The sequence below is a fragment of the Panthera leo genome, chromosome C1 (genome assembly GCF_018350215.1).
Source record: "Panthera leo isolate Ple1 chromosome C1, P.leo_Ple1_pat1.1, whole genome shotgun sequence".
Classification (NCBI taxonomy): domain Eukaryota; kingdom Metazoa; phylum Chordata; class Mammalia; order Carnivora; family Felidae; genus Panthera; species Panthera leo.
In genome coordinates, this window is record NC_056686.1 from 102,567,729 (window position 1) to 102,675,285 (window position 107,557).

At 40.0% G+C, this 107,557-nt stretch overlaps 2 protein-coding genes, 1 long non-coding RNA gene and 1 pseudogene across 5 annotated transcripts; 1 reads left to right on the forward strand and 3 right to left on the reverse strand.

The window, feature by feature from the left end:
* Positions 1-26,988: 26,988 nt before the first annotated feature.
* On the reverse strand, positions 26,989-45,371 carry PRKAB2 (protein kinase AMP-activated non-catalytic subunit beta 2). 2 transcript variants are annotated; one of them, XM_042953683.1, is made up of 9 exons: positions 45,295-45,371; positions 44,731-44,911; positions 40,708-40,874; positions 39,772-39,865; positions 39,419-39,539; positions 34,604-34,737; positions 33,631-33,699; positions 32,694-32,730; positions 26,989-31,557 (listed from the first exon to the last, which is right to left on the reverse strand). In XM_042953683.1, exons 2-9 carry the CDS (start codon positions 44,884-44,886, stop codon positions 31,538-31,540), a joined length of 798 nt encoding a protein of 265 aa, XP_042809617.1. In that variant the 5' UTR covers positions 44,887-44,911; positions 45,295-45,371; the 3' UTR covers positions 26,989-31,537. The 2 variants fall into 2 exon arrangements, with proteins under 2 accessions (XP_042809617.1, XP_042809616.1); XM_042953682.1 differs by lacking the exon at positions 32,694-32,730.
* Positions 45,372-45,447: 76 nt separating this feature from the next.
* On the forward strand, positions 45,448-91,105 carry LOC122228579. Of its 2 annotated transcripts, none has more exons than XR_006206667.1 (4): positions 45,448-45,698; positions 52,377-52,433; positions 86,614-86,767; positions 91,004-91,105. It is a non-coding gene; the product is annotated as an uncharacterized LOC122228579 (long non-coding RNA). The 2 variants fall into 2 exon arrangements; XR_006206666.1 differs by having other exon boundaries at positions 45,448-45,649.
* On the reverse strand, positions 51,279-56,369 carry LOC122228578 (annotated as a pseudogene).
* FMO5 (flavin containing dimethylaniline monoxygenase 5) lies at positions 59,363-92,638 on the reverse strand. Its single transcript, XM_042953686.1, has 9 exons — positions 92,000-92,638; positions 91,548-91,720; positions 76,371-76,559; positions 74,709-74,871; positions 73,537-73,679; positions 70,439-70,638; positions 64,590-64,942; positions 62,789-62,861; positions 59,363-60,125 (listed from the first exon to the last, which is right to left on the reverse strand). Exons 2-9 carry the CDS (start codon positions 91,680-91,682, stop codon positions 59,780-59,782), a joined length of 1,602 nt encoding a protein of 533 aa, XP_042809620.1. The 5' UTR covers positions 91,683-91,720; positions 92,000-92,638; the 3' UTR covers positions 59,363-59,779.
* Positions 92,639-107,557: the final 14,919 nt, after the last annotated feature.

Below are 107,557 nucleotides of genomic sequence, written 5' to 3' on the forward strand. Positions count from 1 at the left end.
ACCGGACGTGGGGCGTCCTGGGGCTCCAACCCCTGATTCTGTTCCTGATCCCCTCTCCCCGCGTTCCTCGCTGTCTTCTCAGCTTTCCCGCTTGCTTCACCTCCTTCGCTACCACCCCCTCACTTTCCCCGCTCCCGCCCCGGCACACACTGGGAAGGGTTGCCACGGTCTGACAGGAAGCAGAGGGAACGTTTTCCATGGACGCCAGAAGCTCGACTGCTTCTCGGCTCAGGACACTTGAGCGTCTTTGCCGGACACCCCGAGCAGTGGAGCGCTCTAGGTCTGGGAAGCGTGGGCCTTCAGCCGGCTCGAGACCATCCCGGGGCTGGGGCGACTGCAAAGCAAAGAACCTGGGGTCCGGCACAGCTCACGGCTGGCTGATCAAATCCCGCCAAGTTGAACCTGGAGCACGGGTTCTCTATGGCGCGGGCTGGGGAAAGCCATGGGTCGTCGTATCGCCCCCGTGTGGCCACAGAGCTTCACGCCGGGCCGGAAGCTGCCGGGGCCGGAGATGCCAGAAAATTCACAGAACGAGGCTACTCAGGACCTCGAAAATAAAAAGTCCGACAACCACCGACTAAAATAGATGTATAGAGAAGAAAACAGGTATGCTTCTCTCTCCTGGCTACAAGCGGGTTTAAAAAAAAAAAAACAACAACCACTTAGTGTTTAGGACCGGATAGTCCCCCCAGTTGGAACCCGGGGATCATTGCCAGGCAGAAGACTGAATCATAGAACCCCCAGCCTTCCGCAGCCAGCCCTCCACTTTTTAAATTTCCTGTGGCCCAGAGACTCGGCCAAAGCCCTCCTGCCACCATCTTTGCGCGACCTAACATCCGAGAACCCGGACATTCATCACCCTTGAGCGAGGGAGGGGAGGGTGGACGCTTTGTGTGAGAAAAGGGAAAAAAGGTTTCACCCCTTAGACTGAATGAAGTATGCTAGTCAGATTCAGTGGGGGAATTATAAATGAGCCAGAACTGTAGTGTGTATCCTGTTACCAGTAGTTATTCTTGGGGAAATTAGTGTGGAGGAGACGAATTGAATTTTTCCCCTATGCATTCTTTTATCATGTCACTTAAAGATAATATATCAATGTGTTCCTTAGGTTTAAAAAAGAAAGGATGAAAGTAAGAAAAAATGAAAGAAAGACGCCTCAGATGCCCATGCAGAGGCAGTGTAATTGAGGAGGGAGAAATGAGAGCCTCTTTGGGGAGAGAACTCTGGCACAGAGTTCTTAGAAGATCCCAGGGGATAAAGCTGGAGCCTCACCCAAGCCAGTTGGGGCAGAGGGCCTTGGACTGAGCAGCATTATCCTATAGGCGTGTTGTTTGGGGTTTATCCCCACCCTCTTACTTTCCTCTAAATGGTTCGCAAAACCACCTTCCCCCCCTAAGGCTTGTCTGTGTTTCTAAATATAATTTTCCACCAACGTAAACTCCTTGTATAAATGCCTGATTTGAGGTTGGGAGAATCAAAGGACAAAGTGAGCTTGGAATATTTTGTGCTCAAAGATTAGTCGAGACAAGTCAAAAGAAGCCAGCTTGAGGAGCTCCCCTGTCAAATTGAAGACCGTCACAAATTTAGAACAGCAAATGGAATAATGACTATAATGGATTATAACATATTGAATAAGAAAGGAATCCATATAATATGCATGCAGTAATCACAGAGTATAATCCGTGTAGAATACTTGAAAGATGGAGGAGGGAAGGCTGTACTTTATAGAATAGCAGCTAGTAAATGTGGAAGGAATAATGAGGTTGTTTCCATTAGAGAGTCCAGGCTTATGAGAAATGTTTAACTTTTTTTATCTTTTGGGGAGGATCAAAGCTAAATAGGATGACCCTGTTCTTTTGTGTTTACCTCGGGTTTTAGATGTGTTTATATTCTTGACTGAGGAGCATGGTGTAAGTTTTTATTCATAATGGTAAAAAGGCAAAATGTCAGTTGTACCTCACTTCCTCCCTGTAGACAAATTTTCCACCGTAAGTAATGGTTTCATTCTCCTGAGTGCTTAGAAATTTTCTGATTCCATACAATTGTTTTACATTTTTATCTTATTTGACAAGTTTTGTTTGCCTAGGTGTGAAAAAAAAATGTTAACCAATGCTCAGAAACATTCTTACTAATATATAGTAATATATAGTTAATATAACAAGATACTAGTTGTAAGTAAGCCTGGGAGTTAACTTCTTTCTGGAAGCTTTATAAAACCTCCAGGGTTGTAATTTATTTTTAGGGGTGCACAAAGTCTTTTATTTTCTTAGCTTTAAGGAGATAAGGATTAATAATTATCCAAACCACGCCCACCAAGATTTACCTGCTACACCTAAAACTCTATGGTCCTCTTTCCCAGAGAGCCCCCTATTTGTCAGGGTTGCTGGCCTGTAGGAAGGGACGCCTTTCAGTATGTGTAAGTCTGGGATCCCATAAGCTATCCACCAGGTAAGAGGCCATTTTCCTGAGAGGACTTCATAGGCATCATTTCTATAGGTGAAGCATGGCTTCACCTTATTCTATAGAATAATCTGTAGAGTGGGGCTGCACACCAAATTTAACAAGATTTGTGGTAAGATCAAGGTTACAATATTATATATTTAATTATGTTCTAGTAGGAAGAGTAAAGATTCTAATTGAATATTTATAAGTAACTACAAGATCATGAAAGTAAAGGAATTTAATAAAGGCACTTCCCAGTATGTTTAACCCTTGTTACCTTATGCTGAGTAGTTTTATAGGCCATTCAATCTGTATTATTTTATGTAGAATCATTCTTAAACTATTTTGGTGATGAATTCATTTATAATCTGTAGTGAGATTTCCACAGAATGTTTTTTCACTAATGCAAAGATTTAGTTGATGCAAAATGCCATTTAAACAATGTTTCATTCCAGTTTATATAGACTCTGTTAAATTGAGGAGGCAGGGTATCATAAAAAGAAAAGGGGTTTTCTCATGTGGACACTAAAAAAATATTAACCGCGATTTGACAGTTGTTTCGGTCCATTTGTGTTTTGTTGATTTGGGGGTACATAATCTACTTCTGCAAAGTCATCTGCTTCTGGGTAAGAGTCCTGAAAATCCTTGCAGGAATCTTACTACAAGTTGCAGTCACTTGTACAGCCTGACAAATGTCCACCTGAGGCACTGTGTTAACTTACACTGGGAAGTTGTACCCATGAGTCTGTTTCCTGTACTATTAATAGTTAAGAATACTAGATACAGGGGCGCCTGGGTGGCTCAGTCGGTTGAGCATCCGACTTCGGCTCAGGTCATGATCTCACAGACCGTGAGTTCAAGCCCCGCGTCGGGCTCTGTGCTGACCGCTCAGAGCCTGGAGCCTGTTTCAGATTCTGTGTCTCCCTCTCTCTCTGACCCTCCCCCATTCATGCTCTGTCTCTCTCTGTCTCAAAAATAAATAAACGTTAAAAAAAAAAAAAAAGAATACTAGATACAGTCTATTACTGAGGCTCTTGATGTTTCTTTCAGGAGTCTCAATTTCTAATCCATAGTTTGTAGAAAGGCATTATGTAAGGAAAAGCAGAATCACCATATAGGATAAGAGTAAATGGCTCTGGATAATTCTCCATCATAACCAACAATCTCAGCATGACCAAGAAATACACATAAAACAAATGGATGTGATCAGTGATTACCCTGAGACTTGTACCAGTTAAGCCATTATGTGTACGTCATCCTTGCTAACATAAGGAGTTTGAAAGCATTCATCCTTGGGGTCATACAGATAAAATGACATTAAATCATTTATTCATTCCTTCTTTCTCTCTCACTCTCGCCCTCCCTTTTACCACCCCCCCCCCCACACACACACAACTGCCTCATTCACAGAGCATTAGGCAGTTAGTAAGTTATAGGCCAATAAACTCAACTAATTAGTTGAAATCTAATGTGCACTAGCTTTTGAAACCTTAAGAATGAGTGATCCACAATGTTTCCAACATGTCTTCCACTGGTTAAGGAGAGTAGAGGTGACCTTTGAACTGCATGGGTCTATGCATGTGTAATTTTTTCTGATACATGCAGTAAAGTACTATAAATGTATTTTCTCTTCCTTATGAGTTACTTAATAACATTTTATTTTCTCTAGCTTATTTTATTGTAAGAATATAGTATATAATACATTTAACATACAAAATATGTGTTGACTATTGATGTTACTGGTATGGCTTTCTTGCCAATGGTCGGCTTTTAGAAGTTAAGTTTTGGGGAGTCAAAGGTTATACACAGATTTTTGACTGTGTGTGTGTGTGGAGTCAGTGTCCCTAACCCCCTAGTTGTTCAAGGATCAGCTGCATTTGATTTCCTCCTTATTTCAGCCTTCAAACTAATAAACTCTGTTATTTGACTAGCTGACCAATGAACATATCTCAAGTCGTCTTTTTCCATTTTTATGCTTGCTTTGGGATCAGAAGCAACATGATTTGCATACACTTAAGCCCAGACAAAGCTTTCATGTTTCTGTTGAACAGTTTCAATTCCTGTGCAAAATACTCTCCCAAAAGGTCAAGATTTTTGACTCTGCCTTGGTTATATTTAACTTCAGCATCCTATTGACAGCATCCCTGGATCTGACAAGGTAAATGTGTGAATTTGTCACCATGAGCTCCTGTGAACAAAAGGCTTCTCTGCATAGTTGTGGTCACTGACATACAGTTCTGCAAGTTCAGGCCATGCTCCTTGGTTCCCAACACACTGCTATACCTACTCATTCGTGGTAATCTTCAACAGCTTCTATATTTCTCCTAGGGCTTTAAAAATTTTTTTTTTTGTTATTAGTTTTCTTTATTTTTGAGAGGCAGAGAGAGACAGAGCGTGTGGGAGGGAGGGGCAGAGAGAGAGGGAGACACAGAATCCGAAGCAGGCTCCAGGCTATGAGCTATCAGCACAGAGCCCGATGCAGGGCTTGAACTCACAGTCTGTGAGATCCGTCAGATCATGACCTGAGCCGAAGTAGGTCACTCAAGAGACTGAGCCACCCAGGCGCCCCTCTCCTAGGGCTTTTTGAATGTCAATTTTACGTTTTCTTGCAGTAGTTGAATCTTCTCATAAAATTGGGTTACATGGCTATAGTATAGCATTGTTATGTCTTTCCATGGCTTCAGATTTCACTTGTCTCTGTGACTTTCAGGACATTTCCAGGAAAATTCAACACCTGAAGGTCAAAACAATGCCAAGCCATACTGACCATAGCCTCGGGCTGCTATCATCTGACCTGTTCACACATTATCCAAATATCATCCCCAAGCTTAGAAGCATAGTCATGAATTAACTCTTCAAATTCTACCATTTGGTCACTATTTCAAGATTTTTCTTCTTTCCTTTTTCTCATTTTACTCACATTTCTTCCCAAGTGACATTGTAAAGCTCTGAGACCTTTGCTGTTTTTCCAGAATCTAGAGGCAGCCAGGGGGGAGGATGAGGCAACTCATTTGTTTTTCAGTGCCAGGGACCAGATATTGAAAATTTAACAATTATGGAGATGACTTTTTGTTGGTACACAGCACTGGAAGTGCTCTAACCTCTACTTCTGTGCTCTGTTGTCTCACTGCCTGACATGAATTGTTTAAACTTCATCAAACCACAGGATAATTCTGGGTTAAAAGAAACTTAGAGGTCATTTACTTACTATCCTCATTTTATAGCTGAGAAAACTGAGGTAAAGTGATTGATCAAATTTGCACAATGTCTATGGCAGAAATAATGCTAGAACCCTGGACTCTCAGTGCACAAAGCTGACATTGCTTTCCCCTGTAGCATGTGTTTTCTCTGGAGGGTTAAAAAAATTATAATTTTATGATCATTTTTTTTTTCATGTCATAATTCCTAATTCTAGTCCTTTTATCCTGAATCATCACAAAATGGCTTGCCTGGCTTAAGCTCCTAACAAACTTAGGTGGGTGATACTTTGGGCAAGTAAAATGTAGCTTTGTTCTCACATTCAAACCTACAATTGAACCATATCAAGATATTATGATGGATTATTTTCTCTATTTCCCAGAGTTACTGACCTGAAATGCCCATTTGTTTAATTTTTCCCATGGCCTTGACACTCTCTGATAATGCAAAAGATAGAACCTTCCCAATGCACAGCCTTCCCTGTCAAGGAGCTGTCATTGAACTTTTCTTTTCTATAGTCTGTGTCATGAAAGTAGTGAGGTTTTGTTAAACATAAAATTATAATAATGAATATCCTTTCTCAAACAATACGTGTGCCTCTTTTTCTCCCTCCTCCAGCCCCTTGTTATTTCAACAGCTGTCGTTTCTTCTTTCTTATTAAGAAACCTTGTACTAGTTATTCTCTTCCCCATTCCCATGTTTCAAAGTATTTTTCCTTGATGTCAAGGAAGGGGCTGAGCCATCCACTGATCATCTAAGAGGTGATTCTTCAGATTTTCAACTACCTATTTACTTTGCTTCTTCAGTGATTGTGTAAGAGTGACCCAGGAAATTGTGGGGAAAAGGGGGATTCCTGTGCTTTACCCCTATGCCCTGAGATTTTTAACAAGTCCTCTGTGTGATTTGGTGTAAGTGATTCCTATGTCTGCAACTAGTGCACAAAGGATTGGAGAACGAGGAATTCACATTAATTGAGTGACTTAGACACTGAGGTTACTCTCCCTCTCTCTCTTTCTGTCTCTCTCTCACACACATAATCATCCAAATGTGTACTGTTATATTCTCCATTTTGTAAAATGAGATAATGAGGCTTGAAAAGATTAAAGATGTTATCTACTATTCCATATTTAGGTTAAAAAATTTTTTTTAATGTTTATTATTCATTTTTGAGAGAGAGAGAGACAGAGTGCGAGTGGGGGAGGGGCAAAGAGAGAGGGAGACACAGAATCCGAAGCAGGCTCCAGGCTCCCAGCTGTCAGCAGCACAGAGCCCAAGGCGGGGCTCGAACCCACAAACCGCAAGATCATGATCTGAGCCAAAGTCAGACGCTTAGCCGAGTCACCCAGGCGCCCCTCCATGTTTAGTTAAGTGGTGGATCTGGTATTCAAATCCAATAATGTCTTTTCCCAATCCATGGTTTTATTGCTTTACTCCAGCTTCAGTAAAGGATTGGGTGAAGAATACACTTAGAACTAAGGAATATTGGTAAGAATTAGTTGTTTAATAATGTAAATAATGACTTTATTTTTTTTTTTAATTTTTTGTTTTAACGTTTATTTTTATTTTTGAGACAGAGAGAGACAAAGCATGAACAGGGGAGGGTCAGAGAGAGAGGGAGACACAGAATCTGAAACAGGCTCCAGGCTCTGAGCTGTCAGCACAGAGCCCGATGCGGGGCTCAAACTCACGGACCGCGAGATCATGACCCGAGCTCAAGTCAGATGCTCAACCGACTGAGCCACCCAGGCGCCCCAATAATGACTTTATTTATTCAACAAATATTTATTGACTATGTGGCAGGGGGACAAGACAAGTCCTGCTCACATGAAGATTATCTCTAACAGCCAAACATTATACGTATAATTACTAAAAACATTATAATTGCGATGAGTGTTAATTATTACTTAATGTATTCCTTGGTTCAATATCATCAGCTAAGGATTGAAAGTTCACTGAGCATAAAAAGTAGACCTATAGAGACCATGAGAATATATTGTTCCTGGGCAAGAATCTTCTGATGTATTTGTCTTAAAAGTGAGAAAACACTGTTTATTCTGCAGGCCCCTGACATTCTAATATGAGGTTGTGTGGCACCGCGTGAAGAGCACAGACTAGGGAGTCTCGAAGCTCCTGGATTTATAAAGGTAGCTCTCCCACCAACCACCTGTGGGAGCTCTAGCAAGTTCATCTTTGTTAACCTTTGCAAGTCTCAGTTTCTTCATCTATAAAATTAGGTTATTATCCTTAATTTTTCCAGGTTTCCAAGTTTCTTACAGAGGAACGGCTCCACCATGGTACCCTGGAGACCTTATACGTTTTCACATAGTCACATAGTCACATAGGCACAGGCTTGAATCAGTCCTGGTAGAATATCTTTTCATCCGCTAGAGCATGAGAGGATGGGAGGCTTGTGAGAAGTTGCCCTGAAGATTTCACTCACCTCTCTACTTCTCCTTATAAGCTGTCATGCGATAGGCTATCAATACCTACCAAGTTTTGGTGAGATATGATGCTTTGCCTGCCCCTTCCCCACCTCAAGGTATGGCTGAGACCATAAAACCGTTCAGCTGCAGTCCAGAACTGGCTCCTTAGCAATGGGTGTTCTGCAGCTCACATTGCGGTTATCAGCCGCTGCCACGCCACTTTTTTTGGTGTTGTATGTTTTGGTATATAGGACAGTGGTCCAGGAGGATGGCACATTTGGCTACTCTCCCTTTAACTGTCTATGAAAGTAATGGAGTGAAGCTAAAAGTGGCTCATTGTATTTTTGCCAGACAAATCAGGCAGGCCTTGGCCTTATCTTGTATACTAGACAGTTCCTTCCTGCTCCGGTGTTCTCTGTGTTTATGATGAACTGAGGTGTGTGTTAAAGGGGTCATTAGGAACTGCAACCAAGACCAGGCGATAGTCCCTGGTATGTGTGTTTGCTGAATAAACTTTGTGCTTAGCCTATGCCCTGAGAACACATAGATAAGAGAGTAGTTCGAAAAGTGTCTACAGGTTTAGAGAATGAGAACAACATTCAGAAGGGTATGCTGATGGTGTCTTGATAGCCAAAGGGAATGAGAATGAAGTTCAGGCTAGCATCAGAAAGCTTGAGGGGAAACTGAGGGGTGCCTACAACAACATCCAACACCTTAAGGAGGAGCCTGGGCTGAGCAGTGAGGACTGGAAGAGTAACTCACCTGACAGTGAACTTGTGTACCTGGCCAAGAAGAGCTACAGGTGGACCCAGGGTTCTATACTGCTGGGCATAATCAACTCCGAGGGGAGGAGGATATAACGATTAGGCTCTGCTGCACATCCCAGTGCTTGACCTTGGAGCTGCCTTCACAGTGATGCCCACTACATAACTGTTGGATTAACAGGAATGAAATGCTTGAAGTGTTAGAGAATTTTATCTTAATGGTTCTCTTAGGAGGGGCTAAGGAAAAAGGACCATTGCACGTAAATAAATAGGAATAATTATATTTTTCTGTACTTTCAGTTTACAAAGGTTTTTATACACATCATATCATGAATACTCAATTGAGTAACTAATTTTCCTGACACCATTCTAGGCACTGGAGGCATAGAGGTCAGTCGCCTTCTCTTTGAAGACTTTAAATTGGTAGGGAGTAAGTACTCAAAAACAGATGGTTTTGTCAGAATGTGGCAACTGTCCTAACCTTTGGATATTATAGCAACATAGAGGAGGGGCATGTAGTTCAGGACAAGAACATCTCTTGCTAATGAAAAGGTAAAACAGTGAGAATTTTCAACGACGATCTAATTCTTATCAGAGCTCACCACAGGAGAATGTCCCAGAGAATGGATGGTATAAGTCAGGGTCTTCCCTAAAGAAAGATCTTTGCTGCATCTTTGGAGAGTGCCTAGAATCCCTCAGAGGATTCGTGGAATAAGAATGCAAGTAGCTAAAAGACATCCAAATTGGAAAGGAAGAAGTAAAATTACCTCTGTTCACAGATGACATGATCTTATATGTAGAAAACTCTATAAAGATTTTACACACAAAAAATCTGTTAGAACCAATAAATGAATTCAGCAAAGTAGCGGGATATAAGATCAATGTACAAAAATCATTTGTATTTCTATACCCTAACAATGAGCAATTGAAAAAGGAAATTAGGATAACATTTCCATTTGCTTCAGAAAGAATAAAATACTTAGGAATTAACCAAGGAGGTAAAAGACTTGTACAATGAAAACCACAAAACACTGCTGAAAGAAATTAAAGAAGACATAAACAAATGAAAAGACAGCCTATGTTCATGGATTGGAAGACTGAATATTGCTAAGATGTTCACACTGCTCAAAATGATCTACAGATCCAATGCAATCCCTGTCAAAATCCCAACAACGTTTTTTGCAAAAATAGAAAAACCCATCCTTAAATTCATATGGAATCTCAAGAGACCCCAATTAGCCAAAACAGTATTGAAAAAGAACAAAGCTGGAAGACTCCACACACTTTGTGCTTTCAAAACTTATCACAAAGCTATAGTAGTCAAATACAGTGTGGTACTGGCATAAAGACAGATAGATATATAGAGTAGTGGAATAGAATAGATAGCCCAGAAATAAACTCTCACATATATCATCAAATGATTTTCACTAAGGGTGCCAAACCATTCAGTGGGTGAAATTTTGGACAGTTTTTTCAACAAATGGTTCTAGGAAACATGGATATTCACCTGCAATAGAATGAAGTTGGACCCTTATTTAACACCATATACAAAAGGTAGTTCAAAATGGATCAGAGACCTAAACGTAAGATGTAAAACTACAAAACTCTCAGGGGGGAAGCTTCATGATATTGGATTTGGCAGTGATTTCTTGACTATGACACTAAAGGCACAGGCAACAAAAGAAAAAAATAAATAAATTAGACTCCATCAACATGAAAAACTTTGTGAATCAAAGGACTTTATATCATAAAAGTAAAAAAAAAAACGTGAAAAAAGTAGAAAGTATTTGTAAATCATATATCTAATAAGGGATTAATATCCAAAAGATTAGAGAATTCCTAAAACTTGATAACAAAAAACAACCCATTTAAAAAATGGACTCAGGGGTTGAATAGACATTTCTCCAAAGAAGATATACAAATGGCCAATGAGCACATGAAAAGATGCTCAACATGACTAATCATTAGGGAAATACAAATCAAAACCACAATGAGACACCACTTCACACCCATTAGACTGGCTGTTATAAAAAAAATTTAAACCACCAAAACAGAAAACCACCAGAAAATGACAAGTATTGATGAAGATGTGGAAACATTGGAACCCTTGTGCGCTATTGATGGGAACCTAAAACAGTGTAGTCACTAGGAAAAATACTATGGAAGTTCCTCAAAAATTAAGAATAGAATTACCAGGGGCGCCTGGGTGGCTCCGTTGGTTAAGCGTCCAGCTTCGGCTCAGGTCATGATCTCACGGTTCAGGATTTCGAGCCCCGTATCTGGCTCTGTGCTGACAGCTCAGAGCCTGGAGCCTGCTTCAGATTCTGTGTCTCCCTCTCTCTCTGCCCCTCCCCTGCTCATGCTCTGTCTCTCTCTCTCAAAAATAAAATAAACATTAAAAAAAATTTTTTTTTAAATAGAATTACCGTATAATCCAGCAATTCCACTTCTGGATATATACCCAAAAGAATTAAAAGCAGGGACACAAACAGATACTTGTACATCCATGTTTAGAGCAACAATATTCACAGTAGCCAAATGGTGAAAGCAGCCCCAGTGTCCATTGATGGGTGAGTGGTTAAACAAATGTGGTGTTTGCATACAATGGAATGTTGTTCAGCTTTAAAAAGAAGGAAAGGATGATACATACTACAATGTGTGTGCATATTGAAGGCGTTATGCTAAGTGAAATAAGCTGGTCACAAAAGGACCAATACTGTATGATTCCTTTTGTACTTAGAGTACTGAAATTCATAGAGACAGAGAATAGAATGGTGGTTGCAGGGGATTGGCGGTTAAGGAAGGGGGAAATGAAGCATTGTTTAATGGGAACAGAGCTTCAGTTTTGCAAGGTGAAAAAAGTTCTGGAGATGGATGGGGTGATGATTGCATTCAACGAATTCATAAATGAATGAATGGCATGAATGCCATTGAACTGCATCCTTAAAATTGTTAAAATAGTTTTATGTATAATTGACTAATTTAAAAAGAGGGGGAAAGCGAGTTACACCTTTCGAAACAAAACAAAAGAAAAACCAGTGTTATCCCAGCTCTTGAGAAGCCCTTTTTCTTGGAGCCATTATTTGCCAAACGGCATGAAGAGTGCTGTTACAGCAACATGGATAAAAAATGCAGAGTGTGAAAGGAGAAGTGCCCAGTGACCGTATTGATCTCCTGATCTCCATAGCTGCTTCTTCTAATAGCTGAATGATTTGTCTCAAGCCAGTGACTGGGTCTCAGGAGGATTTCAGCCTCTGTAGATTCCCCCAGCACTTGAGCTCCTGGCTGGCTCAGTGTAGACAAGATTGCCAAGATCTTCAGAAGCTGCCGATAATAAAACTAATGTACCTGTCCTAGCCAATCAGTTGAAGGGAAAAAGGCATATTTAGTGAGTCATGTAATTTGAGCATTCCCACAGTGATGAGTGATAATGTATCTCCTTTCTGAGAAGCTGCTTTCCAGATTTCATTCTCATATTCCGAATATCAAGTAATTGCAATCTTCACCATTTTCCTAAGATAGATCTGTTTTCAGTTTAAAAAAAAAAAAAAAAAAAGCCTGGAGTCACCTGAGTGGCTCAATTGGTTAAGCTGCCTACTCTTGATTTCAGCTCAAGTCATGATCTCACCGTTATGTGAGATAGAGCCCCACGTAGGGCTCGCGCTGACAGCATGGAGCCTGCTTAGGACTCTCTCTCTCTGTCTCTCTCTCTCTCCCCCCCTCCTCTCTCTGCCCCTCCCCCACTTGTGCACATGCGCTCTGTCTTGCTCTCTCTCTTTTTCTCTCTCAAAATAAATAAACTTAAGAAAAAAAACCTGAGTTTGCATGCAACAACGTGGATGGAACTAGTATAATGCTAAGCAAAATAAGTTAGAGAAAGACAAGTACAATATGATCTCACTAATATGTGGAATTTAAGAAATGAAACAAGGGGCGCCTGGGTGGCTCAGTCGGTTAAGCGGTCGACTTCGGCTCAGGTCATGATTTCGCGGTCCGTGAGTTCGAGCCCCGCGGCAGGCTCTGTGCTGACAGCTCAGAGCCTGGAGCCTGTTTCAGATTCTGTGTCTCCCTCTCTCTGACCCTCCCCTGTTCATGCTGTCTCTCTCTGTCTCAAAAATAAATAAACGTTAAAAAAAAATAAAAAAAAAAAAAAAGAAATGAAACAAAAGAGCAAAGGAAAAAAAAAAAGACAAACGAAGAAACAGACTCTTAATTGTCAACAACAAACTGATGGTTACCAGAAGGGAGAGGGGTGGGGGGATGAGGGAAATAGGGGATAAGGATTAAAGAGTACACTTACTGATGAGGGAGTATAAGGCAAACTGATGGGCTGCAAACACCCCCCACCCCCCCCCACTCCCTCCCCCACCCTCCCGCCTCCAGGTGGGGGTGGGACATGTGTGATACTCCTGGGCACTCCTGGCTGCCCAAGAACAAAGGAACGGGGGAAAAGAAGGTTAACTGATAGAGATCATGGTCCTGTAGGACCTAAGTCTCCATCACCCCTCCATAGAGATGCAGGGAAACAAAGGCAGAAGGAAATGACAGCTAGAACTAAATCTCCTTATATCCTGCAGTCCACTGACAAATACTTGAGGCCAGCAGAGTAAGTTTCTCCAGGAACTCCCTGCTGTCTTAATGCTAATGTTTTGCTAGAGGGAAAACAACCCTAGCTTGACAATAGGCAGGCCTCCACTATCCTGTGAGTCTTTAGCATATGAAAATCTCACTGGAAACTTCCCCTGTACTTTACCTGCCCGCCACCTCCCCGCAACTCTATAGTATATAGCCAGTCTCTCCTCATGGTCCCGGGCAGTTCTTCCTGCCCACGGGTCCTGCTTTAATAAAACCACCTCTTTTGCACCAAAGACGTCTTCAAGAATTCTTTCTTGGCCGTCGGCTCTGGATCCCGCTAACCCTGTCATCCCCAAAAACCTCATCACTTACCAGGATGAAAAATAAAAATAAAATGAAAAAAAAAAAAAAAGAATACAAGTTAAACAAGTGTTTAAAAGGCCTGAGATACAAAGGAATAAAGTACTGTAGGGTAGAAGTGGAGTCAAAATCCAAGGATACTGATTTCTACTACAGACGCTCAACCGCCTTCTAAGGAACGTGATAAACTCCACCCGTCTTTCTGTTCTATGTACTGCATTTGATTCTGCAAACATAGCATTTCTGATGGTCTAGATGTCTTAGGACTCTACCTTAGAACTCATTTCAGGCGTTTACTGAGATCCAGTGGGTAAAGTACTGTTCTGGTTACGTCCGGGGACACAGAGGTGAACTTATACAATGCATGACTTAAGGGATCTTAAAAGTGTTGTCAACTGTATTTGAGAACAGCAATGTCAGGCAGAGACCAGCTTATCCTGCTGAGGGGAAAATAAGATATCTGGAGAAAATTATCTCTTCTCTCACAAAAGTCAATCTAACATTCTCTGGGTCTGACGCTCTCCTGTTTCTCATATGGATCAGGGTTTGTGCTTCTGAGCTTGCGAATGTTGCTGGGAAAATAAAATACTCTATAATAGCTTCTCTGTCTCTTCCTGAGCATGTATATGAAGTTATTTTCATATAGAATAGCCTTCAAACTAAACACAAATCCTTATGTTCTCAAGGACAGGGTTTTTGCTTAGCTAGTCTGCCAATCTTAATATTTTACTTGAACATTTTAGTTCATTGAAATTTAATGTAATTACTATTATAGGTGGGTTTATATCCACCACGTTACTACTTGGTTTCTATATATACCATCTATTTCTCCTCCTTCTTTGCTTTCTTTTGGATTAGACAAATATTTTATGTTATCACATTGTTCTATTAACCTGCTAACAATTACGATTCTTTAAGAGCTTACCTTAGAAATATCAACATGTATCCTTGATATATTACATTTTTATACAAATGATTACTTTCACAGTACCGCTACAATCTTAGAAAACTGTAACTCCCTATACCCACTTCTACCTTTTGCATTGTTGTTGACAAGCTATTGTTGTAAAGTCCTGAAGTCACTAAACTTTTTATATCCATGTATCGACCTTTTCCAATATTCTTCATTCCATTCTGCATTGCTGTGTTTTCAACTAGGAGTTCATCTTTTCATTCTTTCATAAAAATTGCTTAAAAATTTTTTTTAACATTTATTCATTTTTTGAGAGACAGAGAGAGACAGAGCATGAGCAGGAAAGGGGCAGAGAGAAGGAGACACAGAATCAGAAGCAGGCTCCAAGCTCTGAGCTGTCAGCACAGAGCCCTATGTGGGGCTCCAACTCACGAACTGTGAGATCATGACCTGAGACGAAGCTGGACACTCAACCAACTGAGCCACCCAGGCGCCCCCATAAAAATTACTTTTTATATATTTGTAACATCCTCTGCTGGTGTTGAATTTCCTTGATTTTTGTTGGTCTAAAAACATTTATTTCACCATTTTTTTTTTACTTTTTAAGTTTTTTTCGGCTTTACTGAGGTATAATTGACATGTAATTAACTACATATATTTAAAGTACACACTTGATGTTTTGATGTATGTATATATGTGTGTGGAAACATCACCATAATCAAGATTGTGAACATAACTATCTTCCCCCAAGTTTCCTCTTGCTCTTTTGTAACCTCACCCTCTCTCCTGTCTCTACCATTCACACCTCCTTCCCCAGGTAGTCACCTGATCTGATTTCTGGATCATATGGTATATGCTCTTTTTCTGTCTGGCTTCTTTTGCTTAGCATAACATTGTTGAGTGTTAACCATGTTATTATGTTGTGATGGTTAATTTTATGTGTCAACTTGACTGAGCTAAGTAAGGGATGCCCAAATAGCTGGTAAAACATTATTTTTGTGCATGTCTGTGAGGGTGTTTATTAGCGTTTGATTCGGTAGACTGAGTAGACATCTGCCCTCAACAGTGTGAGTGAGAATCATCCAATCTTGTGATGGTCCAAATGGATCAAAAAGGGCAAAAAGAAGGGAGAATTCACTCTGTTTTCTTGGTCTAGGATGTCTGTCTTTTCCTATCCTTGAGCATTGGAGCTTCTGGTTCTTGGGCATTTGGACTTGGACTGAATTATATAACTGGCTTTCCTGGCTGGCTCTCCATTATTCAGAGGGCAGATTATGGTACTTCTTGGCCTCCATAATTACATGAGCCAAATCCCGTTTTGTATGTATGTGTGTGTCATAAACACACATATATTTATATTTCCTATTGGTTCTGTTTTTCTGGAGAATCCTCACTAATACTTGTATGTGTCAGAAGTTGTTTGTTTTTATTGCTGACTAGTATTTAATTGTATGGATGCACCACAATTTTTAATCCATTTATTTGTTGGGGACATTTTTTGTTTCCCGTTTGTAGCTATTACCAAAAAAGTTGCTCTGAATAAGTTTTTGTGTGAATGTATGCTTTCAATTATTTGCCTTCCATGAGTGGAATAGTTCATATAATAGAATATTATATTCTTATTCGTATTTTCATATTATATGGAATAGCTCATATAATAGTTGAAATTTTAAAGAAATTACCAAACTGTTTTCCAAAGTATCTATCTATACATTTTACATTCCCACTAGCAGTGTATAAGAGTTCTAGTTGCTTGACACCCTCTTCAATACTTGATGTGGTTAAGTTTTTAAAATTTCAGCCGTTCTAGTGGGCATGTACTGGCGTGTCATCATCCATTTTCTTAATGACTAGTGATATTTTAGCATCTTTCCACATGCTTATTTCCCATTAGTATACTTTCTTTGGTGAAGCATTTGTTCAAATCTGTTGCCCTTTTTGTTTGTGTTACTTGTATTCTTATTATTTAGTTGCAAGAGCTCATTATATGCTCTCTGTATAAGAACTTTGTCAAATACATGTTTCGCAAATATTTTTTCCTAGTCCGTGACTTGTCTTTTATTTTCATAAAAATATCCTTGTAAGGGGTGCCTGGGTGACTCAGTCAGTTAAGTATCTGACTCTTGGTGTCTGCTTAGGTCATGATCTCATTGTTCATGAGTTTGAGCCCCATGTCTCAAAATCAATAAATAAACATTTAAAAAAATATATCCTCTCAAGAGAAAAAGGTTTTAATTTTGTGAAATCTAACTTATTGATTTTTTTCCTTTATGGTTTGTGTTTTTTAATGTCTTATTTAAGATATCTTTACCAAACCCAAAGTCATTAAGTTTTCTCCTCTGTATTTTTCTAGAAATATTGTAGTTTTAACATAATTAAGTCTATGAAAAACTCTTGAGTTAATTTTTGTAATGTGAGGGGTTTTGGGGGGATTTGGTTTATTTAAATGTTCATTTATTTATTTTGAGAGAGACAGAGGAAAGAGTGTGAGTGGGGGAAGGGCAGAGAGAGAGGGAGAGAGAGAATCCTAAGCTGGCTCTGCTCTGTCAGCACAGAGCCCTACATGGGACTTGATCTCACGAACCGTGAGATCATAACCTGAGCTGAAATCAACAGTTGGACTCTTAACTGACTGAGCCACCCAGGTGCCCCTGAGGGGTTTGGTTTTGCTTGTTTTTGTTTCATTTTGTTTTCCATATGGCTGCCTGATTGTTTCAGTACCATTTGTTGAATAAATTATCCTTTCCCCCAATTAATTACCTTGGCACCTTTGTTGAAAAGCAACTGATGGTGGATGTGTGGGTCCATTTCTGAATAAATAGAATTATTCTATTCTATTTATCTATTTGTTTATTTTTAGACCAATACCACACTGTTTTCATAACTGAAGCTTAAGTCTTGAAATGAGGTAGTGTTAGTCTTCCAACTTTGTTTTTTTTCAAAGTTGATTCAGCCGTTCTAGGTCCGTTGCATTTCCATATAAGCTTTAGAATCAGTTTATCAATTTCTCCAAAAGCCTGCTGTGTTTTTAAAAAATGATTAGAAACCCACTTTAAATATAAAGGCGTATATGATTAAAAGTGTAAGAAGCATCAGGGAGGTACAAATAAGAACCACAGTGAGATTTCACCGTATACCTGTCAGAATGGCTAAAATAAAAACCATAAATAACAAATGTTGATAAGGATGTGGAGAAAAAGGAACACTCAGGTGAATATAAATTGGTACAATCACTGTGGAAAACAGTATGGAGCCTCCCCCAAAAAATTAAAAATAGAAATACCATATGATACAATAATTAATTCCACTACTGGGTATTTACCTAAATAAAATGAAGACACCAATTCAAAACGATATATACACCCCTATGTTTGTTGCAGCATTATTCACAATAGCCAAGATATAGAAGCAACCTAAATATCTGTAGATATACATGAGTGGATAAAGAATATGTGATGATGATGATGATGATGATGATGATGATGATAATGATGTGTGTGTGTGTGTGTGTGTGTGTAATGGAATACTTATGCAGTCATAAAAAAGGATGAGATCTTTCCATTTATGGCAACATGGATGGACCTAGGAGGTATTATGTTAAGTGAAATAAATCAGACAGAGAAAGACAAATACCATATGATTTCACTCTTATGTAGAATCTAAGAAATGAAACAAATGGGGGCACCTGTGTGGCTCAGTTGGTTAAGCGTCTGACTTTGGATCAGGTCATGATCCCACGGTTCATGGGTTTGAGCCCTGAATCGGGCTCTGTGCTGAGAGCTCAGAGCCTGGAGCCTGCTTCCAATTCTGTGTCTCCCTCTCTCTCTGCTCATTGCCTGCTCACACTGTCTCTCTCTCTTTCTCAAAAATAAAGAAACATTTAAAAAATTTAGAAATGAATAAACAAGTGAATAAACAAAAAGCGGGATCAGACCTATAAATGTAGAGAACAAACTGATAGTTTCCAGAGGGAAGGGGTGGGGATGGGCAAAATGGGTGAAGGGGAGTAGAAGATACACGCTTCCAGTTATGGAATGAATAAATCATGAGAATAAAAGGTACAGCATAGGGTATGACATGGCCATAGTGTTGCATGGTAATAGATGGTAGTTATACTTGTGGTGAACATAGCATAAGGTATAGAGACGTTGAATCACTATGTAGTACATCTGAAACTGATGTCACATTGTTTCTCAGCTATATCCACCCCCCCCCCGCCAAAAATGAAAAAAAAAAGTATAAGGATGGAAAAAGATAAACTATGCTAACATTACTAAAAAGAAAGCTAGAGTGGCTATATTAAAATCTGACAAAGTAGATTTCAGACCAAAAAATATTACCGGGATTAAAGAGAGTCATTTAAAATTGGCAATGGGGTCAATTTATTAAGAACCCATAAAGTTTATTCGAAATGTTTAGGCGCTGAATGATAGAGCTTCAAAATACAGAAAATTAAATTGATAGAACTGCACAAAGAGATAGACAAATCTATAGCCATCATCAGAGATTTCCACAGCCCTCCCTCTGTAACTGGTAGAACAAGCAGACAGAATATCAGGAGGGATAGAGAAGACTTGCACAAAACTATCAACTGAAATTCCTAATTGACATTATAGAATATTCCATCCAAAAGAGCAAAGAACGTATTATTTTATTTTATTTTATAAAGTTTACTTATTCATTTATTTAGGGAGAGAGAGAGAGTGCACAAGCAGGGGAGGGGCAGAGAGAGAGGAAGAGAGAATCCCAAGCAGGCTACACACTGTCAGCGCTGAGCCTGATGTGGGGCTCAGACTCACCAACTGTGAGATCATGACCTGAGATGAAACCAAGAGCCAGAGGCTTAACGGACTGAGCTACCCAGGTGTCCAGAGAACATATTCTTTTAAAGTACACATGGAGCATTTACCAAGTTCAACCATATTTGGGGCCATGAAACAAGTCTCATTAAATCTAAAAGGATTCGGGGTGCCTGGGTGGCTCAGTCGGTTAAGCGTCTGACTTCAGCTCAGGTCATGATCTCACAGCTCGTGAGTTCGAGCCCCATGTTGGGCTCTGTGCTGACAGCTCAGAGTCTGGAGCCTGCTTCTGCTTCTGTGTCTCCCTCTCTTTCTGCCCCTAACCCACTCACATTCTGTCTCTGTCTCTCTCAAAAATAAATAAACATTAAAAAAAAAATAAAAAAAAAATCTAAAAGGATTCAATTCATACAAAGTACATTTTATCAAAGTAAATAAATAAAAATATGTCTTATCACTACAATCGACTTAAATTAGAAATCGATAACAGAAGACATATGACACATGGCAAATTCTCAAATATTTAGAAACTAATAAACACAGCACTTTTAAGTATTCCATGGATCAAAGAAAAATTAGATGGAAAAGTAGAACTTTTTTGAAGTGAACGAAAATGAAAACATAAAATATAAAAGTTTGTGAAATGCAGTATTGTTTTCACTGGATATATGATTCTGGGTTGACAGTTCCTTTCCTTTAGCACTTGAAAAATGTGCTGCTTCCTCTGGACTCCATGGTTTTGATGAGAAGTCTTTTGTCATTCGAACTGTTTTCTTTCTCTAGGTAAGGTGTCCTTTCTTTCACTGGTTTCAAGTGGTTTTTGATTTTTTTTTTTGTTTGTTTGTTTTTTGTTTCCCTTTGGTGTTCAGAAGTTTGGTTATGATGAATTTCGTGTATTTATTTGGATTTATCCTGTTTAGGGTTTGATCACCTTCTGGAAGCTGCAGATTTATGTCTTTGGGAAGTTTTCAGTCACTACTCCTCTGAGTACTTTTTAAACCCCACACACTTCTTTCCTGGGACTCCGATGATAGGCATGTTAAAATTTTTTTCGTTAAGACTCACAGTTCTCTGAGGCTGAATTCATTTCTTTTTGGTTTATTTTCTCCCTGTTGTTCATTCTAAGTTCTGTTGTTCTATTTCCATTTCATTCTTTTGTTTCTTCTGTTCTGCTATTGAGTTAATCTACTGAGATTTTATCTTATTGTATTTCTCAGTTACAAAGTTTCCATTTGTTTCTTCTTTATATCTTTTATTCTTTACTGAGATTTTCTATTTCTTTGATGAGACTTTCTCCTTCATTTGTTTTGAGTGTGTTAGTAGTTGCTCTTTAAAGCATGTTTACGATGACTTTAAAACCCTCGTCAGGTAACTCTGACATCTGCGTCATTTTGTTATCATGTACTAGTTGTCTTTTCTCATTAAGTTGAACTCTTCCTCATCTTGATATGATAGCTGATTTTTTATTGAAATCTGGACAGTTTGGGCATTGTATCATGAGACTCTGGATCTTACTTAAATCTATTTTCACTAGCTTCCTCTGACAGTATTGAGATGAGGGTGTTGGTGGGTAGATGTTCAGGTTCCCCACTCAGCCTTACTGATGCCCAAGAAGGGTGCTTGTTAATTTGGCAGGGATGGGAGTTCTACTCCACACTAGGTCCCCCTGATGTCCTCCACCCCAGGCTGGGAGGGGTAGGAGTGCCTCCTTACTGTTCTCTGCATGGCCTCTATGTCTTTCTGGGCTGCCCCTTTGCTGGCCTAGAGAGATCAGGGAACTCATCACTGTCTCATTCCTTGCATCCTGAGGTCCCTAGTCAGCCTGCCTTTTCTACCTCTCAGTGTCTTCTTATGTTTGTTTTATATATATTGTCCAGGGTTTTGGTTGTTCTTAGGGAGAGGAATAGGAAACAGTATGTCTTAGCTGTCTGCCCAGAAGCAGAAGTCACTCTTTCTGCTTTTTAGTATAAGAAAAAGTCCTTATTTCACCTTCATTTTTTGAAACATATTTTCACTGGGTAAGTAGTTCAAGGTAGCAGGGTTTGTTTTTTTTTTTCCCCTTCTTCTTTTTGGTACTTTAAAAATGTTTCCCCACTGTGTTCTAACTTCCATTATTTCTAATAACAAATCTGCTGCATCCTTATCTTTGTTGCTCTCTTCATAACATCCCCCCCCCCCCCCACAAGGTTCTTTTACACTTTTCTCTTTATAACAGGTTTTGAAAGATGTGGTTACTATTTGCCTTAGTTTAGTGTTTTGGGTTTTGTTGTTGTTTCTCATGCTTGGGTTTACTGAGCTGTTCAGATCTGTACCTTTATGGTTTTCATCAAATTTGGGGAAAATTTGCCACATTTCTTCAAATATTTGTTCTGTTCCTCTTCCTGTTATCTCTTTTGGGTACTCTTAAGTTATTATGTCACTTGAAGTTTTTCCACAATTCACTGATGTATTATTCATTGTTATAAGTCTTTCTTCATCCTGTTTTATCTTGTGTAGTTTCTCTTTCTAGGTCTTTAAGTTTGATCTTTCCTTTGCAGTGTCTACTCTAATGCTTATTCCACCCAATGTGTTTTTCCTCTCACAATTTGTGGTTTTCATCTCTAAAGTTCAATATCATATCGGATATGTTCTCTACTTAAAATGTTTAGTCTTTTCTCTGAGTTTTTGAACATGTGGAATAAAGTTATAATAATTGTTCCAGTGTTCATTGTCTGCTATTTCTAACCTCTTGTGTAATTCTGAGTCAATTTGAGTTGATTTTTTTTTTTTTTTCTCATTATGGTTTTGTCTTGTTTGGTACAGGGTTTTTTTGTTGTTGTTGTTTTGTTTTTTTTTTTGTAAATACTCTTTAGCTTTGTTCTGGGATACAGCTAAATTACTTGGGAACAATTTGATCCTATGGCTCTTGCATTTGCGATGTTAGGTGAGACCATCACAGTGTTGTATTAGTTTCCTATTGATGCTGTGACGAATTACAACAAACTTAGCATCTTAAAACATCACAAATTTATTAGTTTACATTCTGTAGTCCAAAATGGACCTCACTGGCCTAAAATAAAGATGTCTGCATGGTTTTGTTTTGGTTTTTCTTTTTTTGTTTTATGGAGGCTCCATGGGAGAACCCATTTACTTGTCTTTTCTAACTCCAGAGGCTACCCACATTCCTTAGCTACGGTCTTCTTTTTTCCATCTTCAAAACCAGCAACAGTAGGTCAAGTCCTTTTCACATTGCATCACTCTGACCTCCCTCTTGCACTTACTAGATTGGGTCCCTCCACCTTAATAACCCAGAGTTAATCCCCCATCTCAAGGTCAACTGATTAGCAACCTTAATTCCATCTGCAATCTTTGTTCCCCTCTGGCATGTAATCCAACATACTTATAGATTCCAGGAATTAGGACATAGACATCTTTGGAGGGCCATTATTCTGCCTATCACAAACATTTTGTTTGGGGCTAATTGTTCCCCACAACTAAAGCAAGACTCTTCTGAATACTGTACTCATTATTCCTCAGATTATGAGGTTTACCAGTCTGGCAGGAACAGGGGCTATTTCTGGCCCCGTGTGAGGTCTGGGCACTGTTCTTTTTATTCTGTCTGGTGGTTCTTTATCTAGACTCAGCAAGTTTCCTTTCTCACATGTGTTGGTCAGTATGTTGCTGAATACCCAAGGGAACCTTCTGCTGATTTAGCTCTGTGTGTAGCTCTCTCCTTAGTACTCTATGCTGTGCTTCTAGCAATGTTGGATTCTGAAGACTCTTAGCTCTGTGTCCTCAACTCAGGCAGTTCACCCCACTGGAAATTTTCAAGAAAGTCAGCGTAGGCAGTTAAAGGGCTTACTTCATTTGTTTCACATATTTCAGGGATCACTGTTCTTCAAACCATTGTTTCAAATATTTTGTCTGGCTTATTAGTTGTGCACCTGGGTGGCTCAGTCGGTTAAGCATCAAGACTTTGGCTCAGGTCATGATCTTGTGGTTCGTGGATTCGAGCCCTGCATGGGGCGCTGTGCTGACAGCTCAGAGCCTGGAGTCTGCTTTGGATTCTTTGTCTCCCTCTCTCTCTCTGTCCCTCCCCTGCTCGTGTTCTTTCTCTTTCTCTCTCTCAGAAAATAAAGACAAAAAAAAAAAAAAATCTAGTCCCTTTTATTTCATTTTGACCAGAAACAAGTCTCCTGGTAATTTTTGATTGGATATCAAACATTGTGACTGTTTACTTCGTTGAGTGCTGCTTGTTTTTTTTTTTTTTTTTAATTCTTTTAGGTATTCTTGAATTTTGTTTTTGTAAGCAGTTCTCTGGAAACCATTTATTTTTAATTAAAAATTAAAAAGAGGGGCGCCTGGGTGGCTCAGTCGGTTGGGCGTCCGACTTCAGCTCAGGTCATGATCTCACGGTCCATGAGTTCAAGCCCCGTGTCGGGCTCTGTGCTGTCAGTTCGGAGCCTGGAGCCTGCTTCGGATTCTGTGTCTCCCTCTCTCTCTGCGCCTCCCCCGCTCACGCTCTGTCTCTATCAAAAAATGAATAAACATTAAAAAAATTTTTTTTTAATTTAATTTTTCAAGAATTTTTGATATAGTTCTTTTGTGTCCTACCCCACATCACTCAATACTTGACAAATGTCTTGGGACCATGTTCTTCAGTCAAGCCCACTTGCCATAGTTTATCACCTCAGCACCATGGGACTTTGGGAGATTTCACTCTTTTATAAGCCTTTTGTCTTCACTCTTTTTTTTTTTTTTTAATGTTTATTTATTTTTGAGAGAGAGACAGAACACATGTGGGAGAGGAACAGAGAGAGAGGGAGACACAGAATCTGAAGTAGGCTCCAGGCTCCAAGTTGTCAGCACAGTCTCGGTCATGGGGCTTGAACTCACGAATCGCGAGATCATGACCTGAAGTTGGGTGCTTACCCGACTGAGCCCCCCAGGTGCCCCTGTGCTAGCTCTTAAGCATCCCATGCAGTTCAGCCTCAATAAGTGTCCTTTGGGGAAAACCAGGCACATGGCTGAAGCCCTTCAAGTTTTCAAGTCAATCCCTTTATGGCCACATGCCACTAAGAGCTTAGTTGGTTTTACTTTACCAACCAACTTCAGGTGCCCTCTGCCCAGGCAAAGCTAGGTCCTCAGCCCATGCCCAGAATCAGCAAATGGCTATAGGGAATAAGAGAACACGTGATCTCAATTCACCTTGGACAGTTCTACCTTGTTTCATGAACTTGAGTTCATCTAGACCTAGTTGCTACTACAGTTCTCTAATAGCTAAAAGTTGCGAGCTCAGATTGGCTCCTTATCTGGTAGATTCCCGGGATTGTCAAATTCTTCTACTCTGCCCCCAGATATCCTAACTCTAGGTCACTCTCCTAGATGACCTTCTGAACCAGATCTGCTAATTGGGGGAGAAAAAGAAACTCCATCTTCGGGGTGGCAGAATATTTCCATTTGTGGATAAAACAGAAGACCCCAAACATCCAAGATGTCCTCAGCCTGACCCCCAGAGATATTTTTCTGAGATCCAATTGAGTGTGCAACACCTCTCCCACTACCCAGTCCCAACACCTAACTTCTACTTGTGACCCAGAACTACTGTAATCTCTAACAAAGATCCCTGAAAACAAGAACTAAGTTACAGTACAGGTCATAGTTTTGAGGAATCAGTTGGCCTGGGGTAAAGACTTCTCCCATGATCCAGGGGTGCTCTGTATTCTTGCCTGATGTTCTTATCATAAGCTATCACTAGCAGGTGCACTTTGGAAGCTATAGTGAAAGGAACACTAATTCAGAAGAAGTTGAGAAGTTTGTGAAAACCTACTTTTGGTTTAAAAATACCATATAGTGTATGGACTTTAGGTCTTCTGACCTCTGACACAGAGCCCTGCCCTCTTCCCTAGAAGTCAGTGAAAAAGAGAAAATTCACAAGACAGGAGTGTCCTTTAGAGCACAACTGAATGCCTGAGGAATTCTAACTGGTGGGAGAGAATGGGGAAATTCATCTTCAGCCGGTGTAAGTGCCCTGGATTCAAAGAATGGGTTTGGGAAAGGGGGGAGGGACTCACATATGTGCGGCTGGATGACCACTGGCCACACAAGCCATGGGTGTAGGGGAGAGATTCATGATGTCTTTGAACAACCTGTGTTATGAGTAACTGTCGGTGCAGAGGAGGGGGGTGGGTATCGAAGGGATCCAACAAGACCCTTAGCCAAGTGAGCCAGAGAAATGCTTTAGGAAGCACACACCGATGCAAGTCTGGGCCTTGATAGAATTCTGGTGCCATGCTGTTTCAGTGGCCAGAGGGCATGATGTTTAGGAGAGCATGCTGTCAGAGGCTGAGTCCACATCACATCTGACACTGTACCTTATCTGCAGGTAGTCTTGTGACCTGCTGTGGGGGGCTGAGGTTGACTTTTGTTGTGTTGCCGCAATCCCTTGTCTTCATCACCTGCCCCACTTCACCCCTTCACATTCACTTCTGTCATCACCTCCCCTACTCTTCTCACCTTCTGGTCACTCCCAGTGGCACTCTCTTCTCTCCCTCAAGGAAGTGTAACTCACTTTAGATACTTTGGAGTGGCGTGTATAAGGGAGTCTGACTGTGTTGTTTCAAAGTCCAGGGGTCAGCTTTGTAAGAACTCTGTGAAATAAGGGATGGAAGACAAAAATTATCCTGCTACCACCATGACCCTGAGCAAAGCCACTTGAGGAGAGTGATTTGCTGTCAGAATGAAGCACATAATCTTCCATAGAAGTATCTAACAGTAAGAATAAGTAGAGAGGATCCTCATCCTTGGATGTGCATTAGACTCATCTGGTAATGTGCTAATTTACTCACCTGGTAAAGTAAATCAAGACAAAGCCCACATTTGAATCCTAGAGGGATTACAGATACCTGGATTCCATACCAGAGATTTCTATTTAAATGGGGATGGAGGTAGTGGATGGAGCACCAATATTTTTATAGAATCTGCATAGGTGATAAATGTACAGACAGGGGTGAAAACCCATGGTCTAGGGTCTCAGCAAACCCAACACAAGACAATAGCTAACTATGCAGTTTTAGAGTGCTGCATTTCAAACCACTGAGTCTGCATTCCTCTAGTTAATGACAGCATAGCCTGGAACGAAAAGAGGAAAAGTGGCAGATGGATGGATGACATCACTTCTGTCCTACACCTACACCTTCTCTCTTTATTCAAATGTGTGTGGCAGTTCACATTCTTTAGGTTCTGAGACTACTGAGGCAGATTTTTTTTTTTTTAATTTTTTTTAACGTTTATTTATTTTTGAGACAGAGAGAGACAGAGCATGAACGGGGGAGGGGCAGAGAGAGAGGGAGACACAGAATCGGAAGCAGGCTCCAGGCTCTGAGCCATCGGCCCAGAGCCCGACGTGGGGCTCGAACTCACGGACCGCGAGATCGTGACCTAAGCTGAAGTCGGATGCTTAACCGACTGAGCCACCCAGGCGCCCCTAGGCATATTTTGATAAGATAATCAGTGACCAGCGAAAAACTCAAATATTATTGCTGTGTAATATTTTTTATTCAACAGTTTTATGGGAAAAAATGTCACATTTCTGTTACATCACATAATTTTCAGACATGTCAAAGTCCAATGACAAATTACATTTGGAGAAAAGCTTTAAAATCCATTTTCATATGCCATTCCTTTGTGGAATACAGCTCTGTACCTCGGCACTAAAGGTTACAAAAAGCACCATTTAAAGGAGGACTTGCTTATTTAATTCCCTTCCAAATTATAGTCTTATTCCCCCTTTATGACAGAGCTGCACTCATTCAAAATGCTTCAGTGAAATAACAACCAGCATCCTCCCATTTACCAAAATTCAAACAAGTCTCACATATGGGCCCAGTGCGGAGATTAGGACCAATGGACATCAGTGAGCTTTGGCTGTTCTAAAACCACAAGCTAGGTAAGGTAAGTTTTCTGTAGGTGGGAACAGAAAAGATGATCAAATACATAATACTTACGGTAGGTAGATACCCCTTGACCATTTAACCTGACTACAAAATCCACAGAGCGTTTGGTATTTCACAGCAATCTTACTGCAAAAGCACTGTGCTACACCCAATTAATTGAACTCCAAATAAGGATGGAACTAATACATTAATTTTTAATGAAATTTAATCACTTCAAAGCACAATCGAGAAAAATAAATCAAGACAAAGCCCACATTTGAATCCTAGAGGGATTCCACTGCTAAGAATTGGATTTCATAAGTAATAGACTCTTAAGGTTTCTCTTTCTTTCCCTCTTTTCCTCCCTTCCTTCCTTCTTATAATTTAAAAAATAAATTTGGCCCTTTTACTCCAAAAGTTTGGGTTCACTGAAGAAATGATAGGCCTTCTACCTTCTGCTGTGATGGGCACCTAGGGAGAGACAAATGCCTAGATCCGGAGTTGTGAAAGACCCTAACCCCACCCCTCCCAGGTGCTCTATCCCATGCGTAGCTGGAGCGAGCTAGCAGTCCCTGGTAGAAGACAGCAAGGCCTTGGTTTTAAGGATGAGTCAGAATAATGTGTGAACAAATTGTGTATCTGCTCGTAGGCCTGTGCCCCAAATCACTAGAACGTGAGGACTTAGAAATCTCTGAGATAGAATATTTTTCAAACACATACAACATAGACTATTGCATATCATTTTTAGTTGAGGTCAAAATTTTAAAAGCCCTATTTCCCCAATTAGAAGCAGGGGATTCTATCATTATTATGTCTCCTTCATTTATACTCAGATTAATATAAGCCCAGCCTAGAGGTAATACTTCTTTCCAAACTTCATTTTAGCAGCATGCATGTAGTATTGACACTTTAAAAAGGCTTTTTTCAGATCTATTAGGTCTACAAGAGACAAGAAATAATTGGAGGCCGAGGTTTGTACAATCCTCTCAGAATCTTCTCTTGGATTCCTCTTTTACAGGGTTTCTCTACCATGTAAGCATTGTTTTTAAAAAAGCCAACACTGTAGAGGCCAGGTATGCCCCTAGGGGGTGTTACTTGCAGTGACCAAATCCCATTCATTTCTAAGCTTAATGCAAGCTAATAACCATGACCATACCAGCAAGAGGACTAACATTTGTTTTAGGTAATGTTTGACCTGAGACTCTGGTAAAAGTCAGCTTGAAGGTAAAGCAGAATTCAGAAAAAAGGGTAGAGAACAGAACAAGAGACGAAGGGATGTTTTATATAGTAGGTTCTGTTCAGTGAGATCCAAGGATTCCAGTATGTCAGGTCTCATGTAATTAACAACAAAAAGGCTACTTTTAGTTCTGAGTTATGGAAGCCTTTAGTTTCCTAGTATCCTCCTTAGCTTAGTCACTCTTCCTTTTCCTCACAACCCCCAAACCACGATGCAGTTCTTAAAGGGTGAGCCCTCCTAAAAGAGTGATTTTCTAACTCTTCTAACTTTGACTCTGTGAAACTCCTATAGGTTAAAAAGAAAAAAAAAAAAACCTAAAAATGTGGGGTGTTTTTGCCTTTATTCATTTTCAAAATCTGCCAAGCTCTCTCTTGCAGAAAATAAACTATCCCTTTAACCAACATAAAAGAATGAGTGGGGTGTACTCTGGGCTACCTTCCTCCTTTCCTCTCTACCTTCTAGAAGTTTCTTGGAGACAGACTGTGTGTGACAGGCTTCTCAGAGCCAGAGGTGTATGAGCAGTGCAGAGAAGGGACAGTGCTGAAGGGGGCATCGCCCAGCTCTCCTTGCCTGTCCTCTTCCATACCAGCTGGTGGGCTCTCATGTCACATTTGGCCAAGAGATTACCTCAGAACTTGGGAAACTGACACTCTACATTTCCAGATCGGGAAGATCTCAAGGCCACCAGCACCAAAACCTAGCGTCACTGGAGTCAGAAGCCTCTGGCTTGAAAAATTAAAGGGATCTCTTTTCCTGGCCCACTCTACTGATACACCTGTGTAGAGTAAAAATTTTTATACACGAACACATAGGCAATCACAATTCAATACTGTTGACAAGAAAAAGGAGTGTAACAAAATCCTCCATTTAACAACCAGGATTTTGAATCCTCCTATGTGGCCCACTTATTTAATGGGTATTGGAGAAAACAGTACTATAACTGAAGACAATGTAGATCCTGAGAGCTGGTAATAATAGGATTTGGCCTGGATTTTTTAAATGACACACCACTCAACAAGTGGTTGGGACCATAAAAGGTTTCCCACACAAGCCTTTTGCTGCAGAAGGCAGCCTTGAGTGGCTAAAGCGGTATTTACTCTCGGCAAGTAACCACCAAAGCACTTAACAATTTACATTCCCAGCAAAACCACCACCCAATGCCCTACTGCCTCCCTCCCAGGATCTAACAGGTCTACATAACCCAAAGACAACTGTGTCATCAGCTTTGAATAGGAAAGACAGGAGGTAGCTAAACTGACCTAAGGGCATCTATGGGTGCCCTTTCAGTGCGGCTGGACACATCTTAACAGTGAAGGTGTCTCTCAAGCAACAAGTTTGGCCTCCTTCAGAGTTGAATGTTTAACTTGCATTTATCTGTAATGGAAGAGCCACAGATATTTGGGGGAAAAAAGTTTTATCTTTGAGCAACATTTCAAGAGTGGAATGAATAGCTACTTTTCATTCCACAAATGAAAGTCACTGACCTCACTTCATCATCAAACACTTTTAAAAAAGAGAAAGACAAAGTGATTTTCCATTAGCACTTGGTACAGGGAAGCAATACTATTCACGGTTAGAACACCAGGGCTACTTTCCTGCTTCTTGGCGTAATGGATCTTGAAGTTAAAAGAAATTTTTAGGTGCACCCAGTGAACCTGAATCTGTATCTAGAACAGTGTTTAGTGCAATGATGTGCATGGGGTTGGTCACATTAATGTAAGACTGTAGAGGAGTAGACTACTACTTTCTTGTTGAAGAAAATCTTGGGAACCATTTATCAAGGGCCTAAAATTCTCCTATGTAGTCTCTTAAGAACAATGAAAAGGCATTTTTTAATTAAAGAAAAATGTAGGCACATAAAAAAATCTCCCAAGGATGAAAGACATTAAAGCATTCCCTGGTTCCACTCCCATCTTCAAAGGTGTCTGCTCTGTGAAAGAAAATATGGAAGCAGGGCCAGGCCAGGTGGGAAAACCGACGGGAACGTGCCAAGACAGCCTAAGCCGTGGCACTAAACTAACACAAGAAAGTAGACCTTCCGCGTTCTGCTTTCCTTACAACGCTGAGACCTATTTTCTTTAGTAGAAGTTAAAACAAGTGGTAACAAAGTGGCCTGGGCCTGTGCTGGGCTAAAAAAAGGAGACTTTCTGGCAGCCCTAGTCTCTGAGGTGGGTCAGGTCTTACGTAGCCTTTGAAAGGGGTCACCTGCCAGTGAGTTTTGTTGTTAGGGAAGGGTCAGGTATAGGATCGGAAGGAGGTTATCAAAGCAAGAATGTGAAATGAGAAGAAAAAGGGTTCCTGTGGGGCATCTGGTTATCATAAAAAGCACAGACTGTGCCACACACTCTAGGAATACAGAGAACCCATGCAAGGAAAGCTGCCCCTGCCAAGGAGGCAGCTGGAAGTAGGGCAGAAGTCTGGCACAAGCCCATTCTTTGGAGAGCCAAGGTAGCAGTGACAGAATCTCTACCCAACAAGGATCCTGAGAGTTGGCTCTTCGTTCATTTTAGGAAACAAGCTTCCTGTAACGGTCCTTCCTGCGGCTCCCCCAAACAGGTCTTGGGGAGTCCCCATAGGCAGAGAGAACACATCTAGCTAGGAGGCTTCCATTAACCTTCCTCTCATATATGTATATGTATATATATATAATTTTTTTTTCTTAAAATAAATTCCATGAACTCATAAAGCTCTCATCTGCAATCAGATGCAAAAGCAGAGCATCCTACTCAAAGGCTCTGAAACACACACATCAGCCTCAAAGCAAGTTAGCCTTCCAGTCTCCGGTGAAGACTGGTCCAGTCCAGAAAGGCAAGGGAGATGCTTCTCTTGAATCCCGGAGGCAGGAAGGGATCCCTTCAGATGGGCTTGTACAGCAGAGTAGTGACATACTTCTTCTTGTAGCGATGGGTTGCGCTAAGGACCATCACACTGTCCTGCAAGGGAAAGAAACATGCAGCTAATTCATTAGTTTAGGCAACAGGCGTCTCTTCCCAGCCATCAGTGTTTCAGTCACTCACTTTTAACAGAGATAGTTGGAAATTATAGAAATAGGTTGGTTTTGGAGTCCGTTCAACTTAAGTTCCAATCCTGACTCCTCCTGTAACTCTGTTTGTGGCCTTGAGTAATCTACTTGATGCCTCTAAGCCTTTTCCCTCATTATTACAAAGGATAACACCTACCATTAAGGTGGCACTGATGATTATATGAGAATATCTAGCACGGTACCTGACACATAATAGGTGCCGAAGAAATATTAGTCTCCTACCTCACTCCTTTCCCTACCTCAGATTTGAATATTGGGCTTAATTAAAACTTGCATGGAAAAAGAAAAAAGAAAAAATATTTTGACATTCAGTTTTAGAAGAAAGTCTAAAATGCACTGAGAAGAAAGGACAGTGATCCCCCACCCTGACCTTTCCAAGCCCCAAAGCAGGTCTAATTTCCATTTAATACCAGGAATGAACTTAAAAAGTTCATTCTAATCAAGAGGAAAACTCAGGAATCCCTCTCTCTGAACAAAGTGGACCCCAAAATCTTCTTTGGAAAGATATTCAATCCAGTGGATCCAAACAGCCTAAACAATCTGACAGAACCAAGAATGAATGGGTCAAGGCCAAGCAGAACTACAAGACACTGACCTGAGTCAGAATCAATATGAAGAGTAAGAGGTACTCTTTCCCCGGCTGTGTTGCAGCCTCAGGGCATGCCATAGGAGGAGAGGGCAGGCCTGTGAGCATCAATTGAGAGCCAAACAGCAGTTACAGGAGGCAAAATTCAGTCTAATCCCAGTGCATCTTCCTATTTTCCCGTATGCTGTAGTATCTACAATGAATACTTCTCAGATTAACATTCTGTGACCAGAGTGTGCTGATCACAGCCTAAATATGACAGAAGCGAGGCAGGTTAAAAAAATAAAATAAAATAAACCAAAACTCCGCTCCAGGAAGGGTCTGGTAAAAATGAGGAGCAGGTGACAGAAAGACCTACTTGGAAAGACCTGGTGCAGTGACCACTAGAAAAGAACATGGAATGAGGACAGGAGGACCTCAGTCCTCTCGCCGGTACTTACTGGCAATATGACCTTCTCTGAGCCTTAGTTTCTTTATCTATAAAACAGGGGTTAAAAATAATACTTACCTCACAAGGTTATTATAAAATTTAAATTCAATAATATATATATTTGAAAAGTATCACATAATCTGTTAAAGACAGCTGTATCAGTGATTTCCTTAATCTGGCTGCACATCTAAGAAATAAAAGCAGCTTAAAAAACAATTACCGGGGCTCTATCCTAGACATACTTATTCAGAATCTTTGGGGATGCAGGCTTTGAATCTGTATTTTTACAAACTTCCCCAGGTAATTCTGACAATGAGCCTAGTTTGGTAACTACAGAGCTACCTAAAACTTTACTCCAGTAGCCAAACCACAAAGATGTGATGGGACTGAATGGATAATTTTCAACCCAGACTCCGAGGCAGCAGAAAAACTAAGGAGAACGCTAAGAGTTGGAGGTGACAGAGCAAATCTGGTCACATTTCCCCTTTACCTAGTGTAGAGGAGAGATGCAATCAGTGGGTATATGTGACTGAAGCACCCGACAGCAGCTCCTATCCACCTTTAGAAAGCAAAAGCCTTAGTCATATTTGAGGATTCTCCAAACTGGTAAGATAAACTTGCTTTGTCTGCAATGAAATCCTAGTGCTATGAACTCTAATTTAATTAAGTAGGTGGTACAAAGGTTATAGCTATCCAAAAAGAAACCAGGAAGGAAAAAGGTTCATTAAGTCACAGGGCAATTCAGCTAGCCAGAACGTAGGATAGGGACTAAGATTTAAAATAAACAACCAAACAAAAAAATCCACCTACTAGTTAAGAAACTTCTCCTACAATTTGACCATTACGGCCTGCTTTAGCTTCAGTGAGGTAGCAGGGCAAATTACCACTGGAGAACATGTGTTACCCCTTCCCTCTCATTTTGGGGAAGAGCCAGGCCCACTACTCACCTTAATGGATAATGCATAGAGATGGTTCAGCATAACATGGTTGGGCTCGGGAAGCAAGGCTGGGTCACACTAAGAAAGAAAAAAAAATCACTAAATGGGATTAAATGCACAGTTTTAAACCAGTTTACTCTTCCTCAGAGCTCTTTGGAAACTTCTGAGGGGCGGCTGGGTGGCTCAGTCGGTTTAGCGTCTGACTTTGGCTCAGGTCATGATCTCACAGTTCGTGAGTTCCGGCCTCATGTCGGGCTCTGTGCTGACCACTCAGAGCCTGGGGTCTGCTTTGGATTCTGTGTCTCCCCCTCTCTCTGCCCCTTCCCTGCTCATGCTTTCTCTCTCTCAAAAATAAATAAACATGAAAAAAATTAAAAAAAAAAAAAACTGTTGAGAAACTCTAAACTAGAATGTATATTTCTTTTAAATGATACTATATATCAATCATTTGTTCTCATTACAGAGAATTAGGAAAATTCTGAGTCCAGGGCAAACCCTAAGCCTTTGCATCTATTTATCTCCCTTAATAAGAGTGAAAACAAAAATCTTGCCCACAACACGTACAGAAGATTTGTGTTAGGAGACAAAAACCTTAGTGGGAATCAAGTGAACTGACTAGAGATATCAAGTATACGGGGAAAAAACACAAACCCAAACCCCTTATACTCCTTTTGTATACTCCCAAATGATAAATATGCCTTATCTTCTGTTGGAACAGAAGTCCCAGTTTCTGGGACTTCTAACAATCTATGGTTCTGGGTCTAATTTATTACGATCAGAAGGTAACTATGAATTTTGATATCAATAGCTGGAAAAGTAACAACTCAGCCCTGGAAAAAAGGATCTGTAATGCTATTGATATACACATGATTTATATTCTCAACACAGCTTTGTAATAATCCTGACCTCTATGATTACTAACTTTGGATCAGATGGTTCTAGTAACCCCCAGATGCCCCAGCAATCCTTTCAGGATACTCACAGATATATTAGTGTCCTTGTTAAGAATAACTTGAAGAAGGTGAGGAGGTAGGATGGGTGGGGATTTGAATCTCTCCTCGGATCGAAACACGTACATTTCTTGACCATAAGGCCCTGGGGGAGAGCTGGAAAGGTCTGGAAGATATTTACCCAAATATAAGGGAAAATTGCAGAACTAGTAAAAGTGCGTGAAAAAAACTGTCAATACATGGCAGCTAATATTAAATATGGTAGAAATCATAGATCATAAACTTATAAGCTGCTGGCTCTACAACTGTAAGGCAAAGAGTCTGAGTCATCCTGAACATGAAATTCCTCAACATGGCAACATGATGGGGAGGACAGAAGAGGGGATGAGGAGTCAAAGTTGTAGGTTCAGAGAAAAGCTACTCTATTTGTCAGTTGTATGACCTGGGACAAATCCTCCTACTACAGTCAGTTTCTTCATTCATAAAATGAAAGTAATATTTCTACCCTATTTCACAATGTCTTTATAGCAATCAAATGAGATAACAGATGTTTCAAATGAGAAACAGATTGTTTGTGAACTGTCAAACAATGTGAAAAAAATTAAGATTTCTTTTCTTTTCTTTTTTTTTTTTTTTTAAAACACCCAAGCAACAGACAACAAGGATATACACTCTTAAGATTGCTGATGCTACAATGATTGCAACAGTGAGGACAAGATTACTAACACTGAAGTAGTTGTTAGGGAAATGTAAACCAAAAGCAGAATTAGATACCACTTAACACTCATTAAGATGACTATAATAAAAAAGACACAATAATAATTGTTGGTGGGGCGCCTGGGTGGCTCAGTCTGTTAACTTCGGCTCAGGTCATGATCTCACGGTTCATGAGTTCAAGCCCTGCACTGGGCTCTGTGCTGACAGCTCGGAGCCTGGAGCCTGGAGCCTGCCTTGGATCCTGTGTGTGTGTGTCTCTCTCTGCCCCTCCCCAGCTTGTGCTCTCTTTCTCTCTCACTCTCAAAACTAAATAAACATTAAAAAAAATTTTTTTTTAAATAATTATTGGTGAGGATGTGGAGAAATTGGAACCTTTGTACCATCCTGTTGCCGGAGGGAATAGTACAATAGCTTTGGAGAACAGGTGGCCAATTCCTTCAAAAGTTAAATGTAAAGTTATCCGATGGCCCAGCAATTACACTCTTAGGAAATGAAAACATGTTCACACAAAAACTTGAGCACAATGTCCAGAACAGCATTGTTTATAATTGACAAAAAGTGGAAATGATCCAAATGTCCATCAGCTAACAGGTAAACAGAATGATATATCTATACAATGGAATTTTATTGTCACAAAAAGGAGTGAAGTATTGGAGCGCCTGGGCAGCTCAGCTGGTTAAGCATCCAACTCTTGATTTTGGTTCAGGTCATGATCTCAGGATTCGAGAGTTCAAGCCCTGCCTGCTTGGGATTCCCTCCCTCTCCTTCTCCCATTCTCTCTCTCTCAAAAATAAACTTAAAAAAAAAAAAAAAAAGTTCTGATACACATTAAAACATGGATGAACCCTGAAAACCTGCTAAGTGAAAGAAGCCAAACATCAAAGACCACGTATTGTGTGATCCCGTTTATACGAAAGGTCCAGAGTAGGCAAATCCATACAGGCACAAAGGAGATCAGGAAACTGGAAACTGGGTTAAAGGAGGAAGAGAGAATATCAAAAGTATGCCGGTCCTCTTTCTGTATAATAATGGGTATATGTTCACTGGCTGCTTTGCCAGAATCCTCTAATGCAAAAGTGGAGGGCTGCAAGCAGTCTCATCATTTAATTCAGTATTACTAAACTCTTTTGGTCACTGCCTAACCAGTCAAGAAGAATGTCCAACTTTATGTTCTGAGATTATATAATAAAAACAATATTTGTATGATTTTCATAGACAGACAATTATGGTACCATTGATTGGTCTCTTAGAAGCTACATAAGCCACCCTTGTGCCCTGATATTCTAATATACTGCACTTACGGAAAAAGGTTGAAGGACCTGTCCATGAATTCAAAGCCAGTGAGTAGCAGGGGCAGGCTCTGAACTCACAAGGGAAAACTGCACTCACTGGGAACACAGTGCACCGTTCTTTAGACCGGTACAGCCTTTGTTGTAATGTAATAAAATGGTAACCGTGAGTGTGCTGAGCACATCACTCTTCTGATGCTATAGTCAATGTGATGAAATCCATGGAAAAAGTAGTATTAGGAGAAACAAAAAGATACAGGTCTTTTCCTCTACCAAGGAATTTATTTTTTAAATGTTTATTTTTGAAGGAGAGAGCGAGAGAGAGAGAGAGCATGAGTGGGGGAGGGGCTGAGAGAGAGGGAGACACAGAATCTGAAGCAGGCTCCAGGCTCTGAGCTGTCAGCACAGACCCTGATGTGGGGCTCAAACTCAGAGTGTGAGATCATGAACTGAGCCGAAGTCAGATGCCCAACCGACATAGCCACCCAGGTGCCCCTAAGGAATTTTTTTTTTTTTTTTAACCCAAAACTTATAATGCAGTTAATATACACACAAAAGAACTGTGGGGTTTTTGTAACCCTCCCTCCCTTCACCCCCGCCTGAAGACTGCCATACTTGGAGGGCCCTATAAAACTGCCAGCTAAGCTATCAAACCAGCAGGATTAAGCTAATGCATCTAAACAAGGCAAACCAGACACAACTAGCCTCAGCTGGGTGATACTGCCAAAGGGTCAATGAAAACTTGAAATATTACTAGAAATAGGCTTTTATTTCACTATTTATTTTTTTATGAAAAAAAAAATTTTTTTTTTAATCTTTATTTTGAGAGAGAGACAGAGTATGAGCAGGGGAAGAGCAGAGAGAGGGAGGCACAGAATCTGAAGCAGGCTCCAGGACCTGAGCTGTCAGCATAGAGCCCGACGCGGGGCTCGAACTCACGAACTTTGAGATCATGACCTGAGCTGAAGTCGGACGCTCAACTTACTGAGCCACCCAGGCGCCTCCACTATTGATTTTTTTCAAAGCCCATGTGAAAGTCTGTGAGCGAGGGAAAAGCAGAGGGAGAGGGAGAGGGAATCTGAAACGGGCTCCATGCTCAGTGTGGGTCCCAGTGAGGGGCTCGATCTCATGATCATGAAATCATGACCTGAGCCAAAATCAAGAGTCAGACGCTTAACTTAGCCATGCACTTACTTAACCATGCACTTAGCTACCCATGTGTCCCTAGAAATAGCTTTTTAAACTATAGGCCTATGAAAGAAAGGATAAAACAGAAAATAGAGTACAATTGCATGTAACAAAGGCACACATTCTGCTATGAGACTTGTGTTACAGGTGTGTATGTGTATGTGCGAGTGAGTGAGCAAGAGAGAGAGAGAAGGAGGGAGGGAGAGAGAGAGAAGGAGGGAGGGAGAGAGAGAGAAGGAGGGAGGGAGAGAGAGAGAAGGAGGGAGGGAGAGAGAGAGAAGGAGGGAGGGAGAGAGAGAGAAGGAGGGAGGGAGAGAGAGAGAAGGAGGGAGGGAGAGAGAGAGAAGGAGGGAGGGGGAGAGAGAGGAGGGAGGGGGAGAGAGAGGAGGGAGGGGGAGAGAGAGGAGGGAGGGGGAGAGAGAGAAGGAGGGGGGGGAGAGAGAGAAGGAGGGGGGGAGAGAGAGAAAGGGGGAGAGAGAGAGAAAGGGGGAGAGAGAGAGAAAGGGGGAGAGAGAGAGAAAGGGGGGGAGAGAGAGAGAGAGAGAAAGGGGGGGGGAGAGAGAGAGAGAGAGAAAGGGGGAGAGAGAGAGGGAGGGAGGGAGAGAATTGGGTTACAATGTAAAACAAATGTCTTGCTGTAGATCCTCATTAAAAAATTTGAAATGAGGGCGCCTGGGTGGCTCAGTCAGTAAGTATCCAACTTTGGCTCAGGTCATGATCTCACGCCTTGTGAATTTGAGCCCTGCATTGGGCTCAGAGCCTGGAGCCTGCTTCAGATTAGGGGTCTTCTCTCTTTGCCCCTTCCCTGCTCATGCACGCGCGCGCTCTCTCTCTCTCTCTCTCTCAAAAAATAAACTAACATTAAACATTAAAAAAAAAAGTTTGAAATGAAATTCACTAGACTGAGGTTTTTCTTGTCTCAGAGGAGACCTAAATGTTTACAGGACAAACACGTATATAGACAAAAATATATATATTAACAAATTTTACATATATACATATATAAAACATATATACGATTCATATATATGTTGTGTGTATGCATATATATACATATATACATGTGTATTTGTATATATACATATGTATACACACACATATATACATGTATACGTAAATATATATACATATATATACATATATATTTACGTATACATGTATATATACATATATATTTACGCATACACACACATATACTCATCTAGGACCAAAATGGACAAATGGCTTATGCTCAAGGGTTGCCCAAAAATTTATACAAATTATATGTATATAAAACATATATATGATTCAGAAGATTCCTGAGGATAAAAAAAAAAAAAAAAAAAAAAGAAGATTCCTAAGGAGAAAAGGAAAAAACAAACAAGGGGTGCTTAGGTGGCTCAGCTTGTTGAGCATCTGATTTTTGCTTTTTGGCTCGGGTCATGACCTCACAGTTCATGGATCAAGCCCCACATCGGGCTCTGCACTGACAGCAAAAAGCCTGCTTGGAACTCTCACTCTCTCTCTCCCCCTCCCCCATTCATTCTCTCTCTCTCTCTCTCTCTCTCTCTCAAAATAAATAAACATTAAAGCAAAAGAACGAAAACTACCCTTGGGAAGGAACATGCGTTATAAGAAGAACACATCAAGAAAGAGCAAATACTACAAACTTACCTCGACAAGATGTCTCTGAGCTTTCCATTGAATCTAGCTTTAAAGCATCAAACACCTCAAAGTCAGATTTCTTGACATGGATCAAATTGTTAATCGTGCCAAGCTGACTGGTAACCACAGGCTGAAACAATGGATGGAAACAATTCATAAACCCGGTTTCAAATTCATCTCTTCCATCTAATTCTCCTATTTTAAAAATGATCATACTCAGCACTTCCATCTTTAATCAAGAGAGAAATCCTCCAGTGTAGGGCCCCATCAATCCTGACAGCAATGACATTTGACACCAAGGGGAATAATAGCCAAAAGGACACAGTTAAGTTAATGGTTACCCTTGGAAATCAAGGCCTTACCTCTGACGGATCATGAACCCATTGTCCATCCACAAAAAACTTGTACTGGTGCTCTCCCTCAGGGAGGTCTAAGATGGCAACAAAGTCATTATGGCTACAGAAGAAAACAGAAAGTTAAGCAGGCCAAGTTCCTATTAGAAGACAGAATGTTAATGTAAAAACCATGAGACTTTCACAACATCATACCAATGGCCTCCCACATTCCTAAGCAATTGTCCCCCGGAATAGAAAATAATTTATAGACCCATTCTCCTTTTCTGTATTACCTTGAAGACTTATTTACCAGCCCCTCCCAATAACTTTAGTTCTTAACTAATATCTGGAAAAGAATGATAGAGATGTTAATCCCCAAAATGGTTTGCCTTAGCACAACTAATATGCTTCAGTAGGAACAGACCCCTCACAAGTATAAAGAAGATAGCAGGTAGCCTCAGGATACAGAAATGCCTCAGGTACCCTTTCCACATTTTGGTGAGCATTTTCTGAAAAATGATCTACATGTAAAGGGCCATTCTGATTACCAAATAATTCATTACTGCTCTGCAAGCAACAACTCACATTAGTAACTAGATGTCATGTTGTACTTTGTTTTGATGCAGAAGTCAGAAGAAGTGGACTCAGCCAGTTACAAATGACTTCCCACAAGCATAGATAGGATTTGTGTTAACAGTCCTAAAGAATGTACCCACAAAGCTGTTACGCTAAGTTCCTCTGAGGCAGTGATATTCTAATGGGTAAAACATCTCTGACTCACTACAAGGCTTAAAAAAAAAAAAATGTCACAAATGTAGTCATTGGTCACAGAAAATGTTCTAGAGAGAGTCCCTAGCAGGTGGAGAGGAGCAGTACAGCCAGGTCTCTCTCCTGAGAAAGGAAATCAGGTCTCTGGTTTCCTTTGTAGACTCATGTAGACTCAACCAAGACACTTGTCTTCACCTCTTAATCAGTGGAATCTTGGTGCTCCAATTGTTGAAGGACCCAGAGATGAAGACCTCCTTGCCTCCTTCAGACCAGCGGATAACAGTGGGCCGGGCCTGCTGTGTATGCTTTACGGAGTCCTCCAAATCTTGTTGCCATGATACAAATTCTTTGTCCCCAGGGAGCTGTAAGAAGGATTAGGTCATCCCTAAATTGTGACCCAGGAATTCTTAAAAGGTCACTTTCGCCCCTAGCTTACAGAGGGGTGCTAGGTTTCTACTAAGGATCAGTAAGCCTTGAAATTGGCAACTAAATCACATTTTGAATAAACTATAGATAAAGAACTCATCGAGGACCAAAATAGTCAAATGGCTTATGCTCAAGGGTTGCCCAAATCACAGCCTAACTTTACAGGCTGCATACATCACCCACCCTTTCAGAGCCTTAGGATCTCCCTTTAAAAAAAAAAAAAAAAAGAAAGGGGGATTGGGGCACCTGCGTGGCTCAGTCAGTTAAGCATCCGGCTCCAGCTCAGCTCATGATCTCATGATTCGTGAGTTCGAGCCCCACATCTGGCTCTGTGCTGACAGCTCAGAGCCTGGAGCCTACTTCCAATTCTGTGTCTCCCTCTCTGTCTCTCCCCCGTTCATGCGCTCTCTCTCTCTCTCTCTCAAAAATAAAAAACATTAAAAAAAAAAAAAAAAAAGATGGGGGGGAAGCTTACTGGCTGTTACCAGATTAACTCACAGGCAGGCAATTATGACATGCTTCTGAGTACCTCTTAAGAGAAAAAATATGAAAAAAAAGTATGCTTCTATAAAAAGCAATAAAGTTAGCCATGTATTTTTCACACGTAAATAGGAACAGTTTTCAATGATCAGTTGTAATGGAAGTTAGAAATACTGAAATTCATAAATAATTCACAAACTTCATTTTAGCAAACAGGTTACAAAAAGGACACTAAAAATATAAAAAATCATCATCATTGGTTTCTTAAATTTTGGGAAGTGTTATGAAATCTTGACTTGCTCACTTCTGCCAAGTTTATACTAATTATTTCAGGAGTAGGGATGAAAATTCTGGACTCTCAAGAAGTAACCCAACTGGTTAAAGTAACCCAGCTTCCTTTAACAAAAGTGGTTGTAATATCAAATGAGGTCTGTAGGATTCTAAAAACAAATGTCTCCTTACTTAGTTTCTTTTCATTTCCATCCTTTAGAACAAGAGTTGGCAGATTATGGCCAGTGAGCCAGATGCTTTTATAAATAAGCTTTTATTGGAAAATAGCCACACACATTCATTTATATATTATCTACAGCTGCTTTCACGCTGTAGTAGCAGTATTGAATGTTGTGACAAAACCTATATGGCCACAAAGTCTAAAATATTTACTGTCTGGTCCCTTGCAGAAAAAGTTTGCTGATCCCCACTTTAGACCGGCTTAAATGACTTTGTTAAATAGGTAAACAGGACTGTACTGTATCAAGTCAAAACATTTAGCAAATAAAATAATGTGGGTTAAAAAAAAGGATTAACTTATTCATTTGGGCTTTACTTTCAAAATGGCTAAGGTAGTCTACCTTACATATTGTCTCTCAATATTCCTCATAACTACACTATGAGACACCAGTAGCAGCATAAACTGAAGTAAATTGAGAAACAGAATTGAAGGGACTTTCATATTACATAAGTGACTTAAGTGAAAACCTTGATCTCCATATTCTGAAAGCAATGCACTCTTGCCTAACTGGCTGCATTAAAATCACAGAAGTTTTTACACATGCCTAAGAGTAACTCTCAGATTCTGATTTAGATACAGGGCCTAGGAATCTATTTTTAAAAAGGCTCACAGAATAATAACAATACTGTGATTAAGTTAAAATAAAGAAAAAAACCTCATCTTTAGAGATACATCCTAAAATATTTACAGACAAAATAATATTTGCTAGGATGTCTGGAATTTGCTTCAAAATAATTGGGGTGGGGGGGAGTGGATTGGGGTATAGATGATATAAATTTGTTCACAATTTGATCATGATTTAAACTGGATGATGGGTATATAGGAGTTCATTACACTGTTCTCCCTACTTTGAAATGTGGAAAATGTTTCCAATTTTCCATATAGTGTTTAAACAAATCTCAAGTGATTCTAATGTGCAAATAGGATTGAGAACTACTGAACTGGTCCACCGAGACTACTGGCATTTGAAGGAATGCAGGCCCCACTGCCACTGTTCCTATGAGTTACCTTCATGATTTAGTATTTTCAGTTTAGAGTTTGAAAGCTACAAACTATTAATATGCCTAGCTTTGGAAGAAAGCCCTCCCACATATGACATGACATTTCTGAGGCAGGCCTTAGTGCAGCTGACTAGCGGAAAGACCATTTACTCCAAGTTAAATAGTCAGCAAGATCATCAGGAAAAGAGGCAAAACAATGAGAATTATAGTTTGAAAATGTTTAAGTGAAACACTGAAGGAAGAAGTAAAGAGACTAGCTTGAGAACTATACAATTTTAGATGTAGAAGAGACCTGAGGAATTATCTGAACCGATTTTCTTATTCACAAATGGCAAGACTGAGGTAAAGGGAAAGAATGACCCCAAAAAGGTTCCATTTCAGATGGAGGAACCTGGCTTTTAATCAGGACACCGGTTACTGCAGTCACAGTTTGACAAACACACTCACTGTACTTAAATCCTGAGTCATCGATGTAGGAAAAGGGTTAAATTACGAGATGGACCACCTTGAAAAAGCTTTGAAGAAGTAAATTCAAGTGACTGGGTAGACAGCTCATATTTTGAGGAAGAAGTCCTGGAGTGGGAAAATGAAGAAAGGAATGGAGAAGAAACACCAAGAAGTGGTCCTTTTAATCAACTTGACTTCTTTTTCTGTGGTTATGTTCTCAATTGGGATTCAAGAAAATAAACAGAATCCAAATTTCACGTGCCACCGACTGGGCAAGTCATTCTTTACTCTGTAAAACTCCAGTTTGGTGAAAGGTTTGTAGTGATAAAGACAAAAAAAAAAAAAAAAAAAAAAATCAAACACACCCCAATCTCCTCAATCCCTCCATTTTTCTACTTCACCCCACTCAGACTGTCTGGAGGAATTATTGTTTATCATGCTGACAGCTCTCAATGTGACTAGGAACATTCGGTTGGTAATCACATTGCTGTCAGCTCCATCTATCTCTACTGGTGAACACAAGTTGCCACTTTTCTCAAAGTCCTTGGATTTGAGTTCAAGGTCCCGGGGACAGCTGTGGGCTGTCTGTTTTCAGCGATGGTATCGTTATGAACTACTAACAGGAAGTGGAGAAATCCTGGAATCATCTGCTCTCCCACTTGAGGAGCAGCTGGGCATGAAAGAAACACCACCTGAACTACCACAACTATAAAGTATGAGATGAACACTGAGCAGTCAACCAAAGAAGGTCCTTTATTGATCCCCAAGATTAGGAGATTGTATCAAATAAGCAAGTGGTTGCATGGCTCACAGCCATGCAAAGGGCAAGAGGATCAGAAATGCTGAGTTCTTAAAGCCAATACTACACTGTATGTTAACTAACTTGAATTTAAATAAATAAAAAAAAGAAGTGCTGAGTTCTTAGAAGGGCAAAATGATACTGATACATATAAGTTGTCAGGAAAAATAAAGTCACTTACCCACCTCAGGTCAAATTTGAGAAACTGCTGCCTATGGTCAGCAACTCAGGCAACTTACAACCTATAAATTCATCAATACTCTAGAAGAGGGCACCTGCCTGTTAGGAAAACCAGATATTGGGGGTGGGGGTGTCTACAGTCCCCATCGTAATCATGGCCAACAGATTAGTCGAAAAACAAAAACTCCGCCTCTATTCTATTTTGAGGCAGCACCGCAGGAGTAGTTACCATCTAACATCTCCGTGCCCGAAAAATCCCTTTAATTCAGAAAACCGTAAGCTAGGTCAGCGTGCTAAGAAAGAACCAAGAGAGGAGGAGCGCTGACACCCAGCCCGCTGCGGCAGCGCCCGCTGGGGGCGTGGGGAACGCTCACCTTGGAGTCCGGCAGGCTGAAGACGCTGGGATCGTCGGTACTCCCCACCATGATTTTGTGCTCCTTACCCGGCGCATGGCCGCCGGCACCCTCAGAGCGTGCAGCCTTGGCGCCGTGGCGCTCCCCAGCCACCCGGTCGCTGGTGGTGTTTCCCATGGCTGCAGCTCGAGTCCAGGGCCACCTGCCGTGGGGAACAACACCGGACTAGGAACACCCCGGCGGCCGCGTCAGGGGCGCCCCTGGCTCCGCCCCTGCGCCTGGGGATTCGGGCAAGGGAATCCCCGCCCCAGGGAAGCCGAGCCCGGGGACCCCTCCTCCCCCAGCCTCCAGGGGCGCCCGGAACCCCCCCCCCCCCAACTCCAAACCCTCTGGATGCCTGCTGCTCAGGAAACCCACTTTGGGGAACTCCCCGCATCCCCGCGCGCACTGCCCAGGCGCGCCCCCACCCCAATCACCTCCCGCGATGCTCTCCCTCCTCCCCTAGCCACCAGTGCGATGGTTGTTCTGCGGATAAGGCCACCAATAAAGTTATTGAAATTGAAACCGCACCCCGGGCTAGCAAACCTGATTTCCTCCTAAAATGGCTACAAGGCCAGTGGCGCGAGGCCCGCCCCGCGCGTTCCCTGCGGCCGCGCGGCGACGGCACCGGGAGCTCGCCGGCCTCTCTAGCCGCCAGCGCCTCGGTGGTGGGCAGCCTCCTGCGCCAGGCGGGGGCGCCAGCTCCGCAGTTAGCCTCGCGCCGGGGCTGGGATGTCCGCTCGGGGGCCCTGGACCAGGAATCATTGTCGCGGTCAGCCCCCTGGCCTTCCTTTATGGGCGTGGTCTCCAGGTGACACTTAGAACCGCCTCGCTGGGCTCGGGTGTCCTGTACCCGGAGAAGCGGCGCTGCTGTCTTCCCGGCCGCCCGACACGGCTTCGGGTTCGCCAAAACGTTTTCTGGGCAGGGTTCTTAGGATAGGCCCGAAGAGGTGGGTTCCGATGGGGAATTAAAAACCAGACTTCCTACTGGAGTCAGAAGGAAGTAGCGGCAATCGCTTGGGGTTCAAACTAACTGATGTGGGGAGCAGTCAGCCTCGACTGGGGCCCAGGGAATAACGGGTGATTAGGAGATAAACCTTGACAAATTAGTGAAACGTTAGTCTGAAGAGGCGGAGAAAGCTATTCTAAGCTAATAGACAGCATATACAATGAGCAACCCCGGAAGAAATAAAATTTGAGAAAGAGCAACAACAAAAACAAGGAAGACAGAAGGCAGAAAAGGACAAATATAGTTCTAGGATTGGGACAGATCTAGGTTTTTACTGATAATTAATGGAACTTCTATGGTATTTACTAATTCTTACCTTGTATAATTATGTGCATGCCTAATTCCCTACGAGAAACCCTTATCACTCAGTATGTGTTAACCCAGCCCAGCAACATTGGCATCACCTGGGCACTTGTTACAGGTGTAGAATCTGAGGCCTTAACTACACAATCAGAATCTGCCTTTTAACAAGATCCTCAGGGGAATGTGTATACATACTGGAGTGTAAGAAGCACTGCTTTGACAGCTGGCAGAGAGCAAATCTGGATGATTCCTCTTCATATTCTGCATGCGCCTTGTACAGAGTAAGCTTTTAATACACATTTACCCAATGAGGGATACATGAATACTGTTTACTACATTTCTAACAAGATAATACCACTTAAACAACCGGTGATGGGGAATCCAAGTTGTACAAAGCCACCCTTTATTTTCTTTTTGAAATTTTTAATGTTTATTTATTTGGGGGGGAGGGGCAGCAAGGGAGGGAGACACAGAATCCCAAGCAGGCTCTAGGCTCTGAGCTGTCAGCACAGAGCGGGACTGGGGACTGGAACTCACAAACTGCAAGATCATGACCAGAGCTGAGGTTAGAGGCTTAATGGGCTGAGCCACCCAGGTGCCCCAAGACCACCCTTTCTGAATGAGTAGCTCTGTTTGTTGAAAAGTTTATTTTAAATTGAAAACCCATCCACTTAAGTTCAACAAATCCACTTCTCTGCCTTTTGTCTTTCCTCTGCCTCTAATGAACTCAGTTATTCTCTGGCTTTTAACCAAAGACAATTTGCAGAAAAAAAGGTACATTTTTACAGCAGCCTTTTGCTCATCCCTCCAAAATCTTGACTTCCTGGCTGTCTCCTCTTTGGTCCCTACCATTTCCCTCCCTGCCAGTTCATTTTATTCTTTCCATGGGATGTGAAGCAAGGCCCTTGAAGGAGTAATACATTCAACCTTGTGCACTATTCAGCTCTCTAACCCCAGGGTGGTTTCTCTATGCCAAATAATATGTCCCTGGTGTGTATTACTTTACAACAGTCAAATCAGCATAGGAGAAGGAAACCAAGTGTTATACTGGACAAGCGAAACTTATTAAGAAATAAACTTGTAAAACTAAATAGAAGTGATTTTTGGGTTTTCTCCTTTGGGGAATTAGTCCATGACACTGTTCTGCTCTAGTAGCATTTATAAATCAGGCAATAGTTAACATTAAGTCAACTCTGCATATTGCATATTTAGACACAGGATGGAAGTAATTGACACCATAGGAAGGATTAACTGCTTCTTTCTAGTCCCAAGTTTGTTTTCGTAGACTCATGAATGACTAGGTAAAGAAACAAGATCTCTTAACCAATACGAGTATAATTTCTCCATTTAGTTTTATTGTTGGTGTCCCGATGTTCTCTCTTTCTTTACAGAGGGAAGGAAAAGGAGGTAATAGGCAAAGTAGTTGGTGGGGGTTTGCTGGATGTTACTGTGTCTCAGATGTCATTGCCACTGATCTCTTCAAATCAGCCATTCTGCCTGATAAACAGAGGAAAATAACAGCCTGGGACACCTCATAGCACGGTAAACTTTTATGTGCACTGCTAAAGGTGTCCTTCCTCTGAGAGGTGAGGACTTGGGAATGGGAGAAGAGTGTACTGATTTTACAGAACTTGATGGCAGGTTAGATGGAGCATCTGGAGGTTTACATCCCCATCTCCCCTCCCATTTGTGATCAGGGAGGGGTAGGACATGTCATCTTGGTGATTTCCATTTCAAAAAACAGCCTGATGTTTAAAATTTTTTTTTAATGTTTATTTTTTTTTTTTGAGAGAGAGATAGAGCACAAGCAGGGGAGGGGCAGAGAGAGGGAGACACGGAATCTGAAGCAGGCTCCAGGCTCTGAGCTGTCAGCACAGAGCCTGACCTGGGGCTCGAACCCACAAACCGTGAGATCATGACCTGAGCCAAAGTCTGGCGCTTAACCGACTGAGCCACCCAGGCGCCCCAACAGCCTGATTGATAGTTTTTATAAAGTTAAACATTCACTTAACATGTAGTTTAGTAATCCCACTCCTAAGTATTTATCCAGGTGAAATAAAAATAAGTTCACACAAAAGCCTGTATACAAATGTTTATTTGTACAAATATATGTTGCTTTATTCTATTTATCCCCAAATGGAAACAACACAAATGTCCTTCACCTGGTGAATCAATAAACAAAATGTGGCAGAACTGTAAATGGAAAAATACTCAGCAATAAAAAGGATTAAACTCCATGCACACATGGATGAATTGCACATGTGTTATGGGGTGTGAAAGAAGCCAGACTCCATTTACATGACATTCTGGAAAAAGCAGAGGATCAGAAACAGAACCCTGCCTTCTAGGAGTTGAAGATGGGAGAAAGGGTTGAGTACAAAGGAACACAAAGGAATTTTAGGGGATAGAGAACAGTTCTAAATCCTGATTGTAGTGGTTGTGTGCATCTGCCAAAGCACAGTATGGTACACTTAAAAGGGTGAGTGTTATGGTATGAAAATTATACCTCAATAAAAAATAAAAAAGTTTTTAAGTGTTTATTTTGGAGAGAGAGAGAGAGCAAGCTGGGAAGGGGCAGAGAGAAAGGACAACAGAGGATCCGAAGCTGGCTCCCTGCTGATACAGCCTGATGTGGGGCTCCAACTCAAAAACCTTAAGATCATGACCTGAGCCGAAGTTGGATGCTTAACCGACTGAGCCACCCAGGTGCCCCCAAAAACAAAAATTTAATACTATTTTAAAAATCGGCTTTAGCAAGAGGAAAGATACAAGTTTACACACATAAGAGAATACTCAATCATTGTGGAAACCAATTATTTTTAAAAACAAATACCATTGGTTTTATTTAAAAAATTTTTCCAGCTTTATTGAGGTATAATTGACAAAATTATATATATTTAAAGTGTGCAACATAATGACGGTATATATAAACAGCGTGGAATGATTATCACAATCAAGTTAATTAACACACCCATTGATCCACAGTTAACTTTGTGTGTATGTGGTGATACTTCTTAGGATTTACAATTTTAGCAAATATCCTAATAGTTATTATTTACTATAGACACCATGCTGTGCATTAGATATTCTTACTCATAACTAAAAGTTTATACCCTTATAGCAACATCTCACCCTTTTTTCCACCAATTAGTCCCTGGCAACTACTATTCTATCCCTGTTTCCCTGAGTTTGACTTTTTTGTTTTTGTTTTTTTTTTTTTAGATTCTGTGTAGAAGTGAGATCGTGTGGTATTCGTCTTTCTCTGTTTGACTTATTTCCTTTCTCTGACATTTCACTTAGCATAATGCCCTTAAGGTCTATCCATGATGTTGTAAATGGCAAGATTTTCTTTTTTCTCATGGCTGAATAATTTTCCACTTTATGTAACACATTTTTTTTATCCCTTCATCCGTGGACACTTAGGTTGCTTCCATATCTTGGCAATTGTAAATAATGCTGCAACAAATACGGGAGTGCAGGTACCTATTTGAGATCCTGGTTTCATTTCCTTTGGATATATACCCAGAAGTGGGATTGCTGGATCATATTGATGAGGGAGCCAAAAGCAATCTGAGGGCAAAGCACGAGCTAACACCCACAACCCCACCTGCCCACCTCCCTCCCCCTGTGGTAGGACATGTGTGACATTCCTCAGGCACTCCTGGCTGCCCAAGAACAAAGGAAAGAAAACAAACAGTTAACTGATAGAGATCACAGTCATGCAGGACATGAGTCTTCATAAGTTTACAAATGTTTTAGTAAATTACCAGAGAAAGGAAATTTTATCAATAGCTTAATCTCCAGTGGTGGCTGCCTGCAAGTCTGTAACCCAACCTTGACCTGGTTTAAGAAAACCTGAGGGGTGCCTGTGTGGCTCAGCTGGTTAGGCGACTGACTTCAGCTCAGGTCATGATCTCACAGCTCATGATCTCACAGCTCATGATCTCACAGCTCATGATCTCACAGCTCGTGAGTTCGAGCCCCATGTCAGGCTCTGTGCTGACAGCTCAGAGCCTGGAGCCTGCTTCGGATTCTGTGTCTCCCTCTCTCTCTGCCCCTAACCCACTTGCATTCTGTCTCTGTCTCTCTCAAAAATAAATAAACATTAAAAAAAAAAATTAAAAGAAAACCTGAGGAACAGGGTTCTGTATGGTTTTGCTCCACTTGGGACTGGGGGCATGGGAGCTGATGCCCTTTTCCTCGTTTCCCAAGAGGGATCCTCCTTCCTTATCAAATTTAGATCGGCGTTGATTTGCCCAGTGTTTTCCTTTTCTACATCTGGGACTATCTTTATTGGGTAACTTACTGGTTTGTCCCCTGTTCGTTGGTGACCGTCCTTTTGCATGTGCCCTGGTTTTCCACATTTAAAGCAGGCATGAGAGGCTGGAGACAGCCTCATAATAGCTGCAAGAATTTGTGTGCTATGTGTCTCAGTTCCCACATTTTGGCACGCCCTAATGAATTCAGGGATACCTTTGGCTTGAGTACGTATGCCAGAGAGAGCGGCCTGCCAGTCCGCATTAGCATTTTCATAGGTCAATTGCTGCAATAAAACTTGAGCAGTTTCTTCATTATCTATGTGCCTGGAAATACTGTTGTAACCTATTCACGAAATCAACCTAAGGCTCAGTGGCTCCCTGCCATATGGTGGCAAAGAAACCTGTTTTTGTTTTTATGTCAGGGACTCGGGACCAGGCAGCAACTGCAATAGTAGAGCACTGTTGGAATAACCTATGATCCGCTTGGGCATGATATAATGGTCTGGAGCATTTCCACTCCTATCAGAATACCTAAATCTTGATTATGAATTGCCTGTGTTGTGCAACCCACTTGATATTCTAAAGTCTATACAGCTGCCAAGTGGCTTTTGCACCACCTCCCAGTTCTACTATACTAGCCAAGGTTTTACTCAAAGACATACAAGGTGATAATTCATGGAAAGGACTTTATGAATTGATAACTTGGGGAAGGGGATAGGCATGTGTTCTCCCATTAGGATCATGCTGGGCACCTGCCCGTCTGATTAAACCATACCATGGGTTGGAAGGATCAGCCCCTCAACCCTCCTCTCAGATGGCCAGAAAGCAGTGTAACACGTTCCCTATAATCTCCTTTACCAGGACATAGCTATTTGATTTCCCACATGTCCTGAGAATTGTTTGTTGGTATGCCAATGTTGGAATTGGTGACCAGAACCCTAAGGACCTTTGCATATATTTTAGTTGGATTGTTTTCTTGCTGTTAAATTGTCTGAATTCCTTATATATTTTGGATATTAATCCCTTATCAGATAGATTAGATATATCGTTCAATATCAGATAAATATTTTCTCCTACTCCAAAGGTCACCTTTTCGTATTGTTGATGGCTTCCTTTGCTGTGCAGAAACTTTTTAGTTTGATGTAGTTCCTCTTGTTTATTTTTGCTTTTATTACCTTTGCTGTTGGTGTCCAGTCCAAAAAATATCACCAAGACCAAAGTCAGGGAGTCTACCCTCTATGTTTTCTTTGAGGAGTTTTATAGTTTCAGGTCTTAATTCAAATCTTTAATCCACTTTGAGTTAGTTTTTGTGAGTGGTATAAGGTTATAAGGTAGAGGTTTTTTGTTTTTGTTTTTGTTTTTGTATGTGGATATTCAGTTTTCCCAGTACCACTTATTAAAGAGACTCTCTCAGAATTTTGTGTTCTTTGTGCCCTTGTCAAAGATTAGTTGACTGTATATAGGTGGGTTTATTTCTGGACTCTATTCTCTTCCTTTTTTTTTTTTTTAATTAAAAATTTTTTCAATGTTTTTATTTATTTTTGAGAGAGAGTGTAAGCCAAGGAGAGGCAGAGAGAGAGAGAGAGAGAGAGAGAATGAGAGAGAGAATGAGAGGGTGAGGGGCAGAGAGAGAGGGAAACATAGAATCCAAAGCAGGCTCCAGGCTCTGAGCTGTCAGCACAGAGCCTGATGCAGGGCTCAAACTCACGAACTGCAAGGTTATGACCTGAGCTGAAGTGGGAAGCCCAACCAACTGAGTCACCCAGGTGGCCCTATACTCTCTCCTTTGATCTGTGTATCTATTTTTATATATGTACCATACTATTTTGATTATAGTAGTTTGAAATCAGGAATATACCTCCAGTTCTGTTCACCTTTCTCAAGATTCCTTTGCCTATTTGGGGTCTTCTGTGGTTTCTTATTTTTTATTTTAAAATAATTTTATTCTGCCCAGAAATGGTGGTGATATTCTTACATTCTGTCCACCCAAAGGAAGAGGAACGAAATTAAAGGGTCCAGAATTTTCCTCACCATATTGTCATAATTCTTTCTTTCAGATTCCAAAGAATTTGCATATGAATTATATCATGTGATCTCAAAACTGCCCCATGAGGGTAAGCTGAATGAATAATTATATCTCATTTTATAAACAAGGCTCAGGTTAAATATTTAGCCAGTATTTCCAAAAATGATATGTGTACCTCATTCATTTTTTAGAACTTGACAAGGGCCTAGTACTAAGTGCCCCCTGCTCTTCAGTTGCTCACAACCTTGACATCTTCAAGGGAGTGACCATGACTCCAGCTAGGTATGACCCCAAACCTGGCACTTAAAGGCACATAAATGTCTATAGTGATACTTATGACTAAACACTTACTGAGAATTTCCTTTTCCAAAAGTATAAACTTAGATTATTTGAAGAATTAGTATTTCGATTAGCATCTTAATTAATAAGCATATATATATATATATATATATATATATATATATATATATACAGACACACACACACATGTATATAGTATCACCATATGAGTACTGATTTGGTACAAAGAGACTGCTAACTGTGAACTGTTTGACTTAGGATAAGTATCTTTATCTTTCTAGTTATAAATTTTCTATCTGTACGATGAGAGGAGTGTGCATGTCCATCTCTAAATCCTGGGTTAGATTTGAAGACATCAATATGAATTCATGTTTACCTTACTCATAGATACAGATGGACAAATACAGAAATAATTATGAATATGTGTGTATTCATGTGTTAGTATATGCACATGTATTTTCAAGTTCTGGCCTCTGAAGGGCCTAGAAAAAACATCCCAGTAGCAATGAGCACACCTAGCACCTAGTTTTTGGGTTCTAATATAATTCTTGAATAAGAGGAATCAGGACTCTTGGGAGAAATGGCCCCTCCCCTGCTCATGCTCTGTCTCACACTGTCTCTCAAAAATAAGTAAGTGTTAAAAAAATTTTTCTTAAAGTGTCAAGGTACTGAAAGACATTTCAACATGTTAAGCATCCTTAAGCTCCTCAATCACTTTTTAATAAAAGTATTATTATTTTATTTTTATGTATGTGTGTATTGAGGTATATTCACAATTTTATTTAATCCTTTAAAAACATTCCTATTTTAAAAAATACGTTGAATTTATTCATTCAATTAATTACTAATTTACTGAGGTCTTACTGTGTTTTAAGCAGCCCTGGGAACATACAGAGTAATTACAAAGTCTCTTCCTCCAAAGAATTAGTAGTTCAAGGAGGAAACAGGGGAAAGAACCAATTGATATTACATAGGTGCCAAAAATATTCACCAAATAAAATTAAGCAACATACCGGGTACGATAAGGGTGCAAAAGGTCACCTGTTTCAAATTGGAGATCAGTGAGAGATTCCTGGAAGATAACAGATGAAGTGAATCTTGAGGGTAAAAGAAGTGCTAGCCATTAGGGCAAGTGGAGAATTTACCAACAGGAGGGTACAGCAAAAGAATGTTTAGACAAGCATGGAAAAACACAGCACTTCGGAAAATTCCAAGTAAGCAGTATGGAGGATGTTTATATCCTATTGTATATTATATTGCCATTGACAAAAGTAACAGGGGCACAGACTCAGTATTAAGCAAAATCATCTCATTTATGAATGTACTTACCATTAATATACCATAAATCTTGCTAGTGGAGACTATTAGCTCAATCTGCTCAGCTACAGGAAAGAACTTATCTAAGTGATTTCAAGAGGTCTCTTTTGACCTTATTTCACTGTTTTCTCCTCTCTACAATTGTAGTCTATATTTATTCAGCAAAGAAAACAAAATTGCTAAAGTAAGTTATATTATGCTTTATTAGAACAACTTAATATATAATTAAGGGAAAACATAGTAATTTAAATGAATGATACTATCCAATATTCTTCCTCTCTCTGAGAAAGTTTCACTACAGTGTGGCTCTGGGTCAAGCCCTGAACCAAAAAAAAAAAATGTATTTCTTTATTTTTTTAAATAATTTTTAAACTTTAGAATCATTTTAGATTTAAGAAAAGTTGCAAAAATAGTAGAGTTCCTATATACCCCACAGCCAATTTCCTTTATTGTTAACATCTCCCATTACTATGGTATATTTGTCACAACTAATAAACCAATAATGGTACATTCTTATTAACCAAAATCCATACTTTATTAATATTTCTTTAGTTTTTTTGAAAATGTACTAAAATTTAATCATTCATAAAAGCTGTCATTTAATCTGATGGTAAAATACCAAAAGCAATATTAGAGTTGATTTATTATATATTTTAGCTTTGAAAACTATAGAAATCAGTTATCCCAGTTTTTTTCCTATAAAAGACTCACTTTTGCAAAAGATTATGCACAATTTTAATTAGAATATAATGACAAGGGTATTTCATAATTTAGTTTTGAGAAAGAGACCGACCACGAGTGGGGGAGGGGCAGAGAGAGAGAGGGAGACGTAGAATCCGAAGCAGGCTGAGCTGTCAGCACAGAGCCCTATATACCTGAGCTGAAATAGAATGCTTAACGGACTGAGCCACCCAGGTGCCCCCATAATTTTTTAAATACAAAATGAAGCCAGTGACTCAAAAAGTTATCTGGTGCAATGGGTTTGAGGGGAAATTTCATAATATGTATCATTACAGATATGAAGTATAATGGTTCAACTTTTTTAGTGCTGGACAGGGAAGAATCATGATAAAGAGGTCAATATGAAATCATTTGATTACAGTAGTACTATCTAACATTTGAAATGCATCCATGCTCTTTTTTTGTAATCATATTAGAGTCAAGTATATTTATTTTCACATCTGTTATAACTGCTATTACAAAGGAGACATACTATTATTTTCCAAGTGATAATACAGAGAGCAATTTTTTTTTTCTCCAGGGAAATTGTGCAACCCAATACAAGATTTAAATTCTTCACCTAATATATAAAACAGGAGAAGCCTCTTCAGATTTAATTTCTGAAGTCTGGAATGCTCGTATTTCCCAGTTAGGCCACAGTTCATTCCTGTAATCTGGCCCAGAGCTGCTGCTTACCGCGGGTCTAAAGCGGCAGACAGTATTTCTTTTTGGGCTTCTTCTTTTCCACTGGTGTTTTTCTTTTTTCTTAAAAAAAAAATTTTTTTTTGATGTTTATTTTTTAGAGAAAGAGACAGAGAGAGACAGAGTGTGAGTTGGGGAGGGGCAGAGAGCGAGAGGGAGACACAGAATCCGAAGCAGGCTCCAGACTCCCAGCTGTCAGCACAGAGCCCGAAGCAGGACTCAAACTCACAAGCTGTGAGATCATGACCTGAGCAGAAGTCAAACACTTAGCTGACTGGGCCACCCAGGCGCCTCTCCCCACTGGTGTTTTTCTATTTATCTGTCTGACCAGGTCATAAAAGATCTTATTAATGTTGATCTTTAACTTTGTAGTAGATTCTAAAAAGGCATGGTCATACCACCATCTTCCTAACCCTTTTTTCCTTTTTTTTTTTTTTTTTTAACCATCTGGCTAAATTCTGACCCTGTTCTTTGCCAACTACTTGCTCATCTTCCAGGTCACATTATTGCCAGCTAAAATCATTGGACATCTTCTGCATCCTTAACCCATACAATCAGTTCCTTCAGGTCCTATAAGTCATGAAACACGGACTGAGCTGTAATAGGATATGCTAGTGCAAACCTTTGGCCGTTGTTCATACACAAATCCCTCATTGCTATAAATTCCTCTGTCCTGCTGTGTCCAGGATTTCAAGCATACACCGTTGGCAATCTACTTTAGCTTGCTTTCTGAAGAATTCTGGAGGAATCTTCTATTGTTGGGTCATATTTTTCAACAAAAATTCTGGGAACAAACTGAACTGTGAGATCAGATTTCCCATGCCTCCTGAACCAAGGACCACTAGCTTATACTCACACATGACCTGGTCTGTTTGAATCCTGACAATCTACTCAATACCACTGAAGTTACAGTGACACACACACTGTTATACACAGAGTAAACACCCTCTGATCAGTCATCCCACTTCTGGGAATCTATCCCCCACTTGGGTCTGGGCCTCCTCCTCCCTCCCCTGCACAGTGGCTGTGCTGTGGCTCTGCTCAGGCTCTGGGTGGTGGTGGTGCTGGCAGTGGTACCTCCAGAACACACTCACACGCCTGATATTTCTGTAATTTTTACTTGGTGTCCTTTGTATGTTCCAGGATCCTATCCAATGTTCTTATATGCAAATGATACAATGGGAAAGGGATATAACCTTTCAACATTATTACAAACGCAAAGGATGGTAAAGTGATGAATATTAGTACACATTCATCAGCAATGAGGGCTTTGTATCTTGAGTTGTTTTTAGATACATTACATTTAGATGTCAGGTCTCTTTAGGGTCCTCTGTACTATGACAATTTCTCAGACTTTCCTTGTTTTTGATGATCTTGATAGTTTCAACATGGTTAGCTATTTTGTAAGATATTCCTGAACTTGGGTTTGTCTGACGTTTCCTTATGATTAGATGGTGCTATCATTTTTGGGGAGGAAGACCACAGGGATAAAGTACCCTTGTCATCACATATTAAGGCTGCATGACTATCAACATGACTCACTGGTTATGTTCATTTTGATCATGCACCTGAGGCAGTGTTTGTCAGATCTCTCCACTGTAATGTTATTTTTTTCCCCCTTTCCATACTGTTCTCTTTGGAAGGAATATACTCTCTGTAGCCTATACTTAAGGAGTGGGGAGTTGTGCCCCATTTCCTTGAGGGTAGAATATTTATATAAATTGTTTAGAATTCTTCTGTATGGGAAATTTGTCTGTTCTACTCCACTTATTAAATTACTCATTTATATATATCTGTATGGATTCATTGATATTTTTTATACTTTATTATAATCCAATATTAGGTCATCTGTTTTGTGGCTCAGATTGTTCTACCTTTGGCCATTGAGACCACTTTAGGTTGGCTTCTGTATCCCTTTGACATACCCCCATCAGTTTGTTTTTTGAGCACTTTCTTACTTTCTTGGCATAATAAGACTCTGTGTGTGTGTGTGTGTGTGTGTGTGTGTGTGTGTAATATGATGGGAAAGTGATATAATGGGAAAGTGATATAACCTTTCAACATAATTACAAAAGCAAAGGATGGTAAAGTGATGAATATTAGTACACATTCATCAGCAGTGAGGGCTTTGTATCTGGAGTTGTTTTTAGTTTGGTTTCCTATTCATATCTTACTTTTAGCTTGGTTTACAAGTTAACCAATGATTTTTTCTGTAACCTTGCATATTATAAATAAAATGAGAGAGTCAATGAAGTTATAATTACATACTTTTATTTAAAGAGGAAATTGGGGTACTTATTGCTGATAACTGGTAATTACATTATCAAAGGGCTGTTCATTCAATAAGCTTACATGTTAAAAAAGGCAAATTTATGTTAAAAGAAGGAAATGAAAAAGAAGTAAGCAACCTTTACTTTTGGACTAGAATAATCTGCAGATTGTAAGATATTGAGTCCATTTTTAAAAGATGATAAATCACCAGTATCACAAGTTTTAGGGAAGGAAAAAGACCTAAGAAGTAATACCATTTCTTTGTTCTCTAATTTTCAAAAGACATTTCTACCTGTAAATTAGGCCAATAGTTAAACAGCAAATAGTCAAATGAGCAAATAGTTAAATGATTAGGAGCAAGTTGTAGTTCTTACATTTCTGGTTCTCTTATGTGCATTTACATTGGGAAATAATGATTTCTAATGTTTCTTTAGCTGTTCAGATTTGTCCTTTGGTTATATGACAGGCAGCAATGTGAAAATGTATTGCATGACAGCTTATTTATGAATACAAACCTGGCTGGTACATCTAGTCCCATTGTTGATGAAATTTGGTGTGCCCAATAGCTAACGCTTGTTTAACTCTGTGAGACAAGAACAGAATAGAGCTTCTACAAATGAGAAAACAGGATCAACAGCAGTCCTGGGACATAAACGGGAGTCTCTGCTTTTCATTTGCTGCTTTTCAGAACTACATTGTATGCCATTAAGAGAACTGTTTTTTTTTTAAGTTTTTTTTTAATGTTTATTTTATTTTTGAGAGAGACAGAGACAGAATGCGAATGGGTTAGGGGCAGAGAGAGAGGGAGACACAGAAGCAGAAGCAGGCTCCAGGCTCTGAGCTGTCAGCACAGAGCCTGATGCGGGGCTCAAACTCACGAGCTGTGAGATCATGACCTGAGCCGAAGTCAGACACTCAACCGACTGAGCCACCCAGGCGCCCCTAAGAGAACTGTTTTAAGCAGACTGCCCCTGTATTTAGTTAGTATCAATCATGTTTTAATACATAAATAACCTCTTTGAATATTGACTACTTAGACTCTGTGTGTGTGAGGGAGTGGAGAGGAGAAAGTAGGAGTGAGGGGAGACAAATGACATTTGTAGGCCATACCACAAAAGTTGGCAGCTATGGATCATATTTTCTAAGGCAAAGTCTTGTTGGATCCTAATATGGGAACTAAGAGATCAAAAGAAGATCAGACAGCTAACTTAAAATCCCAAGTTTTTCAGCCAAGTCAAATCTATTCACAGATGCTGGATTATTAGGATGACCCCTGAGCATAGAAAGTTGAAGGTAGTTTCTTCATTGAGAAAATAAAGACAGATTGCTTAGGGGAAAAGAGTAAAAAGAACGAGGTATCAGACACACTAGTGAATCACTAGTGAAATAAAATGTTTTAAGTGTTTATATATCTTATCTTAGATGAATATAAGACCATTAATTCTCTGATCTCTCAGGAAACCTACATTTAGTTACAGTATTAAAAACAAAAGATTGAGCTATTTTTTTTTTTCCTTAGAGAGAGAGAGAGAGAGAGAGAGCAAGAGCACACTCAACAGAGGGGCACAGGGAGAGAGAGATCTTAAACAGGCTTCACGCTCAGCATGGAGCCTGACACTGGGCTTGATCTTACAACCCTGGGTTCATGACCTGAGCTGAAATCAAGAGTTGGATACTGAACCGACTGAGCCACCCAGGTGCTCCAAGATTGAACTTCTAATAGAATATCAAATCCTATCAGCAGCAGAGTTCCATGCAGTCACCCAGTATACAGATATTGACTTCTCCCCACCATAATATTGACAACATTTATTAAGCACATACCACATGTCAAGAAGTCTGCTAAGGACTTACAAAGATGACTGAAAGGATACTTGAGCTCATAGTCCAGGGGTTATTGAAAGGAAAAAGTGGTGGGTCACAAGAGGACGGGAGGGAAATCAATATGAATGAAAAGCTAGAGTCTCACTGTAGGGAAAAGAGGAAAGAAGATTAATGCTTTGGCAAGAGAAAAGTAGATTCCTGAACAATGTGAAGCCGAGAGCTGTTCAATCTCATCAGATTCTGAAGGCATCTCTAGATGCAGCTTTCCAAAGAAAACTGGGGCAATGACAAATGGGACAGCTAAAAGTAGGTCATAATTATAGCAAAGAAAACAACAGCCAGCATACACTTAGCCATTGTTATTGTTGAAGTCGTGGAATTAGTGTGTTCGATAACTCTTGTCATCAGTGGCTTCCTGATACGATCTTCTGTGGTGAGGATAGCTTTTCGGGCTCCATCCCATTTTCCAGGGCCTTGCAGACGATACTGGATTGGAGTGCAGGGTCCCCAGATGATCTGTATTGCCAATTTGGGGTCAGTGAAGGCCAGAGACAGCAGACTGGGCCTGACACCCACCAGATCAGCCAGCTCTTCCATGGTATCTATATAGTCTCCCTGAATGGTATGGCGTTGGCTCTCCACATACCTGAAGCAGAGAAGACAGAAGCCATGGCCTGTCAATAATTCAGTCAATTAATCAGTGCTTTCTGATTGCCTGTTATTGGCTCCGTATTTGGCTAGGAGCTGTAGAAAACAAAGAAGAAAGGAAAGACATTGTCTTTATCCTTAAGGACCTTATAATCTACTGGAAGATAGAAGATAGATACACATAAAGCACAAGAGAATATAAGATTTTTGGTATATTGTGTGGTTTTAGATTGCTAAATAGAAATGTTAGAAGAGGGTAGTTAAAATAAAGCAGTATGTCCTTGAAAGATGTGGAAGACATATCTGTTAGCAAACAGCAAAGTGTTACAAGTCAGGGGAGCAGCAGAGTAAAGGAATAAAGCAGGAATGAGTGTGGAATATGAGCATAGAATATCTGTGGGTGCTACCTACAGTAGAAGAGGCATGTTGTGGAAAACAAAGATGGATAGAGAGAGGCAAATATAGCAGATTCAGAGAAGACTGATGTTATGAGAAAACTCACCACAAAAATTCTCAAATTTGGGATCCTCAATTGTTTTATGAGGCAGTGGTAGTGGAGTCCACAGAGCAGGACTTCCCCGGGCCAGTGCTAATTTGGAATCCTGAAAGGAGTGGGGGGATGACTTATCCCACAAGAGGTAGTGGCCGTCCAAACAGAGCCAGGTGGAGGCATTACACCAAGTGCAGATTTGAAGAGCTAGAACTTTTTAGAGGGAAAATGTGGTAACAGATACTTGTGGCAGGAGTGGGATTTAGAGAGCTCACTGGTAACTTTTCTTCCTATAATGAAAATAAAACAAAGAAGAGTAGGACAGAAAGGAAGGAAGAGAAAAACCCAGTCAAACTAATTGAGATTAGATGGGATTGCTTGAGGAATCCAAAAACAGGGACAGGAAAAAAAAGATAGAAAATAAATTTGAGGTAGAATTAGTGAGGTAGAATTTCAGAGGAACTGACAGATGGTCAAATAGCAATTTCCTGAAATGGGACTAGTTTCAAAGAGAAGTGAAGACAGGAAAGAATTTGAGAGCTTCCCCTTATGGATGTTATGTTGGCTGAAGGGTCTGTAGGCATACATTTATCCTTCAGTGGTGGGTCAAGAGCTGAGTATTCATAAAGGTTTATCAAAAGGGATTCACTTGTACCAGCCTTGTAGGGTTGTTGGGAGGATTAAATGAAGCCATGCATATAAAACACGTAGTGTGCATACACAGTTGACCCTCGATAAAACGATAAACGTTAAATTGTATCTTTGGGGACTGCTCACAGTCAAAAGGTAGTTAGACAAAAATAAGTCAGGGGAAAGAGAGGCGGGAAGTTGAAATAGGATATTTACTGCCAGAAAAGCAAGGAAAGAAAGCACTCCAAGAAGGAAGAGACATTTACAAGCACCAAACTCACCAGTGAGAAGAAAAATGGAATTGGTCATAGATGACCTTCAAGAGAACAGTTGCAGAAGGATAGAAGTTACAATACAGGAGGCTTAGGAGGAAGAAAAGAATGAGAATTTAGAGCATATAATGTAGAATATTTATTGTAGAAATCTGGCAGTGAAAGGAGAAAAACAGCAGAATACCTGGAAAGGCTATCAGGGTTAATTAAAAACTTTCTCCTCTTCCCAGACAGGGGAGAGTTATGCTAGTAAAATCAATGAAAGAAAACCACCTCTTTGGGCCTGGAATGATTATACCCCTAACTTTTGCACAAAAATTTAGGAACTTACCATCAACTTCCACTTTGTCCAAATAAAAATCACCTAGTGTATAAACTCAAGTTCCGAAATTCAGATGGCTAAATTACCATGTTGGCCCAAGCACTAAGCAACTAGCTGATGTTATCACCTTCCCAAATCACAAAGACTGTTCACACCATGAGCTGCTGTGACCTGAGGGTGCTGTTACATGATGACAGCTGACAAGGTAGCCTATGCTGGTTGGTTTTTTTGTTTTTCTTTAAGGAGTCTCTATGCCCAGTGTGGGGCTTGAACTCATGACCCAGAGATCAAGAGTCTGATATTCTACCAACTGAGCCACCCCTGTGCTCACCTGTGCTGATTTGTAGATATACCTACAGATTTGTGACTGGGCCATATCTTCTTCCCATTAAATCATTGACCCTCTTCCTTTGTCTGGCAGCTCCACTAGCATTTCAAGTAATCCTGCCAAAATTAATATACCTGATTTTCCCTCCATGTGCTTTTTCCTATCTTTCTTTCAGGTTCTAATCGTAGGATTTTAAATGCCTTTCTGTTCTTTTCCATGCATATTCAAACCATTTGGTGCTATTTCCCAATTTTATTGCCACACAAACTATCATTTCCCTTCCCTTCAAAATATAATCTAAATCCTGGACCACCTGGGTGGTTCAGTCAGTTAAGCTTCTGACTTCGGCTCAGGTCATGATTTCACAGTTCATGAGTTTGAGCCCCACATCAGGCTCTGTGCTGACAGCTCGGAGCCTGGAGCCTGTTTCAGATTGTGTCTCCCTCTCTCTCTGTCCCTCCCCCACTTGTGCTTTGTCTCTGTCTCTCAAAAATTAATAGACATTAAAAAAATAAAAAAAAATATAATCTAAATCCTTAAAATAACACGAGGAAGATAAACATAGTCCAATGTTGCTCTAATTAAGAACTAAGAAGGAAATTACCACACACTCTCTTACCTTTTTGCCATTTGCTCTTGAGTCTTAGCTATCTCTGCTTTCATTTTGCTTTGTGAGGGCAATGTCTTTAGCCCTAAAGAGAAAAATCAAAATTTTAAGTGTAAGATTACCTCACTGACAACAATAATCCTATTAACAATTACTATGCCATGGAGAATTCAAAGAAATACAAAATAATTTTTTGTACTCGAGTAGGTTACAATTCACTGGATCACCTTCCCCTATCACCACCACAATATGATGCCATTAAGGACAGTAACTTACTCTATTCTACTATCTCTTTGGGAGAGATTTCTCTGATTCTGTCTTCCAATCAATATCTTCCTCCTCCATCTTCCAATTGGGAAATGAAATATGGACATAAGGAAATGATAAATGGCCCCAAAAGTATGTGAAAAATAAAGAGCAAAATAAAGGGCAGGGTACATTTGTACTCTTAGTAACAAACAGGCTTTACCACAGAGAGAAGGAAGTAAAAATGAACTCTTGATCCCATTTTATGACTAAAGTCCTATGAAAGATAAGGCTTTCCTCTTCTGTTTGGATTTTTCACAATTTCAGAGGCAGCCCATTTCATCTTGAAATGGCAACAGCTGACAAAAAACAGTTGGCGTAGTTGTTTTTAATTTTACACTGATTTTGCACAGCCCTCAAAGTTTCACTCCTTTGGTGAACCCTTTGAAGTGATACTGAGCAAATCAAATCCTTCTGCCATGGGCATTCTCTTTTTTTTTTTTTTTTAATGTTTATTTTGAGAGAGAGGGAGAGAGAGAGCATGGGGTGGTGCAGAGAGAGAGAGAGAAAGAAAATCCCTCTGTGCTGATAGCACAGAGCCCGATGTGGGGCTTGAACCCACAAACTGTGAGATCATGACCTGAGCTGAAACCAAGAGTTGGATGCTTAACCTACTGAGCCACCCAGCTGCCCCTGGCATGGGACATTCTTGAAATATTTGAAGGGAACTCTTCTGTCTCCCCTGAATCTTCTGTAGGTAAACCTCTCCAGCTCCTTCAGTTGTACTTCAAATGGTAGGTGCATTTTCAAATCCCTGAACCATTCTTGTCTCTCTCCTTTTCATGCACTCCAGTTTCACTTGTAAAATATGTCTTTGGGTATGGGCTGACCAGTTTAGAGAAGAATAGTTGTAAATTATAGGATATTACAATTCTTTAATGATGCTAGATATAATTAGGCCGTTTAGAAGCCATATCATTCTCCTGATTCATGTTGAGCCTACTATCCCAAATCCTAAAGTTTTTTCTCATGTTCTCCTAGCCAAAACTGAAACAGGGGATGTTAAAGGGGGAAAGTAAGAATTTGAGAGGTTGAATCTTATACATTCTGGACTAGTCTTTAACCAGGTCTTAATTTTTGGCTGAAATCAATCACACCATTTCTATATTTGCTTTTCTCTATAATGACTTTTGCTTCACAAATATATATATATATATATATATATATCAGTTGTCTAAAATATAGATGGTGGATTCTAGTCTGGAGTGCACATTGGGATCAACTGAGGAACACTTTCTTAGCGATCTATGTCTGGCCTACCCCAGACTTTTAAAATAAACATCACCAGGCAAAGCATGCCTATTTTGGGCAAGATTTTCCAGGGGATTCCAATATATGTCTATGGTTATAAATTATTACTTTATATTCACTCAAGAATAATTTTTGAGCACTAATTTTATGCCAGGCACTATTACAGTCATACATACTTTCTACCTATTTAAAAGCAAGAACATAAACATAATTAAACATACCATTAAGTAATTAGTCAACTTGTCTGGTCACTTACCTTTAAATACTTGAGTGACCCAGCGTCCTTGGAGCTCTGAAATCGGCATAATGGCACCCAAAGGCTGGATCAAGCCTATGATTGCAAGAGTTGGCTTTTCCAGGTTAGGAGGGAAGACATTTTTATATAGGGATATCTTGTTTTTGACTACTTGAACAGAATCTTCAAGAAAAGGAAAGGCAAAAGTATAGCCTGTGGCAAAGATAACAGCATCAATGTCATCCTCCCTGGAGCCATCTTCAAATAGGGCGGCTGTCTCTGTGAACTCCTTCACATTTCCTTTCACCTTCACCAAGCCAGAAATTATACGATTTGGCAGTTCATCATTCACTGTTGGATGCTGACTCAGAGCTCTGTGAGTGGTGATAAAGATCAAAAGGAGAAATGAGAGATAGAATGTTAGTAACATGTAAGTAAAATTCTACTTTGATGGAAGTAGTTAAACAATATGTCAATGGTCTCTCTCTTGGTCTATCCATGAAATGTGGGAAAGGTCTAACATATACCAGCTTGGAACAGATCTGGATCTCAGAGCAGAAGTTGGGCCCTAGACGGCACTGAAAGAGAAGACGTTGGAGAAGTAAAAGAAAAATGGTCTTATTTGAAGAGTGTATCTATGGTTGCTCAAGGAATAGTAATATGAAATGGCCACAGGCCTATAGTTTCTATCCATATATCAATAGGTCTGTAAGACTGGACTATCAGCATTCTTTTGAGTCTCATTTCCACTTTCAAACCACCACGAGCTAGAATTAGACCATCATTTTGCAAGCTGTATAATGAATTACATGTATTTAGCAATTTGTAAATGGATTATATATACACTCATTTATTTGAGTCTTACATAAACTCAGTGAAAGACCCAGCACAGGTGTCATTATCCAGGTTTTAGAGATGAGGAAATTGAGGCCTAAAGAAGTTAAGTGACTTGCCCAAGGTTACATACAGTCTAGGATTTGAAATTTTATATCAAAATGTTTTTTTTTTTATTAATTCCCTTGGGATCCCCTGGGCCTGCCTGTTAAGTAATATTTCCTAGAAACAGCATTTATCTTTCTCTCCAAACTTATTCTTTTTCACAAATAGTACCACAATCCACATAGTTTTCCAAGCCACAAAACTGTGAGTCTTCTACCTGTTCACATGGGCTTTCCCTTTCTCCTCTTAATATCCTCAGAATAGTTTTATCTATTCTCTGTGTTACCTGGACTGTTACAAGGGCCTCCTTCTCCATTCCCCTTCAGTTATCTTCTACATCATTTTCGGAGTAGTTGTTCCAAAATGTATTTATTATTAGGTTACTCACTTGTTTAAAATCTTTCAATGTCTCTGGACTGTCTTCGCTTCAAAAGTTTTATTTAGCAGAGGATACACAGGTTTTAATGTACCTGTTCAGTGAGGCTGGAGAGGTACTCAATCACTCTTTGATCTTTGCCATTTTATTATAGTCCAGCCAAACCAGGCTACGTGCAAGTCCAAGAGAAAAATGTATTTTTCATTATTCTAAGACCTTGTACTTAGAATGCTACTTCCTTACCCTATTTGCTTGACTATGTCTTATTGTTCTAAAACCCCAATTCATTTTGTAATCACTGAAGTCATGGATGCTACAATTTCCATAATTGGGTGAAATAAATGAGTGAAAAGTTGTTGAAGAACGTAGTCTCAAACTATCACCCAACTGATTAATTTCAAAGGAAGAAAATCTTTACAAAGGAGAAACCTGGTCATTAATACGTCATGTGGCTCCTGATGTGATCTACCAAGAAGGCAAAACCTGTAAATATTTGTAGCAAAAATGTTTCCCTTGAATATAGTAAAGGTAGAACAACTATGCAAGCCCAAATTTTGAGACTTTTTATAAAACAAGTGGCTCGATTCTTTTAAAAAAAATCTATGTCAAAAAATGGTGAATTATTTCAATTGAAGAGATTAAAGAGATATGACAATAAAATGCAATGGGGTAATGGGAATGCAAGCTGGTGCAGCTACTCTGGAAAACAGTATGGAAGTTCCTCAAAAAAGTAAAAATGGAACTACCCTACAACCCAGCAATTGCACTATTAGGCCTTTATCCATGGGATAGAGGTGTGCTGTTTTGAAGGGACACATGCACCCCAATGTTTATAGCAGCACTATCAACAATAGCCAAAGTATGGAAAGAGCCCAAATGTCCATCGACAGATGAATGGATAAAGAAGATGTGGTATATATATACAATGGAGTATTACTCGGCAATCAAAAAGAACGAAATCTTGCCATTTGCAACTATGTGGATGGAACTGGAGGGTATTATGCTAAGTGGAATTAGTCAGAGAAAGACAAAAATCATATCACTTCACACATATAAGGACTTTAAGACACAGAACAGATGAACACAAGGAAAGGGAAGCAAAAATAATATAAAAACAGGGAGGGGGACAAAACATAAGAGATTCTTAAACATGGAGAACAAACCAGGTTACTGGAGGGGCTGTGTGGGGGGGATAAATGGGTAAGGGGCACTAAGGAATCTACTCCTGAAATTATTGTTGCACTATATGCTAACTAATTTGGATGTAAATTTTAAAAAATAAAAAATAAAATTAAAAAAAAAACAACAAACCCACACTTACATGATCAATTAATCTGTAACAAAGGAGGCAAGAATCTGAAATGGGGAAGAGACAGTCTCTTCAACAAATGGTACTGGGAAATTTGGACAACTACATGCAAAAGAATGAAACTGCACCACTTTCTTATATCATAAACATAAATAAACTTAAAGACCTAAATGTGAGACCTGAAACCATAAATGTCATAGTAGAAAACATGGACATTAATCTCTTTGACAGTCTTAGCAATATTTTTCTGGATAGGTTTCACAGGCAAGGAAACAAAAGCAAAAATAAAGTTTTGGGACTACACCAAAATAAGAAACTTTTGCGCAGTGAAAGAAATCATCAACAAAATTAAAAAGCAACCTACTGAATGGGAAGAAATACTCATAAATGACATATCCAATAAAAGAATAAAATCTAAAATATGGAAAGGACGTCTATGACTCAACATAAAAACAAAAAAATTTTAATTAAAATTAAATTAAAAATTATTTAAAAAGGCAGGAACCTGAAACAATTGTTTTACACAATGTATAAGTAGGAAGAATTTCAGGAGCAGCATGGTATGATCAATTGCTATTCAAAATATAATTTAATGTTTAATGTTTTATTTTAATATAATTTAATGTTATAATTTATTTTAATGTTAATATAATGTTGCACAAATATATATGCAATGCTGTATATTTAGACATGAATGGGGGTGGGGAGGAGCCTGGGAATCTAATGTCAATGTGTGGGGTATAATAAATAAAACTTGAAAGTTAAAAAAAAAATGCAGTGGGGTAATACCCGAAAGGATCCTGGATTTAAAAATAAAAGAGCTATAAATAGTATTATTGGGACAATTTAGGAAATTTGAATGTGATACATTAGATAATAGTATTTTATTAATGCTGAACTTCCCATGTGATCATTGTATTATGTTTATGTAGGAGAATGCCCTATTTCTTAGGCAATATATGCTAAAGAATGTAGGGTAAAGTGTGTTAGAGTAGCTGTAACATACTCTCAAATGGTTCAGGAAAGAATATGTAGTATTCATCTATGGATGGATGGATGGATGTGATATAATCAGATGGATAGATGGGATTTACCTATCTTCAGAGAAAGGGAGAGAGAGAAAGCAAATATAGCAAACTGTTACTAACAGGTGAATCTAAGTGAAAGGTGTATGGGTGCACATTGTACTTACTGTTTGTAGGAAGTAAATCTGAGCATTTAAAAGGATAAAAAATTGGAGGGAATATATCAAACTCAACACCCAAAAAACAAATAATCCAGTGAAGAAATGGGCAAAAGACATGAATAGATGCTTCTTCAAAGAAGACATCCAGATGGCCAACCGACACATGAAAAAATGCTCAACATCACTCATCATGAGGGAAATACAAATAAAAACTATAATGAGATACCACCTCACACCTGTCAGAATGGCTAACATTAACAACTCAGGCAACAACAGATGTTGGCGAGGATGCGGAGAAAGAGGATCTCTTTTGCACTGCTGGTGGAAATGCAAACTGGTGCAGCCACTCTGGAAAACAGTATGGAGGTTCCTCAAAAAGCTAAAAATAGAACTACCCTACGACCCAGAAATTGCACTACAAGGTATTTACCCAAAGGATATGGGTATGCTGTTTCAAAGGGACACATGCACCCCAATGTTTATAGCAGCACTATCAACAATAGCCAAAGTATGGAAAGAGCCCAAATGTCCATTGACGGATGAATGGATAAAGAAGATGTAGTATATATATACAATGGAGTATTAGTTGGCAATCAAAAAGAATGAAATCTTGCCATTTGCAACTACGTGGATGGAACTAGAGGGTATTATGCTAAGTGAAATTAGTCAGAGAAAGACAAATATCATATGACTTCACTCATATGAGGACTTTAAGATACAAAACAGATGAACATGAGGGAAGGGAAGCAAAAATAATATAAAAACAGGGAGGGGGACAAAACATAAGAGACTCTTAAATATGGAGAACAAACAGAGGGTTACTGGAGGGGTGGTGGGAGGGGTTGTGGGAGGGGAATGGGCTAAATGGGTGAGGGGCTTAAGGAATCTACTCCTGAAATCATTGTTGCACCATATGCTAACTAACTTGGATATAAATTTAAAAAAAATAAATTAAAAAAATTGGAGGGAATAAAGCATTCAAAATCAGCTTCTAGAAATGCTTTCATAGTCTCTACCTCCTTGACTGTGTGGACTCCCATCCTTCATAACCCCATAGCACTCCATGCATTCATCATATTCTATTGTCTGTCTCCTCCTTAGAGTATTTAAGGTAAAATCCATTTTTAGAGTCTGACATTTATTGTGTGACCTCAGACAAATTAGTTTCTCTAAGTGTCAATTTTTATAACTGCAAAATGGAAATGAAAAATAGTACTAACCTTTAGGGTTGTAATGAGGATTAAATGAGATAATGTATTTAACTCCAGTCTAGCACTGTGCTTGTCTTCTGTAAAGTCCTCAAAAATAAAGTGTTGTTATTTGTATTAGCATTACTATTAGGTCTTTAGTCTCTGTGTTCTCATGCCCGGTATAATGCTTGGCTCATTACGCGTGTTCAGTATTTGTTGGATAAATGAATGAACACTGCCCTCTGCTCCCATTTTGTTGTTTTTACTGGGCATCATGTAAAAACAACTTGTGGGGTGCCTGGGTGGCTCAGTGGGTTAAGCATCCACCTTCAGCTCAGGTCATGATCTCATGGTTCGTGAGTTCATGCCCTGCGTTCAGCTCTGTGCTTACAGTTCAGAGCCTGGAACCTGCTTTGGATTCTGGGTCTCCCTCTCTCTCTGCCACTCCCCTGCTCTCTCTCTCTCTCTCTCTCTCTCTCAAAAATAAAATGAAACCTTAAAAAAATTAAAAAGAAGTTGTATCTGAGGAAATAATAAAATGGTTAAGGTCAAGGAGAGTCATAGCTTGAAGATTACAGATGAGTAGATCTTGGACTCCTATGAGGGCAAAATACAAATCTGATCTCAGATCTGTGGATTTTCTTTCTTTTTCTTTTTCTTCTTTTTAGGAATCTTTGCACTCAATGTGGGCCTCAAACGCACAACCCTGAGATTAAGAGTTGCATGCTCTTCCAACTGAGCCAGCCAGGTGCCCCACAGATCTGTGGGTTTTCTTAATGTATGGGTAGGGGTAGTTCTGTTAACCTGTGCCAACAGTCCTTGTTCTTGTGCCTTGGCTATTACTGCCCCACCCCCATCCTGGTAACATACCTGTGTTTAGGCTTTAGGCCAAACATTTCATGGTCAAACCTTTGGTTCATCTTTTTCTCCAAAAAATTGTTTGCTAATGATTGACCACAGATATTCAAAAGAAAATGTTTAAATCGAGAAGAGACTAACACATCAAGGGGATATCCATAGTCTGCTACACGATTCAGGATCCAAGACCCTCTCCTGGTGCTGAGGAAAACCTGGGGCATGGAAAAAAAAAATGGTTTGCTTTTGCCATTCTGGCTCATAATCCTTTGATAGCACCTGCTCTCTTCAAGATTAAGTCCAGACTCATTCATCTCTCTTTTTAGTCCCTGCACGATCTTTGTTTTATTTTCTGCAGTTTTCCTTCTCAAACACTATGTGTACAATTAGATTAGGGCATTCACTAAGAATGTGTCTTGCTCTGAACCACCACTGCGTTTCTGCTTAATGGTATTATGCCTCCTTGAAAAGTCGCCTATCCTCTTAATTCTCCAAAGCCTATTTATTGTTAAGATCCAGATCAAATCTGCCTCCTCCATAAGACACTACTGACCATTCTGGCTGACAATTTTCTCTCCATCCTCTGAGCTACTCTAGCACTTACCACCTGTCCAACTCATTTAAAATTATGGAGCAGTTGAGCTGAAAGCAATTGCACATCATATAATCCAAAACCTTCAGCCTTTTTTGCCTTTGACATTGTTAGCACTATTACCAACACAAAACAAAACACCCCCAAAAACCCCAAAACAAACCCACACCTGTTATTTATCATTTATATCCATATTAAACTTTTTACACTCATTTCTGTCTCTCCAAATGTGTTTCCTCCACGGTGGGGGGGTCTAGCATACACATCTTTTAGTCTCCCCAACACATCATCCTCATTGTTTCCATTTATTGTTTCCATTTATTGAGAATTATGACCTGTAAGTGATTGTGCCAGGGCCTTTATCTATATTTTATTTAATCAATACAACAGTCCCTTGAGGTAGTTCTTCTTATCCTCATTTTATGCATGAGAAGGTGAATAACTTGCCTGAGATCATACAGCTAGTAAATGGAAGGGCTGAATATCCAACTCAGGTCTGAGTCACCCCAAATCCTGTGCTGCTGAAGAATTGTTTCACTGACTGCTTAAAGGAAAAACTGTAGATCGCTAGTCAAACAACAGGAAGCTGATACAGTTTTGATATTCAGTTACTTGGCAAAAGTACCTCCTTCTCTACAAGACTCTCTGGGGATGTAAGTACCTGCTTTATGGTCTTTTGTCTAAGCTCTTCCATAAAACGGTGACCTGTCTACAGAGGGATGATAATGTACTTCACACATACCTTCTCACTGATGGTAACCTCATGGGCTCTCATTATTGAGCACTTTGATATATCATAGTCTAAAGAGTATGCGTGGTCCTAGGAATCACACAGCTTTATGTGCAGTCTGTATAACTTTTGTTATAAAAGTATATGAGTCCTATAAATGCTCAGAGTCTCAATTAAAAGGCTCCCTACATACAAAATTGTGACAATAATGCATTGCAAGGCTGTTGTCAGAATTAGTGTTTTTGCAAAGGGTGTGGCATATGGTAAATATTCAATAAATGCTTAATGGTTATCATCATACTTCTTATTTCAGTTTTCTATCTATACCTTGTTTTACCACCATATTTATAAGAAAAATGGATTTATAAGAAAAAATGTGAGGAAAGTTGTTTTATAAGAAACAGATATGTTCTCTTCACAAAAGCATTTTACCACAAGAATTATTATACCAAAACTTCCTTGATATACTGAAACTTACAGATCCACTTAAATTTTTTGATTTACAAACAAATTCTAATAAATACAATTTAATACATAAAGCAAAAAGTTAGAACCTGGCAAGTGAGTGTCTTTGGCTTGCTTTGTGGGATGTCGGCACTGCCCCTGCCACGCAGACATGGTTTTGCTGTGCATTGTCCCGGCCTTTCTCAGACACAGCCACCTTATCTCCACCTGCTCTAGATGCTTTGTTCTTTGCCAATCTACAGTTCCTCAGTGCATGGAAGTCTCAGCGCCCTTATAACTGACCATTCAACATGTTTGGATCCCCACCATATACCTTGCACAATCTTTCATCATTACACCTACACACACTTTAACCCTTTTTTTTAATACCAATTTCCTGATAAAGCTTGTTGAATTGATGCATGGAATAACATATGAAATTACTTTTGTGGTGATGGATGGGGATAATACTGAGAAGTGTTATTGAATGGAGTTTCTGAGTAAAGGTCACTTAACAAAGTTGCAGCATTAAACTTCTATTGAAAAATAGTAATTTAAAACATATTTGTGGAGAAACACAGCTTAATTAAAGTTACTAGAAAACAACCAGACATTCCCCTATTGCCAATAAAGTTATGATTCGATAAAGATACGAATAACAAAATGTAACAACGACACATCTTTTTCTAGGAATTTACAATGAAGGCACTCTCTTCCTAGTTCAAAATCTATGATAAAAAACAAAACAAAACAAAACAAAAAAGACCTCTAGGACATAGAAATTGCTTTAGGGTGAATGTCCTTCTATTACTGAACTGTATGCAGAGCTGAGGCGAACTTGCATGTACCACAGTGTGTGGATGCTTTCCATACTGATATCCACGTTATCTTCGGAAAGATTAGACTGCTTCTTTTTTTCCATTTGGGGAGAGAAGAGGAAAATTCCCCCACCCACCATCCTATGAGCACAAAGCCTTCAGCTAAACCAGTGTGCTTTCCTTCACGTAAGACTGTGGCACTTCTGCTGTCCTAAACAAGAGCCACACTCTGAAGGCTGCATTCGACCAAACTCCCCAAGGAACTGCATGGTCTTTAAAGTCAGAGGCACATTCAGAAGAGACAGCTGATTGGGATCACTGGGATTCTTTAGTGTGAGGTCAACTGAATGATGGGAATCTAACAGGGAATGTTGGCTCCCTCATATCATCAACATAATGTTGCCAACTGAGGTCACAGAGCCAAGCCCTGTGTTTGCTGCTATATGGGCTATATGAAGAGGTATTTACACTCTATGTTGGGTCCACATACAGCTTCTTTGGTGAAGCAAAGTAATTTACTGATTCAAACCTGCTTGGCTGTGTGGGAAATTTCCACAGCCAGATCCCCTCCAGAATTTCCAATGCCAATTACAATGACTCTCTTTCCAGTGAAACTCTGTGGATTCTTATAGTCCCGGCTGTGGAAGTACTGTCCTTTGAACTTCTCAATTCCTGCAAGGGAAGGGAAAAGAATTATCCGATGAGGTTTATCTGCTATCATTTGTCAAATCATTCATTCTGTTAGTGGTGTGTAGAGTTTAAGCACACATCTCCATATAGTCTCCCTTTACACAGCTGCACTCTTGCCTTTCTGAATATATTTGCCTATTTTCTTTTCTCACAGTCTCAGAGCAGAATCTTGTGATTTCCTTATCATGAATAGTCGGCTTAACTCAGGATCTGTTTATATTTTGGACTTGTGGACTCCCAAATCCAAACTCCTTCAGAAAATCTCCATTATCTTTTGTCTTTTCATCCTCTTTAAATACCTATTTTTGGGGTGCCTGGGTGGCTCAGTTGGTTAAGCCAACTGACTTGATTTCCCTCAGGTCATGATCTCACGGTTTGCAGATCAAGCCCTGAGTCAGGCTGCTCCATGCCGAGGGTGAGGAGCCTGCTTGGGGTTCTCTCTCTCCCTTTCCCTCTGCCCCTCCCCTGTTCATGTGTGCACACACACATGCTCGTGTGCATTCTCTCTCTCTCTTTCTGTCTCAAAAGAAATAAAATTAAATACTTCCATTTCAATTGGAGTTATATGTTTTCATATACTCTAGAATATAATAAATAGAGTGCTTTGTTTTTTTCAAAATGAAAATCCAGGTCAAAGACTATAATTAACTTCTTTCTTGAAGTTTTAATTTCTTCCTTAGAAACTCAATATTCATTTGTTTCCTCAATTGCTGAAAAATCCTTCAACCTTCAAGTTCATGTTCTTTCTTTTGATCCTTAGAAAAACTAAGGTTGTTGTGAAACCAAAGATAGAGCCTTCTAATTTTTCTCTAGTCCCCGAAAATAATGTTATTTCTGCCTCCCAAATGGCAATAATCAAAGTCACCCCAACATCTTTTAGGGGAACATGTAGAATTATTATAAGCCCTTTTTTCATCCCAAGGTAGGAATCACTTAGACCACCATTTTCCCATTCCTCAGAGATCAATCACGGGCATGGCACACAGGCTTCCCTCCTTGTAGACTACTCACCAGGGAAGCTTTCCAAGGGTAAGTGAGCATTGGTGTGATGGCCGGTGCAAACCATGACTCCATCAAAGACATTTACCTCCTTTTCCCCTTCAGATTCTGTAACTACCTCCCATTGGCCTGAAGTGGAGAAATCAGGCTGCTTCTTCACACTGCACACAGTGGTCTGAAAGAAAAGTGATAGCTACGGGAGACTGTAACCATAGCCTGTACAGTGGACATCTTCCCTGACATGTCTCTCTTTGCAGGGTATTAACACATATGATATCACATATGATATCACAAGTATGATATCACATAATAGAGCTAATGCAGGAATATTTAATTTTCATATTTCACAAATAAGAACTTTTTTGTTTGGGGCTGGGGTCAGAGTGAGAAAACTCCCGTGAGGCAGGCGAAATAAAATGGCAGGATAATGCCGCACTCTCCCCTGCTTCTAGAAAAGTGCAAATTACTAGTTCTCTTAGACCAGTACCTAAGATGTCATGCAACACTCGAATAGAACTTCGGCTTCTCCAGTGCTTCTGAGACACCCCATGCATTAAGTGCCTATTCCTCCCCTGACCTCCAGACAAGTCCTATTTGAAAGTTGTTGAGGGGTGCCTGGGTAGCTCTGGGGCACCTGGGTGGCTCAGTCAGTTAAGTGTCTGATTTCTGTGCAGGTCATGATCTTGCGGTTTGTGAGTTCGAGCCCTGCGTCAGGCTCTGTGCTGACAGCTCAGAGCCTGGAGCCTGCTTCGGATTCTGTGTCTCCCTCTCTCTCTGCCCCTCCCCTGCTCGTGCTCAGTCTCTCTCTGTCTCAAAAATAAATAAAACACTAAAAAAAAAAATTAAAAAAAAAAGTTGTTGAGAGAGTAGATCCAAATAGTTCTCATCACAGGGGGAAACAAAAAGGTAGAAGATTTAGGCTTTTTGCCAGTTGTCAGAAATATCTGTGTTGTTGTTGTTGTTTTGTTTTTTATGGCCATGGTTAAAGATGACAGAAAAATCATGGAAGACTTAACAGTAAGGAACCATTGGAGTGATCTAGTACAACCATCTTGTTTTACAAACAAGAAAATTTTTACAAACAAGAGACATCAAAGTTTAGGAACTTACTTGCCTGAGGTCACAAGTTGATTAGTGGTAGAGCAAAGACTAGAACTCAAATTTTCATTCCCCATTTCAGTGTTCTTTCTTCTACACCAGAGTTAACTTCTTGGCTTCCTCAATAAGTTCCCGATAACTGCTTCACTGGGTTGTTGTGATCACATAAAACTAATGCATTGGCAAGTACTTCAGAAAGTATAAAAGGCTAAGCAGTAGCAGGTAAGTTGTGGCGGACTGAGAAGGTTTTAAATTCCCATATCTGTCAGTTCCCCTCTCTAACTGGGAAAGCATTTCCCCTCATTTGTTTTATTGCAATTAGATAGTATAAAATGAAGGAATGGAACCATTCTGGCAGGTGGCTTCCAAGATCTGAAGCCCAAAATATACAGAAAAAGGACCTTTCCATGGATATATTTCAGGCACAGAGAAGACATAAGAATAGAGTTGTTGTCTGGATAGGATAGATATGTGGGCATATTAAGCCAGTCTTTACTTGTAAACACTGGTAAATGAAACCACGTTATTCATTTATTTGACAACTTCAAACACAAAGACACTCACAAAATTTCCTACCTTCAATCGAATATATTTTAGAAGATCAAATTCTTTGGCATACATCCTGAAATACTGCAGGACCTGGGAGTTGTGCATGAAGTTAGGATAATGATCTGGGATGGGATAGTCACTGAAGCACATCATCTCCTTAGAAGTGTTGATGATCACTGATTTGTAAATGCTGGCCCTTCCTTCTTCAGGATTTTCCTACAGTAAATAAGAAGCATTCATAGCAACTTGAGAATTAACTTTATGGTTTATAAACAGTCACTAAACATTTGAAAAAGTTTTCTGAAAGAAATGCCAATGAAAAAGTTATACAGACACATACATCCCTTCACACCTCCAGGTATTTGTGCCCTTGGGTAGTCTCTTCCCCTTGAATCTGAGTGGTCTCTATGACTTGTTTTTGACCAACAGCATGAAGTTGGAATGATACCCAATAGCTTCCAAGACAGTCCTAAGGAGTCTTGCAGCTTTTGGCCTCTGTCTCTTAGAAAGCTTGATCTGGCAGGATTCAGCAGTTATGTAAGAAGTCCAACTACCTTAAGCCACCATTCTGTGAGTAAGCCCAAGTCAGCCACATGAAGAGAATGTTTGGGAAACAGAGATATGCAGCTAGCCCTTGGAAATTCCATTTATCCCAGCTGAAGTTCTAAATATGTGAGTGAAGAGACCATAGCAGAAAATGAATTTGGAGACATCTAAACTATAATTTTCTTTAAAAAAATTTTTTAATGTTTATTTATATTTGAGAGAGAGACAGAGAGAGAGAAAGAGAAAGAATGTGAGCAGGGGAGGGGCAGAGAGAGATGGAGACAGAACCTGAAGCAGGTTCCAGGCTCTAAGCTGTCAGCACAGAGCCTGACGTGGGGCTTGGACCCATGAGCCATGAGATCATGACCTGAGTTGAAGTCGCACACTTAACCAACTGAGCCACCCAGATGCCCCTAAACTATAACTTTCAAATCTATGTAGGAACACTGAAAATGGCCTATGATATGATTTTTAGTTAAAAAGGTAATATTACAAAATTAAATTCACATTCTCACCACCAAATGCATAAAACTATGTATGCATAGGGCAATTGTATACCTATGTCTACCCACATTTATATAATTATACATTGTATAAGTTCTCTCCTGTTAGGTAGTTCTCTCTGAATATATTTCACTTATTTATTTATTTTTAATTTTTTTAATGTTTATTAATTTTTGATACAGAGACAGCACAAGCAGGGGAGGGGCAGAGAGAGAGGGAGACACAGAATTGGAAGCAGGCTCCAGGCTCTGAGCTGTCAGCACAGACAGGGCTGTGCTGCCCAGCACGACGCAGGGCTCTAACTCACTGACCGCAGCTCATGACCTGAGCTGAAGTCAGACACTCAAATGACTCAGCCCCCCAGTGCCCCTATTTCATTTATTTTTAAGTCAGTATAGCCTGAAAATAGGAAAAACAAGTTGATTTACTAAGGAGGTAGTATTTTTTTCTTCTGTTTTTGTGAAATGTTGTTTATATAACACCCATACATGACTTTAAAAAAAAAAAAAGCCTTCAGCAAACTAAGAAAAGAGAAAATTTCTTCAATTTGATAAAAACAACTGACAAAATACCTACAGCTAACTTCATAACTTAATAGTGAGAAAATGGACAATTTCCCCCTACAGTTGGGAACAAGGCAAAGATGTCCTCTCTCACCACTCATGTTCAACACTATACTAGAAATCCTAGTTGGTGCAATAAGACAGGAAAAGGAAATAGTGGCTGTACCAGATTGCATTCCCACCAACAATGCAAGAAGGTTCCCCTTTGTCCACATCTTCACCAGCACCTGTTGTTTCTTGTGTTGTTGATTTTAGCCGTTCTGACAAGTGTGAGGTGATATCTCGTGTAGTTTTCATTTGTGTTTCTCTGATTATAAGTGATGTTGAGCATCTTTTCATGTGTCTGTTGGCTATCTGTATGTCTTCCTTGGAAAATGTCTATTCATGTCTTTTGTCCATTTTGAAATTGGATTGTTTTTTGGATGTTGAATTTTATAAGTTCTTTATATATTTTGGATACTAGCCCTTTATCAGATATGTCATCTGCAGATATCTTCTTCCATTCTGAAGGTTGCCTTTTAGTTTTCTTGATTGTTTCCTTTGCTGTGCAGAAGCTTTTTATTTTCATGAGGTCCCCAGAGTTTATTTTTGTTTTTGTTTCCCTTGCCTTAGAAGACATATCTAGAAAGAAGTTGCTATGGCTGATGTCAAAGAGGTTACTGCTCATGTTCTCCTCTAGGATTTTTATGGTTTTATGTCTCACATTTAGGTCTTTAATTCATTTTGAATTTTTTTCTTAAAAAAATTTTTTTTTAAACATTTATTCATTTTTGAGAGTGAGAGAGACAGAGCATGAGCTGGGGAGGGGCAGAGAGAGAGGGAGACACAGAATCAGAAGCAGGCTCCAGGCTCCGAGCTGTCAGCACAGGGCCTGACGCGAGGCTCGAACTCACGAACTGTGAGATCATGACCTGAGCTGAAGTCGGACGCTCAACCGACTGAGCCACCCAGGCACCCCTTGAATTTATTTGTCTGTGTGGTGTAAGAAAGTGGTCCATTTTAATTCTTTTGCACATTGCTGCCCAGTTTTCCCAGCACCATTTTTGAAGAGACTTTTTCCTGTTGGATATTCTTTCCTGCTTTGTCAAACATTAATTGACCATATAGTTGTGGGTTCCTTTCTGGTTTTTCTATTTTGTTCTATTGATCCATATGTCTGTTTTTGTAGCAGTACCATACTATTTGGATCACTATATATATAATATATATATATATATATATATTATATATATATTATATATATATATTATATTCAATATAACTTGAAGTCTGGAATTGTGATGCCTCCATTTTTGCTTTTCTTTTTCAAGATTGCTTTAGCTATTTGGGGAAAATAGTATGGAGGTTCCAATAAAGTTAAAAATAGAACTATCCTATGATACAGCAATTGCACTACTGGGTACTTATCCAAAGAATACAAAAATACTAATTCAAAGGGATACATGCACCCCAATGTTTACAGGAATGGTATCTACAGTAGCCAAACTATGGAAATAGCCCAAGTGTTCATAGACTGATGAATGGATAAAGAAAGCATGGTATGTATGTGTGTGTGTGTACACACACACACACACACACACACACACACACACACTGGAATAATAACCATAAAAAGAATGAAATCTTGCCATTTGCAACAATGTGGATGGAGATAGAGAGTATTATGCTAAGTCATAATGACATAATCAAAGAAGCCAGAGAAAGACAAATGCCATATGATTTAACTCATATGTGGAATTTAAGAAACAAAACAAACAAGCAAAGGGGAAAAAAAGAGAGGTAAACCAAGAAACAGATTCTTAACTACAGAGAACAAACTGATGGTTACCAGAGAAAAGGTGGGTAGGGTGATGGGTTAAATAGGTGATGGGGATTAAGGAGTGTACTTGTCGTGATGAGCAATGGGTGTTTTATGGATGTGTTGAATCACTATATTGTTTACCTGAAAGTAATATTACACTGTATGTTAACTAACTGGAATATAAATAAAAACATAATAAATAAACAAAGATAAATAAAGTGGCATTAAAGCAAAAAAAAAAAAAAAAGGAAAGGAAATAAAAGTATACAGATTGGGATGAAGAAATAAAACTATTTTTATCCATAGGTGACATCACCGTTTATGTAGAAAATCCCAATGGATTAAAAAAACAGAAAAAAAAAACCCCACAACAACCTGGAACTAATAAGCAAGTATAGCAGGGTTGGAGGATACAAGGTTAATATACAAAGCCAATTACTTTCCTATATGCCAGAAATGAGTGATTGGATTTAAATTTACAAAAAAAATACTATTTACAATTGGACCCACAAAACTAAATACTTAGTCATGAATCTAATAAAATATGTGTAAGACTTATATGCAGAAACTATAAAACACAGATGAAAAAAATCAAAGTTCTAAATAAGTAGAAAGATCTTTGGTGCTTGTAGATTGAAGGACTCAACATTGTTAAGATATCAGTTCTTCTTAAGGTGATCTATAGGTTCAGTGCAATCCCAACCAACATCCCAGCAAGGTATTTTGTAGACAGTGACAACTTGATACTAAAGTTTATATTGAAAGACAAAAGGCCTAGAAAAGCCAACTTTGTCCTTAAGTGTATACTGTGCATAGTGACTTTCTTTCAAAGAGTAGAGTATGGGAAGGAGTGTATAGTATGGCAAGGGAGAAAAAAAGACGAGGGACTTTACAGTGGCAAAATCTGACAAACACAAGGTCATCAAGGTTAACATCAATAGTGGTAAGTCATATTGAGAGTACATACTACTGATGTGATATGATGAGAATGTTACTTTACCTCTATGGTCTTCTTCCCCCAAATCCATAGCCGCAGTCTAACGGTGATAAAAACATCAGGCAAATCCCGACTGAGGGACATTCTATAAAATAACTAATAATCCTCAAAACTGTCAAGGTCATCAAAACAAGGGAAGCCTGATAGGGTGCCTAGGTGGCTCAGTGGGTTAAGCGTCCGACTTCAGCTCAGGTCATGCTCTCATGGTTTGTGAGTTGAAGCCTCGTGTAGAGCTGTGTGCTGACAGTGTGGAGCCTGCTTGAGATTCCCTCTCTCCCTCCCTCTGTGTGCCTGCCCTGCTCATGGGAACCCATGTGCATGCACTGTCTCTCTCTGTCTTTCAAAATAAATAAATAAACATTTAAAAAAAGGTACAATGTCATCCTCATTTATCACCTGGGAAAGCTGGGGTAAAAACTATAGGGAAAAGGTCTCCACATCAATTGCAATGAGAAATAAGTAATGGAGAGCTTTATTGAGACCACAGACCAATAAAAGAAGAATCTCTGGATGCACTGACATCAGTATTTGTTAAAGTTTCCCAGGTAACTCTTCACAGTACAGCCACTGCTGAGCACCACTGCTCTATACCCTCTTTGGAGTGCTTCTGTATTCATTCATCTTTTTTTTTTTTTTTTTTTTTGGTGGGAAGAGAGTTAATAAATTTAAGAATTATTTATTTATTTATTTTTTAATGTTTATTTTTGCGAGAGAGAGAGACAGAGCGCAAGCAAGGTAGGGGCAGAGAGAGAGGGAGACACAGAATCTGAAGCAGCCTTCAGGCTCTGAGCTGTCAGCACAGAGCCTGATACAGGGCTTGAACTCATGAACTGTAAATTCGTGACCTGAGCCAATGTCATGGGCTTAACTGAGCCACCCAGGTGCCCCTAAATTTTTTTAAAGCTACTCATATAAGGGTATTTATTACTTAACTTTATATTTTAGGGATGCCTGGGTGGCTCAGTCAGTTAAACACCCGACTCTTGATTTTGGCTAGTGTCATGATCTCACAGTTAATGGGATTGAGCCCTTCGTAAGGCTATTCACTAACAGCGTGGAACCTGCTTGGGATTCTCTCTACCTCCCTTTCTCTCTGCCCTTCCCCTGCTTGTGCTCTCTCTCTCTCCCTCTCAAAAATAAATAGGGGCTCCTGGGTGGCTCAGTCAGTTGAGCGTCTAACTTTAGCTCAGGTCATGATCTCACAGTTCGTGGTTTGAGTCCCACGTTGGGCTCTGCACTGACAGCTCAGAGCCTGGAGTCTGCTTCGGATTCTGTGTCTCGCTGTCTCTCTGGCCCTCCCCTGCTCATGCTGTGTCTCACTCTTTCTCAAAAATAAATAAACATTTAAAAAATTTTTTTTAATTAAAAATAAATAAAGAATGTTTTTATATTTTAAATTAACATTTATCAATACACCACATTTTACATTATATTGTATACACATGGTATCTTTCTTTATATTACATATATATATATATATACTCTGTTTTTTAAGATACTATTTTTAAGTAATCTCTACACCCAACCTGGGGCTCAAACTTACAACCCTGAGATCAAGAATCACATGCTCTACTGACTGAGCCAGTCACGCACCCCTACATATGCTGTTTAGAGCTTTACAACTGGAAATGTAGTTCTCAGATTAGCAGCATCTGTATAACCTAGGGGCTTATCAGATATGCAGAATCTTTGAAGGAGCACATGCACCCTAATGTTTATAGCAGCACTATCAGTGATAGCCCAAGTATGGAAAGAACCCAAACTGATTCATCGACTGATGAATGGATAAAGATGTGGTATATATGTACAATGGCATATTACTCGGCCATCAAAAAGAATGAAATCTTGCCATTTACAATGACATGGATGGAGCTAGAGGGTATTATGCTAAGCAAAATTGGTCACAGAAAGACAAATATCATATTATTTCACTCATATGGAATTTAAGAAACAAATGACGAACATTTGTTTCTTAAAAGGGGAAGGGAAGGAAAAATGAAATAAGATATAAAAACAGAGAGGGAAGCAAACCCTAAGAGATTCTTAATTATGGAGAACAAAGTGACAGTAGCTGGAGGGGAGGTGGGTGGGGGGGATGGGCTAAATGGGTGATGGGCATTAAGGAGGGCACTTGTGATGAGCACTGGGTGTTATATGTAAGTGATGAGTCACTAAATTCTACCCCTGGAACCAGTACTACACTATATGTACACAACTAACTTGAATCTAAATAAAATTTTGGAAGAAAAAATTTAAGAAAGAAATGCAGAATTTTGGCAGCACTCCAGTTTAATGAATCAGAATGCATTTTGGCAAAATCTCCAGTGATTCATATGCACATTAAAGTTCGAAAAGCACTGCTTTGGTATGCTTTAAGGATTTAGAAAACTCAGATTGACTAAAGACTCTGAAAAAAGTATTTTCCAGCATTAAATACGTATTAAATCCTCAGCATTCATAAGGAGTTTATCATTTTAAAGCTATTTCACTCCTAAAGTAATATTAAAGTGTGAAGAATCAAAAAGATACATCTCCCATTAGCACCTACTTTCCACTATCAGTCTGATCTAATGTTAATGAGGAGACCAAGAAATGACTGAAATTAATGTCTTGAGAACTTATAAGTAATTATTACTGCAAAGTATTCAGCAATAACAAGAAGAAGGCAAGTGGAGACTGAATCCTACTCCTGTTTTGCAAGTGGAATGGAGACATAGGAAAAGAGATGGGAGAGTGCAAGCAACAGTGTCTGAGAAGAAAAACATGTATGCTGAATCTCTAAGACCTATCACAAGAAAAAGAAAATGGCAGCCCTCAGTGCCCGATGTCTTACTGGACACGTGGCAGCAATGGTAGAATTCCAAAGTGCTTGGGATGATCCTATGTGTGAAACCCCCAGTGAATCACAGAAAGGTTGTGGGGGCGAGGAAGCAGGACTCCAAATAATAAGCAAGGGGGTGGTAGAAACAGATCTCAGAGGAAATTCTTGACAAAACAACATTGGCATGTAAGAGATGTTTATTTCCAAATTAATGGATGTTTATAATACCTCAGGACCCACAACTGTATAACTGTGGAATATATGAGAATGAAAGTCTCTATTTCCATAAGCATTCTTTTTTTTTTTAAATGTTTGTTTATTTTGAGAGAGAGAGAAAGAGAGAGAGAAAGAGCCTGCACGCTCATGAGTGGGGTGGGAGCAGAGACAGAGGGAGACACAGAAAATCCCAATCAGCTCCATGCTATCAAGTGCAGAGCCTGACACGGGGCTCGAACCCACAAATGGTGAGATCACAACCTGAACTGAAATCAGTTCACCACCCAGGTGTCCCTCCACAAGTATTCTAAGCAGCCAATCAAGACATTGTGCTTCTCGAGGAATTTAAAAAAATTTTTCTTAATGTTTATTTATTTTTGAGAGAGAGAGAGACAGAGCCAAGCAGGGAAGAGAGAGGGAGACAGAATCCGAAGCAGGCTCCAGTGTCTGAGCTGTAAGCACAGAGCCTGATGCGGGGCTCGAATTACAGACTGCGAGGTCATGAGCCGAAGTCAGAAGCTTAACCGACTGAGCCACCCAGGCGCCCCAAGGATTTATTTATAAAGCATAAATATATTTGACACTTAACATGTGCCAAGCATTACACTTGGCTCTAGAAATATAGTGTGAGGCGAACGTGATAACCACTACACTACGGAAACCCACTGTGTGTGTGTGTACATGTATGTATATGTGTAAGTATATTACATACAATATAATAATGGGCACAGATGTAGTCTGTCTTAACAGAGGTTAGAGAGTTATGATGAAATATAGCTTATTTATTTTTAAGGAAGCAAAGCCCGATGCAGGACTTGAACTCATGATCCATGAGATCATGACCTGAGCCAAAGTTGGACGCTTAACTGACTGAGCCATCTAGTCGCCCCTCAAGTTAAGTTTTTAACAGAGAACAAGTTTAAACCACTTTGGAATTAAAAGCCAGAAACCTGATAATCAGGTAGAATGGGGTCCTGAAGTGATTTCATGCCTGATCAGTCATTGCCAAACCTGGCTGTGATGCTTGCCAAAGACACCAAAAGCTTGGGCCCCACTCCAGGGTCTCTGAATAATAATAATAATAATAATAATAATAATAATAATAATAATAGGGGCACCTGGGTGCCTCAGACATTTAAACTTCTGACTCTTGATTTTTTTCTGCTAGTAGGTACAGACACAGGATTTGAACGCAGGCTGTGATTTTAACCTCTATACTAAGTTCTGGCTGGATTTCAAAAGTATGATTTTCTACTAATTACCAAACACTAATTAACAGCCTTTTCAGCTTGTGCCCAAAACTAAGGCATGGGGGTTCTGCCAAGGAGTATTCACTCTAGGTCTGAATAAGGACTATTGTCAAATAGAGTTTGTTCCTCAAGACAGAGTCAAGATGCTATAAAGCCATTTTTAAGCAGTTGGTCAACATTGTCTTCTTTTATGAAATCTGAAACACATCTGGACACCTTAATGCCATTCATTGGTTTAGAAAGTGATTTTATTTTATTTTTTAATGTTTGTTTATCTTTGAGAGACAGACAGAGACTGAGTGTGAGCAGGGAAGGGGCAGAGACAGAGGGAGGCAGGCTCCAGGCTCTGAGCTGTCAGCACAGAGCCCACCCAATGCAGGGCTCAAACTCACAAACCATGAGATCATGACCTGAGCTGAAGTCAGACGCTTAACCAACTGAGCCACCCAGGTGCCCCTAAAAAGTGATTTGAAAAGCAAACCCAAATGCATGCCACTTTGAAGATCAGTAAAGGAGGTTGGTATTCTTTGGCATATAATTATTTTAACTATCTTTTAAGTAGATGATACCTAAACTTAGTAACAAGTTGTAGGACTGGATGTACATATTAATAACTCAATTTTAAAACTGAATATATGCAAGGACAAGAAATCCCAGTTGCAGGCACCCTCTGCCCTCTTAAGACAGGCCGTGAGTTTGAGCCCCGTATTGGGCTCTGTGCTGACTTGGAGCACACAGCAAATATATTTATGCTTTATAAATAAATCCTTGGGGCGCCTGGATGGCTCAGTCGGTTAAGCTTCTGACTTCGGCTCATGACCTAGCAGTCTGTGATTCGAGCATCAGGCTCTGTAACATCGGGCTCCGTGACATCGGACTCTGTGCTGACAGCTCAGAGCCTGGAGCCTGCTTCGGACTCTGTCTCCCTCTCTCTCTCTGCCTCTCCCACTGCTCATGCTCTGTCTCTCTCTCTCAAAAATAAGTTATAAAAACATAAAAAAAGTTTTTTACATTGAACCAGAACTGAAAGAAGGAGAGGGGACGAGAGGGGAGTGGAAGGATCATAAAGTTAGAGAGGACTGAAAAGGGGATCCCTGGAAGGAGTTGTAAGCAGGTATTTCAAGATCACTTACTTATTAATGCAGACCAGGAGCAACCACTCTAAATTTTCTAACTACTTTACATTTTCTTTTCTTTTCTTTTTAAAAAATGTTTATTTATATGAAACAGAAAGACGGAGAGGAAGTGCAGCAGAGGGGCAGAGAGAGAGAGGGAGACACAGAATCTGAAGCAGGCTCTAGGCTCCGAGCTGTCAGCACAGAGCCTGATGTAGGGCTTGAACTCAAGAACCATGGGATCATGTGAATGACCCTTCACCAACTGAGCCACCCAGGCACCCCACCACTTTACATTTTCTAATATTTGTTATTTTTTTACACTCCACCCTCACACTGCCCACCCGCAACATTGTTACTCTCTTTCAGATAGCAGCAAAACTCATTAAATGAAAATGATCTCTGGGGCATTTTCATAGACATCAGTAAAGAAACCTGTGTCCTATTTTGCTGCCAGCATAGGGAAAGAAGAACCTGAATAGCACCTGAGGTGGTAGCAGCTGAGAAGAGGTCAGCAGGTTGAATTCTTCCAAGTTTAATCATTGTTAAACCCATCATACATTTCCTAATGAAAGATAAAATATCTTGTTGTTGGAGGAGGTCATCAAGAGGTAATGATCACTGGTTGACTAAAAGGCTAGGCTTAGGCAATTGGAGGCTCCTCACCCCTTCTCCTATCTTTGGGCAAATCTCCATTGAATTCTGGGTAAATCAAACAAGTGCTGAGGAGAAGGGTCAACTGGCAACCAGTAAGCCTGTCATCCTTGCAGACTGGTAACTGTGAAACAATATAAATTGCCTGTGGGGCACAAGGAACTAGGAGAAGCAATCCAAAACTGCAGTAAGTGACCATAGTGCTTTCAACAGCCCAACATTGCCAGTGGAAGAGTCAGATGGCTCATGGTGAATGACTGCACACTACCTAGAATTGAACAAGGTAGTGCGTCCCCATCCAGACAGCGGTGCCCAACGTTGCCACCATCTTAGATACCTTGGCCAGAGTCCTAGGAGTGCACTGTGCTGCACTGGACTTACAGTACACCCCTGACCACTGAGTCACAAGACCAATTGGCGTTTACATGGGAGAGGCAACAATGGGCCTTCCAAGTGCTTCTCCAAGGTTACCTGCACAGCCCTACCCTATGTCATGGGATGGGAGCCTGAGACCCACCCTGGTCTCCTTCTCCATATCACTAAAATGGGCCCATTACATTGATAATACAATGTTAACATGGGAAGACTTGCTTCTGCTGCAGGACACCCTGGAAGCTTTATTGGAGAGAGAGAGGATGGGCAGTGAACCCACAAAATTCAAGGCCAAGACATCACTGTAAAGTTTTTGGGAGTTGTCTGGTCGTATAAGACTTCTGTTGTCCCAGATAGGTGCAAGCCTATCCAACCCCTAAGAATGTGAATGAGATGCCAGTCTTTGTAGGGATTTAGGGGCTTTGGAGGACTATATCACCTGGTAAAGAACAGTAAGACACACCCCCCCCCCCCCAACTGGGGATCAGAGCAGTAAGCTGTCTTTGAAAGGCCAAAATGCTAGAAGGCAGGTTAGTTCTGAGCATCGCTCAAGCAAGACTGCCATTTGAATTAGATGGGTCTGTGACTCCGGAATATATGAGCTGGACACTGGCAGAAACGAGAAGGGGAGAGTACTCCTAGGATTTTGTCTCAGCTCTGGAAGCGGGCAACAACCTGACATACCACCATAGAGCAACAGCTCCTATCAGCATACCAAGGTCCCCTTCAGGTTAAGCCTCTCACTAAGGAACAGCACATTGTGGTAAGAGCTTCCCTACCTATGAAGGGATGGGTTGAGAATACGTTCCATTGACCCACCTCTGCTATGGCTCAAACTCCCACTGTGATTGAGTGGCATGCCTGTTTGCAGCAGAGGAGCGCCCTGTCCACCAGCCTACTAGAAATGCAGGTACAGTTAGGACCTGTGGGGTATATCGATCCTCCAAGTGCCCCTGCCCCTATACCTGTTGTGTCCCTGTAGCCTGTGGGGAGGTAGTGGGGAAATTTTGGCTGATGTCTGGTACACAGATGGGTCTAGTCCAGGAAATCCCTCTGTGAGGACTGCAGTCACTACTTAACCCAATAATGACACCATCTGGATGGAAACAGGAACAAAGAACAAAGTTCAGCAGCCAGTGGGCTGAACTCAGAATGCTTGGCTGGTGATCAATCGCTCGTAAGTTCTAGCTGTTAATCCTTTGTTAACCCTTTGCACTGACAATTGGATTGTTTTAAAGGGATGAGACCCATGGCTTGGACATTGGGAAGCCGAGGGGTGGATGATTATAAATAAGCCCTTGTGGGGATCAGGATATGTAAAAAGACATTTGGGTCTACCTACAAGGGGCTGTGGTACAGGCTGTCTTCTACATCCCTGCTTATAAAGTATGACATCCCCTGGCAATCAGGAAGCTGATACCTTAGCCCGTATTGCCCTTGAACTATAGTGACTCATGTTTTGTGTGTTCTAAACAATGCCAAAGGTAAATACCAAAGGAATCTTGAGTCACCCACCAGCATTCTCAACCAGTATGGGAGTGGCAAATTGATTATATCATCTCCGTCCCTCTGTGTGAAGGTTGTACATATGCCCTGGTTTGTGTGGACACTGGCGTCTGGCCTAGTCCAAACTTTCCCCTGGCACTATGCAAACCAGGCTGTCACCATTAGGGGATTATAGAAACTGAATATCATGTATGGATACCCTCATCAATAGATGTGATGGTGGGGGGGAGGGTCCCATTTCAAGGGTCATGATGTGCAAGACTGGTCAAAGTTATGACAGTGAGGAGTGCCTGGGTGGCTCAGTCAGTTAAGCATTTGACTCTTGATTTTGGCTCATGGTTTGTGAGATCAAGTCCCACATCGGGCTCTGTGCTGACAGCATGGAGCCTGCTTGGGATTCTCTCTCCCTCTCAAAATAAATAAACATTAAAAAAAAGAGTCTTGACAGTAAAAAGAGGTTCCTGCTCCCAAGCAGCAGGGTTGGTAGAAAAGAAAAATGGAATATTAAAGGAGCAGATGACATTACTAACAGGTAAAACCACCTTGGCCAAGTAGACTAAGGTACCATTCCAGGCATTAACACATTTTCATGATCAACCAGTAAGACCTGTTGCCCCAACTCATACCAAGAATCAACAAGTTATGCTGCTGAAAACACCAAATCCCATCACACCTGGGAAAGGCATTATCTACTGGAATTTGCAGTGGGAAGTTCTGCTGGGATTGGTGGGTTATTTTGCACTCCTGGGTGAGGAGGAACTACTCAGTCTCCTCTGGGATCCCATTGTTCTGCTATAAGCTTAACCTGTTGTTGAAACATACTATACCTGCAATGGAACAGGTACCATTAAAAGAGGGGGAGAAGATGGGGGTCTTGCTCTGGCATAACCCACCCCTAATCCATCTCATGCCTGACAGTGCCGCCTCCCCTGGCCAACATGTATGGTATACATGACTTGGTCAAAGTCCTAAAACTGTAGCCACACTAACATCTAAAGATGAGGCCTTGGCATTCTTGTAGCAGGGAAACACCTCCCCATACAATTTCCTACTAAACATCTGTTTGACCTCAGACTCTGCTGCTCCTTTGGTGTCCAGTTGCAGGATGGGCACCTGATGGAAATACCTTTCTACAGTGGGCCCACTCCTATGTCCAACAAAGAAGTCAATCCAACCGATGGGTATGTGGGCAGCTGTCCCCCTCTAGCTCCTCAGGCTTGCCATGGTGGGTATCGCCTTTCCAGGAAAGGGACTGAAAGGCCCTAACACAGTACATTAAGAAGGATGAGCTAGGACTAGCACTCTTGATTTCATCTGATGTTACCAGTACTAATCTGGAAACCTGGCCCATGGCACACACGATCAATAACACTGGGCATGGGTCTTCTTTTTCTATGAATTAAACTACACATTTATTGAACTGCTGAATGGATTGGTTCTAGAAATACCACCACTGAGCCAGATCTGGGATGAGTTTATGGACATTCGAACACCTGGGCACCCCTTTATTAGTAAGAGAAAAGTTATTCTAAACAGAACCAACCCAGCTGTAACAGGAATATGAGACAGACATCATGGGAACTGTGTAATCATCCTGTCATATTAAGGGAAAGTGACTGGTTTGGCACTGACTGGTCACATCACCTGGGTATTTATTGGGCAGCCACCCAAAGGGGCTCAGTGGTACAAATCTTTGGCTATGGCTCCCACCTGGGTGGTGGGACCACTGCACCGTGGGTTTTCCCTTGGCACAGGGGAGAATCGCCCCCCTCCCCACCACCATGGTAACAATAGTTGCCAATTTCTCTCTTCTCAAGACTAGGTAGGTACACCGTGTCTTTCACTGACATGGATTATTTGGCTGTGGCTGTTGTCTTTGTTTCCTCCATTGGTTCGGTGGATGTTATAGCACATATAGATGCCCTTACTAAATTCATCCAGGAAATATTAAATGATAACCAACAAAACTTGTCCTTACTGAATACTGAAATATCTCTAGTGAGAAGAACTGCCCTCCAAAATAGAATGGCTTCGGGCATTATTTTTGTCTCAAAAGGAGGCACCCGTGCCATTATCCGAACAGGTATGCTGTGTGTTCATACCTGATGAGTCTGCTAATGTATCGCCTTTACTAAATCACATGAGAACACAAGTGAATCCCTGAAGGAGCCACCCCCAAGCTAGGGAACTTAATAAATCAGTTGTTGGAATCATGCAGCTCTTGGTGGAAAAAATAATTGTTTTGAGAATCATTATCTTAATCTGTGTTTTCTTTTGCATGTAACCACACTGTTCCTATGGTATCTGCCCCCCAGTGCAGACAGACACCAAATGAACCACCTCCGTGATACTGAAACCCCTTGCTGACTGCTTAGGGGACACTATGGAAGAGGGGGTTGTGTGATACTCCCCCCCACCCCCCCGTAAAAGCTGGTCAGGAGAAGTGGCATGTTGGGAGGAGGTCATCGAGAGGATGTGACCACAGGTTGACCCAGGAATTGGACCCTCAGAGACTTCTTGGGATGTGTATTCTGCTTGCCTTCCTAGTGATGTGGTTTTGAGACCATGTGCATGGTACTGATGGAAGCCAGTTGACGCCTCTATATGAATTTTTAACATGTGGTGGGTGCAGAGATCTACGTGTATTACTGCTGCCCAGGACAAGCCTCATATTTAAGGTCCCTTGCTTATTTAAACCTGCCACCAACCAACCTGGAGTGGCCTGCCACTTTTTTGGGTCTTTCTGTGTGCTCAAGTTTCAGATTGCACCTGGGGAGCTCCTGAGGTTGCAGACTAACACTCCTGTGGGGCCCTTAGTGGCAGAGAGGTTTACAAGTATTAAAGAACCAGGAGACTTACCTGGAACCTCCAGAGTCCTCCGATGTCATGAGTCCTTTCAAAACAGACTGGTTCCAAGCCTTCTTCCAGGCAGCACTTGATAGAAGAGAGCCCGCTTGCACCTCCTCCAATCACAGCAATTCTTTTCTTGGTCATGGTCTCCAGATGTCTTCACCAGGCTGGATCAATGTAACCTGTCCAAAAAAAAAAAAAAAACAAAAAAAAAACAACAACAACAACAAAAAACAAAAACAAAAAACGGACAAAAGACAGAAAGCACACATCAGTTAACACATTTCGAGGAAGAGAGACCTTGGTCTCCGCATCCAAATAAATGCTGCCTCAACAGGTGCTTTGGGGGAAGCCAGATTCTGCCTTCCCTTTGGCTGTAGGGAATGGCTGCGCAAGGGATATGGGAGCCCTGCGTTTGCAAGACCCAGAGCTGAGAGCCCCACTGCGGTAACCCATCTCACTGTCTTTTGCAGCACTTGGCCGATCTTTCAGCTGTCATGCAGGGGCTACTCTGCACTTCAGCTGTTATCAAAGACATATAAAGCAACTGAGTGCAAACAGCAACAGCCAATGGGGAGGAGCCATTCCTCTCCACCTCCCTCCAGCCAAAGCCCAGCCACTCAGGGGCACCCACTCCCTCCTGCAGCGAAAATATAACGTGGGCCAACCCTGCTTTGGGCAGAAAAAAATCCTACAACCTTTATTTTTCAGCTGTGGCCGCCCAGACACGCAACTACCCTCCCTGGAGACAGAGTGGCCCTGTGTCTCTATCCCTCCCCGCCCTTCCACATCTACTTTTAACTTCCTGGTATCTGCCTTAAAGTGACAAACTCCTCCTGGTGAAGGGAAACCAGCGACAACCCCAAAGCAAGTCTCGCTCTAAAGGCTTGAGTGGAGAACGCCTTTCAGGAGATCTGTTAAAACAGACCCCAGCACCCTCCTTCCCCCTCCCACCCCACTCTCACCTCACAGAGTGGCTCTTTAGTTCCCCGCTCGTGGTAGAAATTTACTTACAATACCTGTGCACTGAGCTGGCTGCTGGGGTTCAGTGAGAAAGGGATTGTTTCCTCCTTAGAGAAGCTTATAGTTTAGCAGAGAAGTCCAAACATAAACAGAATTTCAATAAAATAGAAAAACTTTTTAAAAGTGGTTTCTCTCACACAGTTACATATGTGATTAAAAACATAAATATCCACTTAGAAAATAGAACTTGAGGGGCGCCTGGGTGGCTCAGTCGGTGGTCAAGAATCTGACTTTGGGTCAGGTCATGATCTTACAGATCCGGCCAGTGAGTTCTAGCCCCTCCTGCACGTGCATCCAGCTCTGTGCTGACAGCTTGGAGCCTGGAGCTGCTTTGGATTCTGTCTCTCTCTCCCTCTCTACCTCTCCCCTGCTCATGCTTTGTCTCTCTGTCTGTCAAAAATAAACATTAAAAAAACAAATTAAAAACAATTTTTTTCAAATATAAAATCATGCAGAGGAGGCCAGTGTAAGGGATGTAGGATTTCACACACCGAGTCAGAATCAGCGCCTGTCCAACCCAGGAGTCTGCTCTGATAGATGTGAGGGGTTGTTGGAGATAAGCAGTGGCTGATGCCATCCATCTGTTTACCTTCTACTTACTCCCTCAGTCAACTTGGCTTAAGATGGTTTGATGTCAATAATGTCAGCCCTGGGTTTTGACTTGCTGGCCTCCCCCAAAGCATCCTCCATGGACCAATAATTATCATTTCTCAAGGACTCACCTTGTGTGTTTCAAAAAGCCTGATGGGAATGAACCCATGTAATTTCTCAGCAACCCCATGAGGCAAGCATATCATCACCCTCATCTTCCCAGTAAGTGGAAAGGCAAGGATGCAAACCACACAGTTTAATTTACAAATGAGTTATTCATAAATTGGATAATTTTGAATGTACTAGAGATGCCTAGGTTCAGGAAAAGAGTGAATACTTTTACAAACTGCATATTAATCTCTCCCTTATTGATTTACTTTTACAATTTCAGAACAATGCAAGAATAACTTTTAAAACTTAATATTTTAAAATGTAATTTTACTTTAGTTCTTTACTACTTAGTGTTTTGCAGTCAATTACAAATAATTAGGTCAATTACTCAAAAAACAATTTTTTTTTAGGAGCACCTGGATGGCTCAGTTTGTTAAGTGGTTAAGCGTCCGACTTCAGCTCAGGTCATGATCTCATAGTTTGTGAATTCAAGCCCTGCCTTGGGCTCTGTGCTGACAGCTGAGAACGTGGAGCCTGCTTCAGATTCTGTGTCTCCCTCTTTCTCCGCTCCTCCCCTGCTTGTGCTCTTTCTCTCTCAAAAATAAATAAACATTTAAAAACAATTTTTTTAGTTTATTTATTTATTTAGAGACAGAGACAGCATGAGCGGAGGAGGGGCAGAAAGAGGGAGAAGAGGGAGAATCCTAAGCAGACTCTGCTCTGTCAGCACAGAGCCCCACACAGGCCTCAAACTCAGGAAACTGTGAGATCATGACCTAAGCCAAAACCGAGAGTTGGATGCTTAGCCAACTGAGCCACCCAATTACTTTTAAATTTGGAAAATACGTTTTGTATTATTTTTAAATTACTTGTAAAATGTTTTAAACCTTGACTCAAATTCTGTTTCATCTAACTGCCAGTCTGCAAATGAGAGGATTTCTTCACTGGGCTGTAACAATACGTACAAACTAAAATACGGGTAGGTTCTACCCAGTTACTCATGCTATTGGGAAAGAACAGTAACACAAATAACAGGATAGATGACAGTGACTAATTCCAAGGTAATATATATGAGGCTTTTGAAGGAGTGTGTGTACATGCATGTATGCATGTGTGTGTGCATACATGTGGAATTGTCCAGAGGAGTTTCTGCAAAGGTCTAACCCAGGAGGGGCTTTTGAACAACATAGCCTTACCTCTAGTCAGAGGTTCTCCCATGTCCTAATTCTTTCTGTTAAGTCTGCATTTTACATTCATTCAATAAATATTGCGCTTTGGAGGCCACTTCTTTTAAGATGGCAGCCGTAAAAGAAGGAGCTTAGCTTAGATCTTGTTTGAAGAACTTCCAAGGAAAGCTGCCTGATCAGCACCGGACTGTGACATGAGTGAGAAATATACATTTGTTGAATTAACACTTGGAGATTTGTTATGGTAGTAACGCCTGCATCAATTAACCCTGGCTAGTACAGGAGTCACTTACAGCGTAGCAGCAGCTATTCTACGCCTGCTGTGGGCTAGGTTTTTTGTTAGGCACAGAGGAGGGAGGGAAAAATCATACCGAAAGGACCTGAGGAGATAAAGCACAGGCATTGTGGTAGACTGAAAACATGGTCCCAAAGAGGTCCATGTTCTAATCCAAAGAACCTGTGGATGTTACCTTATATGACAAAAGAGACTTTGCAGATGCGGTTAAGGTAAGGATCTTTCAGATGAGGAGATTATCCTGGATTATCCAGGGAGGCTAATGTAATCAGAGGTGTCCCCATAAAAGGGAAAGTGAGGAAGGTTTGATTTTTGAGACAGAAGGCCACGTGGATGGTTGAAGGCGGATGGTATGCTGCTGACTTTGAAGACGGAGGAAGGGCCCAGGAACCACAGAATGCAACTCTAGAAGCTGGAAAAAGTAAGGACATGGATTCTCCCCTAGAACCTCTGGAGGGAGCACAGCTGTACAGACACTGTGATTTGGGGCCCAAAGATACCATTTTGGGTTTCTGGTCTCCAGAAATGTAAGAGAATAAATTTGTATTGTTTCAAGCCACTAAACTTATGGCAGTTAGAGCTGCTCTAAGAAACAAATTCAGATGTGGTAAACCCTTGCACAAGATGCGGATACAGAGATTCGTTCAAGCGTAATCTGAAGGACACATTCTGTGAATCAGCTTACTTGAGATGAAACGTGGGGCAAGCAGCCATGCTGTGTTTCCCATGGCTCCTGGCTGCACGCCATACTGTTATAGAACGAGCAATGGAAGACCCTGCCCTTCGTGATTTTCAAAGATGGTTAGAAACACAGACTATAAATCCATTTAAAAGATTTAAAGATATTTTAAAATACTATTAATGGGGCACTTGGGTGGCTCAGTTGGTTGAGTGTCCAACTCTTTTTTCTTTTTTAGAGACAAAGTGGGGGAGGGGTGCAGAGAGAGAGAGAGAGAGAGAAAGAGAGGGAGGGAAGGAGAATCCAAGTAGGATCTGCACTGTCAGCATGGAACCCAGGAACTGTGATATCATGACCTGACCCAAAATCAAGAGCTGGGTGCTTAACCAACTGAGCTACCCAGGCATCAGACTTTTGATTTCGGCTCAGGTCCTAATTCCAGGGTTGTGGGATGGAGCCCCGCATCAGGCTCCACACTGAGTTTGGAGTCTGCTTAGGATTCTCTCTCTCTCCCTCTGTCCCTCTCCCCTGCTCACTCTCTCTCGAATAAAAAAAAAAAAAAAACTATTAAAACAAAACAAAACAAAACAAAAAAAAAAAAACAAGGGACAACTCCCCAATGAGGGAATGATTGGGTTCTAAAAAGTTTTCTAAACAATTGTTGAAAATCAAAATGCATTTTCCCATAGAAACAATGTTACATTCTATGCTTAAGGCTCCAGAAGAGTCATAAAAATCTTAAAGTAGCACAAAAGACAATCAGGTTAAGTTAAAATCCTGAATCAATAGGGAATGAAAGTTTTGTGGTAATGGCTCCAACTCATTCACATAGAGAACACCACTCTTACCTAACGAGTCCTCTCATTTACTCCTCAGGCAGAAGGGTCCTTTTTCTGGCATGTACATCAGAGACAGTTGAGACTTGGACTAGGGTGGGACCAGTGGAGATCAGGAGAAGTAGAGGATCCTGGGTATGGTTCAGAGATAGAATGTGATAACGGATGTGGAACAGAGGTGTCATATAGAGCATTTTCTTGTGCACGTTTCCAGCCAATACCCACCTCCAGATGTAAGAGATATTCTTATTTCTATTACCATAGTCTTTTTAAAAATTGAGGTAGAATTGACATGTATTAGTTTCAGGTATGCAGCAGAGTGACTTGATGTTTATATATTGTGAAATGATCACAGTAAGTTCAGTTAACATCCAGTAGTCTTATTTGTTCTTGAACTTTATTTAAATAGAATTATACAGTATGTACTCTTTGTGCTCAGTATTGTTATACAACTTAATGTTTTTAAGATTTATCCAAGTGGTTTGTATGTAACAGTAGTTCGCTCTTTTTTTTCTATGAATATACAATTTGTTTATTCATTCTCTTATTAATGAGCATTTGGATTAATTCACTTTTTGGTATTATGAAGAAGGCTTTTTATTTTTCTGTAAGTCTCTGTGTGTGTGCATGAGTACACGTGTGTGTTTGTGTGTGTGTGAACATGTGTTCTCATTTTTCTCGTGTGCCCGAGTGGAATTGCTAGGTCATCACGTAGGCATGTGTTTAATTTTTTTTTTTTTTTGAGAGAGCGTGCAAGCAGGGGAGGGGCAGGGGGAGAAGGAGAGAGAGAGAAACTCAAGCAGGCTCCATGCTGAGCCCAGAGCCAGATGCTGGGCTCTATCTCACAACCTTGAGATTATGACCTGAGCAGAAATCAAGAGTCAGACGCTTAACCGACAGAGCCACCCAGGCGCCCCAGTATATGTTTAATTTTAGCTGAAAATGCGAAAAATTTTCAAAAGAAGTTGTACTATTATACACACCTACCAGCAGTATATGAAAGTTCCAGTAGCTACATAGCCTCTCAGCCCTTGGCAGTATTACCATTGATGTGGGTGTGTGATACTATCTCATGGAGTTTTAATTTCCCTAATGACTAAAGATGTTGAAATTCTTTCCATTTAATTTTTCGGCCATTTGTGTGTATGTGTGTGTGTGTGTATTTTTATTTGTAATGTTTATTTATTTTTTAGAGAGAGACACAGAGTGAGAGTGGGGGAGGGGCAGAGAGAGAGAGGGAGACACAGAATCCCAAGCAGGCTCCAGGCTCCAAGATGTCAGCACAGAGCCCGATGCGGGGCTTGAATTCATGAACTCTGAGATCATGACCTGAGCCGAAGATGGACGCTTAACAGACTGAGCCACCCAGGGACCCCAGTATATATATTTTTTGCCAAGTGTTTGTGAAAATCTTTTGGTCATTATTTAAAAGCTGGGTTGCCTTATTATTGATTTGAAAGACTGCAGTCTGCTTACAAACCCTTCACATAACTATGCATTTCAAATATTTTCTCCTAGTCTGTGACATAACTTTTCACTTTGTGTCTTTTGATGAGCAGAAGTTTTAAATTTTGATGAAATTTATTTAACAGTTTTTCTTTTACAGTTAGTACTTTTTACTCCTATTTAAGAAATTTTTGACATCCGAAGCTCATATAGTGTCTTGTGTTTCCAGCTAGAAGATTCATAATTTTAGATTTCAAATTTAGATCTATGATCTGTTTTATTTCTTTTTTGAGAGCGGTAGAGGCAGAGGGAGAGGGAGAGAATCTTAAGCAGGCTCCACGCCCAGCATGGAGCCTGACATGGGCCTCGATCTCATGACCTTGAGATCATGACCTGAGCCTAAATCAAGAGTTGGATGCTAACCATCTGAGCCACCCAGATGCCCCTATGATGCATTTTAAATTAGTATGGATGGTATAAGTGTAAGGGTCAAAGTGAATTTTTTTTCCATCTGGATATTGCATTCTTCCAACAGTATTATTCTATGAATTTTCTTTCCCCTTAAATTGTATTGGTGTCTTTGTCATTGGTCATATATGTATGAACCTATATCTGGACTCTGTTCTATTCCATTGATCTATTTGTTTATCCTAAACCTATACCATATTGTATTAATTACTTACCTTTAATCTAAAATTTGAAGAGTAGTTATATATATCTTCCATCTTTGTGCTTATTTAATTTAATTATATATATATATATATATATATATATATATATATATATATATATTTTAATGTCTATTTATTTTTGAGAGACATAGACAGAACATGAGCAAGGGAGGGGCAGAGAGAGAGAGAGAGAGAGAGAGAGAGAATCCAAAACAGGATCCAGGCTCTGAGCTGCCAACACAGAGCCCAATGTGGGGCTCAAACTCACAAGCCATGAGATTATGACCTGAGCTGAAGTCAAACACTTAACCAACTGGGCCACCCAGGTGCCCCATATTTTATTTTATTTTTTAATGTTTATTTATTTTTGAGAGAGAGAGAGTGCATGAGAAGAGGAGGGGCAGAGAGAGAGGGAGAGAGAGAGAATCCCAAGCAGCCTCTGTGCTGTCTGCACAGAGCCCAATGTGGGGCTGGAACTCATGAACTGTGAGATCATGACCTGAGCCGAAATCAAGAGTTGGATGTTTAACTGACTGAGCCACCCAGGCGCCCCTGTGCTGATTTTAAATATGATTTTGACTCTTCTAGGTTTTTTTCAATTCCACATAAATTTTAAATTTAACCTATCAATTTCTACCAAAAAAAGTCTCCTGGCTTTTGATTAGGATTACATTGATTGTGTAGACCAACCTGGGGAGAACTGACATCCTAACAAATAAGTCTTCTAATCTGTAAAATAGACTCTTTTTCCTATTATTAGGTCTTCTTTGATTTTTCCCCATGTTGTTTCATAATTTTCAGTGTGGAATCTTGCATGCTTTATTTAGTCCTGTGTATTTTATTTTTAAAATCCTATTGTAAATGGTATTGTTTTTACATTTTCATCTTCCAATTGTTTCTTGCAAGTATGAAGAAGTACAATTGATATTTGCATATTGCCTTTTTTCACATGGCATTGCTAAATTCACCTATTACTTCCAGTACTTTGTAGATTTCTTGTATAGTCTATGTACACAATCATGTCATTTATGAATAAAATGTTACTGTTTTCTTTCCAATTTTTTATTAAAATTTTTTTTTCTGTCCTTATTGCACTGGTTAGGACCACTAATACAGTATCAAATAGAAGTGGTGATAATAAACATTCTTGTCTTGTTAGGGGGAAATATTCATTATTTTATCATTGAGTGTGATGTGATTTGTATATTTTAGGTAAATAATCTTATCAAATTGAGGAAGTTTCTCTCTATGCTTAGTTAACTAAGGCTTTTTATTATGAATGGGGGTTGAATTTTATAAACTGCTTTTTCTGTGTCTGATAAGATGATCCTGTTGTTAAAATTATATTGAATGATTTTTTTAATGTTAAGCCACCTATGTCTTCTTAGAATAAACTCACATAACCATAATGTGTATAGTTCTTATATAACATTGTATTTTATTTGTTAAATTTTCACTTTGAGTTTTTTTCTGTCTATATTCTAAAGGAATACTGCTCTAATTATTTTTCCTTGTAATATCCCTGATAGGTTTTGGTATCAAGGTTATGCTGGCCTGTCTGAAAGATTTTGTATAGCATTGTTGATCTTTTTCCTTAAAAGTTTGGTAGCATTTACCAGTGTAGCCATCTGGATCTAGCATTTTGTTGTTGGAATGTTTTGAATTATGGATTTAATTTCATTGAAAGATACGGGATTGTTCCAATTTTCTCTCTTCTTGTGCTAATTTCTGTAAGTTATGTTTTTCTAGGAAGTTGCCCATTTCATCTAGTCTGTCAAACTTATTGGCATAAAATTAGTCATGACATCCCCATATTATTCTCTTAAAGTGTGTGGCATCTAGAGTGATGTTGTCCCTGCCTTTCCTAATATTAGGTATTTCTGTTTTTTTCACTCTTCCTTTTCCTTGATCAATTTTGTCAATTTTATTAATCTTTTTAAAGAACCATCTTTTGGCTCCATTAATAATCTCTGTTTTATATCTATTTTCTATTTCATTAATTTCTGATTTTATGTTTATTATTTCTTTCATTCTGCATTCACTCTTTCTTAAGCTTGTAGAGATATTTACTTAATCAAATCTCCATCTGAGAACTACTATATCTGCATCCCACAAATTTTCATATGTTGTATTTTCATTACTATTACTTTCAACTATTTTCTAATTTCCACTGTAATTTCATCTTTGATGAATGGATTATCTTCTTTGTTTTTATTAAAAAGTTTTTAATGTTTATTTAGTTTTGAGAGAGAGAGAGAGAGAGAGAGAGAGCCAGCAGGGGAGGGACAGAGAGAGAGGGGGAGAGGATCCCAAGCTGGCTCTGTGATGACAGCAGTGAGCCCAAAGCAGGGCTTGAACTCATGAACCGCGAGATCATGACTTGAGTCAAAGTCAGACACTCAGCCCACTGAGCCACCCAGGTGCCCCTAGAAGTGACTTAATTTTCAAATAATTGGGGATTTTCTAGATACTCTATCATTAATGATTTCCAACTTAATTTTGTTGCCTTTAAAGAATGTAATTTGTATGATTTTAATTCTTTGAAATTGATTACTAGTTTAATGGCTTAGCATATGTTATATCGTGTTCAGTGTTTCACATACATTTGAAGAGACTGTGTAACCTTCCGCAACTGTGAATTAGGTTAAGTTGTTTGATATTGTTGCTCAAATATCCTATAACCTTAGTGATGTTTTGTCTGCTTGCTGTATTGATTATCAAGGAGGTATGTTAAATCTCCATGTGTAATTCTAAATTTGTCTTTCCCATATAGTTCTGTTAATTATTTGCTTCATAAATTTTGAAGTCATATTACTAAGTACATACACACTCAGGATTATGGCTTCTTTCTATGGAATGTATCTTCTAATTATAAATTTCCTTCTTTTTTCTTTCACTTCTTCCTTCAAACTTACTTTGACATTTATTAATATGACCATATCAATTTTCATGTGGTTTCTATTTGCATGGAATATTTTTTCTCATTTTATTTCCAGTTACTCATATTTAAATCAATTGCTTATATTTAAAGTGTGTTTTTTTGTCGGCAGGATATTGTTGGGTCTTTTTTTTTTTTTTTAATAGTCTGACAATCTTCTTTTCTTTTTTTAAGATTTATTATTATATTATAAGTAAGCTCTACACCCAAGGTGGGGCTTGAACTCATGGCCCTGAGATCAAGAGCCACATGCTCTACCAACTGATCCAGCCGGCACCCTGACAGTCTTTTTTTTTAAAGAGTAATTAGTACTGTGGTGCCTGGATGACTCAGTCAGTTAAGTGACTCTTGATTTCCACTCAGGTCATGATCACATGGTTCTTGAGATTAAGTCCTGTGTCGGGGTCTGCACAGACAGTGAGGAGCCTGCTGGTGATTCTCTCTCTCCCTCTCTCTCTGCCTGTCCCCTGCTCACACAAGTGCTCTCTCTCAAATGGATAAATAAACTTTAAAGGCTAATTAGTCCTTTTAAATTTATTGTGATTACTGATACAGTTACTGGAAATTGATTTATTTTTATTTTTAATTTATTATTATTATTTTTTAAATGTTTGTTTATTTTTGAGAGAGGGAGAGAGACAGAATGTGAGTGGGGGAGGGGCAGAGAGAGAAAGAGACACAGAATCTGAAACTGGCTTCAGGCTCTGAGCTGTCAGCACAGAGCCCAACAGGGGCCTCGAACCCACGAACCATGAGATCATGACCTGAGCCGAAGTCAGACGCTTAAGCGACTGAGCCACCAGGCACCCAAAACTGATTTATTTTTTAAATTTTACATCTCTTCTTTGTTTGTTCCTCCTTTCCTTTCGCTTAACCAAGTGTGTTTTAGTTCTTAGGGATGCCTGGGTGGCCCAGCTGGTTAAGCATCTGACTCTTGATTTTGGCTCAGGTCATGATCTCGTGGTAATGAAATGAATTCCCATGCTGAGCTCTGTGCTGAGCATGGAGCCTGCTTAAGATTCTCTTCTACCCTCTTACTGCCCCTTCCCTGCTTGCTCTCTCTCTTTCTCAAAGAATAACAAGTTAAAAAAAAAAAAAAGTATGTTTTAGTTCTTCATTTTTCCTCTTTTATTATCTTTTTAAATCATTTTTTTTACATTTTTAGTGGTTATTCTAATGATTACAATAAGCATCCCTAATTTATTACTGTCTATCTTGAATTATTCTTTAATTGCTCCACAACATAAGAGTATTACAACAGTATGCTCATAATTTTATTTCCCCCGAATTTCGTTATTATTGTCATATATTTCACTTCAACATGTTATGAAACCTACAATACATTGACAACCTTCTTGTTTTACACGGCAGACAGTCTTTTAAAAGAATTTGAAATGAAAATTTAAAAAATGCCATTTGTCTCATATCAAAATATTACATTCCTGGGGATAAACCCCCAAAGATGTGCAAGTTCTCTAGGCAGAATGTGGAGAAAAATATTGGAAAAAATGTTAAAAACCTACATTGATGGATGAGACACCATGTTGGTGAGTTGTAGGAGTCAATATTGTAAAGGTGTCAGGTCGCTGCAACTTAGTCTTCAAATTCAATGCAATGCCAATCAAACCTCAACATGTAGGAGAGTGCGTGTGCACATGCACATGTGTGTGAGGCTGATTTTAAAATCTTGGCCAAGACATCCAAAAAAGAACAAGACTCACTAAAGAAGATGAATAGGTGGCAAAGAAGCATATGGAAAGATGTTCCACATCATGTGTCATCAGGTAAATGGAGATTAAACTGACAATGAGATAATGCCACACATCTATTAGAATGGCCAAAATCTACACCACTGACAACACCGAATGCTGACAAGGCTGTGGCGTGACAGGAACTCTGATTCATTGCTGGTGGGAATGCATAACAGCACAGCCACTTTGGAAGACAGTTTGGTGGTTTCTCACAAACTGTATATGCTCTAACCATACATGCAGCAATCATGACCCTTGGTATTTACCCAAAAGAATGGAAAACTTATGTCCAGGGGCACCTGGTTGGCTCAGTCAATTAAGCATCTGATAGCCAGCAAAGGCAGCCAACGAAGGAGAGACACATGGATCCGAGAGCTCCACTCTGGTAACTAAGGAGTGTATCTATGGACACAGGTCACTCTGACCCCTGGGCCCACTTGGCCCCCAGTGGCCAAATCTGGAGGCATTCCAGATGATGATTGAACCTAGTCGGTTAAAGTACAGAATGGTTCATTGGTTCCTAGGTGCATTGTCTCTCTGAGAATGTATAAGGTGTGGGTTTCTAAGGCCCTCTTGGCCCCCTTCCTGGCACCTTGGACCCAAGCGAACACTTTTGTTCTTCAAAACCATGAATGGTTCAGGGAAACAACTAAGAGGTCATGTCCCTGTAACTGTTCCACTTGAGGTGTTGAGAGATAAATGGCCTTTCATGAAAACAGCAAAGCAAATATTTTGTAAATATAAATAAACATAGATACATAATAAAAACAATAAAAGAAATTAATCAATAAGCAAAGGGCAGGAGGGAACGTTATGACAAAACAATCATGTTATTCATTGTTGGGTGATTATACAAAGGAACAACTTTAAAATTGGGTAATGTTAGAAAAACATAGATGACGTATGTTGCAAGAAAATCACTAGCATATATAATGCCACGTTTACTGCAATAAATCGGCCAGTTCAACACACTGCTGTTGTCTGTGTCTGTTTTATTTTAGTTTCAGTTTTTTATTTTCCAGTTTTTTATTTTAGTTTTATTTTATTTTCACCGACGCTGTTCTTCCTTCGGGAACCCCTGGTTGCTGGAGCTGGTCTTCGGCACTGCTTGGAATTTTCTGTCTTTCTCTGTCTTTCAAAATAAATAAATAAACTTAAAAAAAGAAAAAAGTCTCCCCTCCCACTGCCATTGTGAACAGCTGCGCCTTGAAGAGCTTGAACATCTGTGGGAGCTCTTCTTTGGAGGTTTGAGTTTTGAAACAACTAATGAGCATTTTGAGCAATGGAGAATGCTTACAGACTGTGTGGTAATGACAGATCCAAACACCTCACACTCCAGAGGCTTAGGTTTGTCACATATGCCACTATGGAGGAGGTGGATGGAAGAGTTGTGGAACCAAAGAGGGTGGTCTCAAGAGAGGATTCTTGAAGACCTGGTGCCCACTTAACTGTGACAAAGATTTTTGTTGGTGGCATTAGAACATCATCTAAGAGATTATTTTGAACAGTGTGGGAAAATTGAAGTGATTGAAATCATAACTGACTGAGGCAGTGGCAAAAGAGAGGCTTTGCTTTTGTAACGTTTGATGACCATGACTCTGTAGACAAGATTATTATTCAAAAAGCCATTCTGTGAATGGCCAGAGCTGTGAAGTAAGGATATCTCTAAGCAAGAGATGGCTAGTGAAGGTCGAAGTGGTTCTGGAAACTTTGTTGGTGGTCATGGGGGTGGTCTTGGTGGGAATGACAACTCTGGTTATTGAAGAAACTTCAGTGGGTGAGGTAGATTTTGTGGCAGTCAAGGTGGTGGTGGATATGGTGGAAGTAGGGATGGCTATAATGGATTTGGTAACGATGGCAGCAACTTGGAAATGGCGGAAACTTTAATAATTTTGTCAATTACAACAATCACACTTCAAATTTTGGATCCATGAAAGGAGGAAATTTTTGAAAGCTCTGGCCCCTAAGGTGGTGGAGCCCAAAACTTTGCCAAACCATGAAACTAAGGTTGGTATGGTGGTTCCAGCAGCAGTGGTAGCAATGGTGGTGGCAGAAGGTTTTAATTACTGCCAGAAGACCAAACTTAGCAGGAGAGGAGAGCCAGAGAAGTGACAGGGAAGCTACAGGTTACAAAAGATTTGTGAACTCAGCCAAGCAGGGTTGGCTTTAGTTGTGGTGGCAGGGCCTAACTGCTACAAAGAAGACATGTTTTAGGCAATTCTCATGTGTATGGGCAAAAAAACTCAAGGATTGTATTTGTAACTAATTGTATAATAGGTTATTTTAGTTTCTGTTCTGTGGAAAGTATAAAGCATTCCAACAAGGGGTTTTAATGTAGATTTTTTTTTTTTTTGCACCCATGCTGTTGATTGCTAAATGTAATAGTCTGACACTGAATAAATGTCTTTTCTTAAATCAACTTGCATTTCTATATACCAGCAGTAAAAAATTAGAATCCAAAAGTTAAAAACAGTACCATTTATAACAGCTCTTCATAAATGAAATAATAGGTATAATAATAGTAGGATATGCAGGATCTATATTTTGAAAATTTAAAAATCCAAATGAAAGAAATTAGAGAAGACCTAAATAAATGGTGAGACATATCCTTTTCATGGACTGGAAGATTCAACATGGTTGAGATGTCACTTTTCCCTAAACTGATATAAAGACTTAATGCAATACCAATTAAAATTCTAGCAGAATTCTTTGCAGATGTAGACAAGCTAATTCTGAAATTCTTATGGAAATGCAAATAAACTAAAGTAGCCAAAACAACTTTGTAAAACAAGAACAAAGTTGAAGGAACACATTACATGTTATTAAGACCTACCATCAAGCTACAGAAGAGAAGACCATGTGTTATTGGTGAAAGAAAAGACACTTATATCAGTGGGACAGAACAGACTGCAGATATAGACCTTAATAAATTTAATCATTTTAAAAAATGAAAGTACAAGGGCAATTCAATGGAGAAAAGACAGTCTTTTTAACCAATGGCCCTGGAAAAAGTAGACATCTAGACACAAAAAGTGAACACTGACCTATATCTGACACCATACGCAAAATTAATTCAAAATGGACGGAAGACCTAAGTGTAAAATATAAAACCATAAAACTCTTAGAAGAAAATATAGGAGAAAATCTTCATGACCTTGAGTAGGGCAAAGATTTCTTGGCTATAAAACCAAAAGCATGATCCATAAAAGAACAAATTAATAAATCCAACTTTGTCAAAAAATTTTTTTTTTAATTTTTTTTTTTATGTTTATTTATTTTTGAGACAGAGAGAGACAGAGCATGAACGGGGGAGGGTCAGAGAGAGAAGGAGACACAGAATCCGAAATAGGCTCCAGGCTCTGAGCGGTCAGCACAGAGCCTGCCGCGGGGCTCGAACTCACGGACAGCAAGATCATGACCTGAGCCGAAGTCGGACGCTCAACCGACAGAGCCACCCAGGCGCCCCCAACTTTGTCAAAATTTAAAGCTTCTCCTCAAAAAACATTAAGAGAATTAAAAGACAAGCTATGGATCAGATAAAAAGTTTACTAATCATATATCTCACAAAGAACTTCTACCTAGAATATATAAAAAAACTCTTAAAATGGAAAAAAAAACACACCCCAATTTAAAAAAAAAAAGTAGGCAAAAGATTTGGACAGATACGTCACCAAAGAAGACATATGGATAGCAAATACCACGAATGAACTCATTAGTCATTGGGGGAAATGAAAATTAAAACCAAATGGGAAACGATTACATGCCTATTAGAATGGCGAAAATGAAAAATACTGACAACATCCAGTGCAGGTAAGGATCTAGAACAACTGGATCTCTCATACATTGCTGGTGAGAATGCAAAATGGAGCAGTCATTCTGGGAATCAATTTGGTAGGTTTATATTATATAAAGTTAAACACCAACCACATGACCCAGAAATCCTGCTTCTACATACTTAGTCTAGAAAAATGAAAACAGGTCCATACAAAAACTTGTACGTGAAGGTTCATAGTTGTATTACTCGTAACTGCTCAAAACTAAAAATAACCCAAAATATTCTTTCACATTTGAATGGATAAACAGTGTGATGTATCCACACAAGGGAATGCTACTCAGCAGTAAGAATGAATGAACTATTAATACATAAACAACATGGATGAATCTGAAATGCATTATACTAAGTGAAAGAAGCCAGGTTCAAAAGCCAGTATATTTCCATTTATGTGACATTCTGGAAAAGATAAAACTATAGGGATGATGAACAGATCAATTGTTTCTAAGGGTTAGAGATGGAGTGAGAGACTGATGAAGGAGTGTTAGAGTTGTTCTGTATCCTGTTTGTAGTGGTGGTTATAACAATCTATGCAGTAAGACTGATAGAACAGTAAACCAAAAAAAACCCCAAACAAACAAACAAACAAACAAACAAAACCCAACCCACATGAATTTGCCGTATGTAAATTTTAAAACAATAAATTAGTTGAAATATAT

Excerpts from the sequence above, each read along its gene's own strand:
- FMO5 (XM_042953686.1), bottom strand. The coding sequence starts at position 91,682 with ATGACCAAGAAAAGAATTGCTGTGATTGGAGGAGGTGCAAGCGGGCTC. Across the intron at positions 74,872-76,370 it reads TAAAATATATTCGATTGAAG|ACCACTGTGTGCAGTGTGAA; the intron begins GTAGGAAATTTT and ends CTTTTCTTTCAG. Across the intron at positions 60,126-62,788 it reads CAAGAGCAAATGGCAAAAAG|GTATGTGGAGAGCCAACGCC; the intron begins GTAAGAGAGTGT and ends TCTCTGCTTCAG.
- PRKAB2 (XM_042953682.1), bottom strand. The coding sequence starts at position 44,886 with ATGGGAAACACCACCAGCGACCGGGTGGCTGGGGAGCGCCACGGCGCC. Across the intron at positions 33,700-34,603 it reads ACAAGGACACTAATATATCT|TGTGACCCAGCCTTGCTTCC; the intron begins GTGAGTATCCTG and ends TTTCTTTCTTAG. Across the intron at positions 31,558-33,630 it reads TCTATGCATTATCCATTAAG|GACAGTGTGATGGTCCTTAG; the intron begins GTGAGTAGTGGG and ends TTTCCCTTGCAG.